Source organism: Rhynchophorus ferrugineus, unplaced genomic scaffold (assembly GCF_030347505.1).
Source record: "Rhynchophorus ferrugineus isolate W39M unplaced genomic scaffold, kcgeb_rfMv2 rfM5, whole genome shotgun sequence".
Classification (NCBI taxonomy): Eukaryota; Metazoa; Arthropoda; class Insecta; order Coleoptera; family Curculionidae; genus Rhynchophorus; species Rhynchophorus ferrugineus.
In genome coordinates, this window is record NW_027472584.1 from 5,240,479 (window position 1) to 5,367,497 (window position 127,019).

Below are 127,019 nucleotides of genomic sequence, written 5' to 3' on the forward strand. Positions count from 1 at the left end.
ATTTAATATTGTAGTAATATTTTGGACATAGAATTATTCCAAGATTGATATATAGGAGACAATCAACATAGAAGATGAGAAAAAGGATTCTGAACTGTGACTTTATGTGTTATTTAGTATTATATTTATGTTATAAGACCGATTTTCATAAAATTACATTTATAGATATAAGTTACTTTGTTGGCAAAGGTTAATAAATAAAAATTGCACTGAGCTCAGTTTATTTTGATATATTTTGTTTGAACCTCTGAGTTGGACTTTGATTTTTTGAGTAAGGTATTTCTGTTACCTTTAATTATACAATTCCCTGTTAAAATAAAAGAAAATGAGTTTGCATTTAGGGAATTCGTTGAAAATATCTAAAATTTCATTTTAATTCGGAATATTTAATTAATTTGTCGAAAATAAATTTTATAAGATATTTTAAATTTTATAGCTTAAAATGATTATATGTAATGATACAATTATTGTCTGGAGCTTTATTTTATTTATAGTATATTGTGAAGTAACCTTTGAACTCTTAAATATAACTAATCATATTTTCTAGTCCAGCAGTTGGGTTAAATAGGAATATATTCGGATCAATTTTCTAAGATAACACACTATATTTCATTCATCCAAGAGAAGAAGATCCAAGATGGAAAGGTAATTTTAATATAAAATGCACTATGATTCAGCTGTTTTTTCATTAAAACATAATTTATTCTATATTATTGCTATAATAATAAATAAAAAAGGTTCTATTTTTAACAACTACCATTTAAGTAAGAAAAGAAGACATCGTTATCCCGTAGGTTAATATTGGTAATTTGAGTGACATATTAAGAAAATTGTACAATATATATTATTATGAATTAAACATTATATAACCAATTATTTTATTGATATCATTTTTATTATTTTACCTGTCTGTCTATAAGTCTGATTATAAATATGCATAGAATTTGTCCGTATTAAAACAAAAAAATTGTTTCAAAGAGACTTGGCTTTGGCTTTATTCCTGTTACAGTCTGTTAATTCTTCCTCAATAGTCTGAAAAAATATATGCCCAGCTTAAAACACTATTTTTTTCTACCACTTTAAGTATCTACACTATTTAAATTTATAATATATATTCTTCACAATTTCTGTCTGACATGTCATGCTAAAATTATTACTTACCTTGAAAGGATTAATTTTTCTTAAATTACACATTCTAGATGTAAACTGATATTCTGATAGTCGGCGATGGTCCAACTGGAATAAGCGCGACTATACGAGCCAAACAACTGTTGGACGCGGAAGGGAAGAAAATCAGGGTCGGTGGAATCGAAGTCATAGCACACTTGATCGGTGGTCTATACGGAACATAGATTTTTAGGTAATCATCGTCGAGAAGGCCCTATAAATGGGACTGGAAAGAGAAGGGCGCGCCTCTGAACACTCCCCTAACGGAGGATAAGTTCGGTCTATTACCTAGCACCGGTAGGATTCCGGTACCAGCCCTGCCAGGTTGGATTCTTTATCTTAAATCGATTTATATATTGAATAAATGATATTTCGTCAGGAACTCCGATGTTTAATCACGGGAACTATATCGTCCCGCTGGGACACGTTATTCAGTGGTTGGGAGAGCAAGCTGAGGCCGTGGGCCCGGGTTATGCACCTTCCGAAGTCCTGTACAACGATGACGGGAGCGTTAAAGATATCGCGACGAATGATTCAAACATAAACCGGGTGCGCGGAGCACACCATCGGCTGGCCCTTGGATAAGAACACCTACGGAGGATCCTTTCTGTATCATTTAACGACGAGGTATCCCTGATCGCCGTCGGGTTTGGATTACATCAATCTGTACCTGAGCCCGTACAAGGAATTCCAAAAGTACTGAATATCCAAAGATCGGTAATGCGGTAATGTTCGTTTCTTCGCAGGTTCAAACACCATCCGTTCATAAAGCATCACTTCGAAGACGGCAATAGGATCTCACCAGGGCACCGGCAGTTTTCACAGTATCCCCAATCTCACTTTTCCTGGAGGATGCTTAGTAGTCTTTGCCACGGGTTTTATTACCTTGCCGAAAGTTAGTTAAAAGGATTGTACCTAATGAAAAATTAGAGCATTACACAAAAATAAGTTTTTTTTATTAATGAATTGTTTAAAAGTTCATAAAATAATCACCCAAATGTCATCAAAACACAACTGGAATCTTTTAAAGTCAACTAAAAGCGTACATATAGTGTATAACACAAATTATGTTATGCAACACTTTAAACTCGCAAAATCCTGTCAAACGAAACTTAGGCGTCTTCGACGGACTCGAAGATTGTTATTGTCCCGCTGGTGTGTATGAGTTTGTGTCACTCGATTCTGGAGAGGGCCATCCACCGTAAGACGTGCAACATCAAGGACCCCAGCCAGAATAACTGGGTGGTCCCAGAAGGAGGTCGCGGCCCAGCTTACAACGCAATGTAAGGACCAATGAGATTTAACATTTTCCTATATCTTTTTATTTATATTGTATTAGTTAAGAAGATACAATTTTTGTATACAAATAAACTTTATATTGTAGTTCTACCAGTATCGGTGACTAGCTTGATTCATCCCTTGTTTCTTCCTTTAGCTCTTCTCTTTCTTTGAACTGATTCTCGGCCGCTCTGTAATGTTCTGGCCAGTCTTTTGGTTGCTTATTTCCATACATCTGTAAATCAATAATAACCTGACAATGTGCTTATAAGTCAACTGAAATAGTTACCTCACACACGAACTGTAAAACCTTCATCTTTGAGATTTCAATTTCAGCTCGAATCCCCCATTGGAAAGTTTGTATTTTCGTTTTCTCATCAAACTCATAGTGAAGGTAATAATTCTTTATCAAGGTTTCTCTTATATATTCTTTGACTTTACCGAAAAATGGATGCTCAACTTCTACATCAATATCCAAGGACTTCAGGAAACTATAAAGGGATTCTGAAATAATAAATCAACAATATAAAAACAATAAAGGAATGGTATCGTAGAGCTCACTGTCTGATACTGGCGCGTTTGTCATAAATATATGGGATAAAATTAATAGAGTCAGTATCTTGTGAGCAGCATTTGGTACATTTGAACCAGTTTCATAACTAGAAACACATTCTTCCTCTTCATCGGAATAATTTACAGAAGGCAACATACTAATTAAAAAATAAATTTTTTTTTTCATTTTTACATCATCATATTCAGTAAGTGTGTAACCATATATCTAAAAATGTATGCAAAACAATATCAACAACATCCATATAACAATAATAATACCAACATTTTCCAGAACCTTAATTGCTTGTTGTATAACACTATCCACGCATTGGCCCTTTTTGTGAATTACATTTTGATTTAATTCGGATCTGGTATAAAATGAATTTTCGTCAGCTTTAAGGATAATGTACCTGACTACATCATTGATTATATTTTCTGTATTTTGATCCGGTACGTCTGGATCAGTCTGTGATTTGGTTTTTTGAGACCCGCTAACTGATCTTCGCTTCTTCGACATTTTTACGACTTGAAGAACTTTAAAATCGTGTATCAGCTATCTCCATACAGCACTATCAACACAAAAATTTAAATAACTAGCCGCTAGGGATGCAGAAAAAATATCGATATTTTTTTGTCGATATATCGATATTTTTTAGATGATATAATTTCAGAAGATTAAGTACAATTAAAAAAAACTTTCAAATCGGAACTTATTTTTAAACGTTTAGTGAATTCTGGTACTTAATTTTAATGGTTTCTCAAAAATACCGTTATTCCTTAAGAGTTTTAGAAAAAAATATTTTTTAGGCTAATATTTGACTATGTTTATTTTCAATTAAAAATATACATAAATTTTTTTGTAAAATATCGATATATCTTATACTTATTGCAAAAAATATGGATATTTTTTCCTTCGACATATCGATATTTTTTGTGGCCAACATGCCTACTAACCACTACAAAATATGCAAAATCTAATGCACGGCTTGGCTTTTTATTTTAATTCTTAATGTCAGACGAGTATGTTCGATCCCTTTCCTATATAAATTGTAAGAGAGGAAAGGACGGATATAATTGCTTGGAGCAATTAATTTAATATTTGCTTATATTTTACAACCTTAGTATACGCGAGACGGAGATGTACGTATTCCTTCACGTACTAACTTTAAAAAAGAAAAAGAAAAACATTACTGAATACTATTAATATATCTATAATACTTACATTTTAAAGGAAGTGGAGTTACTTTTATATTTGAATGTTCTGAGATGAATTGCTATTTTTAAACAATATACTAAATAAATATAAACAATACAATACAACTTAAACTAAACATGTATTACTATGTGATATATAACATGTATTACAATAACCATGAATTAAAAATGATCGCACAATAACTACTAGAGCTTTTTAAAATAAAATTAATGCTTTATTTATTATCGGACAGAAATATTTTCTAACAAAAACCGAGGGTGTTAGATACACACCAAAAAGTCAATCAAAAGAAATATTACCTATTACTTATTTGTCATTCACAATTTTAATTTTTTACGCTATTACATTAACAATCTTGAAAAATATCGTTCCAAAGTGTTGCTATATTAATATACAATATATTTTTATTTAGAAGCAAACTACCAAAAAAATCATAAAACTAAATATATTATATATAAATCTAGGAAAGCATAAATTCGGTATACATTTTTGTCAAGGTCGCGCCTAGGACGACAGAGTCAGAACGTTAAAAAGCAGTCGAATGAAACTAGTAGAACCGAAAATAGTAACTAAAAGTACACGACTCAAAAACAGTCGATAGTAAAAAGTAATACAATCAGTCGAACCGAAACTAGCGACTGATTAGCCATAGTTCCCAACGCTAATTATGTTCTAATAAAAAAGTGCATTTCCTTACTGCCCCAACTAAAATTGAATTAGTGTTGGTAACTATCGAATAAAAACAGTCGATTCGACCACTATTTTTTAAGTTAATCATGTTTCTCCCATAATAAAGTTAAGTGAGTAATTTAAAAATGATGTTACTAACATTTGTCTTAAAAATATCTTCAATATATGCCCGAAAATATATTTGATTTATAATAATCATTGAAGTAATTTACGTCTGCATATTAAAGTATACGCAAAATATATCATGAGCTAACACTTACTAACCATTTTCAAATTCCATTTAATAAAACCTAAGTATTGAAACATTTAAAATTTATACATTATAACAAAGGCGTCATAAGTGAGATTATTTTTAAAATTGTAGAATAACAATCAGCGCACCTAAAAGCAAATATACATATATATTCTTATTCTTCCCTTTTATATAATAAACATAAATATGGAATATTCAATGAAGTAAAAACTGTTCGTATATTAAAAACTTTTAGTTTAATTTCTTCTAGTAATTTGATATACGTAAAATATTATCATAACAATTAAAATATACAACACTACTGTCTCTGAAGGTGATTTGATCGGTGGTACGAAAATGTTTCAATACATCAAGAATCAAGATTTCAGTTCACCATCAACCATTCCTGCACATTAAAAATACATTATAAACAAAATCAGTTTTAGAGCATTACCTTACCCCACGGTATTTTGATTTTTTTCATATAAAAACCATAAATCTTCACATTAAAAGCACAAATCAAATTAAATGCACTGTTATCCTGTTATTATTAAAGAAACCGAATAATAACGTTAAAAAGCAGCAATAGAACTGACATAACACAAAATAAACCCAATATTTAATTCAAATAAAACCTAGAATAGAGCGGAAAAAACGTTTAGAGTGGGGAGTTGAGAATTAAAGTGATATATGCAACCAATCCTACAAGCTAAAGGAAATGGCGTGAATTTCAATAATAAAAAAATCATGTCAAATCAACAAAATCAAAATACATGCACATTTATATCGTTTATCCTGATAAAACCTACCATTAACTTGACCCCTTATTACTTGACTCATTATATCCTGACCCCGACCCTTCTACAAAACCCTGGATCATTTATCCATAATTTTTGATTCATTATAATGAAGTATTTGGTAGATAAATCATATGAGAAATAAGGGAATTTTTTAAATTTGCTCATACATTCTGCAACCATACATATCACAAATTAATAGTTATAAAAAAGTTTATTTATTTTATAAAATATTTTTTCATGATAAACGATTTAATAGCTGGCTTAGTTGCCGCAGTAGTAAAGGCGACAGGATGGTCCCCCTGTTGCGATAGTCGCGAGTTCGAATTCTGCTGGGGCATGTAAGTAAATTTGTGATGTTTGTGAATGCCCTTAGGTAAGAGTACAAAATCCGACAAGGAAAATAATCCCAGTCACGCCAGTAACCAGGCTGGGTAAGACGGGATGTCTTCTGGGATAATTTCTAAGTTGGCCACTCGCCAGTCAGTAGGCTTAATAATAAACTAACTTTAAAAAAGACAAGAAAAAAAAATTACTGTACAGTATTATAATAATTACATGCAATAACATGCAATTTATAATTTAATTTTAAACGAAGTAGTATTACTTTTATATTTGAATGTTCTGTGGATCTGTAAAAAAGAATGGAATTTTTCTATGAAATGGAATAATACCCCACAAATATTTTATTGTATTTTAATATGTTAATTGATATTTTTAAATATGTCCGCGGCCAGAAAACATATCGATAGAAAATAATTTTAAAAAATCAATATATGGGAGGAAAAAAAATACCGAAATCTTTAGTGCAATAACTACGGTATTAAAAGAAATAAACCAATATAAACCAAATCAATAGATTAGCCAAAATTATCTATATTTTTACTAATAATATCGATAGTTTTTATCAAGAATATCGAAATTTTTTTTACCCCCTACAGCTCTATATTATTATGTTAAGGTTAGTTTTAGTGTGTTTCCCCGGTTATATATGTTTTCTCTTTATATTATTTGAGTATGATTTGCTTTAATTGTATACTACTATTATTTTCCTTGTTAAGCTTAAGTTATGGATTGTTATTAAATGATATAAAAATATTTTTGGCGACAGGGACTCTATTGTTGGTAAATAGCATTGTTTATAGTTAATTCACTGGTATAAAAGGATCTATATCTGGGACGCTTTTAACTTTGAAGAATAATAGATACCTCATCGTGGTATCTTTATTCGGAAACGTGGAAAAATAATCCCTCTGTGCCAGAAACAAACCGAGTTTTAGGTTTGACTAGTGAACCAGCAGAAGACAAATCCGCATTAAGTTCTATTCACGAATTGCTGAATGTAATGATTTTACATTTTCATATGAATTAATTAACGAAGAGGTATATTAATGTGAAATTATTAGATGCAATTATATATCAAAAATTTCATTGACCTCTGCACAATACAGTTTTTACCATCGCTTTCTATTTAGGAAATGAAAATTAAGCAATGGATGGTAAAAGCTTGAAGAATGCTCAAAGGAAAGCTACACAGAGGGCTCTGAAAAATACAGAATATCAACATCATTCTTTGAAGATCAAAAAGAGTGAAAAGAACCTGAAGAAACACCTGTAGCTTTACTAAACAATTTAGCATTAAAGGTAGGGATGTCTGTACAATACTCTATAATTAATGATATTTTGGTATTCAATATTGTTTAGTTAAATATAGACATATAAATAAGGTGCCTTTTAGGAACAAATAGAAGGCAAGACTGCATCACCAGACATTTCAGAGAAAAAATCTTATTTGCATAAACTGAATGACACGGTTCATTTTAATGATACTCTTCATGTTAGAAGAAATGATTCTGACACGAAGGGACCTTTCAAAGTCCATTTTAACGTCAACGACGTCAAATTTTATGGAGAGGCGCAAACGATAAAAAATGCTCGTAATGAAGCTGCATTGCAAGCTCTAAATTATATTAACAAAACAAGGAGGAGTTCTCATTTGAAGCAATGAGTAGACAATTTATTATAGAAAATGATGATTAGATAACTTACCTTTATTTCAGGTAATTGCAAAGAACAAAATCAAATGATAAAATTACCCATTTTTATTGTGTATGAAGCTGCTCAAAAACGTAATTTGGAGGTTAACTTGGAGATAGTCTGGGCCAGCCCATAAGAAATCATTTACAACAAAATGCACGGTTGATGATTTAGAAGTCGCTGGATCAGGAAGATCGAAAAAGGATCGCTTCTGAAAATGTTACCTGGTTTAGTGAATATTCCTGAGATTGAAGGGTAAACACACAAACAGCAAGAAAACTCTAAAACTCCTCTCCAGCAACCAACAAAGTCCAAAAATAAAAATAGGAAAACAAAATTGTAGACTATTTTCGATATGATTGATAGAATGTTTGACAATGTGGTAGATTTTGACAACGGTCTTATTGGTAAAGTACAAGGCATGTCAGAGGTAATTTAAATTAGTTTTTATGATATCAAGTGTATTTTTATAGTCTATTTTCAGGATGATGCCAATTCCAACAAATCTTAAAATTAGGTCACCTTTTAAACTTAGAAGTACAATATACTGAGTTCCTTGAGAATGAACAACACTACGCAGTCTTATGATTGGGAACAATATAAGCTTTTGTAAGAAATTATTGATACAGAGTTTTTTAAAGCCTTTTTCGTTACATTATTATTTAGATGTGCTTGGGTGAAGGCGTAAATATCAAAAATTCTCGTGACCTAGTAGCTAAATATGGATTGAATGTGCTCTATTAACTAGGATTACTAGATAAATTTTTCGAAAATTCCACAGATGTCAGGTAATTTTATTTGGTTTAAATTCGCTCGGCAACCCAAAAAACAAATTTCTACAATCTTGTCAAATGTCTGTTTCTAAACAATCGGTCTTGCCGTATCATTTTTATTTTCCCACAATCTTATTACAGATGAAAATACACTTATTTAATATTGTAGTAATATTTTGGACATAGAATTATTCCAAGATTGATATATAGGAGACAATCAACATAGAAGATGAGAAAAAGGATTCTGAACTGTGACTTTATGTGTTATTTAGTATTATATTTATGTTATAAGACCGATTTTCATAAAATTACATTTATAGATATAAGTTACTTTGTTGGCAAAGGTTAATAAATAAAAATTGCACTGAGCTCAGTTTATTTTGATATATTTTGTTTGAACCTCTGAGTTGGACTTTGATTTTTTGAGTAAGGTATTTCTGTTACCTTTAATTATACAATTCCCTGTTAAAATAAAAGAAAATGAGTTTGCATTTAGGGAATTCGTTGAAAATATCTAAAATTTCATTTTAATTCGGAATATTTAATTAATTTGTCGAAAATAAATTTTATAAGATATTTTAAATTTTATAGCTTAAAATGATTATATGTAATGATACAATTATTGTCTGGAGCTTTATTTTATTTATAGTATATTGTGAAGTAACCTTTGAACTCTTAAATATAACTAATCATATTTTCTAGTCCAGCAGTTGGGTTAAATAGGAATATATTCGGATCAATTTTCTAAGATAACACACTATATTTCATTCATCCAAGAGAAGAAGATCCAAGATGGAAAGGTAATTTTAATATAAAATGCACTATGATTCAGCTGTTTTTTCATTAAAACATAATTTATTCTATATTATTGCTATAATAATAAATAAAAAAGGTTCTATTTTTAACAACTACCATTTAAGTAAGAAAAGAAGACATCGTTATCCCGTAGATTAATATTGATAATTTGAGTGACATATTAAGAAAATTGTACAATATATATTATTATGAATGAAACATTATATAACCAATTATTTTATTGATATCATTTTTATTATTTTACCTGTCTGTCTATAAGTCTGATTATAAATATGCATAGAATTTGTCCGTATTAAAACAAAAAAATTGTTTCAAAGAGACTTGGCTTTGGCTTTATTCCTGTTACAGTCTGTTAATTCTTCTTCAATAGTCTGAAAAAATATATGCCCAGCTTAAAACACTATTTTTTTCTACCACTTTAAGTATCTACACTATTTAAATTTATAATATATATTCTTCACAATTTCTGTCTGACATGTCATGCTAAAATTATTACTTACCTTGAAAGGATTAATTTTTCTTAAATTACACATTCTAGATGTAAACTGATATTCTGATAGTCGGCGATGGTCCAACTGGAATAAGCGCGACTATACGAGCCAAACAACTGTTGGACGCGGAAGGGAAGAAAATCAGGGTCGGTGGAATCGAAGTCATAGCACACTTGATCGGTGGTCTATACGGAACATAGATTTTTAGGTAATCATCGTCGAGAAGGCCCTATAAATGGGACTGGAAAGAGAAGGGCGCGCCTCTGAACACTCCCCTAACGGAGGATAAGTTCGGTCTATTACCTAGCACCGGTAGGATTCCGGTACCAGCCCTGCCAGGTTGGATTCTTTATCTTAAATGGATTTATATATTGAATAAATGATATTTCGTCAGGAACTCCGATGTTTAATCACGGGAACTATATCGTCCCGCTGGGACACGTTATTCAGTGGTTGGGAGAGCAAGCTGAGGCCGTGGGCCCGGGTTATGCACCTTCCGAAGTCCTGTACAACGATGACGGGAGCGTTAAAGATATCGCGACGAATGATTCAAACATAAACCGGGTGCGCGGAGCACACCATCGGCTGGCCCTTGGATAAGAACACCTACGGAGGATCCTTTCTGTATCATTTAACGACGAGGTATCCCTGATCGCCGTCGGGTTTGGATTACATCAATCTGTACCTGAGCCCGTACAAGGAATTCCAAAAGTACTGAATATCCAAAGATCGGTAATGCGGTAATGTTCGTTTCTTCGCAGGTTCAAACACCATCCGTTCATAAAGCATCACTTCGAAGACGGCAATAGGATCTCACCAGGGCACCGGCAGTTTTCACAGTATCCCCAATCTCACTTTTCCTGGAGGATGCTTAGTAGTCTTTGCCACGGGTTTTATTACCTTGCCGAAAGTTAGTTAAAAGGATTGTACCTAATGAAAAATTAGAGCATTACACAAAAATAAGTTTTTTTTATTAATGAATTGTTTAAAAGTTCATAAAATAATCACCCAAATGTCATCAAAACACAACTGGAATCTTTTAAAGTCAACTAAAAGCGTACATATAGTGTATAACACAAATTATGTTAGGCAACACTTTAAACTCGCAAAATCCTGTCAAACGAAACTTAGGCGTCTTCGACGGACTCGAAGATTGTTATTGTCCCGCTGGTGTGTATAAGTTTGTGTCACTCGATTCTGGAGAGGGCCATCCACCGTAAGACGTGCAACATCAAGGACCCCAGCCAGAATAACTGGGTGGTCCCAGAAGGAGGTCGCGGCCCAGCTTACAACGCAATGTAAGGACCAATGAGATTTAACATTTTCCTATATCTTTTTATTTATATTGTATTAGTTAAGAAGATACAATTTTTGTATACAAATAAACTTTATATTGTAGTTCTACCAGTATCGGTGACTAGCTTGATTCATCCCTTGTTTCTTCCTTTAGCTCTTCTCTTTCTTTGAACTGATTCTCGGCCGCTCTGTAATGTTCTGGCCAGTCTTTTGGTTGCTTATTTCCATACATCTGTAAATCAATAATAACCTGACAATGTGCTTATAAGTCAACTGAAATAGTTACCTCACACACGAACTGTAAAACCTTCATCTTTGAGATTTCAATTTCAGCTCGAATCCCCCATTGGAAAGTTTGTATTTTCGTTTTCTCATCAAACTCACAGTGAAGGTAATAATTCTTTATCAAGGTTTCTCTTATATATTCTTTGACTTTACCGAAAAATGGATGCTCAACTTCTACATCAATATCCAAGGACTTCAGGAAACTATAAAGGGATTCTGAAATAATAAATCAACAATATAAAAACAATAAAGGAATGGTATCGTAGAGCTCACTGTCTGATACTGGCGCGTTTGTCATAAATATATGGGATAAAATTAATAGAGTCAGTATCTTGTGAGCAGCATTTGGTACATTTGAACCAGTTTCATAACTAGAAACACATTCTTCCTCTTCATCGGAATAATTTACAGAAGGCAACATACTAATTAAAAAATAAATTTTTTTTTTCATTTTTACATCATCATATTCAGTAAGTGTGTAACCATATACCTAAAAATGTATGCAAAACAATATCAACAACATCCATATAACAATAATAATACCAACATTTTCCAGAACCTTAATTGCTTGTTGTATAACACTATCCACGCATTGGCCCTTTTTGTGAATTACATTTTGATTTAATTCGGATCTGGTATAAAATGAATTTTCGTCAGCTTTAAGAATAATGTACCTGACTACATCATTGATTATATTTTCTGTATTTTGATCCGGTACGTCTGGATCAGTCTGTGATTTGGTTTTTTGAGACCCGCTAACTGATCTTCGCTTCTTCGACATTTTTACGACTTGAAGAACTTTAAAATCGTGTACCAGCTATCTCCATACAGCACTATCAACACAAAAATTTAAATAACTAGCCGCTAGGGATGCAGAAAAAATATCGATATTTTTTTGTCGATATATCGAAATTTTTTAGATGATATAATTTCAGAAGATTAAGTACAATTAAAAAAAACTTTCAAATCGGAACTTACTTTTAAACTTTAGTGAATTCTGGTACTTAATTTTAATGGTTTATCAAAAATACCGTTATTCCTTAAGAGTTTTAGAAAAAAATATTTTTTAGGCTAATATTTGACTATGTTTATTTTCAATTAAAAATATACATACATTTTTTTGTAAAATATCGATATATCTTATACTTATTGCAAAAAATATGGATATTTTTTCCTTCGACATATCGATATTTTTTGTGGCCAACATGCCTACTAACCACTACAAAATATGCAAAATCTAATGCACGGCTTGGCTTTTTATTTTAATTCTTAATGTCAGACGAGTATGTTCGATCCCTTTCCTATATAAATTGTAAGAGAGGAAAGGACGGATATAATTGCTTGGAGCAATTAATTTAATATTTGCTTATATTTTACAACCTTAGTATACGCGAGACGGAGATATACGTATTCCTTCACGTACTAACTTTAAAAAAGAAAAAGAAAAACATTACTGAATACTATTAATATATCTATAATACTTACATTTTAAAGGAAGTGGAGTTACTTTTATATTTGAATGTTCTGAGATGAATTGCTATTTTTAAACAATATACTAAATAAATATAAACAATACAATACAACTTAAACTAAACATGTATTACTATGTGATATATAACATGTATTACAATAACCATGAATTAAAAATGATCGCACAATAACTACTAGAGCTTTTTAAAATAAAATTAATGCTTTATTTATTATCGGACAGAAATATTTTCTAACAAAAACCGAGGGTGTTAGATACACACCAAAAAGTCAATCAAAAGAAATATTACCTATTACTTATTTGTCATTCACAATTTTAATTTTTTACCCTATTACATTAACAATCTTGAAAAATATCGTTCCAAAGTGTTGCTATATTAATATACAATATATTTTTATTTAGAAGCAAACTACTAAAAAAATCATAAAACTAAATATATTATATATAAATCTAGGAAAGCATAAATTCGGTATACATTTTTGTCAAGGTCGCGCCTAGGACGACAGAGTCAGAACGTTAAAAAGCAGTCGAATGAAACTAGTAGAACCGAAAATAGTAACTAAAAGTACACGACTCAAAAACAGTCGATAGTAAAAAGTAATACAATCAGTCGAACCGAAACTAGCGACTGATTAGCCATAGTTCCCAACGCTAATTATGTTCTAATAAAAAAGTGCATTTCCTTACTGCCCCAACTAAAATTGAATTAGTGTTGGTAACTATCGAATAAAAACAGTCGATTCGACCACTATTTTTTAAGTTAATCATGTTTCTCCCATAATAAAGTTAAGTGAGTAATTTAAAAATGATGTTACTAACATTTGTCTTAAAAATATCTTCAATATATGCCCGAAAATATATTTGATTTATAATAATCATTGAAGTAATTTACGTCTGCATATTAAAGTATACGCAAAATATATCATGAGCTAACACTTACTAACCATTTTCAAATTCCATTTAATAAAACCTAAGTATTGAAACATTTAAAATTTATACATTATAACAAAGGCGTCATAAGTGAGATTATTTTTAAAATTGTAGAATAACAATCAGCGCACCTAAAAGCAAATATACATATATATTCTCTTATTCTTCCCTTTTATATAATAAACATAAATATGGAATATTCAATGAAGTAAAAACTGTTCGTATATTAAAAACTTTTAGTTTAATTTCTTCTAGTAATTTGATATACGTAAAATATTATCATAACAATTAAAATATACAACACTACTGTCTCTGAAGGTGATTTGATCGGTGGTACGAAAATGTTTCAATACATCAAGAATCAAGATTTCAGTTCACCATCAACCATTCCTGCACATTAAAAATACATTATAAACAAAATCAGTTTTAGAGCATTACCTTACCCCACGGTATTTTGATTTTTTTCATATAAAAACCATAAATCTTCACATTAAAAGCACAAATCAAATTAAATGCACTGTTATTCTGTTATTATTAAAGAAACCGAATAATAACGTTAAAAAGCAGCAATAGAACTGACATAACACAAAATAAACCCAATATTTAATTCAAATAAAACCTAGAATAGAGCGGAAAAAACGTTTAGAGTGGGGAGTTGAGAATTAAAGTGATATATGCAACCAATCCTACAAGCTAAAGGAAATGGCGTGAATTTCAATAATAAAAAAATCATGCTAAATGTCAAATCAACAAAATCAAAATACATGCACATTTATATCGTTTATCCTGATAAAACCTACCATTAACTTGACCCCTTATTACTTGACTCATTATATCCTGACCCCGACCCTTCTACAAAACCCTGGATCATTTATCCATAATTTTTGATTCATTATAATGAAGTATTTGGTAGATAAATCATATGAGAAATAAGGGAATTTTTTAAATTTGCTCATACATTCTGCAACCATACATATCACAAATTAATAGTTATAAAAAAGTTTATTTATTTTATAAAATATTTTTTCATGATAAACGATTTAATAGCTGGCTTAGTTGCCGCAGTAGTAAAGGCGACAGGATGGTCCCCCTGTTGCGATAGTCGCGAGTTCGAATTCTGCTGGGGCATGTAAGTAAATTTGTGATGTTTGTGAATGCCCTTAGGTAAGAGTACAAAATCCGACAAGGAAAATGATCCCAGTCACGCCAGTAACCAGGCTGGGTAAGACGGGATGTCTTCTGGGATAATTTCTAAGTTGGCCACTCGCCAGTCAGTAGGCTTAATAATAAACTAACTTTAAAAAAGACAAGAAAAAAAATTACTGTATAGTATTATAATAATTACATGCAATAACATGCAATTTATAATTTAATTTTAAACGAAGTAGTATTACTTTTATATTTGAATGTTCTGTGGATCTGTAAAAAAGAATGGAATTTTTCTATGAAATGGAATAATACCCCACAAATATTTTATTGTATTTTAATATGTTAATTGATATTTTTAAATATGTCCGCGGCCAGAAAACATATCGATAGAAAATAATTTTAAAAAATCAATATATGGGAGGAAAAAAAATACCGAAATCTTTAGTGCAATAACTACGGTATTAAAAAAAATAAACCAATATAAACCAAATCAATAGATTAGCCAAAATTATCTATATTTTTACTAATAATATCGATAGTTTTTATCAAGAATATCGAATTTTTTTTACCCCCTACAGCTCTATATTATTATGTTAAGGTTAGTTCTAGTGTGTTTCCCCGGTTATATATGTTTTCTCTTTATATTATTTGAGTATGATTTGCTTTAATTGTATACTACTATTATTTTCCTTGTTAAGCTTAAGTTATGGATTGTTATTAAATGATATAAAAATATTTTTGGCGACAGGGACTCTATTGTTGGTAAATAGCAATGTTTATAGTTAATTCACTGGTATAAAAGGATCTATATCTGGGACGCTTTTAACTTTGAAGAATAATAGATACCTCATCGTGGTATCTTTATTCGGAAACGTGGAAAAATAATCCCTCTGTGCCAGAAACAAACCGAGTTTTAGGTTTGACTAGTGAACCAGCAGAAGACAAATCCTCATTAAGTTCTAGTCACGAATTGCTGAATGTAATGATATTACATTTTCATATGAATTAATTAACGAAGAGGTATATTAATGTGAAATTATTAGATGCAATTATATATCAAAAATTTCATTGACCTCACAATACAGTTTTTACCATTGCTTTCTATTTAGGAAATGAAAATTAAGCAGTGGATGGTAAAAGCTTGAAGAATGCTCAAAGGAAAGCTGCACAGAGGGCTCTGAAAAATACAGAATATCAACATCATTCTTTGAAGATCAAAAAGAGTGAAAAGAACCTGAAGAAACACCTGTAGCTTTACTAAACAATTTAGCATTAAAGGTAGGGATGTCTGTACAATACTCTATAATTAATGATATTTTGGTATTCAATATTTATTCAATTCATATTCATATTCATATTCATAAGGTGCCTTTTAGGAACAAATAGAAGGCAAGACTGCATCACCAGACATTTCAGAGAAAAAATCTTATTTGCATAAACTGAATGACACGGTTCATTTTAATGATACTCTTCATGTTAGAAGAAATGATTCTGACACGAAGGGACCTTTCAAAGTCCATTTTAACGTCAACGACGTCAAATTTTATGGAGAGGCGCAAACGATAAAAAATGCTCGTAATGAAGCTGCATTGCAAGCTCTAAATTATATTAACAAAACAAGGAGGAGTTCTCATTTGAAGCAATGAGTAGACAATTTATTATAGAAAATGATGATTAGATAACTTACCTTTATTTCAGGTAATTGCAAAGAACAAAATCAAATGATAAAATTACCCATTTTTATTGTGTATGAAGCTGCTCAAAAACGTAATTTGGAGGTTAACTTGGAGATAGTCTGGGCCAGCCCATAAGAAATCATTTACAACAAAATGCACGGTTGATGATTTAGAAGTCGCTGGATCAGGAAGATCGAAAAAGGATCGCTTCTGAAAATGTTACCTGGTTTAGTGAATATTCCTGAGATTGAAGGGTAAACACACAAACAGCAAGAAAACTCTAAAACTCCTCTCCAGCAACCAACGAAGTCCAAAAATAAAAATAGGAAAACAAAATTGTAGACTATTTTCGATATGATTGATAGAATGTTTGACAATGTGGTAGATTTTGACAACGGTCTTATTGGTAAAGTACAAGGCATGTCAGAGGTAATTTAAATTAGTTTTTATGATATCAAGTGTATTTTTATAGTCTATTTTCAGGATGATGCCAATTCCAACAAATCTTAAAATTAGGTCACCTTTTAAACTTAGAAGTACAATATACTGAGTTCCTTGAGAATGAACAACACTACGCAGTCTTATGATTGGGAACAATATAAGCTTTTGTAAGAAATTATTGATACAGAGTTTTTTAAAGCCTTTTTCCTTACATTATTATTTAGATGTGCTTGAGTGAAGGCGTAAATATCAAAAATTCTCGTGACCTAGTAGCTAAATATGGATTGAATGTGCTCTTTTAACTAGGATTACTAGATAAATTTTTCGAAAATTCCACAGATGTCAGGTAATTTTATTTGGTTTAAATTCGCTCGGCAACCCAAAAAACAAATTTCTACAATCTTGTCAAATGTCTGTTTCTAAACAATCGGTCTTGCCGTATCATTTTTATTTTCCCACAATCTTATTACAGATGAAAATACACTTATTTAATATTGTAGTAATATTTTGGACATAGAATTATTCCAAGATTGATATATAGGAGACAATCAACATAGAAGATGAGAAAAAGGATTCTGAACTGTGACTTTATGTGTTATTTAGTATTATATTTATGTTATAAGACCGATTTTCACAAAATTACATTTATAGATATAAGTTACTTTGTTGGCAAAGGTTAATAAATAAAAATTGCTCTGAGCTCAGTTTATTTTGATATATTTTGTTTGAACCTCTGAGTTGGACTTTGATTTTTTGAGTAAGGTATTTCTGTTACCTTTAATTATACAATTCCCTGTTAAAATAAAAGAAAATGAGTTTGCATTTAGGGAATTCGTTGAAAATATCTAAAATTTCATTTTAATTCGGAATATTTAATTAATTTGTCGAAAATAAATTTTATAAGATATTTTAAATTTTATAGCTTAAAATGATTATATGTAATGATACAATTATTGTCTGGAGCTTTATTTTATTTATAGTATATTGTGAAGTAACCTTTGAACTCTTAAATATAACTAATCATATTTTCTAGTCCAGCAGTTGGGTTAAATAGGAATATATTCGGATCAATTTTCTAAGATAACACACTATATTTCATTCATCCAAGAGAAGAAGATCCAAGATGGAAAGGTAATTTTAATATAAAATGCACTATGATTCAGCTCTTTTTTCATTAAAACATAATTTATTCTATATTATTGCTATAATAATAAATAAAAAAGGTTCTATTTTTAACAACTACCTTTTAAGTAAGAAAAGAAGACATCGTTATCCCGTAGATTAATATTGATAATTTGAGTGACATATTAAGAAAATTGTACAATATATATTATTATGAATGAAACATTATATAACCAATTATTTTATTGATATCATTTTTATTATTTTACCTGTCTGTCTGTCGATTTATATATTGAATAAATGATATTTCGTCAGGAACTCCGATGTTTAATCACGGGAACTATATCGTCCCGCTGGGACACGTTATTCGGTGGTTGGAAGAGCAAGCTGAGGCCGTGGGCCCGGGTTATGCACCTTCCGAAGTCCTGTACAACGATGACGGGAGCGTTAAAGATATCGCGACGAATGATTCAAACATAAACCGGGTGCGCGGAGCACACCATCGGCTGGCCCTTGGATAAGAACACCTACGGAGGATCCTTTCTGTATCATTTAACGACGAGGTATCCCTGATCGCTGTCGGGTTTGGATTACATCAATCTGTACCTGAGCCCGTACAAGGAATTCCAAAAGTACTGAATATCCAAAGATCGGTAATGCGGTAATGTTCGTTTCTTCGCAGGTTCAAACACCATCCGTTCATAAAGCATCACTTCGAAGACGGCAATAGGATCTCACCAGGGCACCGGCAGTTTTCACAGTATCCCCAATCTCACTTTTCCTGGAGGATGCTTAGTAGTCTTTGCCACGGGTTTTATTACCTTGCCGAAAGTTAGTTAAAAGGATTGTACCTAATGAAAAATTAGAGCATTACACAAAAATAAGTTTTTTTTATTAATGAATTGTTTAAAAGTTCATAAAATAATCACCCAAATGTCATCAAAACACAACTGGAATCTTTTAAAGTCAACTAAAAGCGTACATATAGTGTATAACACAAATTATGTTATGCAACACTTTAAACTCGCAAAATCCGGTCAAACGAAACTTAGGCATCTTCGACGGACTCGAAGATTGTTATTGTCCCGCTGGTGTGTATGAGTTTGTGCCACTCGATTCTGGAGAGGGCCATCCACCGTAAGACGTGCAACATCAAGGACCCCAGCCAGAATAACTGGGTGGTCCCAGAAGGAGGTCGCGGCCCAGCTTACAACGCAATGTAAGGACCAATGAGATTTAACATTTTCCTATATCTTTTTATTTATATTGTATTAGTTAAGAAGATACAATTTTTGTATACAAATAAACTTTATATTGTAGTTCTACCAGTATCGGTGACTAGCTTGATTCATCCCTTGTTTCTTCCTTTAGCTCTTCTCTTTCTTTGAACTGATTCTCGGCCGCTCTGTAATGTTCTGGCCAGTCTTTTGGTTGCTTATTTCCATACATCTGTAAATCAATAATAACCTGACAATGTGCTTATAAGTCAACTGAAATTGTTACCTCACACACGAACTGTAAAACCTTCATCTTTGAGATTTCAATTTCAGCTCGAATCCCCCATTGGAAAGTTTGTATTTTCGTTTTCTCATCAAACTCACAGTGAAGGTAATAATTCTTTATCAAGGTTTCTCTTATATATTCTTTGACTTTACCGAAAAATGGATGCTCAACTTCTACATCAATATCCAAGGACTTCAGGAAACTATAAAGGGATTCTGAAATAATAAATCAACAATATAAAAACAATAAAGGAATGGTATTGTAGAGCTCACTGTCTGATACTGGCGCGTTTGTCATAAATATATGGGATAAAATTAATAGAGTCAGTATCTTGTGAGCAGCATTTGGTACATTTGAACCAGTTTCATAACTAGAAACACATTCTTCCTCTTCATCGGAATAATTTACAGAAGGCAACATACTAATTAAAAAATAAATTTTTTTTTTCATTTTTACATCATCATATTCAGTAAGTGTGTAACCATATACCTAAAAATGTATGCAAAACAATATCAACAACATCCATATAACAATAATAATACCAACATTTTCCAGAACCTTAATTGCTTGTTGTATAACACTATCCACGCATTGGCCCTTTTTGTGAATTACATTTTGATTTAATTCGGATCTGGTATAAAATGAATTTTCGTCAGCTTTAAGGATAATGTACCTGACTACATCATTGATTATATTTTCTGTATTTTGATCGGGTACGTCTGGATCAGTCTGTGATTTGGTTTTTTGAGACCCGCTAACTGATCTTCGCTTCTTCGACATTTTTACGACTTGAAGAACTTTAAAATCGTGTATCAGCTATCTCCATACAGCACTATCAACACAAAAATTTAAATAACTAGCCGCTAGGGATGCAGAAAAAATATCGATATTTTTTTGTCGATATATCGAAATTTTTAGATGATATAATTTCAGAAGATTAAGTACAATTAAAAAAAACTTTCAAATCGGAACTTACTTTTAAACATTTAGTGAATTCTGGTACTTAATTTTAATGGTTTATCAAAAATACCGTTATTCCTTAAGAGTTTTAGAAAAAAATATTTTTTAGGCTAATATTTGACTATGTTTATTTTCAATTAAAAATATACATACATTTTTTTGTAAAATATCGATATATCTTATACTTATTGCAAAAAATATGGATATTTTTTCCTTCGACATATCGATATTTTTTGTGGCCAACATGCCTACTAACCACTACAAAATATGCAAAATCTAATGCACGGCTTGGCTTTTTATTTTAATTCTTAATGTCAGACGAGTATGTTCGATCCCTTTCCTATATAAATTGTAAGAGAGGAAAGGACGGATATAATTGCTTGGAGCAATTAATTTAATATTTGCTTATATTTTACAACCTTAGTATACGCGAGACGGAGATGTACGTATTCCTTCACGTACTAACTTTAAAAAAGAAAAAGAAAAACATTACTGAATACTATTAATATATCTATAATACTTACATTTTAAAGGAAGTGGAGTTACTTTTATATTTGAATGTTCTGAGATGAATTGCTATTTTTAAACAATATACTAAATAAATATAAACAATACAATACAACTTAAACTAAACATGTATTACTATGTGATATATAACATGTATTACAATAACCATGAATTAAAAATGATCGCACAATAACTACTAGAGCTTTTTAAAATAAAATTAATGCTTTATTTATTATCGGACAGAAATATTTTCTAACAAAAACCGAGGGTGTTAGATACACACCAAAAAGTCAATCAAAAGAAATATTACCTATTACTTATTTGTCATTCACAATTTTAATTTTTTACCCTATTACATTAACAATCTTGAAAAATGTCGTTCCAAAGTGTTGCTATATTAATATACAATATATTTTTATTTAGAAGCAAACTACCAAAAAAATCATAAAACTAAATATATTATATATAAATCTAGGAAAGCATAAATTCGGTATACATTTTTGTCAAGGTCGCGCCTAGGACGACAGAGTCAGAACGTTAAAAAGCAGTCGAATGAAACTAGTAGAACCGAAAATAGTAACTAAAAGTACACGACTCAAAAACAGTCGATAGTAAAAAGTAATACAATCAGTCGAACCGAAACTAGCGACTGATTAGCCATAGTTCCCAACGCTAATTATGTTCTAATAAAAAAGTGCATTTCCTTACTGCCCCAACTAAAATTGAATTAGTGTTGGTAACTATCGAATAAAAACAGTCGATTCGACCACTATTTTTTAAGTTAATCATGTTTCTCCCATAATAAAGTTAAGTGAGTAATTTAAAAATGATGTTACTAACATTTGTCTTAAAAATATCTTCAATATATGCCCGAAAATATATTTGATTTATAATAATCATTGAAGTAATTTACGTCTGCATATTAAAGTATACGCAAAATATATCATGAGCTAACACTTACTAACCATTTTCAAATTCCATTTAATAAAACCTAAGTATTGAAACATTTAAAATTTATACATTATAACAAAGGCGTCATAAGTGAGATTATTTTTAAAATTGTAGAATAACAATCAGCGCACCTAAAAGCAAATATACATATATATTCTCTTATTCTTCCCTTTTATATAATAAACATAAATATGGAATATTCAATGAAGTAAAAACTGTTCGTATATTAAAAACTTTTAGTTTAATTTCTTCTAGTAATTTGATATACGTAAAATATTATCATAACAATTAAAATATACAACACTACTGTCTCTGAAGGTGATTTGATCGGTGGTACGAAAATGTTTCAATACATCAAGAATCAAGATTTCAGTTCACCATCAACCATTCCTGCACATTAAAAATACATTATAAACAAAATCAGTTTTAGAGCATTACCTTACCCCACGGTATTTTGATTTTTTTCATATAAAAACCATAAATCTTCACATTAAAAGCACAAATCAAATTAAATGCACTGTTATTCTGTTATTATTAAAGAAACCGAATAATAACGTTAAAAAGCAGCAATAGAACTGACATAACACAAAATAAACCCAATATTTAATTCAAATAAAACCTAGAATAGAGCGGAAAAAACGTTTAGAGTGGGGAGTTGAGAATTAAAGTGATATATGCAACCAATCCTACAAGCTAAAGGAAATGGCGTGAATTTCAATAATAAAAAAATCATGCTAAATGTCAAATCAACAAAATCAAAATACATGCACATTTATATCGTTTATCCTGATAAAACCTACCATTAACTTGACCCCTTATTACTTGACTCATTATATCCTGACCCCGACCCTTCTACAAAACCCTGGATCATTTATCCATAATTTTTGATTCATTATAATGAAGTATTTGGTAGATAAATCATATGAGAAATAAGGGAATTTTTTAAATTTGCTCATACATTCTGCAACCATACATATCACAAATTAATAGTTATAAAAAAGTTTATTTATTTTATAAAATATTTTTTCATGATAAACGATTTAATAGCTGGCTTAGTTGCCGCAGTAGTAAAGGCGACAGGATGGTCCCCCTGTTGCGATAGTCGCGAGTTCGAATTCTGCTGGGGCATGTAAGTAAATTTGTGATGTTTGTGAATGCCCTTAGGTAAGAGTACAAAATCCGACAAGGAAAATGATCCCAGTCACGCCAGTAACCAGGCTGGGTAAGACGGGATGTCTTCTGGGATAATTTCTAAGTTGGCCACTCGCCAGTCAGTAGGCTTAATAATAAACTAACTTTAAAAAAGACAAGAAAAAAAATTACTGTATAGTATTATAATAATTACATGCAATAACATGCAATTTATAATTTAATTTTAAACGAAGTAGTATTACTTTTATATTTGAATGTTCTGTGGATCTGTAAAAAAGAATGGAATTTTTCTATGAAATGGAATAATACCCCACAAATATTTTATTGTATTTTAATATGTTAATTGATATTTTTAAATATGTCCGCGGCCAGAAAACATATCGATAGAAAATAATTTTAAAAAATCAATATATGGGAGGAAAAAAAATACCGAAATCTTTAGTGCAATAACTACGGTATTAAAAAAAATAAACCAATATAAACCAAATCAATAGATTAGCCAAAATTATCTATATTTTTACTAATAATATCGATAGTTTTTATCAAGAATATCGAAATTTTTTTTACCCCCTACAGCTCTATATTATTATGTTAAGGTTAGTTCTAGTGTGTTTCCCCGGTTATATATGTTTTCTCTTTATATTATTTGAGTATGATTTGCTTTAATTGTATACTACTATTATTTTCCTTGTTAAGCTTAAGTTATGGATTGTTATTAAATGATATAAAAATATTTTTGGCGACAGGGACTCTATTGTTGGTAAATAGCAATGTTTATAGTTAATTCACTGGTATAAAAGGATCTATATCTGGGACGCTTTTAACTTTGAAGAATAATAGATACCTCATCGTGGTATCTTTATTCGGAAACGTGGAAAAATAATCCCTCTGTGCCAGAAACAAACCGAGTTTTAGGTTTGACTAGTGAACCAGCAGAAGACAAATCCTCATTAAGTTCTAGTCACGAATTGCTGAATGTAATGATATTACATTTTCATATGAATTAATTAACGAAGAGGTATATTAATGTGAAATTATTAGATGCAATTATATATCAAAAATTTCATTGACCTCACAATACAGGTTTTACCATCGCTTTCTATTTAGGAAATGAAAATTAAGCAGTGGATGGTAAAAGCTTGAAGAATGCTCAAAGGAAAGCTGCACAGAGGGCTCTGAAAAATACAGAATATCAACATCATTCTTTGAAGATCAAAAAGAGTGAAAAGAACCTGAAGAAACACCTGTAGCTTTACTAAACAATTTAGCATTAAAGGTAGGGATGTCTGTACAATACTCTATAATTAATGATATTTTGGTATTCAATATTTATTCAATTCATATTCATATTCATATTCATAAGGTGCCTTTTAGGAACAAATAGAAGGCAAGACTGCATCACCAGACATTTCAGAGAAAAAATCTTATTTGCATAAACTGAATGACACGGTTCATTTTAATGATACTCTTCATGTTAGAAGAAATGATTCTGACACGAAGGGACCTTTCAAAGTCCATTTTAACGTCAACGACGTCAAATTTTATGGAGAGGCGCAAACGATAAAAAATGCTCGTAATGAAGCTGCATTGCAAGCTCTAAATTATATTAACAAAACAAGGAGGAGTTCTCATTTGAAGCAATGAGTAGACAATTTATTATAGAAAATGATGATTAGATAACTTACCTTTATTTCAGGTAATTGCAAAGAACAAAATCAAATGATAAAATTACCCATTTTTATTGTGTATGAAGCTGCTCAAAAACGTAATTTGGAGGTTAACTTGGAGATAGTCTGGGCCAGCCCATAAGAAATCATTTACAACAAAATGCACGGTTGATGATTTAGAAGTCGCTGGATCAGGAAGATCGAAAAAGGATCGCTTCTGAAAATGTTACCTGGTTTAGTGAATATTCCTGAGATTGAAGGGTAAACACACAAACAGCAAGAAAACTCTAAAACTCCTCTCCAGCAACCAACGAAGTCCAAAAATAAAAATAGGAAAACAAAATTGTAGACTATTTTCGATATGATTGATAGAATGTTTGACAATGTGGTAGATTTTGACAACGGTCTTATTGGTAAAGTACAAGGCATGTCAGAGGTAATTTAAATTAGTTTTTATGATATCAAGTGTATTTTTATAGTCTATTTTCAGGATGATGCCAATTCCAACAAATCTTAAAATTAGGTCACCTTTTAAACTTAGAAGTACAATATACTGAGTTCCTTGAGAATGAACAACACTACGCAGTCTTATGATTGGGAACAATATAAGCTTTTGTAAGAAATTATTGATACAGAGTTTTTTAAAGCCTTTTTCCTTACATTATTATTTAGATGTGCTTGAGTGAAGGCGTAAATATCAAAAATTCTCGTGACCTAGTAGCTAAATATGGATTGAATGTGCTCTTTTAACTAGGATTACTAGATAAATTTTTCGAAAATTCCACAGATGTCAGGTAATTTTATTTGGTTTAAATTCGCTCGGCAACCCAAAAAACAAATTTCTACAATCTTGTCAAATGTCTGTTTCTAAACAATCGGTCTTGCCGTATCATTTTTATTTTCCCACAATCTTATTACAGATGAAAATACACTTATTTAATATTGTAGTAATATTTTGGACATAGAATTATTCCAAGATTGATATATAGGAGACAATCAACATAGAAGATGAGAAAAAGGATTCTGAACTGTGACTTTATGTGTTATTTAGTATTATATTTATGTTATAAGACCGATTTTCACAAAATTACATTTATAGATATAAGTTACTTTGTTGGCAAAGGTTAATAAATAAAAATTGCTCTGAGCTCAGTTTATTTTGATATATTTTGTTTGAACCTCTGAGTTGGACTTTGATTTTTTGAGTAAGGTATTTCTGTTACCTTTAATTATACAATTCCCTGTTAAAATAAAAGAAAATGAGTTTGCATTTAGGGAATTCGTTGAAAATATCTAAAATTTCATTTTAATTCGGAATATTTAATTAATTTGTCGAAAATAAATTTTATAAGATATTTTAAATTTTATAGCTTAAAATGATTATATGTAATGATACAATTATTGTCTGGAGCTTTATTTTATTTATAGTATATTGTGAAGTAACCTTTGAACTCTTAAATATAACTAATCATATTTTCTAGTCCAGCAGTTGGGTTAAATAGGAATATATTCGGATCAATTTTCTAAGATAACACACTATATTTCATTCATCCAAGAGAAGAAGATCCAAGATGGAAAGGTAATTTTAATATAAAATGCACTATGATTCAGCTCTTTTTTCATTAAAACATAATTTATTCTATATTATTGCTATAATAATAAATAAAAAAGGTTCTATTTTTAACAACTACCTTTTAAGTAAGAAAAGAAGACATCGTTATCCCGTAGATTAATATTGATAATTTGAGTGACATATTAAGAAAATTGTACAATATATATTATTATGAATGAAACATTATATAACCAATTATTTTATTGATATCATTTTTATTATTTTACCTGTCTGTCTGTCGATTTATATATTGAATAAATGATATTTCGTCAGGAACTCCGATGTTTAATCACGGGAACTATATCGTCCCGCTGGGACACGTTATTCGGTGGTTGGAAGAGCAAGCTGAGGCCGTGGGCCCGGGTTATGCACCTTCCGAAGTCCTGTACAACGATGACGGGAGCGTTAAAGATATCGCGACGAATGATTCAAACATAAACCGGGTGCGCGGAGCACACCATCGGCTGGCCCTTGGATAAGAACACCTACGGAGGATCCTTTCTGTATCATTTAACGACGAGGTATCCCTGATCGCTGTCGGGTTTGGATTACATCAATCTGTACCTGAGCCCGTACAAGGAATTCCAAAAGTACTGAATATCCAAAGATCGGTAATGCGGTAATGTTCGTTTCTTCGCAGGTTCAAACACCATCCGTTCATAAAGCATCACTTCGAAGACGGCAATAGGATCTCACCAGGGCACCGGCAGTTTTCACAGTATCCCCAATCTCACTTTTCCTGGAGGATGCTTAGTAGTCTTTGCCACGGGTTTTATTACCTTGCCGAAAGTTAGTTAAAAGGATTGTACCTAATGAAAAATTAGAGCATTACACAAAAATAAGTTTTTTTTATTAATGAATTGTTTAAAAGTTCATAAAATAATCACCCAAATGTCATCAAAACACAACTGGAATCTTTTAAAGTCAACTAAAAGCGTACATATAGTGTATAACACAAATTATGTTATGCAACACTTTAAACTCGCAAAATCCTGTCAAACGAAACTTAGGCATCTTCGACGGACTCGAAGATTGTTATTGTCCCGCTGGTGTGTATGAGTTTGTGCCACTCGATTCTGGAGAGGGCCATCCACCGTAAGACGTGCAACATCAAGGACCCCAGCCAGAATAACTGGGTGGTCCCAGAAGGAGGTCGCGGCCCAGCTTACAACGCAATGTAAGGACCAATGAGATTTAACATTTTCCTATATCTTTTTATTTATATTGTATTAGTTAAGAAGATACAATTTTTGTATACAAATAAACTTTATATTGTAGTTCTACCAGTATCGGTGACTAGCTTGATTCATCCCTTGTTTCTTCCTTTAGCTCTTCTCTTTCTTTGAACTGATTCTCGGCCGCTCTGTAATGTTCTGGCCAGTCTTTTGGTTGCTTATTTCCATACATCTGTAAATCAATAATAACCTGACAATGTGCTTATAAGTCAACTGAAATTGTTACCTCACACACGAACTGTAAAACCTTCATCTTTGAGATTTCAATTTCAGCTCGAATCCCCCATTGGAAAGTTTGTATTTTCGTTTTCTCATCAAACTCACAGTGAAGGTAATAATTCTTTATCAAGGTTTCTCTTATATATTCTTTGACTTTACCGAAAAATGGATGCTCAACTTCTACATCAATATCCAAGGACTTCAGGAAACTATAAAGGGATTCTGAAATAATAAATCAACAATATAAAAACAATAAAGGAATGGTATCGTAGAGCTCACTGTCTGATACTGGCGCGTTTGTCATAAATATATGGGATAAAATTAATAGAGTCAGTATCTTGTGAGCAGCATTTGGTACATTTGAACCAGTTTCATAACTAGAAACACATTCTTCCTCTTCATCGGAATAATTTACAGAAGGCAACATACTAATTAAAAAATAAATTTTTTTTTTCATTTTTACATCATCATATTCAGTAAGTGTGTAACCATATACCTAAAAATGTATGCAAAACAATATCAACAACATCCATATAACAATAATAATACCAACATTTTCCAGAACCTTAATTGCTTGTTGTATAACACTATCCACGCATTGGCCCTTTTTGTGAATTACATTTTGATTTAATTCGGATCTGGTATAAAATGAATTTTCGTCAGCTTTAAGAATAATGTACCTGACTACATCATTGATTATATTTTCTGTATTTTGATCGGGTACGTCTGGATCAGTCTGTGATTTGGTTTTTTGAGACCCGCTAACTGATCTTCGCTTCTTCGACATTTTTACGACTTGAAGAACTTTAAAATCGTGTATCAGCTATCTCCATACAGCACTATCAACACAAAAATTTAAATAACTAGCCGCTAGGGATGCAGAAAAAATATCGATATTTTTTTGTCGATATATCGAAATTTTTTAGATGATATAATTTCAGAAGATTAAGTACAATTAAAAAAAACTTTCAAATCGGAACTTACTTTTAAACATTTAGTGAATTCTGGTACTTAATTTTAATGGTTTATCAAAAATACCGTTATTCCTTAAGAGTTTTAGAAAAAAATATTTTTTAGGCTAATATTTGACTATGTTTATTTTCAATTAAAAATATACATACATTTTTTTGTAAAATATCGATATATCTTATACTTATTGCAAAAAATATGGATATTTTTTCCTTCGACATATCGATATTTTTTGTGGCCAACATGCCTACTAACCACTACAAAATATGCAAAATCTAATGCACGGCTTGGCTTTTTATTTTAATTCTTAATGTCAGACGAGTATGTTCGATCCCTTTCCTATATAAATTGTAAGAGAGGAAAGGACGGATATAATTGCTTGGAGCAATTAATTTAATATTTGCTTATATTTTACAACCTTAGTATACGCGAGACGGAGATGTACGTATTCCTTCACGTACTAACTTTAAAAAAGAAAAAGAAAAACATTACTGAATACTATTAATATATCTATAATACTTACATTTTAAAGGAAGTGGAGTTACTTTTATATTTGAATGTTCTGAGATGAATTGCTATTTTTAAACAATATACTAAATAAATATAAACAATACAATACAACTTAAACTAAACATGTATTACTATGTGATATATAACATGTATTACAATAACCATGAATTAAAAATGATCGCACAATAACTACTAGAGCTTTTTAAAATAAAATTAATGCTTTATTTATTATCGGACAGAAATATTTTCTAACAAAAACCGAGGGTGTTAGATACACACCAAAAAGTCAATCAAAAGAAATATTACCTATTACTTATTTGTCATTCACAATTTTAATTTTTTACCCTATTACATTAACAATCTTGAAAAATGTCGTTCCAAAGTGTTGCTATATTAATATACAATATATTTTTATTTAGAAGCAAACTACCAAAAAAATCATAAAACTAAATATATTATATATAAATCTAGGAAAGCATAAATTCGGTATACATTTTTGTCAAGGTCGCGCCTAGGACGACAGAGTCAGAACGTTAAAAAGCAGTCGAATGAAACTAGTAGAACCGAAAATAGTAACTAAAAGTACACGACTCAAAAACAGTCGATAGTAAAAAGTAATACAATCAGTCGAACCGAAACTAGCGACTGATTAGCCATAGTTCCCAACGCTAATTATGTTCTAATAAAAAAGTGCATTTCCTTACTGCCCCAACTAAAATTGAATTAGTGTTGGTAACTATCGAATAAAAACAGTCGATTCGACCACTATTTTTTAAGTTAATCATGTTTCTCCCATAATAAAGTTAAGTGAGTAATTTAAAAATGATGTTACTAACATTTGTCTTAAAAATATCTTCAATATATGCCCGAAAATATATTTGATTTATAATAATCATTGAAGTAATTTACGTCTGCATATTAAAGTATACGCAAAATATATCATGAGCTAACACTTACTAACCATTTTCAAATTCCATTTAATAAAACCTAAGTATTGAAACATTTAAAATTTATACATTATAACAAAGGCGTCATAAGTGAGATTATTTTTAAAATTGTAGAATAACAATCAGCGCACCTAAAAGCAAATATACATATATATTCTCTTATTCTTCCCTTTTATATAATAAACATAAATATGGAATATTCAATGAAGTAAAAACTGTTCGTATATTAAAAACTTTTAGTTTAATTTCTTCTAGTAATTTGATATACGTAAAATATTATCATAACAATTAAAATATACAACACTACTGTCTCTGAAGGTGATTTGATCGGTGGTACGAAAATGTTTCAATACATCAAGAATCAAGATTTCAGTTCACCATCAACCATTCCTGCACATTAAAAATACATTATAAACAAAATCAGTTTTAGAGCATTACCTTACCCCACGGTATTTTGATTTTTTTCATATAAAAACCATAAATCTTCACATTAAAAGCACAAATCAAATTAAATGCACTGTTATTCTGTTATTATTAAAGAAACCGAATAATAACGTTAAAAAGCAGCAATAGAACTGACATAACACAAAATAAACCCAATATTTAATTCAAATAAAACCTAGAATAGAGCGGAAAAAACGTTTAGAGTGGGGAGTTGAGAATTAAAGTGATATATGCAACCAATCCTACAAGCTAAAGGAAATGGCGTGAATTTCAATAATAAAAAAATCATGCTAAATGTCAAATCAACAAAATCAAAATACATGCACATTTATATCGTTTATCCTGATAAAACCTACCATTAACTTGACCCCTTATTACTTGACTCATTATATCCTGACCCCGACCCTTCTACAAAACCCTGGATCATTTATCCATAATTTTTGATTCATTATAATGAAGTATTTGGTAGATAAATCATATGAGAAATAAGGGAATTTTTTAAATTTGCTCATACATTCTGCAACCATACATATCACAAATTAATAGTTATAAAAAAGTTTATTTATTTTATAAAATATTTTTTCATGATAAACGATTTAATAGCTGGCTTAGTTGCCGCAGTAGTAAAGGCGACAGGATGGTCCCCCTGTTGCGATAGTCGCGAGTTCGAATTCTGCTGGGGCATGTAAGTAAATTTGTGATGTTTGTGAATGCCCTTAGGTAAGAGTACAAAATCCGACAAGGAAAATGGTCCCAGTCACGCCAGTAACCAGGCTGGGTAAGACGGGATGTCTTCTGGGATAATTTCTAAGTTGGCCACTCGCCAGTCAGTAGGCTTAATAATAAACTAACTTTAAAAAAGACAAGAAAAAAAATTACTGTATAGTATTATAATAATTACATGCAATAACATGCAATTTATAATTTAATTTTAAACGAAGTAGTATTACTTTTATATTTGAATGTTCTGTGGATCTGTAAAAAAGAATGGAATTTTTCTATGAAATGGAATAATACCCCACAAATATTTTATTGTATTTTAATATGTTAATTGATATTTTTAAATATGTCCGCGGCCAGAAAACATATCGATAGAAAATAATTTTAAAAAATCAATATATGGGAGGAAAAAAAATACCGAAATCTTTAGTGCAATAACTACGGTATTAAAAAAAATAAACCAATATAAACCAAATCAATAGATTAGCCAAAATTATCTATATTTTTACTAATAATATCGATAGTTTTTATCAAGAATATCGAATTTTTTTTACCCCCTACAGCTCTATATTATTATGTTAAGGTTAGTTCTAGTGTGTTTCCCCGGTTATATATGTTTTCTCTTTATATTATTTGAGTATGATTTGCTTTAATTGTATACTACTATTATTTTCCTTGTTAAGCTTAAGTTATGGATTGTTATTAAATGATATAAAAATATTTTTGGCGACAGGGACTCTATTGTTGGTAAATAGCAATGTTTATAGTTAATTCACTGGTATAAAAGGATCTATATCTGGGACGCTTTTAACTTTGAAGAATAATAGATACCTCATCGTGGTATCTTTATTCGGAAACGTGGAAAAATAATCCCTCTGTGCCAGAAACAAACCGAGTTTTAGGTTTGACTAGTGAACCAGCAGAAGACAAATCCTCATTAAGTTCTAGTCACGAATTGCTGAATGTAATGATATTACATTTTCATATGAATTAATTAACGAAGAGGTATATTAATGTGAAATTATTAGATGCAATTATATATCAAAAATTTCATTGACCTCACAATACAGTTTTTACCATTGCTTTCTATTTAGGAAATGAAAATTAAGCAGTGGATGGTAAAAGCTTGAAGAATGCTCAAAGGAAAGCTGCACAGAGGGCTCTGAAAAATACAGAATATCAACATCATTCTTTGAAGATCAAAAAGAGTGAAAAGAACCTGAAGAAACACCTGTAGCTTTACTAAACAATTTAGCATTAAAGGTAGGGATGTCTGTACAATACTCTATAATTAATGATATTTTGGTATTCAATATTTATTCAATTCATATTCATATTCATATTCATAAGGTGCCTTTTAGGAACAAATAGAAGGCAAGACTGCATCACCAGACATTTCAGAGAAAAAATCTTATTTGCATAAACTGAATGACACGGTTCATTTTAATGATACTCTTCATGTTAGAAGAAATGATTCTGACACGATGGGACCTTTCAAAGTCCATTTTAACGTCAACGACGTCAAATTTTATGGAGAGGCGCAAACGATAAAAAATGCTCGTAATGAAGCTGCATTGCAAGCTCTAAATTATATTAACAAAACAAGGAGGAGTTCTCATTTGAAGCAATGGGTAGACAATTTATTATAGAAAATGATGATTAGATAACTTACCTTTATTTCAGGTAATTGCAAAGAACAAAATCAAATGATAAAATTACCCATTTTTATTGTGTATGAAGCTGCTCAAAAACGTAATTTGGAGGTTAACTTGGAGATAGTCTGGGCCAGCCCATAAGAAATCATTTACAACAAAATGCACGGTTGATGATTTAGAAGTCGCTGGATCAGGAAGATCGAAAAAGGATCGCTTCTGAAAATGTTACCTGGTTTAGTGAATATTCCTGAGATTGAAGGGTAAACACACAAACAGCAAGAAAACTCTAAAACTCCTCTCCAGCAACCAACAAAGTCCAAAAATAAAAATAGGAAAACAAAATTGTAGACTATTTTCGATATGATTGATAGAATGTTTGACAATGTGGTAGATTTTGACAACGGTCTTATTGGTAAAGTACAAGGCATGTCAGAGGTAATTTAAATTAGTTTTTATGATATCAAGTGTATTTTTATAGTCTATTTTCAGGATGATGCCAATTCCAACAAATCTTAAAATTAGGTCACCTTTTAAACTTAGAAGTACAATATACTGAGTTCCTTGAGAATGAACAACACTACGCAGTCTTATGATTGGGAACAATATAAGCTTTTGTAAGAAATTATTGATACAGAGTTTTTTAAAGCCTTTTTCCTTACATTATTATTTAGATGTGCTTGAGTGAAGGCGTAAATATCAAAAATTCTCGTGACCTAGTAGCTAAATATGGATTGAATGTGCTCTTTTAACTAGGATTACTAGATAAATTTTTCGAAAATTCCACAGATGTCAGGTAATTTTATTTGGTTTAAATTCGCTCGGCAACCCAAAAAACAAATTTCTACAATCTTGTCAAATGTCTGTTTCTAAACAATCGGTCTTGCCGTATCATTTTTATTTTCCCACAATCTTATTACAGATGAAAATACACTTATTTAATATTGTAGTAATATTTTGGACATAGAATTATTCCAAGATTGATATATAGGAGACAATCAACATAGAAGATGAGAAAAAGGATTCTGAACTGTGACTTTATGTGTTATTTAGTATTATATTTATGTTATAAGACCGATTTTCATAAAATTACATTTATAGATATAAGTTACTTTGTTGGCAAAGGTTAATAAATAAAAATTGCACTGAGCTCAGTTTATTTTGATATATTTTGTTTGAACCTCTGAGTTGGACTTTGATTTTTTGAGTAAGGTATTTCTGTTACCTTTAATTATACAATTCCCTGTTAAAATAAAAGAAAATGAGTTTGCATTTAGGGAATTCGTTGAAAATATCTAAAATTTCATTTTAATTCGGAATATTTAATTAATTTGTCGAAAACAAATTTTATAAGATATTTTAAATTTTATAGCTTAAAATGATTATATGTAATGATACAATTATTGTCTGGAGCTTTATTTTATTTATAGTATATTGTGAAGTAACCTTTGAACTCTTAAATATAACTAATCATATTTTCTAGTCCAGCAGTTGGGTTAAATAGGAATATATTCGGATCAATTTTCTAAGATAACACACTATATTTCATTCATCCAAGAGAAGAAGATCCAAGATGGAAAGGTAATTTTAATATAAAATACACTATGATTCAGCTGTTTTTTCATTAAAACATAATTTATTCTATATTATTGCTATAATAATAAATAAAAAAGGTTCTATTTTTAACAACTACCATTTAAGTAAGAAAAGAAGACATCGTTATCCCGTAGGTTAATATTGGTAATTTGAGTGACATATTAAGAAAATTGTACAATATATATTATTATGAATGAAACATTATATAACCAATTATTTTATTGATATCATTTTTATTATTTTACCTGTCTGTCTATAAGTCTGATTATAAATATGCATAGAATTTGTCCGTATTAAAACAAAAAAATTGTTTCAAAGAGACTTGGCTTTGGCTTTATTCCTGTTACAGTCTGTTAATTCTTCTTCAATAGTCTGAAAAAATATATGCCCAGCTTAAAACACTATTTTTTCTACCACTTTAAGTATCTACACTATTTAAATTTATAATATATATTCTTCACAATTTCTGTCTGACATGTCATGCTAAAATTATTACTTACCTTGAAAGGATTAATTTTTCTTAAATTACACATTCTAGATGTAAACTGATATTCTGATAGTCGGCGATGGTCCAACTGGAATAAGCGCGACTATACGAGCCAAACAACTGTTGGACGCGGAAGGGAAGAAAATCAGGGTCGGTGGAATCGAAGTCATAGCACACTTGATCGGTGGTCTATACGGAACATAGATTTTTAGGTAATCATCGTCGAGAAGGCCCTATAAATGGGACTGGAAAGAGAAGGGCGCGCCTCTGAACACTCCCCTAACGGAGGATAAGTTCGGTCTATTACCTAGCACCGGTAGGATTCCGGTACCAGCCCTGCCAGGTTGGATTCTTTATCTTAAATCGATTTATATATTGAATAAATGATATTTCGTCAGGAACTCCGATGTTTAATCACGGGAACTATATCGTCCCGCTGGGACACGTTATTCGGTGGTTGGGAGAGCAAGCTGAGGCCGTGGGCCCGGGTTATGCACCTTCCGAAGTCCTGTACAACGATGACGGGAGCGTTAAAGATATCGCGACGAATGATTCAAACATAAACCGGGTGCGCGGAGCACACCATCGGCTGGCCCTTGGATAAGAACACCTACGGAGGATCCTTTCTGTATCATTTAACGACGAGGTATCCCTGATCGCCGTCGGGTTTGGATTACATCAATCTGTACCTGAGCCCGTACAAGGAATTCCAAAAGTACTGAATATCCAAAGATCGGTAATGCGGTAATGTTCGTTTCTTCGCAGGTTCAAACACCATCCGTTCATAAAGCATCACTTCGAAGACGGCAATAGGATCTCACCAGGGCACCGGCAGTTTTCACAGTATCCCCAATCTCACTTTTCCTGGAGGATGCTTAGTAGTCTTTGCCACGGGTTTTATTACCTTGCCGAAAGTTAGTTAAAAGGATTGTACCTAATGAAAAATTAGAGCATTACACAAAAATAAGTTTTTTTTATTAATGAATTGTTTAAAAGTTCATAAAATAATCACCCAAATGTCATCAAAACACAACTGGAATCTTTTAAAGTCAACTAAAAGCGTACATATAGTGTATAACACAAATTATGTTAGGCAACACTTTAAACTCGCAAAATCCTGTCAAACGAAACTTAGGCGTCTTCGACGGACTCGAAGATTGTTATTGTCCCGCTGGTGTGTATAAGTTTGTGTCACTCGATTCTGGAGAGGGCCATCCACCGTAAGACGTGCAACATCAAGGACCCCAGCCAGAATAACTGGGTGGTCCCAGAAGGAGGTCGCGGCCCAGCTTACAACGCAATGTAAGGACCAATGAGATTTAACATTTTCCTATATCTTTTTATTTATATTGTATTAGTTAAGAAGATACAATTTTTGTATACAAATAAACTTTATATTGTAGTTCTACCAGTATCGGTGACTAGCTTGATTCATCCCTTGTTTCTTCCTTTAGCTCTTCTCTTTCTTTGAACTGATTCTCGGCCGCTCTGTAATGTTCTGGCCAGTCTTTTGGTTGCTTATTTCCATACATCTGTAAATCAATAATAACCTGACAATGTGCTTATAAGTCAACTGAAATAGTTACCTCACACACGAACTGTAAAACCTTCATCTTTGAGATTTCAATTTCAGCTCGAATCCCCCATTGGAAAGTTTGTATTTTCGTTTTCTCATCAAACTCACAGTGAAGGTAATAATTCTTTATCAAGGTTTCTCTTATATATTCTTTGACTTTACCGAAAAATGGATGCTCAACTTCTACATCAATATCCAAGGACTTCAGGAAACTATAAAGGGATTCTGAAATAATAAATCAACAATATAAAAACAATAAAGGAATGGTATCGTAGAGCTCACTGTCTGATACTGGCGCGTTTGTCATAAATATATGGGATAAAATTAATAGAGTCAGTATCTTGTGAGCAGCATTTGGTACATTTGAACCAGTTTCATAACTAGAAACACATTCTTCCTCTTCATCGGAATAATTTACAGAAGGCAACATACTAATTAAAAAATAAATTTTTTTTTTCATTTTTACATCATCATATTCAGTAAGTGTGTAACCATATACCTAAAAATGTATGCAAAACAATATCAACAACATCCATATAACAATAATAATACCAACATTTTCCAGAACCTTAATTGCTTGTTGTATAACACTATCCACGCATTGGCCCTTTTTGTGAATTACATTTTGATTTAATTCGGATCTGGTATAAAATGAATTTTCGTCAGCTTTAAGAATAATGTACCTGACTACATCATTGATTATATTTTCTGTATTTTGATCCGGTACGTCTGGATCAGTCTGTGATTTGGTTTTTTGAGACCCGCTAACTGATCTTCGCTTCTTCGACATTTTTACGACTTGAAGAACTTTAAAATCGTGTATCAGCTATCTCCATACAGCACTATCAACACAAAAATTTAAATAACTAGCCGCTAGGGATGCAGAGAAAATATCGATATTTTTTTGTCGATATATCGATATTTTTTAGATGATATAATTTCAGAAGATTAAGTACAATTAAAAAAAACTTTCAAATCGGAACTTATTTTTAAACGTTTAGTGAATTCTGGTACTTAATTTTAATGGTTTATCAAAAATACCGTTATTCCTTAAGAGTTTTAGAAAAAAATATTTTTTAGGCTAATATTTGACTATGTTTATTTTCAATTAAAAATATACATACATTTTTTTGTAAAATATCGATATATCTTATACTTATTGCAAAAAATATGGATATTTTTTCCTTCGACATATCGATATTTTTTGTGGCCAACATGCCTACTAACCACTACAAAATATGCAAAATCTAATGCACGGCTTAGCTTTTTATTTTAATTCTTAATGTCAGACGAGTATGTTCGATCCCTTTCCTATATAAATTGTAAGAGAGGAAAGGACGGATATAATTGCTTGGAGCAATTAATTTAATATTTGCTTATATTTTACAACCTTAGTATACGCGAGACGGAGATGTACGTATTCCTTCACGTACTAACTTTAAAAAAGAAAAAGAAAAACATTACTGAATACTATTAATATATCTATAATACTTAATTACATTTTAAAGGAAGTGGAGTTACTTTTATATTTGAATGTTCTGAGATGAATTGCTATTTTTAAACAATATACTAAATAAATATAAACAATACAATACAACTTAAACTAAACATGTATTACTATGTGATATATAACATGTATTACAATAACCATGAATTAAAAATGATCGCACAATAACTACTAGAGCTTTTTAAAATAAAATTAATGCTTTATTTATTATCGGACAGAAATATTTTCTAACAAAAACCGAGGGTGTTAGATACACACCAAAAAGTCAATCAAAAGAAATATTACCTATTACTTATTTGTCATTCACAATTTTAATTTTTTACCCTATTACATTAACAATCTTGAAAAATATCGTTCCAAAGTGTTGCTATATTAATATACAATATATTTTTATTTAGAAGCAAACTACCAAAAAAATCATAAAACTAAATATATTATATATAAATCTAGGAAACCATAAATTCGGTATACATTTTTGTCAAGGTCGCGCCTAGGACGACAGAGTAAGAACGTTAAAAAGCAGTCGAATGAAACTAGTAGAACCGAAAATAGTAACTAAAAGTACACGACTCAAAAACAGTCGATAGTAAAAAGTAATACAATCAGTCGAACCGAAACTAGCGACTGATTAGCCATAGTTCCCAACGCTAATTATGTTCTAATAAAAAAGTGCATTTCCTTACTGCCCCAACTAAAATTGAATTAGTGTTGGTAACTATCGAATAAAAACAGTCGATTCGACCACTATTTTTTAAGTTAATCATGTTTCTCCCATAATAAAGTTAAGTGAGTAATTTAAAAATGATGTTACTAACATTTGTCTTAAAAATATCTTCAATATATGCCCGAAAATATATTTGATTTATAATAATCATTGAAGTAATTTACGTCTGCATATTAAAGTATACGCAAAATATATCATGAGCTAACACTTACTAACCATTTTCAAATTCCATTTAATAAAACCTAAGTATTGAAACATTTAAAATTTATACATTATAACAAAGGCGTCATAAGTGAGATTATTTTTAAAATTGTAGAATAACAATCAGCGCACCTAAAAGCAAATATACATATATATTCTTATTCTTCCCTTTTATATAATAAACATAAATATGGAATATTCAATGAAGTAAAAACTGTTCGTATATTAAAAACTTTTAGTTTAATTTCTTCTAGTAATTTGATATACGTAAAATATTATCATAACAATTAAAATATACAACACTACTGTCTCTGAAGGTGATTTGATCGGTGGTACGAAAATGTTTCAATACATCAAGAATCAAGATTTCAGTTCACCATCAACCATTCCTGCACATTAAAAATACATTATAAACAAAATCAGTTTTAGAGCATTACCTTACCCCACGGTATTTTGATTTTTTTCATATAAAAACCATAAATCTTCACATTAAAAGCACAAATCAAATTAAATGCACTGTTATCCTGTTATTATTAAAGAAACCGAATAATAACGTTAAAAAGCAGCAATAGAACTGACATAACACAAAATAAACCCAATATTTAATTCAAATAAAACCTAGAATAGAGCGGAAAAAACGTTTAGAGTGGGGAGTTGAGAATTAAAGTGATATATGCAACCAATCCTACAAGCTAAAGGAAATGGCGTGAATTTCAATAATAAAAAAATCATGCTAAATGTCAAATCAACAAAATCAAAATACATGCACATTTATATCGTTTATCCTGATAAAACCTACCATTAACTTGACCCCTTATTACTTGACTCATTATATCCTGACCCCGACCCTTCTACAAAACCCTGTATCATTTATCCATAATTTTTGATTCATTATAATGAAGTATTTGGTAGATAAATCATATGAGAAATAAGGGAATTTTTTAAATTTGCTCATACATTCTGCAACCATACATATCACAAATTAATAGTTATAAAAAAGTTTATTTATTTTATAAAATATTTTTTCATGATAAACGATTTAATAGCTGGCTTAGTTGCCGCAGTAGTAAAGGCGACAGGATGGTCCCCCTGTTGCGATAGTCGCGAGTTCGAATTCTGCTGGGGCATGTAAGTAAATTTGTGATGTTTGTGAATGCCCTTAGGTAAGAGTACAAAATCCGACAAGGAAAATGATCCCAGTCACGCCAGTAACCAGGCTGGGTAAGACGGGATGTCTTCTGGGATAATTTCTAAGTTGGCCACTCGCCAGTCAGTAGGCTTAATAATAAACTAACTTTAAAAAAGACAAGAAAAAAAAAATTACTGTACAGTATTATAATAATTACATGCAATAACATGCAATTTATAATTTAATTTTAAACGAAGTAGTATTACTTTTATATTTGAATGTTCTGTGGATCTGTAAAAAAGAATGGAATTTTTCTATGAAATGGAATAATACCCCACAAATATTTTATTGTATTTTAATATGTTAATTGATATTTTTAAATATGTCCGCGGCCAGAAAACATATCGATAGAAAATAATTTTAAAAAATCAATATATGGGAGGAAAAAAAATACCGAAATCTTTAGTGCAATAACTACGGTATTAAAAAAAATAAACCAATATAAACCAAATCAATAGATTAGCCAAAATTATCTATATTTTTACTAATAATATCGATAGTTTTTATCAAGAATATCGAAATTTTTTTTACCTCCTACAGCTCTATATTATTATGTTAAGGTTAGTTTTAGTGTGTTTCCCCGGTTATATATGTTTTCTCTTTATATTATTTGAGTATGATTTGCTTTAATTGTATACTACTATTATTTTCCTTGTTAAGCTTAAGTTATGGATTGTTATTAAATGATATAAAAATATTTTTGGCGACAGGGACTCTATTGTTGGTAAATAGCAATGTTTATAGTTAATTCACTGGTATAAAAGGATCTATATCTGGGACGCTTTTAACTTTGAAGAATAATAGATACCTCATCGTGGTATCTTTATTCGGAAACGTGGAAAAATAATCCCTCTGTGCCAGAAACAAACCGAGTTTTAGGTTTGACTAGTGAACCAGCAGAAGACAAATCCTCATTAAGTTCTAGTCACGAATTGCTGAATGTAATGATATTACATTTTCATATGAATTAATTAACGAAGAGGTATATTAATGTGAAATTATTAGATGCAATTATATATCAAAAATTTCATTGACCTCTGCACAATACAGTTTTTACCATCGCTTTCTATTTAGGAAATGAAAATTAAGCAATGGATGGTAAAAGCTTGAAGAATGCTCAAAGGAAAGCTACACAGAGGGCTCTGAAAAATACAGAATATCAACATCATTCTTTGAAGATCAAAAAGAGTGAAAAGAACCTGAAGAAACACCTGTAGCTTTACTAAACAATTTAGCATTAAAGGTAGGGATGTCTGTACAATACTCTATAATTAATGATATTTTGGTATTCAATATTGTTTAGTTAAATATAGACATATAAATAAGGTGCCTTTTAGGAACAAATAGAAGGCAAGACTGCATCACCAGACATTTCAGAGAAAAAATCTTATTTGCATAATCTGAATGACACGGTTCATTTTAATGATACTCTTCATGTTAGAAGAAATGATTCTGACACGAAGGGACCTTTCAAAGTCCATTTTAACGTCAACGACGTCAAATTTTATGGAGAGGCGCAAACGATAAAAAATGCTCGTAATGAAGCTGCATTGCAAGCTCTAAATTATATTAACAAAACAAGGAGGAGTTCTCATTTGAAGCAATGAGTAGACAATTTATTATAGAAAATGATGATTAGATAACTTACCTTTATTTCAGGTAATTGCAAAGAACAAAATCAAATGATAAAATTACCCATTTTTATTGTGTATGAAGCTGCTCAAAAACGTAATTTGGAGGTTAACTTGGAGATAGTCTGGGCCAGCCCATAAGAAATCATTTACAACAAAATGCACGGTTGATGATTTAGAAGTCGCTGGATCAGGAAGATCGAAAAAGGATCGCTTCTGAAAATGTTACCTGGTTTAGTGAATATTCCTGAGATTGAAGGGTAAACACACAAACAGCAAGAAAACTCTAAAACTCCTCTCCAGCAACCAACAAAGTCCAAAAATAAAAATAGGAAAACAAAATTGTAGACTATTTTCGATATGATTGATAGAATGTTTGACAATGTGGTAGATTTTGACAACGGTCTTATTGGTAAAGTACAAGGCATGTCAGAGGTAATTTAAATTAGTTTTTATGATATCAAGTGTATTTTTATAGTCTATTTTCAGGATGATGCCAATTCCAACAAATCTTAAAATTAGGTCACCTTTTAAACTTAGAAGTACAATATACTGAGTTCCTTGAGAATGAACAACACTACGCAGTCTTATGATTGGGAACAATATAAGCTTTTGTAAGAAATTATTGATACAGAGTTTTTTAAAGCCTTTTTCCTTACATTATTATTTAGATGTGCTTGGGTGAAGGCGTAAATATCAAAAATTCTCGTGACCTAGTAGCTAAATATGGATTGAATGTGCTCTATTAACTAGGATTACTAGATAAATATTTCGAAAATTCCACAGATGTCAGGTAATTTTATTTGGTTTAAATTCGCTCGGCAACCCAAAAAACAAATTTCTACAATCTTGTCAAATGTCTGTTTCTAAACAATCGGTCTTGCCGTATCATTTTTATTTTCCCACAATCTTATTACAGATGAAAATACACTTATTTAATATTGTAGTAATATTTTGGACATAGAATTATTCCAAGATTGATATATAGGAGACAATCAACATAGAAGATGAGAAAAAGGATTCTGAACTGTGACTTTATGTGTTATTTAGTATTATATTTATGTTATAAGACCGATTTTCATAAAATTACATTTATAGATATAAGTTACTTTGTTGGCAAAGGTTAATAAATAAAAATTGCACTGAGCTCAGTTTATTTTGATATATTTTGTTTGAACCTCTGAGTTGGACTTTGATTTTTTGAGTAAGGTATTTCTGTTACCTTTAATTATACAATTCCCTGTTAAAATAAAAGAAAATGAGTTTGCATTTAGGGAATTCGTTGAAAATATCTAAAATTTCATTTTAATTCGGAATATTTAATTAATTTGTCGAAAATAAATTTTATAAGATATTTTAAATTTTATAGCTTAAAATGATTATATGTAATGATACAATTATTGTCTGGAGCTTTATTTTATTTATAGTATATTGTGAAGTAACCTTTGAACTCTTAAATATAACTAATCATATTTTCTAGTCCAGCAGTTGGGTTAAATAGGAATATATTCGGATCAATTTTCTAAGATAACACACTATATTTCATTCATCCAAGAGAAGAAGATCCAAGATGGAAAGGTAATTTTAATATAAAATGCACTATGATTCAGCTGTTTTTTCATTAAAACATAATTTATTCTATATTATTGCTATAATAATAAATAAAAAAGTTTCTATTTTTAACAACTACCATTTAAGTAAGAAAAGAAGACATCGTTATCCCGTAGATTAATATTGATAATTTGAGTGACATATTAAGAAAATTGTACAATATATATTATTATGAATGAAACATTATATAACCAATTATTTTATTGATATCATTTTTATTATTTTACCTGTCTGTCTATAAGTCTGATTATAAATATGCATAGAATTTGTCCGTATTAAAACAAAAAAATTGTTTCAAAGAGACTTGGCTTTGGCTTTATTCCTGTTACAGTCTGTTAATTCTTCCTCAATAGTCTGAAAAAATATATGCCCAGCTTAAAACACTATTTTTTTCTACCACTTTAAGTATCTACACTATTTAAATTTATAATATATATTCTTCACAATTTCTGTCTGACATGTCATGCTAAAATTATTACTTACCTTGAAAGGATTAATTTTTCTTAAATTACACATTCTAGATGTAAACTGATATTCTGATAGTCGGCGATGGTCCAACTGGAATAAGCGCGACTATACGAGCCAAACAACTGTTGGACGCGGAAGGGAAGAAAATCAGGGTCGGTGGAATCGAAGTCATAGCACACTTGATCGGTGGTCTATACGGAACATAGATTTTTAGGTAATCATCGTCGAGAAGGCCCTATAAATGGGACTGGAAAGAGAAGGGCGCGCCTCTGAACACTCCCCTAACGGAGGATAAGTTCGGTCTATTACCTAGCACCGGTAGGATTCCGGTACCAGCCCTGCCAGGTTGGATTCTTTATCTTAAATCGATTTATATATTGAATAAATGATATTTCGTCAGGAACTCCGATGTTTAATCACGGGAACTATATCGTCCCGCTGGGACACGTTATTCAGTGGTTGGGAGAGCAAGCTGAGGCCGTGGGCCCGGGTTATGCACCTTCCGAAGTCCTGTACAACGATGACGGGAGCGTTAAAGATATCGCGACGAATGATTCAAACATAAACCGGGTGCGCGGAGCACACCATCGGCTGGCCCTTGGATAAGAACACCTACGGAGGATCCTTTCTGTATCATTTAACGACGAGGTATCCCTGATCGCCGTCGGGTTTGGATTACATCAATCTGTACCTGAGCCCGTACAAGGAATTCCAAAAGTACTGAATATCCAAAGATCGGTAATGCGGTAATGTTCGTTTCTTCGCAGGTTCAAACACCATCCGTTCATAAAGCATCACTTCGAAGACGGCAATAGGATCTCACCAGGGCACCGGCAGTTTTCACAGTATCCCCAATCTCACTTTTCCTGGAGGATGCTTAGTAGTCTTTGCCACGGGTTTTATTACCTTGCCGAAAGTTAGTTAAAAGGATTGTACCTAATGAAAAATTAGAGCATTACACAAAAATAAGTTTTTTTTATTAATGAATTGTTTAAAAGTTCATAAAATAATCACCCAATGTCATCAAAACACAACTGGAATCTTTTAAAGTCAACTAAAAGCGTACATATAGTGTATAACACAAATTATGTTATGCAACACTTTAAACTCGCAAAATCCTGTCAAACGAAACTTAGGCGTCTTCGACGGACTCGAAGATTGTTATTGTCCCGCTGGTGTGTATGAGTTTGTGTCACTCGATTCTGGAGAGGGCCATCCACCGTAAGACGTGCAACATCAAGGACCCCAGCCAGAATAACTGGGTGGTCCCAGAAGGAGGTCGCGGCCCAGCTTACAACGCAATGTAAGGACCAATGAGATTTAACATTTTCCTATATCTTTTTATTTATATTGTATTAGTTAAGAAGATACAATTTTTGTATACAAATAAACTTTATATTGTAGTTCTACCAGTATCGGTGACTAGCTTGATTCATCCCTTGTTTCTTCCTTTAGCTCTTCTCTTTCTTTGAACTGATTCTCGGCCGCTCTGTAATGTTCTGGCCAGTCTTTTGGTTGCTTATTTCCATACATCTGTAAATCAATAATAACCTGACAATGTGCTTATAAGTCAACTGAAATTGTTACCTCACACACGAACTGTAAAACCTTCATCTTTGAGATTTCAATTTCAGCTCGAATCCCCCATTGGAAAGTTTGTATTTTCGTTTTCTCATCAAACTCACAGTGAAGGTAATAATTCTTTATCAAGGTTTCTCTTATATATTCTTTGACTTTACCGAAAAATGGATGCTCAACTTCTACATCAATATCCAAGGACTTCAGGAAACTATAAAGGGATTCTGAAATAATAAATCAACAATATAAAAACAATAAAGGAATGGTATCGTAGAGCTCACTGTCTGATACTGGCGCGTTTGTCATAAATATATGGGATAAAATTAATAGAGTCAGTATCTTGTGAGCAGCATTTGGTACATTTGAACCAGTTTCATAACTAGAAACACATTCTTCCTCTTCATCGGAATAATTTACAGAAGGCAACATAATAATTAAAAAATAAATTTTTTTTTTCATTTTTACATCATCATATTCAGTAAGTGTGTAACCATATATCTAAAAATGTATGCAAAACAATATCAACAACATCCATATAACAATAATAATACCAACATTTTCCAGAACCTTAATTGCTTGTTGTATAACACTATCCACGCATTGGCCCTTTTTGTGAATTACATTTTGATTTAATTCGGATCTGGTATAAAATGAATTTTCGTCAGCTTTAAGAATAATGTACCTGACTACATCATTGATTATATTTTCTGTATTTTGATCCGGTACGTCTGGATCAGTCTGTGATTTGGTTTTTTGAGACCCGCTAACTGATCTTCGCTTCTTCGACATTTTTACGACTTGAAGAACTTTAAAATCGTGTATCAGCTATCTCCATACAGCACTATCAACACAAAAATTTAAATAACTAGCCGCTAGGGATGCAGAAAAAATATCGATATTTTTTTGTCGATATATCGAAATTTTTTAGATGATATAATTTCAGAAGATTAAGTACAATTAAAAAAAACTTTCAAATCGGAACTTACTTTTAAACTTTAGTGAATTCTGGTACTTAATTTTAATTGTTTATCAAAAATACCGTTATTCCTTAAGAGTTTTAGAAAAAAATATTTTTTAGGCTAATATTTGACTATGTTTATTTTCAATTAAAAATATACATACATTTTTTTGTAAAATATCGATATATCTTATACTTATTGCAAAAAATATGGATATTTTTTCCTTCGACATATCGATATTTTTTGTGGCCAACATGCCTACTAACCACTACAAAATATGCAAAATCTAATGCACGGCTTGGCTTTTTATTTTAATTCTTAATGTCAGACGAGTATGTTCGATCCCTTTCCTATATAAATTGTAAGAGAGGAAAGGACGGATATAATTGCTTGGAGCAATTAATTTAATATTTGCTTATATTTTACAACCTTAGTATACGCGAGACGGAGATGTACGTATTCCTTCACGTACTAACTTTAAAAAAGAAAAAGAAAAACATTACTGAATACTATTAATATATCTATAATACTTACATTTTAAAGGAAGTGGAGTTACTTTTATATTTGAATGTTCTGAGATGAATTGCTATTTTTAAACAATATACTAAATAAATATAAACAATACAATACAACTTAAACTAAACATGTATTACTATGTGATATATAACATGTATTACAATAACCATGAATTAAAAATGATCGCACAATAACTACTAGAGCTTTTTAAAATAAAATTAATGCTTTATTTATTATCGGACAGAAATATTTTCTAACAAAAACCGAGGGTGTTAGATACACACCAAAAAGTCAATCAAAAGAAATATTACCTATTACTTATTTGTCATTCACAATTTTAATTTTTTACCCTATTACATTAACAATCTTGAAAAATATCGTTCCAAAGTGTTGCTATATTAATATACAATATATTTTTATTTAGAAGCAAACTACCAAAAAAATCATAAAACTAAATATATTATATATAAATCTAGGAAAGCATAAATTCGGTATACATTTTTGTCAAGGTCGCGCCTAGGACGACAGAGTCAGAACGTTAAAAAGCAGTCGAATGAAACTAGTAGAACCGAACATAGTAACTAAAAGTACACGACTCAAAAACAGTCGATAGTAAAAAGTAATACAATCAGTCGAACCGAAACTAGCGACTGATTAGCCATAGTTCCCAACGCTAATTATGTTCTAATAAAAAAGTGCATTTCCTTACTGCCCCAACTAAAATTGAATTAGTGTTGGTAACTATCGAATAAAAACAGTCGATTCGACCACTATTTTTTAAGTTAATCATGTTTCTCCCATAATAAAGTTAAGTGAGTAATTTAAAAATGATGTTACTAACATTTGTCTTAAAAATATCTTCAATATATGCCCGAAAATATATTTGATTTATAATAATCATTGAAGTAATTTACGTCTGCATATTAAAGTATACGCAAAATATATCATGAGCTAACACTTACTAACCATTTTCAAATTCCATTTAATAAAACCTAAGTATTGAAACATTTAAAATTTATACATTATAACAAAGGCGTCATAAGTGAGATTATTTTTAAAATTGTAGAATAACAATCAGCGCACCTAAAAGCAAATATACATATATATTCTTATTCTTCCCTTTTATATAATAAACATAAATATGGAATATTCAATGAAGTAAAAACTGTTCGTATATTAAAAACTTTTAGTTTAATTTCTTCTAGTAATTTGATATACGTAAAATATTATCATAACAATTAAAATATACAACACTACTGTCTCTGAAGGTGATTTGATCGGTGGTACGAAAATGTTTCAATACATCAAGAATCAAGATTTCAGTTCACCATCAACCATTCCTGCACATTAAAAATACATTATAAACAAAATCAGTTTTAGAGCATTACCTTACCCCACGGTATTTTGATTTTTTTCATATAAAAACCATAAATCTTCACATTAAAAGCACAAATCAAATTAAATGCACTGTTATCCTGTTATTATTAAAGAAACCGAATAATAACGTTAAAAAGCAGCAATAGAACTGACATAACACAAAATAAATCCAATATTTAATTCAAATAAAACCTAGAATAGAGCGGAAAAAACGTTTAGAGTGGGGAGTTGAGAATTAAAGTGATATATGCAACCAATCCTACAAGCTAAAGGAAATGGCGTGAATTTCAATAATAAAAAAATCATGCTAAATGTCAAATCAACAAAATCAAAATACATGCACATTTATATCGTTTATCCTGATAAAACCTACCATTAACTTGACCCCTTATTACTTGACTCATTATATCCTGACCCCGACCCTTCTACAAAACCCTGGATCATTTATCCATAATTTTTGATTCATTATAATGAAGTATTTGGTAGATAAATCATATGAGAAATAAGGGAATTTTTTAAATTTGCTCATACATTCTGCAACCATACATATCACAAATTAATAGTTATAAAAAAGTTTATTTATTTTATAAAATATTTTTTCATGATAAACGATTTAATAGCTGGCTTAGTTGCCGCAGTAGTAAAGGCGACAGGATGGTCCCCCTGTTGCGATAGTCGCGAGTTCGAATTCTGCTGGGGCATGTAAGTAAATTTGTGATGTTTGTGAATGCCCTTAGGTAAGAGTACAAAATCCGACAAGGAAAATGATCCCAGTCACGCCAGTAACCAGGCTGGGTAAGACGGGATGTCTTCTGGGATAATTTCTAAGTTGGCCACTCGCCAGTCAGTAGGCTTAATAATAAACTAACTTTAAAAAAGACAAGAAAAAAAAAATTACTGTATAGTATTATAATAATTACATGCAATAACATGCAATTTATAATTTAATTTTAAACGAAGTAGTATTACTTTTATATTTGAATGTTCTGTGGATCTGTAAAAAAGAATGGAATTTTTCTATGAAATGGAATAATACCCCACAAATATTTTATTGTATTTTAATATGTTAATTGATATTTTTAAATATGTCCGCGGCCAGAAAACATATCGATAGAAAATAATTTTAAAAAATCAATATATGGGAGGAAAAAAAATACCGAAATCTTTAGTGCAATAACTACGGTATTAAAAAAAATAAACCAATATAAACCAAATCAATAGATTAGCCAAAATTATCTATATTTTTACTAATAATATCGATAGTTTTTATCAAGAATATCGAAATTTTTTTTACCCCCTACAGCTCTATATTATTATGTTAAGGTTAGTTCTAGTGTGTTTCCCCGGTTATATATGTTTTCTCTTTATATTATTTGAGTATGATTTGCTTTAATTGTATACTACTATTATTTTCCTTGTTAAGCTTAAGTTATGGATTGTTATTAAATGATATAAAAATATTTTTGGCGACAGGGACTCTATTGTTGGTAAATAGCATTGTTTATAGTTAATTCACTGGTATAAAAGGATCTATATCTGGGACGCTTTTAACTTTGAAGAATAATAGATACCTCATCGTGGTATCTTTATTCGGAAACGTGGAAAAATAATCCCTCTGTGCCAGAAACAAACCGAGTTTTAGGTTTGACTAGTGAACCAGCAGAAGACAAATCCGCATTAAGTTCTATTCACGAATTGCTGAATGTAATGATATTACATTTTCATATGAATTAATTAACGAAGAGGTATATTAATGTGAAATTATTAGATGCAATTATATATCAAAAATTTCATTGACCTCACAATACAGTTTTTACCATTGCTTTCTATTTAGGAAATGAAAATTAAGCAGTGGATGGTAAAAGCTTGAAGAATGCTCAAAGGAAAGCTGCACAGAGGGCTCTGAAAAATACAGAATATTAACATCATTCTTTGAAGATCAAAAAGAGTGAAAAGAACCTGAAGAAACACCTGTAGCTTTACTAAACAATTTAGCATTAAAGGTAGGGATGTCTGTACAATACTCTATAATTAATGATATTTTGGTATTCAATATTTATTCAATTCATATTCATATTCATATTCATAAGGTGCCTTTTAGGAACAAATAGAAGGCAAGACTGCATCACCAGACATTTCAGAGAAAAAATCTTATTTGCATAAACTGAATGACACGGTTCATTTTAATGATACTCTTCATGTTAGAAGAAATGATTCTGACACGAAGGGACCTTTCAAAGTCCATTTTAACGTCAACGACGTCAAATTTTATGGAGAGGCGCAAACGATAAAAAATGCTCGTAATGAAGCTGCATTGCAAGCTCTAAATTATATTAACAAAACAAGGAGGAGTTCTCATTTGAAGCAATGAGTAGACAATTTATTATAGAAAATGATGATTAAATAACTTACCTTTATTTCAGGTAATTGCAAAGAACAAAATCAAATGATAAAATTACCCATTTTTATTGTGTATGAAGCTGCTCAAAAACGTAATTTGGAGGTTAACTTGGAGATAGTCTGGGCCAGCCCATAAGAAATCATTTACAACAAAATGCACGGTTGATGATTTAGAAGTCGCTGGATCAGGAAGATCGAAAAAGGATCGCTTCTGAAAATGTTACCTGGTTTAGTGAATATTCCTGAGATTGAAGGGTAAACACACAAACAGCAAGAAAACTCTAAAACTCCTCTCCAGCAACCAACAAAGTCCAAAAATAAAAATAGGAAAACAAAATTGTAGACTATTTTCGATATGATTGATAGAATGTTTGACAATGTGGTAGATTTTGACAACGGTCTTATTGGTAAAGTACAAGGCATGTCAGAGGTAATTTAAATTAGTTTTTATGATATCAAGTGTATTTTTATAGTCTATTTTCAGGATGATGCCAATTCCAACAAATCTTAAAATTAGGTCACCTTTTAAACTTAGAAGTACAATATACTGAGTTCCTTGAGAATGAACAACACTACGCAGTCTTATGATTGGGAACAATATAAGTTTTTGTAAGAAATTATTGATACAGAGTTTTTTAAAGCCTTTTTCCTTACATTATTATTTAGATGTGCTTGAGTGAAGGCGTAAATATCAAAAATTCTCGTGACCTAGTAGCTAAATATGGATTGAATGTGCTCTTTTAACTAGGATTACTAGATAAATTTTTCGAAAATTCCACAGATGTCAGGTAATTTTATTTGGTTTAAATTCGCTCGGCAACCCAAAAAACAAATTTCTACAATCTTGTCAAATGTCTGTTTCTAAACAATCGGTCTTGCCGTATCATTTTTATTTTCCCACAATCTTATTACAGATGAAAATACACTTATTTAATATTGTAGTAATATTTTGGACATAGAATTATTCCAAGATTGATATATAGGAGACAATCAACATAGAAGATGAGAAAAAGGATTCTGAACTGTGACTTTATGTGTTATTTAGTATTATATTTATGTTATAAGACCGATTTTCATAAAATTACATTTATAGATATAAGTTACTTTGTTGGCAAAGGTTAATAAATAAAAATTGCACTGAGCTCAGTTTATTTTGATATATTTTGTTTGAACCTCTGAGTTGGACTTTGATTTTTTGAGTAAGGTATTTCTGTTACCTTTAATTATACAATTCCCTGTTAAAATAAAAGAAAATGAGTTTGCATTTAGGGAATTCGTTGAAAATATCTAAAATTTCATTTTAATTCGGAATATTTAATTAATTTGTCGAAAATAAATTTTATAAGATATTTTAAATTTTATAGCTTAAAATGATTATATGTAATGATACAATTATTGTCTGGAGCTTTATTTTATTTATAGTATATTGTGAAGTAACCTTTGAACTCTTAAATATAACTAATCATATTTTCTAGTCCAGCAGTTGGATTAAATAGGAATATATTCGGATCAATTTTCTAAGATAACACACTATATTTCATTCATCCAAGAGAAGAAGATCCAAGATGGAAAGGTAATTTTAATATAAAATGCACTATGATTCAGCTGTTTTTTCATTAAAACATAATTTATTCTATATTATTGCTATAATAATAAATAAAAAAGGTTCTATTTTTAACAACTACCATTTAAGTAAGAAAAGAAGACATCGTTATCCCGTAGGTTAATATTGGTAATTTGAGTGACATATTAAGAAAATTGTACAATATATATTATTATGAATTAAACATTATATATCCAATTATTTTATTGATATCATTTTTATTATTTTACCTGTCTGTCTATAAGTCTGATTATAAATATGCATAGAATTTGTCCGTATTAAAACAAAAAAATTGTTTCAAAGAGACTTGGCTTTGGCTTTATTCCTGTTACAGTCTGTTAATTCTTCTTCAATAGTCTGAAAAAATATATGCCCAGCTTAAAACACTATTTTTTCTACCACTTTAAGTATCTACACTATTTAAATTTATAATATATATTCTTCACAATTTCTGTCTGACATGTCATGCTAAAATTATTACTTACCTTGAAAGGATTAATTTTTCTTAAATTACACATTCTAGATGTAAACTGATATTCTGATAGTCGGCGATGGTCCAACTGGAATAAGCGCGACCATACGAGCCAAACAACTGTTGGACGCGGAAGGGAAGAAAATCAGGGTCGGTGGAATCGAAGTCATAGCACACTTGATCGGTGGTCTATACGGAACATAGATTTTTAGGTAATCATCGTCGAGAAGGCCCTATAAATGGGACTGGAAAGAGAAGGGCGCGCCTCTGAACACTCCCCTAACGGAGGATAAGTTCGGTCTATTACCTAGCACCGGTAGGATTCCGGTACCAGCCCTGCCAGGTTGGATTCTTTATCTTAAATCGATTTATATATTGAATAAATGATATTTCGTCAGGAACTCCGATGTTTAATCACGGGAACTATATCGTCCCGCTGGGACACGTTATTCAGTGGTTGGGAGAGCAAGCTGAGGCCGTGGGCCCGGGTTATGCACCTTCCGAAGTCCTGTACAACGATGACGGGAGCGTTAAAGATATCGCGACGAATGATTCAAACATAAACCGGGTGCGCGGAGCACACCATCGGCTGGCCCTTGGATAAGAACACCTACGGAGGATCCTTTCTGTATCATTTAACGACGAGGTATCCCTGATCGCCGTCGGGTTTGGATTACATCAATCTGTACCTGAGCCCGTACAAGGAATTCCAAAAGTACTGAATATCCAAAGATCGGTAATGCGGTAATGTTCGTTTCTTCGCAGGTTCAAACACCATCCGTTCATAAAGCATCACTTCGAAGACGGCAATAGGATCTCACCAGGGCACCGGCAGTTTTCACAGTATCCCCAATCTCACTTTTCCTGGAGGATGCTTAGTAGTCTTTGCCACGGGTTTTATTACCTTGCCGAAAGTTAGTTAAAAGGATTGTACCTAATGAAAAATTAGAGCATTACACAAAAATAAGTTTTTTTTATTAATGAATTGTTTAAAAGTTCATAAAATAATCACCCAAATGTCATCAAAACACAACTGGAATCTTTTAAAGTCAACTAAAAGCGTACATATAGTGTATAACACAAATTATGTTATGCAACACTTTAAACTCGCAAAATCCTGTCAAACGAAACTTAGGCATCTTCGACGGACTCGAAGATTGTTATTGTCCCGCTGGTGTGTATGAGTTTGTGTCACTCGATTCTGGAGAGGGCCATCCACCGTAAGACGTGCAACATCAAGGACCCCAGCCAGAATAACTGGGTGGTCCCAGAAGGAGGTCGCGGCCCAGCTTACAACGCAATGTAAGGACCAATGAGATTTAACATTTTCCTATATCTTTTTATTTATATTGTATTAGTTAAGAAGATACAATTTTTGTATACAAATAAACTTTATATTGTAGTTCTACCAGTATCGGTGACTAGCTTGATTCATCCCTTGTTTCTTCCTTTAGCTCTTCTCTTTCTTTGAACTGATTCTCGGCCGCTCTGTAATGTTCTGGCCAGTCTTTTGGTTGCTTATTTCCATACATCTGTAAATCAATAATAACCTGACAATGTGCTTATAAGTCAACTGAAATAGTTACCTCACACACGAACTGTAAAACCTTCATCTTTGAGATTTCAATTTCAGCTCGAATCCCCCATTGGAAAGTTTGTATTTTCGTTTTCTCATCAAACTCACAGTGAGGGTAATAATTCTTTATCAAGGTTTCTCTTATATATTCTTTGACTTTACCGAAAAATGGATGCTCAACTTCTACATCAATATCCAAGGACTTCAGGAAACTATAAAGGGATTCTGAAATAATAAATCAACAATATAAAAACAATAAAGGAATGGTATCGTAGAGCTCACTGTCTGATACTGGCGCGTTTGTCATAAATATATGGGATAAAATTAATAGAGTCAGTATCTTGTGAGCAGCATTTGGTACATTTGAACCAGTTTCATAACTAGAAACACATTCTTCCTCTTCATCGGAATAATTTACAGAAGGCAACATACTAATTAAAAAAAAATTTTTTTTTTCATTTTTACATCATCATATTCAGTAAGTGTGTAACCATATATCTAAAAATGTATGCAAAACAATATCAACAACATCCATATAACAATAATAATACCAACATTTTCCAGAACCTTAATTGCTTGTTGTATAACACTATCCACGCATTGGCCCTTTTTGTGAATTACATTTTGATTTAATTCGGATCTGGTATAAAATGAATTTTCGTCAGCTTTAAGAATAATGTACCTGACTACATCATTGATTATATTTTCTGTATTTTGATCCGGTACGTCTGGATCAGTCTGTGATTTGGTTTTATGAGACCCGCTAACTGATCTTCGCTTCTTCGACATTTTTACGACTTGAAGAACTTTAAAATCGTGTATCAGCTATCTCCATACAGCACTATCAACACAAAAATTTAAATAACTAGCCGCTAGGGATGCAGAAAAAATATCGATATTTTTTTGTCGATATATCGATATTTTTTAGATGATATAATTTCAGAAGATTAAGTACAATTAAAAAAAACTTTCAAATCGGAACTTACTTTTAAACGTTTAGTGAATTCTGGTACTTAATTTTAATGGTTTATCAAAAATACCGTTATTCCTTAAGAGTTTTAGAAAAAAATATTTTTTAGGCTAATATTTGACTATGTTTATTTTCAATTAAAAATATACATACATTTTTTTGTAATATATCGATATATCTTATACTTATTGCAAAAAATATGGATATTTTTTCCTTCGACATATCGATATTTTTTGTGGCCAACATGCCTACTAACCACTACAAAATATGCAAAATCTAATGCACGGCTTGGCTTTTTATTTTAATTCTTAATGTCAGACGAGTATGTTCGATCCCTTTCCTATATAAATTGTAAGAGAGGAAAGGACGGATATAATTGCTTGGAGCAATTAATTTAATATTTGCTTATATTTTACAACCTTAGTATACGCGAGACGTATTCCTTCACGTACTAACTTTAAAAAAGAAAAAGAAAAACATTACTGAATACTATTAATATATCTATAATACTTACATTTTAAAGGAAGTGGAGTTACTTTTATATTTGAATGTTCTGAGATGAATTGCTATTTTTAAACAATATACTAAATAAATATAAACAATACAATACAACTTAAACTAAACATGTATTACTATGTGATATATAACATGTATTACAATAACCATGAATTAAAAATGATCGCACAATAACTACTAGAGCTTTTTAAAATAAAATTAATGCTTTATTTATTATCGGACAGAAATATTTTCTAACAAAAACCGAGGGTGTTAGATACACACCAAAAAGTCAATCAAAAGAAATATTACCTATTACTTATTTGTCATTCACAATTTTAATTTTTTACCCTATTACATTAACAATCTTGAAAAATATCGTTCCAAAGTGTTGCTATATTAATATACAATATATTTTTATTTAGAAGCAAACTACCAAAAAAATCATAAAACTAAATATATTATATATAAATCTAGGAAAGCATATATTCGGTATACATTTTTGTCAAGGTCGCGCCTAGGACGACAGAGTCAGAACGTTAAAAAGCAGTCGAATGAAACTAGTAGAACCGAAAATAGTAACTAAAAGTACACGACTCAAAAACAATCGATAGTAAAAAGTAATACAATCAGTCGAACCGAAACTAGCGACTGATTAGCCATAGTTCCCAACGCTAATTATGTTCTAATAAAAAAGTGCATTTCCTTACTGCCCCAACTAAAATTGAATTAGTGTTGGTAACTATCGAATAAAAACAGTCGATTCGACCACTATTTTTTAAGTTAATCATGTTTCTCCCATAATAAAGTTAAGTGAGTAATTTAAAAATGATGTTACTAACATTTGTCTTAAAAATATCTTCAATATATGCCCGAAAATATATTTGATTTATAATAATCATTGAAGTAATTTACGTCTGCATATTAAAGTATACGCAAAATATATCATGAGCTAACACTTACTAACCATTTTCAAATTCCATTTAATAAAACCTAAGTATTGAAAAATTTAAAATTTATACATTATAACAAAGGCGTCATAAGTGAGATTATTTTTAAAATTGTAGAATAACAATCAGCGCACCTAAAAGCAAATATACATATATATTCTTATTCTTCCCTTTTATATAATAAACATAAATATGGAATATTCAATGAAGTAAAAACTGTTCGTATATTAAAAACTTTTAGTTTAATTTCTTCTAGTAATTTGATATACGTAAAATATTATCATAACAATTAAAATATACAACACTACTGTCTCTGAAGGTGATTTGATCGGTGGTACGAAAATGTTTCAATACATCAAGAATCAAGATTTCAGTTCACCATCAACCATTCCTGCATATTAAAAATACATTATAAACAAAATCAGTTTTAGAGCATTACCTTACCCCACGGTATTTTGATTTTTTTCATATAAAAACCATAAATCTTCACATTAAAAGCACAAATCAAATTAAATGCACTGTTATCCTGTTATTATTAAAGAAACTGAATAATAACGTTAAAAAGCAGCAATAGAACTGACATAACACAAAATAAACCCAATATTTAATTCAAATAAAACCTAGAATAGAGCGGAAAAAACGTTTAGAGTGGGGAGTTGAGAATTAAAGTGATATATGCAACCAATCCTACAAGCTAAAGGAAATGGCGTGAATTTCAATAATAAAAAAATCATGCTAAATGTCAAATCAACAAAATCAAAATACATGCACATTTATATCGTTTATCCTGATAAAACCTACCATTAACTTGACCCCTTATTACTTGACTCATTATATCCTGACCCCGACCCTTCTACAAAACCCTGTATCATTTATCCATAATTTTTGATTCATTATAATGAAGTATTTGGTAGATAAATCATATGAGAAATAAGGGAATTTTTTAAATTTGCTCATACATTCTGCAACCATACATATCACAAATTAATAGTTATAAAAAAGTTTATTTATTTTATAAAATATTTTTTCATGATAAACGATTTAATAGCTGGCTTAGTTGCCGCAGTAGTAAAGGCGACAGGATGGTCCCCCTGTTGCGATAGTCGCGAGTTCGAATTCTGCTGGGGCATGTAAGTAAATTTGTGATGTTTGTGAATGCCCTTAGATAAGAGTACAAAATCCGACAAGGAAAATGATCCCAGTCACGCCAGTAACCAGGCTGGGTAAGACGGGATGTCTTCTGGGATAATTTCTAAGTCAATAGGCTTAATAATAACTCGCCAGTCAATAGGCTTAATAATAAACTAACTTTAAAAAAGACAAGAAAAAAAAATTACTGTATAGTATTATAATAATTACATGCAATAACATGCAATTTATAATTTAATTTTAAACGAAGTAGTATTACTTTTATATTTGAATGTTCTGTGGATCTGTAAAAAAGAATGGAATTTTTCTATGAAATGGAATAATACCCCACAAATATTTTATTGTATTTTAATATGTTAATTGATATTTTTAAATATGTCCGCGGCCAGAAAACATATCGATAGAAAATAATTTTAAAAAATCAATATATGGGAGGAAAAAAAATACCGAAATCTTTAGTGCAATAACTACGGTATTAAAAAAAATAAACCAATATAAACCAAATCAATAGATTAGCCAAAATTATCTATATTTTTACTAATAATATCGATAGTTTTTATCAAGAATATCGAATTTTTTTTACCCCCTACAGCTCTATATTATTATGTTAAGGTTAGTTCTAGTGTGTTTCCCCGGTTATATATGTTTTCTCTTTATATTATTTGAGTATGATTTGCTTTAATTGTATACTACTATTATTTTCCTTGTTAAGCTTAAGTTATGGATTGTTATTAAATGATATAAAAATATTTTTGGCGACAGGGACTCTATTGTTGGTAAATAGCAATGTTTATAGTTAATTCACTGGTATAAAAGGATCTATATCTGGGACGCTTTTAACTTTGAAGAATAATAGATACCTCATCGTGGTATCTTTATTCGGAAACGTGGAAAAATAATCCCTCTGTGCCAGAAACAAACCGAGTTTTAGGTTTGACTAGTGAACCAGCAGAAGACAAATCCGCATTAAGTTCTAGTCACGAATTGCTGAATGTAATGATATTACATTTTCATATGAATTAATTAACGAAGAGGTATATTAATGTGAAATTATTAGATGCAATTATATATCAAAAATTTCATTGACCTCTGCACAATACAGTTTTTACCATCGCTTTCTATTTAGGAAATGAAAATTAAGCAGTGGATGGTAAAAGCTTGAAGAATGCTCAAAGGAAAGCTGCACAGAGGGCTCTGAAAAATACAGAATATCAACATCATTCTTTGAAGATCAAAAAGAGTGAAAGGAACCTGAAGAAACACCTGTAGCTTTACTAAACAATTTAGCATTAAAGGTAAGGATGTCTGTACAATACTCTATAATTAATGATATTTTGGTATTCAATATTGTTTAGTTAAATATAGACATATAAATAAGGTGCCTTTTAGGAACAAATAGAAGGCAAGACTGCATCACCAGACATTTCAGAGAAAAAATCTTATTTGCATAAAATGAATGACACGGTTCATTTTAATGATACTCTTCATGTTAGAAGAAATGATTCTGACACGAAGGGACCTTTCAAAGTCCATTTTAACGTCAACGACGTCAAATTTTATGGAGAGGCGCAAACGATAAAAAATGCTCGTAATGAAGCTGCATTGCAAGCTCTAAATTATATTAACAAAACAAGGAGGAGTTCTCATTTGAAGCAATGGGTAGACAATTTATTATAGAAAATGATGATTAGATAACTTACCTTTATTTCAGGTATTTGCAAAGAACAAAATCAAATGATAAAATTACCCATTTTTATTGTGTATGAAGCTGCTCAAAAACGTAATTTGGAGGTTAACTTGGAGATAGTCTGGGCCAGCCCATAAGAAATCATTTACAACAAAATGCACGGTTGATGATTTAGAAGTCGCTGGATCAGGAAGATCGAAAAAGGATCGCTTCTGAAAATGTTACCTGGTTTAGTGAATATTCCTGAGATTGAAGGGTAAACACACAAACAGCAAGAAAACTCTAAAACTCCTCTCCAGCAACCAACAAAGTCCAAAAATAAAAATAGGAAAACAAAATTGTAGACTATTTTCGATATGATTGATAGAATGTTTGACAATGTGGTAGATTTTGACACCGGTCTTATTGGTAAAGTACAAGGCATGTCAGAGGTAATTTAAATTAGTTTTTATGATATCAAGTGTATTTTTATAGTCTATTTTCAGGATGATGCCAATTCCAACAAATCTTAAAATTAGGTCACCTTTTAAACTTAGAAGTACAATATACTGAGTTCCTTGAGAATGAACAACACTACGCAGTCTTATGATTGGGAACAATATAAGCTTTTGTAAGAAATTATTGATACAGAGTTTTTTAAAGCCTTTTTCCTTACATTATTATTTAGATGTGCTTGGGTGAAGGCGTAAATATCAAAAATTCTCGTGACCTAGTAGCTAAATATGGATTGAATGTGCTCTATTAACTAGGATTACTAGATAAATTTTTCGAAAATTCCACAGATGTCAGGTAATTTTATTTGGTTTAAATTCGCTCGGCAACCCAAAAAACAAATTTCTACAATCTTGTCAAATGTCTGTTTCTAAACAATCGGTCTTGCCGTATCATTTTTATTTTCCCACAATCTTATTACAGATGAAAATACACTTATTTAATATTGTAGTAATATTTTGGACATAGAATTATTCCAAGATTGATATATAGGAGACAATCAACATAGAAGATGAGAAAAAGGATTCTGAACTGTGACTTTATGTGTTATTTAGTATTATATTTATGTTATAAGACCGATTTTCATAAAATTACATTTATAGATATAAGTTACTTTGTTGGCAAAGGTTAATAAATAAAAATTGCACTGAGCTCAGTTTATTTTGATATATTTTGTTTGAACCTCTGAGTTGGACTTTGATTTTTTGAGTAAGGTATTTCTGTTACCTTTAATTATACAATTCCTTGTTAAAATAAAAGAAAATGAGTTTGCATTTAGGGAATTCGTTGAAAATATCTAAAATTTCATTTTAATTCGGAATATTTAATTAATTTGTCGAAAATAAATTTTATAAGATATTTTAAATTTTATAGCTTAAAATGATTATATGTAATGATACAATTATTGTCTGGAGCTTTATTTTATTTATAGTATATTGTGAAGTAACCTTTGAACTCTTAAATATAACTAATCATATTTTCTAGTCCAGCAGTTGGGTTAAATAGGAATATATTCGGATCAATTTTCTAAGATAACACACTATATTTCATTCATCCAAGAGAAGAAGATCCAAGATGGAAAGGTAATTTTAATATAAAATGCACTATGATTCAGCTGTTTTTTCATTAAAGCATAATTTATTCTATATTATTGCTATAATAATAAATAAAAAAGGTTCTATTTTTAACAACTACCATTTAAGTAAGAAAAGAAGACATCGTTATCCCGTAGATTAATATTGGTAATTTGAGTGACATATTAAGAAAATTGTACAATATATATTATTATGAATTAAACATTATATAACCAATTATTTTATTGATATCATTTTTATTATTTTACCTGTCTGTCTATAAGTCTGATTATAAATATGCATAGAATTTGTCCGTATTAAAACAAAAAAATTGTTTCAAAGAGACTTGGCTTTGGCTTTATTCCTGTTACAGTCTGTTAATTCTTCTTCAATAGTCTGAAAAAATATATGCCCAGCTTAAAACACTATTTTTTTCTACCACTTTAAGTATCTACACTATTTAAATTTATAATATATATTCTTCACAATTTCTGTCTGACATGTCATGCTAAAATTATTACTTACCTTGAAAGGATTAATTTTTCTTAAATTACACATTCTAGATGTAAACTGATATTCTGATAGTCGGCGATGGTGCAACTGGAATAAGCGCGACTATACGAGCCAAACAACTGTTGGACGCGGAAGGGAAGAAAATCAGGGTCGGTGGAATCGAAGTCATAGCACACTTGATCGGTGGTCTATACGGAACATAGATTTTTAGGTAATCATCGTCGAGAAGGCCCCATAAATGGGACTGGAAAGAGAAGGGCGCGCCTCTGAACACTCCCCTAACGGAGGATAAGTTCGGTCTATTAACTAGCACCGGTAGGATTCCGGTACCAGCCCTGCCAGGTTGGATTCTTTGTCTTAAATCGATTTATATATTGAATAAATGATATTTCGTCAGGAACTCCGATGTTTAATCACGGGAACTATATCGTCCCGCTGGGACACGTTATTCAGTGGTTGGGAGAGCAAGCTGAGGCAGTGGGCCCGGGTTATGCACCTTCCGAAGTCCTGTACAACGATGACGGGAGCGTTAAAGATATCGCGACGAATGATTCAAACATAAACCGGATGCGCGGAGCACACCATCGGCTGGCCCTTGGATAAGAACACCTACGGAGGATCCTTTCTGTATCATTTAACGACGAGGTATCCCTGATCGCCGTCGGGTTTGGATTACATCAATCTGTACCTGAGCCCGTACAAGGAATTCCAAAAGAACTGAATATCCAAAGATCGGTAATGCGGTAATGTTCGTTTCTTCGCAGGTTCAAACACCATCCGTTCATAAAGCATCACTTCGAAGACGGCAATAGGATCTCACCAGGGCACCGGCAGTTTTCACAGTATCCCCAATCTCACTTTTCCTGGAGGATGCTTAGTAGTAGCTTTGCCACGGGTTTTATTACCTTGCCGAAAGTTAGTTAAAAGGATTGTACCTAATGAAAAATTAGAGCATTACACAAAAATAAGTTTTTTTTATTAATGAATTGTTTAAAAGTTCATAAAATAATCACCCAAATGTCATCAAAACACAACTGGAATCTTTTAAAGTCAACTAAAAGCGTACATATAGTGTATAACACAAATTATGTTATGCAACACTTTAAACTCGCAAAATCCTGTCAAACGAAACTTAGGCATCTTCGACGGACTCGAAGATTGTTATTGTCCCGCTGGTGTGTATGAGTTTGTGCCACTCGATTCTGGAGAGGGCCATCCACCGTAAGACGTGCAACATCAAGGACCCCAGCCAGAATAACTGGGTGGTCCCAGAAGGAGGTCGCGGCCCAGCTTACAACGCAATGTAAGGACCAATGAGATTTAACATTTTCCTATATCTTTTTATTTATATTGTATTAGTTAAGAAGATACAATTTTTGTATACAAATAAACTTTATATTGTAGTTCTACCAGTATCGGTGACTAGCTTGATTCATGCCTTGTTTCTTCCTTTAGCTCTTCTCTTTCTTTGAACTGATTCTCGGCCGCTCTGTAATGTTCTGGCCAGTCTTTTGGTTGCTTATTTCCATACATCTGTAAATCAATAATAACCTGACAATGTGCTTATAAGTCAACTGAAATAGTTACCTCACACACGAACTGTAAAACCTTCATCTTTGAGATTTCAATTTCAGCTCGAATCCCCCATTGGAAAGTTTGTATTTTCGTTTTCTCATCAAACTCACAGTGAAGGTAATAATTCTTTATCAAGGTTTCTCTTATATATTCTTTGACTTTACCGAAAAATGGATGCTCAACTTCTACATCAATATCCAAGGACTTCAGGAAACTATAAAGGGATTCTGAAATAATAAATCAACAATATAAAAACAATAAAGGAATGGTATCGTAGAGCTCACTGTCTGATACTGGCGCGTTTGTCATAAATATATGGGATAAAATTAATAGAGTCAGTATCTTGTGAGCAGCATTTGGTACATTTGAACCAGTTTCATAACTAGAAACACATTCTTCCTCTTCATCGGAATAATTTACAGGAGGCAACATACTAATTAAAAAATAAATTTTTTTTTTCATTTTTACATCATCATATTCAGTAAGTGTGTAACCATATACCTAAAAATGTATGCAAAACAATATCAACAACATCCATATAACAATAATAATACCAACATTTTCCAGAACCTTAATTGCTTGTTGTATAACACTATCCACGCATTGGCCCTTTTTGTGAATTACATTTTGATTTAATTCGGATCTGGTATAAAATGAATTTTCGTCAGCTTTAAGAATAATGTACCTGACTACATCATTGATTATATTTTCTGTATTTTGATCCGGTACGTCTGGATCAGTCTGTGATTTGGTTTTTTGAGACCCGCTAACTGATCTTCGCTTCTTCGACATTTTTACGACTTGAAGAACTTTAAAATCGTGTATCAGCTATCTCCATACAGCACTATCAACACAAAAATTTAAATAACTAGCCGCTAGGGATGCAGAAAAAATATCGATATTTTTTTGTCGATATATCGATATTTTTTAGATGATATAATTTCAGAAGATTAAGTACAATTAAAAAAAACTTTCAAATCGGAACTTACTTTTAAACGTTTAGTGAATTCTGGTACTTAATTTTAATGGTTTATCAAAAATACCGTTATTCCTTAAGAGTTTTAGAAAAAAATATTTTTTAGGCTAATATTTGACTACGTTTATTTTCAATTAAAAATATACATACATTTTTTTGTAAAATATCGATATATCTTATACTTATTGCAAAAAATATATATATTTTTTCCTTCGACATATCGATATTTTTTGTGGCCAACATGCCTACTAACCACTACAAAATATGCAAAATCTAATGCACGGCTTGGCTTTTTATTTTAATTCTTAATGTCAGACGAGTATGTTCGATCCCTTTCCTATATAAATTGTAAGAGAGGAAAGGACGGATATAATTGCTTGGAGCAATTAATTTAATATTTGCTTATATTTTACAACCTTAGTATACGCGAGACGTATTCCTTCACGTACTAACTTTAAAAAAGAAAAAGAAAAACATTACTGAATACTATTAATATATCTATAATACTTACATTTTAAAGGAAGTGGAGTTACTTTTATATTTGAATGTTCTGAGATGAATTGCTATTTTTAAACAATATACTAAATAAATATAAACAATACAATACAACTTAAACTAAACATGTATTACTATGTGATATATAACATGTATTACAATAACCATGAATTAAAAATGATCGCACAATAACTACTAGAGCTTTTTAAAATAAAATTAATGCTTTATTTATTATCGGACAGAAATATTTTCTAACAAAAACCGAGGGTGTTAGATACACACCAAAAAGTCAATCAAAAGAAATATTACCTATTACTTATTTGTCATTCACAATTTTAATTTTTTACCCTATTACATTAACAATCTTGAAAAATATCGTTCCAAAGTGTTGCTATATTAATATACAATATATTTTTATTTAGAAGCAAACTACCAAAAAAATCATAAAACTAAATATATTATATATAAATCTAGGAAAGCATATATTCGGTATACATTTTTGTCAAGGTCGCGCCTAGGACGACAGAGTCAGAACGTTAAAAAGCAGTCGAATGAAACTAGTAGAACCGAAAATAGTAACTAAAAGTACACGACTCAAAAACAATCGATAGTAAAAAGTAATACAATCAGTCGAACCGAAACTAGCGACTGATTAGCCATAGTTCCCAACGCTAATTATGTTCTAATAAAAAAGTGCATTTCCTTACTGCCCCAACTAAAATTGAATTAGTGTTGGTAACTATCGAATAAAAACAGTCGATTCGACCACTATTTTTTAAGTTAATCATGTTTCTCCCATAATAAAGTTAAGTGAGTAATTTAAAAATGATGTTACTAACATTTGTCTTAAAAATATCTTCAATATATGCCCGAAAATATATTTGATTTATAATAATCATTGAAGTAATTTACGTCTGCATATTAAAGTATACGCAAAATATATCATGAGCTAACACTTACTAACCATTTTCAAATTCCATTTAATAAAACCTAAGTATTGAAAAATTTAAAATTTATACATTATAACAAAGGCGTCATAAGTGAGATTATTTTTAAAATTGTAGAATAACAATCAGCGCACCTAAAAGCAAATATACATATATATTCTTATTCTTCCCTTTTATATAATAAACATAAATATGGAATATTCAATGAAGTAAAAACTGTTCGTATATTAAAAACTTTTAGTTTAATTTCTTCTAGTAATTTGATATACGTAAAATATTATCATAACAATTAAAATATACAACACTACTGTCTCTGAAGGTGATTTGATCGGTGGTACGAAAATGTTTCAATACATCAAGAATCAAGATTTCAGTTCACCATCAACCATTCCTGCATATTAAAAATACATTATAAACAAAATCAGTTTTAGAGCATTACCTTACCCCACGGTATTTTGATTTTTTTCATATAAAAACCATAAATCTTCACATTAAAAGCACAAATCAAATTAAATGCACTGTTATCCTGTTATTATTAAAGAAACTGAATAATAACGTTAAAAAGCAGCAATAGAACTGACATAACACAAAATAAACCCAATATTTAATTCAAATAAAACCTAGAATAGAGCGGAAAAAACGTTTAGAGTGGGGAGTTGAGAATTAAAGTGATATATGCAACCAATCCTACAAGCTAAAGGAAATGGCGTGAATTTCAATAATAAAAAAATCATGCTAAATGTCAAATCAACAAAATCAAAATACATGCACATTTATATCGTTTATCCTGATAAAACCTACCATTAACTTGACCCCTTATTACTTGACTCATTATATCCTGACCCCGACCCTTCTACAAAACCCTGTATCATTTATCCATAATTTTTGATTCATTATAATGAAGTATTTGGTAGATAAATCATATGAGAAATAAGGGAATTTTTTAAATTTGCTCATACATTCTGCAACCATACATATCACAAATTAATAGTTATAAAAAAGTTTATTTATTTTATAAAATATTTTTTCATGATAAACGATTTAATAGCTGGCTTAGTTGCCGCAGTAGTAAAGGCGACAGGATGGTCCCCCTGTTGCGATAGTCGCGAGTTCGAATTCTGCTGGGGCATGTAAGTAAATTTGTGATGTTTGTGAATGCCCTTAGATAAGAGTACAAAATCCGACAAGGAAAATGATCCCAGTCACGCCAGTAACCAGGCTGGGTAAGACGGGATGTCTTCTGGGATAATTTCTAAGTCAATAGGCTTAATAATAACTCGCCAGTCAATAGGCTTAATAATAAACTAACTTTAAAAAAGACAAGAAAAAAAAATTACTGTATAGTATTATAATAATTACATGCAATAACATGCAATTTATAATTTAATTTTAAACGAAGTAGTATTACTTTTATATTTGAATGTTCTGTGGATCTGTAAAAACGAATGGAATTTTTCTATGAAATGGAATAATACCCCACAAATATTTTATTGTATTTTAATATGTTAATTGATATTTTTAAATATGTCCGCGGCCAGAAAACATATCGATAGAAAATAATTGAAAAAAATCAATATATGGGAGGAAAAAAAATACCGAAATCTTTAGTGCAATAACTACGGTATTAAAAAAAATAAACCAATATAAACCAAATCAATAGATTAGCCAAAATTATCTATATTTTTACTAATAATATCGATAGTTTTTATCAAGAATGTCGAAATTTTTTTTACCCCCTACAGCTCTATATTATTATGTTAAGGTTAGTTCTAGTGTGTTTCCCCGGTTATATATGTTTTCTCTTTATATTATTTGAGTATGATTTGCTTTAATTGTATACTACTATTATTTTCCTTGTTAAGCTTAAGTTATGGATTGTTATTAAATGATATAAAAATATTTTTGGCGACAGGGACTCTATTGTTGGTAAATAGCAATGTTTATAGTTAATTCACTGGTATAAAAGGATCTATATCTGGGACGCTTTTAACTTTGAAGAATAATAGATACCTCATCGTGGTATCTTTATTCGGAAACGTGGAAAAATAATCCCTCTGTGCCAGAAACAAACCGAGTTTTAGGTTTGACTAGTGAACCAGCAGAAGACAAATCCGCATTAAGTTCTAGTCACGAATTGCTGAATGTAATGATATTACATTTTCATATGAATTAATTAACGAAGAGGTATATTAATGTGAAATTATTAGATGCAATTATATATCAAAAATTTCATTGACCTCTGCACAATACAGTTTTTACCATCGCTTTCTATTTAGGAAATGAAAATTAAGCAGTGGATGATAAAAGCTTGAAGAATGCTCAAAGGAAAGCTGCACAGAGGGCTCTGAAAAATACAGAATATCAACATCATTCTTTGAAGATCAAAAAGAGTGAAAAGAACCTGAAGAAACACCTGTAGCTTTACTAAACAATTTAGCATTAAAGGTAGGGATGTCTGTACAATACTCTATAATTAATGATATTTTGGTATTCAATATTGTTTAGTTAAATATAGACATATAAATAAGGTGCCTTTTAGGAACAAATAGAAGGCAAGACTGCATCACCAGACATTTCAGAGAAAAAATCTTATTTGCATAAAATGAATGACACGGTTCATTTTAATGATACTCTTCATGTTAGAAGAAATGATTCTGACACGAAGGGACCTTTCAAAGTCCATTTTAACGTCAACGACGTCAAATTTTATGGAGAGGCGCAAACGATAAAAAATGCTCGTAATGAAGCTGCATTGCAAGCTCTAAATTATATTAACAAAACAAGGAGGAGTTCTCATTTGAAGCAATGGGTAGACAATTTATTATAGAAAATGATGATTAGATAACTTACCTTTATTTCAGGTAATTGCAAAGAACAAAATCAAATGATAAAATTACCCATTTTTATTGTGTATGAAGCTGCTCAAAAACGTAATTTGGAGGTTAACTTGGAGATAGTCTGGGCCAGCCCATAAGAAATCATTTACAACAAAATGCACGGTTGATGATTTAGAAGTCGCTGGATCAGGAAGATCGAAAAAGGATCGCTTCTGAAAATGTTACCTGGTTTAGTGAATATTCCTGAGATTGAAGGGTAAACACACAAACAGCAAGAAAACTCTAAAACTCCTCTCCAGCAACCAACAAAGTCCAAAAATAAAAATAGAAAAACAAAATTGTAGACTATTTTCGATATGATTGATAGAATGTTTGACAATGTGGTAGATTTTGACACCGGTCTTATTGGTAAAGTACAAGGCATGTCAGAGGTAATTTAAATTAGTTTTTATGATATCAAGTGTATTTTTATAGTCTATTTTCAGGATGATGCCAATTCCAACAAATCTTAAAATTAGGTCACCTTTTAAACTTAGAAGTACAATATACTGAGTTCCTTGAGAATGAACAACACTACGCAGTCTTATGATTGGGAACAATATAAGCTTTTGTAAGAAATTATTGATACAGAGTTTTTTAAAGCCTTTTTCCTTACATTATTATTTAGATGTGCTTGGGTGAAGGCGTAAATATCAAAAATTCTCGTGACCTAGTAGCTAAATATGGATTGAATGTGCTCTATTAACTAGGATTACTAGATAAATTTTTCGAAAATTCCACAGATGTCAGGTAATTTTATTTGGTTTAAATTCGCTCGGCAACCCAAAAAACAAATTTCTACAATCTTGTCAAATGTCTGTTTCTAAACAATCGGTCTTGCCGTATCATTTTTATTTTCCCACAATCTTATTACAGATGAAAATACACTTATTTAATATTGTAGTAATATTTTGGACATAGAATTATTCCAAGATTGATATATAGGAGACAATCAACATAGAAGATGAGAAAAAGGATTCTGAACTGTGACTTTATGTGTTATTTAGTATTATATTTATGTTATAAGACCGATTTTCATAAAATTACATTTATAGATATAAGTTACTTTGTTGGCAAAGGTTAATAAATAAAAATTGCACTGAGCTCAGTTTATTTTGATATATTTTGTTTGAACCTCTGAGTTGGACTTTGATTTTTTGAGTAAGGTATTTCTGTTACCTTTAATTATACAATTCCCTGTTAAAATAAAAGAAAATGAGTTTGCATTTAGGGAATTCGTTGAAAATATCTAAAATTTCATTTTAATTCGGAATATTTAATTAATTTGTCGAAAATAAATTTTATAAGATATTTTAAATTTTATAGCTTAAAATGATTATATGTAATGATACAATTATTGTCTGGAGCTTTATTTTATTTATAGTATATTGTGAAGTAACCTTTGAACTCTTAAATATAACTAATCATATTTTCTAGTCCAGCAGTTGGGTTAAATAGGAATATATTCGGATCAATTTTCTAAGATAACACACTATATTTCATTCATCCAAGAGAAGAAGATCCAAGATGGAAAGGTAATTTTAATATAAAATGCACTATGATTCAGCTGTTTTTTCATTAAAACATAATTTATTCTATATTATTGCTATAATAATAAATAAAAAAGGTTCTATTTTTAACAACTACCATTTAAGTAAGAAAAGAAGACATCGTTATCCCGTAGATTAATATTGGTAATTTGAGTGACATATTAAGAAAATTGTACAATATATATTATTATGAATTAAACATTATATAACCAATTATTTTATTGATATCATTTTTATTATTTTACCTGTCTGTCTATAAGTCTGATTATAAATATGCATAGAATTTGTCCGTATTAAAACAAAAAAATTGTTTCAAAGAGACTTGGCTTTGGCTTTATTCCTGTTACAGTCTGTTAATTCTTCTTCAATAGTCTGAAAAAATATATGCCCAGCTTAAAACACTATTTTTTTCTACCACTTTAAGTATCTACACTATTTAAATTTATAATATATATTCTTCACAATTTCTGTCTGACATGTCATGCTAAAATTATTACTTACCTTGAAAGGATTAATTTTTCTTAAATTACACATTCTAGATGTAAACTGATATTCTGATAGTCGGCGATGGTCCAACTGGAATAAGCGCGACTATACGAGCCAAACAACTGTTGGACGCGGAAGGGAAGAAAATCAGGGTCGGTGGAATCGAAGTCATAGCACACTTGATCGGTGGTCTATACGGAACATAGATTTTTAGGTAATCATCGTCGAGAAGGCCCCATAAATGGGACTGGAAAGAGAAGGGCGCGCCTCTGAACACTCCCCTAACGGAGGATAAGTTCGGTCTATTAACTAGCACCGGTAGGATTCCGGTACCAGCCCTGCCAGGTTGGATTCTTTGTCTTAAATCGATTTATATATTGAATAAATGATATTTCGTCAGGAACTCCGATGTTTAATCACGGGAACTATATCGTCCCGCTGGGACACGTTATTCAGTGGTTGGGAGAGCAAGCTGAGGCAGTGGGCCCGGGTTATGCACCTTCCGAAGTCCTGTACAACGATGACGGGAGCGTTAAAGATATCGCGACGAATGATTCAAACATAAACCGGATGCGCGGAGCACACCATCGGCTGGCCCTTGGATAAGAACACCTACGGAGGATCCTTTCTGTATCATTTAACGACGAGGTATCCCTGATCGCCGTCGGGTTTGGATTACATCAATCTGTACCTGAGCCCGTACAAGGAATTCCAAAAGTACTGAATATCCAAAGATCGGTAATGCGGTAATGTTCGTTTCTTCGCAGGTTCAAACACCATCCGTTCATAAAGCATCACTTCGAAGACGGCAATAGGATCTCACCAGGGCACCGGCAGTTTTCACAGTATCCCCAATCTCACTTTTCCTGGAGGATGCTTAGTAGTAGCTTTGCCACGGGTTTTATTACCTTGCCGAAAGTTAGTTAAAAGGATTGTACCTAATGAAAAATTAGAGCATTACACAAAAATAAGTTTTTTTTATTAATGAATTGTTTAAAAGTTCATAAAATAATCACCCAAATGTCATCAAAACACAACTGGAATCTTTTAAAGTCAACTAAAAGCGTACATATAGTGTATAACACAAATTATGTTATGCAACACTTTAAACTCGCAAAATCCTGTCAAACGAAACTTAGGCATCTTCGACGGACTCGAAGATTGTTATTGTCCCGCTGGTGTGTATGAGTTTGTGCCACTCGATTCTGGAGAGGGCCATCCACCGTAAGACGTGCAACATCAAGGACCCCAGCCAGAATAACTGGGTGGTCCCAGAAGGAGGTCGCGGCCCAGCTTACAACGCAATGTAAGGACCAATGAGATTTAACATTTTCCTATATCTTTTTATTTATATTGTATTAGTTAAGAAGATACAATTTTTGTATACAAATAAACTTTATATTGTAGTTCTACCAGTATCGGTGACTAGCTTGATTCATCCCTTGTTTCTTCCTTTAGCTCTTCTCTTTCTTTGAACTGATTCTCGGCCGCTCTGTAATGTTCTGGCCAGTCTTTTGGTTGCTTATTTCCATACATCTGTAAATCAATAATAACCTGACAATGTGCTTATAAGTCAACTGAAATAGTTACCTCACACACGAACTGTAAAACCTTCATCTTTGAGATTTCAATTTCAGCTCGAATCCCCCATTGGAAAGTTTGTATTTTCGTTTTCTCATCAAACTCACAGTGAAGGTAATAATTCTTTATCAAGGTTTCTCTTATATATTCTTTGACTTTACCGAAAAATGGATGCTCAACTTCTACATCAATATCCAAGGACTTCAGGAAACTATAAAGGGATTCTGAAATAATAAATCAACAATATAAAAACAATAAAGGAATGGTATCGTAGAGCTCACTGTCTGATACTGGCGCGTTTGTCATAAATATATGGGATAAAATTAATAGAGTCAGTATCTTGTGAGCAGCATTTGGTACATTTGAACCAGTTTCATAACTAGAAACACATTCTTCCTCTTCATCGGAATAATTTACAGGAGGCAACATACTAATTAAAAAATAAATTTTTTTTTTCATTTTTACATCATCATATTCAGTAAGTGTGTAACCATATACCTAAAAATGTATGCAAAACAATATCAACAACATCCATATAACAATAATAATACCAACATTTTCCAGAACCTTAATTGCTTGTTGTATAACACTATCCACGCATTGGCCCTTTTTGTGAATTACATTTTGATTTAATTCGGATCTGGTATAAAATGAATTTTCGTCAGCTTTAAGAATAATGTACCTGACTACATCATTGATTATATTTTCTGTATTTTGATCCGGTACGTCTGGATCAGTCTGTGATTTGGTTTTTTGAGACCCGCTAACTGATCTTCGCTTCTTCGACATTTTTACGACTTGAAGAACTTTAAAATCGTGTATCAGCTATCTCCATACAGCACTATCAACACAAAAATTTAAATAACTAGCCGCTAGGGATGCAGAAAAAATATCGATATTTTTTTGTCGATATATCGATATTTTTTAGATGATATAATTTCAGAAGATTAAGTACAATTAAAAAAAACTTTCAAATCGGAACTTACTTTTAAACGTTTAGTGAATTCTGGTACTTAATTTTAATGGTTTATCAAAAATACCGTTATTCCTTAAGAGTTTTAGAAAAAAATATTTTTTAGGCTAATATTTGACTACGTTTATTTTCAATTAAAAATATACATACATTTTTTTGTAAAATATCGATATATCTTATACTTATTGCAAAAAATATATATATTTTTTCCTTCGACATATCGATATTTTTTGTGGCCAACATGCCTACTAACCACTACAAAATATGCAAAATCTAATGCACGGCTTGGCTTTTTATTTTAATTCTTAATGTCAGACGAGTATGTTCGATCCCTTTCCTATATAAATTGTAAGAGAGGAAAGGACGGATATAATTGCTTGGAGCAATTAATTTAATATTTGCTTATATTTTACAACCTTAGTATACGCGAGACGTATTCCTTCACGTACTAACTTTAAAAAAGAAAAAGAAAAACATTACTGAATACTATTAATATATCTATAATACTTACATTTTAAAGGAAGTGGAGTTACTTTTATATTTGAATGTTCTGAGATGAATTGCTATTTTTAAACAATATACTAAATAAATATAAACAATACAATACAACTTAAACTAAACATGTATTACTATGTGATATATAACATGTATTACAATAACCATGAATTAAAAATGATCGCACAATAACTACTAGAGCTTTTTAAAATAAAATTAATGCTTTATTTATTATCGGACAGAAATATTTTCTAACAAAAACCGAGGGTGTTAGATACACACCAAAAAGTCAATCAAAAGAAATATTACCTATTACTTATTTGTCATTCACAATTTTAATTTTTTACCCTATTACATTAACAATCTTGAAAAATATCGTTCCAAAGTGTTGCTATATTAATATACAATATATTTTTATTTAGAAGCAAACTACCAAAAAAATCATAAAACTAAATATATTATATATAAATCTAGGAAAGCATATATTCGGTATACATTTTTGTCAAGGTCGCGCCTAGGACGACAGAGTCAGAACGTTAAAAAGCAGTCGAATGAAACTAGTAGAACCGAAAATAGTAACTAAAAGTACACGACTCAAAAACAATCGATAGTAAAAAGTAATACAATCAGTCGAACCGAAACTAGCGACTGATTAGCCATAGTTCCCAACGCTAATTATGTTCTAATAAAAAAGTGCATTTCCTTACTGCCCCAACTAAAATTGAATTAGTGTTGGTAACTATCGAATAAAAACAGTCGATTCGACCACTATTTTTTAAGTTAATCATGTTTCTCCCATAATAAAGTTAAGTGAGTAATTTAAAAATGATGTTACTAACATTTGTCTTAAAAATATCTTCAATATATGCCCGAAAATATATTTGATTTATAATAATCATTGAAGTAATTTACGTCTGCATATTAAAGTATACGCAAAATATATCATGAGCTAACACTTACTAACCATTTTCAAATTCCATTTAATAAAACCTAAGTATTGAAAAATTTAAAATTTATACATTATAACAAAGGCGTCATAAGTGAGATTATTTTTAAAATTGTAGAATAACAATCAGCGCACCTAAAAGCAAATATACATATATATTCTTATTCTTCCCTTTTATATAATAAACATAAATATGGAATATTCAATGAAGTAAAAACTGTTCGTATATTAAAAACTTTTAGTTTAATTTCTTCTAGTAATTTGATATACGTAAAATATTATCATAACAATTAAAATATACAACACTACTGTCTCTGAAGGTGATTTGATCGGTGGTACGAAAATGTTTCAATACATCAAGAATCAAGATTTCAGTTCACCATCAACCATTCCTGCATATTAAAAATACATTATAAACAAAATCAGTTTTAGAGCATTACCTTACCCCACGGTATTTTGATTTTTTTCATATAAAAACCATAAATCTTCACATTAAAAGCACAAATCAAATTAAATGCACTGTTATCCTGTTATTATTAAAGAAACTGAATAATAACGTTAAAAAGCAGCAATAGAACTGACATAACACAAAATAAACCCAATATTTAATTCAAATAAAACCTAGAATAGAGCGGAAAAAACGTTTAGAGTGGGGAGTTGAGAATTAAAGTGATATATGCAACCAATCCTACAAGCTAAAGGAAATGGCGTGAATTTCAATAATAAAAAAATCATGCTAAATGTCAAATCAACAAAATCAAAATACATGCACATTTATATCGTTTATCCTGATAAAACCTACCATTAACTTGACCCCTTATTACTTGACTCATTATATCCTGACCCCGACCCTTCTACAAAACCCTGTATCATTTATCCATAATTTTTGATTCATTATAATGAAGTATTTGGTAGATAAATCATATGAGAAATAAGGGAATTTTTTAAATTTGCTCATACATTCTGCAACCATACATATCACAAATTAATAGTTATAAAAAAGTTTATTTATTTTATAAAATATTTTTTCATGATAAACGATTTAATAGCTGGCTTAGTTGCCGCAGTAGTAAAGGCGACAGGATGGTCCCCCTGTTGCGATAGTCGCGAGTTCGAATTCTGCTGGGGCATGTAAGTAAATTTGTGATGTTTGTGAATGCCCTTAGATAAGAGTACAAAATCCGACAAGGAAAATGATCCCAGTCACGCCAGTAACCAGGCTGGGTAAGACGGGATGTCTTCTGGGATAATTTCTAAGTCAATAGGCTTAATAATAACTCGCCAGTCAATAGGCTTAATAATAAACTAACTTTAAAAAAGACAAGAAAAAAAAATTACTGTATAGTATTATAATAATTACATGCAATAACATGCAATTTATAATTTAATTTTAAACGAAGTAGTATTACTTTTATATTTGAATGTTCTGTGGATCTGTAAAAACGAATGGAATTTTTCTATGAAATGGAATAATACCCCACAAATATTTTATTGTATTTTAATATGTTAATTGATATTTTTAAATATGTCCGCGGCCAGAAAACATATCGATAGAAAATAATTAAAAAAAATCAATATATGGGAGGAAAAAAAATACCGAAATCTTTAGTGCAATAACTACGGTATTAAAAAAAATAAACCAATATAAACCAAATCAATAGATTAGCCAAAATTATCTATATTTTTACTAATAATATCGATAGTTTTTATCAAGAATGTCGAAATTTTTTTTACCCCCTACAGCTCTATATTATTATGTTAAGGTTAGTTCTAGTGTGTTTCCCCGGTTATATATGTTTTCTCTTTATATTATTTGAGTATGATTTGCTTTAATTGTATACTACTATTATTTTCCTTGTTAAGCTTAAGTTATGGATTGTTATTAAATGATATAAAAATATTTTTGGCGACAGGGACTCTATTGTTGGTAAATAGCAATGTTTATAGTTAATTCACTGGTATAAAAGGATCTATATCTGGGACGCTTTTAACTTTGAAGAATAATAGATACCTCATCGTGGTATCTTTATTCGGAAACGTGGAAAAATAATCCCTCTGTGCCAGAAACAAACCGAGTTTTAGGTTTGACTAGTGAACCAGCAGAAGACAAATCCGCATTAAGTTCTAGTCACGAATTGCTGAATGTAATGATATTACATTTTCATATGAATTAATTAACGAAGAGGTATATTAATGTGAAATTATTAGATGCAATTATATATCAAAAATTTCATTGACCTCTGCACAATACAGTTTTTACCATCGCTTTCTATTTAGGAAATGAAAATTAAGCAGTGGATGATAAAAGCTTGAAGAATGCTCAAAGGAAAGCTGCACAGAGGGCTCTGAAAAATACAGAATATCAACATCATTCTTTGAAGATCAAAAAGAGTGAAAAGAACCTGAAGAAACACCTGTAGCTTTACTAAACAATTTAGCATTAAAGGTAAGGATGTCTGTACAATACTCTATAATTAATGATATTTTGGTATTCAATATTGTTTAGTTAAATATAGACATATAAATAAGGTGCCTTTTAGGAACAAATAGAAGGCAAGACTGCATCACCAGACATTTCAGAGAAAAAATCTTATTTGCATAAAATGAATGACACGGTTCATTTTAATGATACTCTTCATGTTAGAAGAAATGATTCTGACACGAAGGGACCTTTCAAAGTCCATTTTAACGTCAACGACGTCAAATTTTATGGAGAGGCGCAAACGATAAAAAATGCTCGTAATGAAGCTGCATTGCAAGCTCTAAATTATATTAACAAAACAAGGAGGAGTTCTCATTTGAAGCAATGGGTAGACAATTTATTATAGAAAATGATGATTAGATAACTTACCTTTATTTCAGGTAATTGCAAAGAACAAAATCAAATGATAAAATTACCCATTTTTATTGTGTATGAAGCTGCTCAAAAACGTAATTTGGAGGTTAACTTGGAGATAGTCTGGGCCAGCCCATAAGAAATCATTTACAACAAAATGCACGGTTGATGATTTAGAAGTCGCTGGATCAGGAAGATCGAAAAAGGATCGCTTCTGAAAATGTTACCTGGTTTAGTGAATATTCCTGAGATTGAAGGGTAAACACACAAACAGCAAGAAAACTCTAAAACTCCTCTCCAGCAACCAACAAAGTCCAAAAATAATAATAGAAAAACAAAATTGTAGACTATTTTCGATATGATTGATAGAATGTTTGACAATGTGGTAGATTTTGACAACGGTCTTATTGGTAAAGTACAAGGCACGTCAGAGGTAATTTAAATTAGTTTTTATGATATCAAGTGTATTTTTATAGTCTATTTTCAGGATGATGCCAATTCCAACAAATCTTAAAATTAGGTCACCTTTTAAACTTAGAAGTACAGTATACTGAGTTCCTTGAGAATGAACAATACTACGCAGTCTTCTGATTGGGAACAATATAAGCTTTTGTAAGTAATTATTGATACAGAGTTTTTTAAAACCTTTTTCCATACATTATTATTTAGATGTGCCTGGGTGAAGGCGTAAATATCAAAAATTCTCGTGACCTAGTAGCTAAATATGGATTGAATGTGGTCTATTAACTAGGATTACTAGATAAATTTTTCGAAAAATCCACAGATGTCAGGTAATTTTATTTGGTTTAAATTCGCTCGGCAACCCAAAAAACAAATTTCTACAATCTTGTCAAATGTCTGTTTCTAAACAATCGGTCTTGCCGTATCATTTTTATTTTCCCACAATCTTATTACAGATGAAAATACACTTATTTAATATTGTAGTAATATTTTGGACATAGAATTATTCCAAGATTGATATATAGGAGACAATCAACATAGAAGATGAGAAAAAGGATTCTGAACTGTGACTTTATGTGTTATTTAGTATTATATTTATGTTATAAGACCGATTTTCATAAAATTACATTTATAGATATAAGTTACTTTGTTGGCAAAGGTTAATAAATAAAAATTGCACTGAGCTCAGTTTATTTTGATATATTTTGTTTGAACCTCTGAGTTGGAATTTGATTTTCTGAGTAAGGTATTTCTGTTACCTTTAATTATACAATTCCTTGTTAAAGTAAAAGAAAATGAGTTTGCATTTAGGGAATTCGTTGAAAATATCTAAAATTTCATTTTAATTCGGAATATTTAATTAATTTGTCGAAAATAAATTTTATAAGATATTTTAAATTTTATAGCTTAAAATGATCATATGTAATGATACAATTATTGTCTGGAGCTTTATTTTATTTATAGTATATTGTGAAGTAACCTTTGAACTCTTAAATATAACTAATCATATTTTCTAGTCCAGCAGTTGGGTTAAATAGGAATATATTCGGATCAATTTTCTAAGATAACACACTATATTTCATTCATCCAAGAGAAGAAGATCCAAGATGGAAAGGTAATTTTAATATAAAATGCACTATGATTCAGCTGTTTTTTCATTAAAGCATAATTTATTCTATATTATTGCTATAATAATAAATAAAAAAGGTTCTATTTTTAACAACTACCATTTAAGTAAGAAAAGAAGACATCGTTATCCCGTAGATTAATATTGGTAATTTGAGTGACATATTAAGAAAATTGTACAATATATATTATTATGAATTAAACATTATATAACCAATTATTTTATTGATATCATTTTTATTATTTTACCTGTCTGTCTATAAGTCTGATTATAAATATGCATAGAATTTGTCCGTATTAAAACAAAAAAATTGTTTCAAAGAGACTTGGCTTTGGCTTTATTCCTGTTACAGTCTGTTAATTCTTCTTCAATAGTCTGAAAAAATATATGCCCATCTTAAAACACTATTTTTTTCTACCACTTTAAGTATCTACACTATTTAAATTTATAATATATATTCTTCACAATTTCTGTCTGACATGTCATGCTAAAATTATTACTTACCTTGAAAGGATTAATTTTTCTTAAATTACACATTCTAGATGTAAACTGATATTCTGATAGTCGGCGATGGTGCAACTGGAATAAGCGCGACTATACGAGCCAAACAACTGTTGGACGCGGAAGGGAAGAAAATCAGGGTCGGTGGAATCGAAGTCATAGCACACTTGATCGGTGGTCTATACGGAACATAGATTTTTAGGTAATCATCGTCGAGAAGGCCCCATAAATGGGACTGGAAAGAGAAGGGCGCGCCTCTGAACACTCTCCTAACGGAGGATAAGTTCGGTCTATTAACTAGCACCGGTAGGATTCCGGTACCAGCCCTGCCAGGTTGGATTCTTTGTCTTAAATCGATTTATATATTGAATAAATGATATTTCGTCAGGAACTCCGATGTTTAATCACGGGAACTATATCGTCCCGCTGGGACACGTTATTCAGTGGTTGGGAGAGCAAGCTGAGGCAGTGGGCCCGGGTTATGCACCTTCCGAAGTCCTGTACAACGATGACGGGAGCGTTAAAGATATCGCGACGAATGATTCAAACATAAACCGGATGCGCGGAGCACACCATCGGCTGGCCCTTGGATAAGAACACCTACGGAGGATCCTTTCTGTATCATTTAACGACGAGGTATCCCTGATCGCCGTCGGGTTTGGATTACATCAATCTGTACCTGAGCCCGTACAAGGAATTCCAAAAGAACTGAATATCCAAAGATCGGTAATGCGGTAATGTTCGTTTCTTCGCAGGTTCAAACACCATCCGTTCATAAAGCATCACTTCGAAGACGGCAATAGGATCTCACCAGGGCACCGGCAGTTTTCACAGTATCCCCAATCTCACTTTTCCTGGAGGATGCTTAGTAGTAGCTTTGCCACGGGTTTTATTACCTTGCCGAAAGTTAGTTAAAAGGATTGTACCTAATGAAAAATTAGAGCATTACACAAAAATAAGTTTTTTTTATTAATGAATTGTTTAAAAGTTCATAAAATAATCACCCAAATGTCATCAAAACACAACTGGAATCTTTTAAAGTCAACTAAAAGCGTACATATAGTGTATAACACAAATTATGTTATGCAACACTTTAAACTCGCAAAATCCTGTCAAACGAAACTTAGGCATCTTCGACGGACTCGAAGATTGTTATTGTCCCGCTGGTGTGTATGAGTTTGTGCCACTCGATTCTGGAGAGGGCCATCCACCGTAAGACGTGCAACATCAAGGACCCCAGCCAGAATAACTGGGTGGTCCCAGAAGGAGGTCGCGGCCCAGCTTACAACGCAATGTAAGGACCAATGAGATTTAACATTTTCCTATATCTTTTTATTTATATTGTATTAGTTAAGAAGATACAATTTTTGTATACAAATAAACTTTATATTGTAGTTCTACCAGTATCGGTGACTAGCTTGATTCATCCCTTGTTTCTTCCTTTAGCTCTTCTCTTTCTTTGAACTGATTCTCGGCCGCTCTGTAATGTTCTGGCCAGTCTTTTGGTTGCTTATTTCCATACATCTGTAAATCAATAATAACCTGACAATGTGCTTATAAGTCAACTGAAATAGTTACCTCACACACGAACTGTAAAACCTTCATCTTTGAGATTTCAATTTCAGCTCGAATCCCCCATTGGAAAGTTTGTATTTTCGTTTTCTCATCAAACTCACAGTGAAGGTAATAATTCTTTATCAAGGTTTCTCTTATATATTCTTTGACTTTACCGAAAAATGGATGCTCAACTTCTACATCAATATCCAAGGACTTCAGGAAACTATAAAGGGATTCTGAAATAATAAATCAACAATATAAAAACAATAAAGGAATGGTATCGTAGAGCTCACTGTCTGATACTGGCGCGTTTGTCATAAATATATGGGATAAAATTAATAGAGTCAGTATCTTGTGAGCAGCATTTGGTACATTTGAACCAGTTTCATAACTAGAAACACATTCTTCCTCTTCATCGGAATAATTTACAGGAGGCAACATACTAATTAAAAAATAAATTTTTTTTTCATTTTTACATCATCATATTCAGTAAGTGTGTAACCATATACCTAAAAATGTATGCAAAACAATATCAACAACATCCATATAACAATAATAATACCAACATTTTCCAGAACCTTAATTGCTTGTTGTATAACACTATCCACGCATTGGCCCTTTTTGTGAATTACATTTTGATTTAATTCGGATCTGGTATAAAATGAATTTTCGTCAGCTTTAAGAATAATGTACCTGACTACATCATTGATTATATTTTCTGTATTTTGATCCGGTACGTCTGGATCAGTCTGTGATTTGGTTTTTTGAGACCCGCTAACTGATCTTCGCTTCTTCGACATTTTTACGACTTGAAGAACTTTAAAATCGTGTATCAGCTATCTCCATACAGCACTATCAACACAAAAATTTAAATAACTAGCCGCTAGGGATGCAGAAAAAATATCGATATTTTTTTGTCGATATATCGATATTTTTTAGATGATATAATTTCAGAAGATTAAGTACAATTAAAAAAAACTTTCAAATCGGAACTTACTTTTAAACGTTTAGTGAATTCTGGTACTTAATTTTAATGGTTTATCAAAAATACCGTTATTCCTTAAGAGTTTTAGAAAAAAATATTTTTTAGGCTAATATTTGACTACGTTTATTTTCAATTAAAAATATACATACATTTTTTTGTAAAATATCGATATATCTTATACTTATTGCAAAAAATATATATATTTTTTCCTTCGACATATCGATATTTTTTGTGGCCAACATGCCTACTAACCACTACAAAATATGCAAAATCTAATGCACGGCTTGGCTTTTTATTTTAATTCTTAATGTCAGACGAGTATGTTCGATCCCTTTCCTATATAAATTGTAAGAGAGGAAAGGACGGATATAATTGCTTGGAGCAATTAATTTAATATTTGCTTATATTTTACAACCTTAGTATACGCGAGACGTATTCCTTCACGTACTAACTTTAAAAAAGAAAAAGAAAAACATTACTGAATACTATTAATATATCTATAATACTTACATTTTAAAGGAAGTGGAGTTACTTTTATATTTGAATGTTCTGAGATGAATTGCTATTTTTAAACAATATACTAAATAAATATAAACAATACAATACAACTTAAACTAAACATGTATTACTATGTGATATATAACATGTATTACAATAACCATGAATTAAAAATGATCGCACAATAACTACTAGAGCTTTTTAAAATAAAATTAATGCTTTATTTATTATCGGACAGAAATATTTTCTAACAAAAACCGAGGGTGTTAGATACACACCAAAAAGTCAATCAAAAGAAATATTACCTATTACTTATTTGTCATTCACAATTTTAATTTTTTACCCTATTACATTAACAATCTTGAAAAATATCGTTCCAAAGTGTTGCTATATTAATATACAATATATTTTTATTTAGAAGCAAACTACCAAAAAAATCATAAAACTAAATATATTATATATAAATCTAGGAAAGCATAAATTCGGTATACATTTTTGTCAAGGTCGCGCCTAGGACGACAGAGTCAGAACGTTAAAAAGCAGTCGAATGAAACTAGTAGAACCGAAAATAGTAACTAAAAGTACACGACTCAAAAACAATCGATAGTAAAAAGTAATACAATCAGTCGAACCGAAACTAGCGACTGATTAGCCATAGTTCCCAACGCTAATTATGTTCTAATAAAAAAGTGCATTTCCTTACTGCCCCAACTAAAATTGAATTAGTGTTGGTAACTATCGAATAAAAACAGTCGATTCGACCACTATTTTTTAAGTTAATCATGTTTCTCCCATAATAAAGTTAAGTGAGTAATTTAAAAATGATGTTACTAACATTTGTCTTAAAAATATCTTCAATATATGCCCGAAAATATATTTGATTTATAATAATCATTGAAGTAATTTACGTCTGCATATTAAAGTATACGCAAAATATATCATGAGCTAACACTTACTAACCATTTTCAAATTCCATTTAATAAAACCTAAGTATTGAAAAATTTAAAATTTATACATTATAACAAAGGCGTCATAAGTGAGATTATTTTTAAAATTGTAGAATAACAATCAGCGCACCTAAAAGCAAATATACATATATATTCTTATTCTTCCCTTTTATATAATAAACATAAATATGGAATATTCAATGAAGTAAAAACTGTTCGTATATTAAAAACTTTTAGTTTAATTTCTTCTAGTAATTTGATATACGTAAAATATTATCATAACAATTAAAATATACAACACTACTGTCTCTGAAGGTGATTTGATCGGTGGTACGAAAATGTTTCAATACATCAAGAATCAAGATTTCAGTTCACCATCAACCATTTCTGCACATTAAAAATACATTATAAACAAAATCAGTTTTAGAGCATTACCTTACCCCACGGTATTTTGATTTTTTTCATATAAAAACCATAAATCTTCACATTAAAAGCACAAATCAAATTAAATGCACTGTTATCCTGTTATTATTAAAGAAACCGAATAATAACGTTAAAAAGCAGCAATAGAACTGACATAACACAAAATAAACCCAATATTTAATTCAAATAAAACCTAGAATAGAGCGGAAAAAACGTTTAGAGTGGGGAGTTGAGAATTAAAGTGATATATGCAACCAATCCTACAAGCTAAAGGAAATGGCGTGAATTTCAATAATAAAAAAATCATGCTAAATGTCAAATCAACAAAATCAAAATACATGCACATTTATATCGTTTATCCTGATAAAACCTACCATTAACTTGACCCCTTATTACTTGACTCATTATATCCTGACCCCGACCCTTCTACAAAACCCTGTATCATTTATCCATAATTTTTGATTCATTATAATTAAGTATTTGGTAGATAAATCATATGAGAAATAAGGGAATTTTTTAAATTTGCTCATACATTCTGCAACCATACATATCACAAATTAATAGTTATAAAAAAGTTTATTTATTTTATAAAATATTTTTTCATGATAAACGATTTAATAGCTGGCTTAGTTGCCGCAGTAGTAAAGGCGACAGGATGGTCCCCCTGTTGCGATAGTCGCGAGTTCGAATTCTGCTGGGGCATGTAAGTAAATTTGTGATGTTTGTGAATGCCCTTAGGTAAGAGTACAAAATCCGACAAGGAAAATGATCCCAGTCACGCCAGTAACCAGGCTGGGTAAGACGGGATGTCTTCTGGGATAATTTCTAAGTCAATAGGCTTAATAATAACTCGCCAGTCAATAGGCTTAATAATAAACTAACTTTAAAAAAGACAAGAAAAAAAAATTACTGTATAGTATTATAATAATTACATGCAATAACATGCAATTTATAATTTAATTTTAAACGAAGTAGTATTACTTTTATATTTGAATGTTCTGTGGATCTGTAAAAAAGAATGGAATTTTTCTATGAAATGGAATAATACCCCACAAATATTTTATTGTATTTTAATATGTTAATTGATATTTTTAAATATGTCCGCGGCCAGAAAACATATCGATAGAAAATAATTTTAAAAAATCAATATATGGGAGGAAAAAAAATACCGAAATCTTTAGTGCAATAACTACGGTATTAAAAAAAATAAACCAATATAAACCAAATCAATAGATTAGCCAAAATTATCTATATTTTTACTAATAATATCGATAGTTTTTATCAAGAATATCGAAATTTTTTTTACCCCCTACAGCTCTATATTATTATGTTAAGGTTAGTTCTAGTGTGTTTCCCCGGTTATATATGTTTTCTCTTTATATTATTTGAGTATGATTTGCTTTAATTGTATACTACTATTATTTTCCTTGTTAAGCTTAAGTTATGGATTGTTATTAAATGATATAAAAATATTTTTGGCGACAGGGACTCTATTGTTGGTAAATAGCAATGTTTATAGTTAATTCACTGGTATAAAAGGATCTATATCTGGGACGCTTTTAACTTTGAAGAATAATAGATACCTCATCGTGGTATCTTTATTCGGAAACGTGGAAAAATAATCCCTCTGTGCCAGAAACAAACCGAGTTTTAGGTTTGACTAGTGAACCAGCAGAAGACAAATCCTCATTAAGTTCTAGTCACGAATTGCTGAATGTAATGATATTACATTTTCATATGAATTAATTAACGAAGAGGTATATTAATGTGAAATTATTAGATGCAATTATATATCAAAAATTTCATTGACCTCACAATACAGGTTTTACCATCGCTTTCTATTTAGGAAATGAAAATTAAGCAGTGGATGGTAAAAGCTTGAAGAATGCTCAAAGGAAAGCTGCACAGAGGGCTCTGAAAAATACAGAATATCAACATCATTCTTTGAAGATCAAAAAGAGTGAAAAGAACCTGAAGAAACACCTGTAGCTTTACTAAACAATTTAGCATTAAAGGTAGGGATGTCTGTACAATACTCTATAATTAATGATATTTTGGTATTCAATATTTATTCAATTCATATTCATATTCATATTCATAAGGTGCCTTTTAGGAACAAATAGAAGGCAAGACTGCATCACCAGACATTTCAGAGAAAAAATCTTATTTGCATAAACTGAATGACACGGTTCATTTTAATGATACTCTTCATGTTAGAAGAAATGATTCTGACACGAAGGGACCTTTCAAAGTCCATTTTAACGTCAACGACGTCAAATTTTATGGAGAGGCGCAAACGATAAAAAATGCTCGTAATGAAGCTGCATTGCAAGCTCTAAATTATATTAACAAAACAAGGAGGAGTTCTCATTTGAAGCAATGAGTAGACAATTTATTATAGAAAATGATGATTAGATAACTTACCTTTATTTCAGGTAATTGCAAAGAACAAAATCAAATGATAAAATTACCCATTTTTATTGTGTATGAAGCTGCTCAAAAACGTAATTTGGAGGTTAACTTGGAGATAGTCTGGGCCAGCCCATAAGAAATCATTTACAACAAAATGCACGGTTGATGATTTAGAAGTCGCTGGATCAGGAAGATCGAAAAAGGATCGCTTCTGAAAATGTTACCTGGTTTAGTGAATATTCCTGAGATTGAAGGGTAAACACACAAACAGCAAGAAAACTCTAAAACTCCTCTCCAGCAACCAACGAAGTCCAAAAATAAAAATAGGAAAACAAAATTGTAGACTATTTTCGATATGATTGATAGAATGTTTGACAATGTGGTAGATTTTGACAACGGTCTTATTGGTAAAGTACAAGGCATGTCAGAGGTAATTTAAATTAGTTTTTATGATATCAAGTGTATTTTTATAGTCTATTTTCAGGATGATGCCAATTCCAACAAATCTTAAAATTAGGTCACCTTTTAAACTTAGAAGTACAATATACTGAGTTCCTTGAGAATGAACAACACTACGCAGTCTTATGATTGGGAACAATATAAGCTTTTGTAAGAAATTATTGATACAGAGTTTTTTAAAGCCTTTTTCCTTACATTATTATTTAGATGTGCTTGAGTGAAGGCGTAAATATCAAAAATTCTCGTGACCTAGTAGCTAAATATGGATTGAATGTGCTCTTTTAACTAGGATTACTAGATAAATTTTTCGAAAATTCCACAGATGTCAGGTAATTTTATTTGGTTTAAATTCGCTCGGCAACCCAAAAAACAAATTTCTACAATCTTGTCAAATGTCTGTTTCTAAACAATCGGTCTTGCCGTATCATTTTTATTTTCCCACAATCTTATTACAGATGAAAATACACTTATTTAATATTGTAGTAATATTTTGGACATAGAATTATTCCAAGATTGATATATAGGAGACAATCAACATAGAAGATGAGAAAAAGGATTCTGAACTGTGACTTTATGTGTTATTTAGTATTATATTTATGTTATAAGACCGATTTTCACAAAATTACATTTATAGATATAAGTTACTTTGTTGGCAAAGGTTAATAAATAAAAATTGCTCTGAGCTCAGTTTATTTTGATATATTTTGTTTGAACCTCTGAGTTGGACTTTGATTTTTTGAGTAAGGTATTTCTGTTACCTTTAATTATACAATTCCCTGTTAAAATAAAAGAAAATGAGTTTGCATTTAGGGAATTCGTTGAAAATATCTAAAATTTCATTTTAATTCGGAATATTTAATTAATTTGTCGAAAATAAATTTTATAAGATATTTTAAATTTTATAGCTTAAAATGATTATATGTAATGATACAATTATTGTCTGGAGCTTTATTTTATTTATAGTATATTGTGAAGTAACCTTTGAACTCTTAAATATAACTAATCATATTTTCTAGTCCAGCAGTTGGGTTAAATAGGAATATATTCGGATCAATTTTCTAAGATAACACACTATATTTCATTCATCCAAGAGAAGAAGATCCAAGATGGAAAGGTAATTTTAATATAAAATGCACTATGATTCAGCTCTTTTTTCATTAAAACATAATTTATTCTATATTATTGCTATAATAATAAATAAAAAAGGTTCTATTTTTAACAACTACCTTTTAAGTAAGAAAAGAAGACATCGTTATCCCGTAGATTAATATTGATAATTTGAGTGACATATTAAGAAAATTGTACAATATATATTATTATGAATGAAACATTATATAACCAATTATTTTATTGATATCATTTTTATTATTTTACCTGTCTGTCTGTCGATTTATATATTGAATAAATGATATTTCGTCAGGAACTCCGATGTTTAATCACGGGAACTATATCGTCCCGCTGGGACACGTTATTCGGTGGTTGGAAGAGCAAGCTGAGGCCGTGGGCCCGGGTTATGCACCTTCCGAAGTCCTGTACAACGATGACGGGAGCGTTAAAGATATCGCGACGAATGATTCAAACATAAACCGGGTGCGCGGAGCACACCATCGGCTGGCCCTTGGATAAGAACACCTACGGAGGATCCTTTCTGTATCATTTAACGACGAGGTATCCCTGATCGCTGTCGGGTTTGGATTACATCAATCTGTACCTGAGCCCGTACAAGGAATTCCAAAAGTACTGAATATCCAAAGATCGGTAATGCGGTAATGTTCGTTTCTTCGCAGGTTCAAACACCATCCGTTCATAAAGCATCACTTCGAAGACGGCAATAGGATCTCACCAGGGCACCGGCAGTTTTCACAGTATCCCCAATCTCACTTTTCCTGGAGGATGCTTAGTAGTCTTTGCCACGGGTTTTATTACCTTGCCGAAAGTTAGTTAAAAGGATTGTACCTAATGAAAAATTAGAGCATTACACAAAAATAAGTTTTTTTTATTAATGAATTGTTTAAAAGTTCATAAAATAATCACCCAAATGTCATCAAAACACAACTGGAATCTTTTAAAGTCAACTAAAAGCGTACATATAGTGTATAACACAAATTATGTTATGCAACACTTTAAACTCGCAAAATCCGGTCAAACGAAACTTAGGCATCTTCGACGGACTCGAAGATTGTTATTGTCCCGCTGGTGTGTATGAGTTTGTGCCACTCGATTCTGGAGAGGGCCATCCACCGTAAGACGTGCAACATCAAGGACCCCAGCCAGAATAACTGGGTGGTCCCAGAAGGAGGTCGCGGCCCAGCTTACAACGCAATGTAAGGACCAATGAGATTTAACATTTTCCTATATCTTTTTATTTATATTGTATTAGTTAAGAAGATACAATTTTTGTATACAAATAAACTTTATATTGTAGTTCTACCAGTATCGGTGACTAGCTTGATTCATCCCTTGTTTCTTCCTTTAGCTCTTCTCTTTCTTTGAACTGATTCTCGGCCGCTCTGTAATGTTCTGGCCAGTCTTTTGGTTGCTTATTTCCATACATCTGTAAATCAATAATAACCTGACAATGTGCTTATAAGTCAACTGAAATTGTTACCTCACACACGAACTGTAAAACCTTCATCTTTGAGATTTCAATTTCAGCTCGAATCCCCCATTGGAAAGTTTGTATTTTCGTTTTCTCATCAAACTCACAGTGAAGGTAATAATTCTTTATCAAGGTTTCTCTTATATATTCTTTGACTTTACCGAAAAATGGATGCTCAACTTCTACATCAATATCCAAGGACTTCAGGAAACTATAAAGGGATTCTGAAATAATAAATCAACAATATAAAAACAATAAAGGAATGGTATCGTAGAGCTCACTGTCTGATACTGGCGCGTTTGTCATAAATATATGGGATAAAATTAATAGAGTCAGTATCTTGTGAGCAGCATTTGGTACATTTGAACCAGTTTCATAACTAGAAACACATTCTTCCTCTTCATCGGAATAATTTACAGAAGGCAACATACTAATTAAAAAATAAATTTTTTTTTTCATTTTTACATCATCATATTCAGTAAGTGTGTAACCATATACCTAAAAATGTATGCAAAACAATATCAACAACATCCATATAACAATAATAATACCAACATTTTCCAGAACCTTAATTGCTTGTTGTATAACACTATCCACGCATTGGCCCTTTTTGTGAATTACATTTTGATTTAATTCGGATCTGGTATAAAATGAATTTTCGTCAGCTTTAAGAATAATGTACCTGACTACATCATTGATTATATTTTCTGTATTTTGATCCGGTACGTCTGGATCAGTCTGTGATTTGGTTTTTTGAGACCCGCTAACTGATCTTCGCTTCTTCGACATTTTTACGACTTGAAGAACTTTAAAATCGTGTATCAGCTATCTCCATACAGCACTATCAACACAAAAATTTAAATAACTAGCCGCTAGGGATGCAGAAAAAATATCGATATTTTTTTGTCGATATATCGAAATTTTTAGATGATATAATTTCAGAAGATTAAGTACAATTAAAAAAAACTTTCAAATCGGAACTTACTTTTAAACATTTAGTGAATTCTGGTACTTAATTTTAATGGTTTATCAAAAATACCGTTATTCCTTAAGAGTTTTAGAAAAAAATATTTTTTAGGCTAATATTTGACTATGTTTATTTTCAATTAAAAATATACATACATTTTTTTGTAAAATATCGATATATCTTATACTTATTGCAAAAAATATGGATATTTTTCCTTCGACATATCGATATTTTTTGTGGCCAACATGCCTACTAACCACTACAAAATATGCAAAATCTAATGCACGGCTTGGCTTTTTATTTTAATTCTTAATGTCAGACGAGTATGTTCGATCCCTTTCCTATATAAATTGTAAGAGAGGAAAGGACGGATATAATTGCTTGGAGCAATTAATTTAATATTTGCTTATATTTTACAACCTTAGTATACGCGAGACGGAGATGTACGTATTCCTTCACGTACTAACTTTAAAAAAGAAAAAGAAAAACATTACTGAATACTATTAATATATCTATAATACTTACATTTTAAAGGAAGTGGAGTTACTTTTATATTTGAATGTTCTGAGATGAATTGCTATTTTTAAACAATATACTAAATAAATATAAACAATACAATACAACTTAAACTAAACATGTATTACTATGTGATATATAACATGTATTACAATAACCATGAATTAAAAATGATCGCACAATAACTACTAGAGCTTTTTAAAATAAAATTAATGCTTTATTTATTATCGGACAGAAATATTTTCTAACAAAAACCGAGGGTGTTAGATACACACCAAAAAGTCAATCAAAAGAAATATTACCTATTACTTATTTGTCATTCACAATTTTAATTTTTTACCCTATTACATTAACAATCTTGAAAAATGTCGTTCCAAAGTGTTGCTATATTAATATACAATATATTTTTATTTAGAAGCAAACTACCAAAAAAATCATAAAACTAAATATATTATATATAAATCTAGGAAAGCATAAATTCGGTATACATTTTTGTCAAGGTCGCGCCTAGGACGACAGAGTCAGAACGTTAAAAAGCAGTCGAATGAAACTAGTAGAACCGAAAATAGTAACTAAAAGTACACGACTCAAAAACAGTCGATAGTAAAAAGTAATACAATCAGTCGAACCGAAACTAGCGACTGATTAGCCATAGTTCCCAACGCTAATTATGTTCTAATAAAAAAGTGCATTTCCTTACTGCCCCAACTAAAATTGAATTAGTGTTGGTAACTATCGAATAAAAACAGTCGATTCGACCACTATTTTTTAAGTTAATCATGTTTCTCCCATAATAAAGTTAAGTGAGTAATTTAAAAATGATGTTACTAACATTTGTCTTAAAAATATCTTCAATATATGCCCGAAAATATATTTGATTTATAATAATCATTGAAGTAATTTACGTCTGCATATTAAAGTATACGCAAAATATATCATGAGCTAACACTTACTAACCATTTTCAAATTCCATTTAATAAAACCTAAGTATTGAAACATTTAAAATTTATACATTATAACAAAGGCGTCATAAGTGAGATTATTTTTAAAATTGTAGAATAACAATCAGCGCACCTAAAAGCAAATATACATATATATTCTCTTATTCTTCCCTTTTATATAATAAACATAAATATGGAATATTCAATGAAGTAAAAACTGTTCGTATATTAAAAACTTTTAGTTTAATTTCTTCTAGTAATTTGATATACGTAAAATATTATCATAACAATTAAAATATACAACACTACTGTCTCTGAAGGTGATTTGATCGGTGGTACGAAAATGTTTCAATACATCAAGAATCAAGATTTCAGTTCACCATCAACCATTCCTGCACATTAAAAATACATTATAAACAAAATCAGTTTTAGAGCATTACCTTACCCCACGGTATTTTGATTTTTTTCATATAAAAACCATAAATCTTCACATTAAAAGCACAAATCAAATTAAATGCACTGTTATTCTGTTATTATTAAAGAAACCGAATAATAACGTTAAAAAGCAGCAATAGAACTGACATAACACAAAATAAACCCAATATTTAATTCAAATAAAACCTAGAATAGAGCGGAAAAAACGTTTAGAGTGGGGAGTTGAGAATTAAAGTGATATATGCAACCAATCCTACAAGCTAAAGGAAATGGCGTGAATTTCAATAATAAAAAAATCATGCTAAATGTCAAATCAACAAAATCAAAATACATGCACATTTATATCGTTTATCCTGATAAAACCTACCATTAACTTGACCCCTTATTACTTGACTCATTATATCCTGACCCCGACCCTTCTACAAAACCCTGGATCATTTATCCATAATTTTTGATTCATTATAATGAAGTATTTGGTAGATAAATCATATGAGAAATAAGGGAATTTTTTAAATTTGCTCATACATTCTGCAACCATACATATCACAAATTAATAGTTATAAAAAAGTTTATTTATTTTATAAAATATTTTTTCATGATAAACGATTTAATAGCTGGCTTAGTTGCCGCAGTAGTAAAGGCGACAGGATGGTCCCCCTGTTGCGATAGTCGCGAGTTCGAATTCTGCTGGGGCATGTAAGTAAATTTGTGATGTTTGTGAATGCCCTTAGGTAAGAGTACAAAATCCGACAAGGAAAATGATCCCAGTCACGCCAGTAACCAGGCTGGGTAAGACGGGATGTCTTCTGGGATAATTTCTAAGTTGGCCACTCGCCAGTCAGTAGGCTTAATAATAAACTAACTTTAAAAAAGACAAGAAAAAAAATTACTGTATAGTATTATAATAATTACATGCAATAACATGCAATTTATAATTTAATTTTAAACGAAGTAGTATTACTTTTATATTTGAATGTTCTGTGGATCTGTAAAAAAGAATGGAATTTTTCTATGAAATGGAATAATACCCCACAAATATTTTATTGTATTTTAATATGTTAATTGATATTTTTAAATATGTCCGCGGCCAGAAAACATATCGATAGAAAATAATTTTAAAAAATCAATATATGGGAGGAAAAAAAATACCGAAATCTTTAGTGCAATAACTACGGTATTAAAAAAAATAAACCAATATAAACCAAATCAATAGATTAGCCAAAATTATCTATATTTTTACTAATAATATCGATAGTTTTTATCAAGAATATCGAATTTTTTTTACCCCCTACAGCTCTATATTATTATGTTAAGGTTAGTTCTAGTGTGTTTCCCCGGTTATATATGTTTTCTCTTTATATTATTTGAGTATGATTTGCTTTAATTGTATACTACTATTATTTTCCTTGTTAAGCTTAAGTTATGGATTGTTATTAAATGATATAAAAATATTTTTGGCGACAGGGACTCTATTGTTGGTAAATAGTAATGTTTATAGTTAATTCACTGGTATAAAAGGATCTATATCTGGGACGCTTTTAACTTTGAAGAATAATAGATACCTCATCGTGGTATCTTTATTCGGAAACGTGGAAAAATAATCCCTCTGTGCCAGAAACAAACCGAGTTTTAGGTTTGACTAGTGAACCAGCAGAAGACAAATCCTCATTAAGTTCTAGTCACGAATTGCTGAATGTAATGATATTACATTTTCATATGAATTAATTAACGAAGAGGTATATTAATGTGAAATTATTAGATGCAATTATATATCAAAAATTTCATTGACCTCACAATACAGGTTTTACCATCGCTTTCTATTTAGGAAATGAAAATTAAGCAGTGGATGGTAAAAGCTTGAAGAATGCTCAAAGGAAAGCTGCACAGAGGGCTCTGAAAAATACAGAATATCAACATCATTCTTTGAAGATCAAAAAGAGTGAAAAGAACCTGAAGAAACACCTGTAGCTTTACTAAACAATTTAGCATTAAAGGTAGGGATGTCTGTACAATACTCTATAATTAATGATATTTTGGTATTCAATATTTATTCAATTCATATTCATATTCATATTCATAAGGTGCCTTTTAGGAACAAATAGAAGGCAAGACTGCATCACCAGACATTTCAGAGAAAAAATCTTATTTGCATAAACTGAATGACACGGTTCATTTTAATGATACTCTTCATGTTAGAAGAAATGATTCTGACACGAAGGGACCTTTCAAAGTCCATTTTAACGTCAACGACGTCAAATTTTATGGAGAGGCGCAAACGATAAAAAATGCTCGTAATGAAGCTGCATTGCAAGCTCTAAATTATATTAACAAAACAAGGAGGAGTTCTCATTTGAAGCAATGAGTAGACAATTTATTATAGAAAATGATGATTAGATAACTTACCTTTATTTCAGGTAATTGCAAAGAACAAAATCAAATGATAAAATTACCCATTTTTATTGTGTATGAAGCTGCTCAAAAACGTAATTTGGAGGTTAACTTGGAGATAGTCTGGGCCAGCCCATAAGAAATCATTTACAACAAAATGCACGGTTGATGATTTAGAAGTCGCTGGATCAGGAAGATCGAAAAAGGATCGCTTCTGAAAATGTTACCTGGTTTAGTGAATATTCCTGAGATTGAAGGGTAAACACACAAACAGCAAGAAAACTCTAAAACTCCTCTCCAGCAACCAACGAAGTCCAAAAATAAAAATAGGAAAACAAAATTGTAGACTATTTTCGATATGATTGATAGAATGTTTGACAATGTGGTAGATTTTGACAACGGTCTTATTGGTAAAGTACAAGGCATGTCAGAGGTAATTTAAATTAGTTTTTATGATATCAAGTGTATTTTTATAGTCTATTTTCAGGATGATGCCAATTCCAACAAATCTTAAAATTAGGTCACCTTTTAAACTTAGAAGTACAATATACTGAGTTCCTTGAGAATGAACAACACTACGCAGTCTTATGATTGGGAACAATATAAGCTTTTGTAAGAAATTATTGATACAGAGTTTTTTAAAGCCTTTTTCCTTACATTATTATTTAGATGTGCTTGAGTGAAGGCGTAAATATCAAAAATTCTCGTGACCTAGTAGCTAAATATGGATTGAATGTGCTCTTTTAACTAGGATTACTAGATAAATTTTTCGAAAATTCCACAGATGTCAGGTAATTTTATTTGGTTTAAATTCGCTCGGCAACCCAAAAAACAAATTTCTACAATCTTGTCAAATGTCTGTTTCTAAACAATCGGTCTTGCCGTATCATTTTTATTTTCCCACAATCTTATTACAGATGAAAATACACTTATTTAATATTGTAGTAATATTTTGGACATAGAATTATTCCAAAATTGATATATAGGAGACAATCAACAAAGAAGATGAGAAAAAGGATTCTGAACTGTGACTTTATGTGTTATTTAGTATTATATTTATGTTATAAGACCGATTTTCACAAAATTACATTTATAGATATAAGTTACTTTGTTGGCAAAGGTTAATAAATAAAAATTGCTCTGAGCTCAGTTTATTTTGATATATTTTGTTTGAACCTCTGAGTTGGACCTTGATTTTTTGAGTAAGGTATTTCTGTTACCTTTAATTATACAATTCCCTGTTAAAATAAAAGAAAATGAGTTTGCATTTAGGGAATTCGTTGAAAATATCTAAAATTTCATTTTAATTCGGAATATTTAATTAATTTGTCGAAAATAAATTTTATAAGATATTTTAAATTTTATAGCTTAAAATGATTATATGTAATGATACAATTATTGTCTGGAGCTTTATTTTATTTATAGTATATTGTGAAGTAACCTTTGAACTCTTAAATATAACTAATCATATTTTCTAGTCCAGCAGTTGGGTTAAATAGGAATATATTCGGATCAATTTTCTAAGATAACACACTATATTTCATTCATCCAAGAGAAGAAGATCCAAGATGGAAAGGTAATTTTAATATAAAATGCACTATGATTCAGCTCTTTTTTCATTAAAACATAATTTATTCTATATTATTGCTATAATAATAAATAAAAAAGGTTCTATTTTTAACAACTACCTTTTAAGTAAGAAAAGAAGACATCGTTATCCCGTAGATTAATATTGATAATTTGAGTGACATATTAAGAAAATTGTACAATATATATTATTATGAATGAAACATTATATAACCAATTATTTTATTGATATCATTTTTATTATTTTACCTGTCTGTCTGTCGATTTATATATTGAATAAATGATATTTCGTCAGGAACTCCGATGTTTAATCACGGGAACTATATCGTCCCGCTGGGACACGTTATTCGGTGGTTGGAAGAGCAAGCTGAGGCCGTGGGCCCGGGTTATGCACCTTCCGAAGTCCTGTACAACGATGACGGGAGCGTTAAAGATATCGCGACGAATGATTCAAACATAAACCGGGTGCGCGGAGCACACCATCGGCTGGCCCTTGGATAAGAACACCTACGGAGGATCCTTTCTGTATCATTTAACGACGAGGTATCCCTGATCGCTGTCGGGTTTGGATTACATCAATCTGTACCTGAGCCCGTACAAGGAATTCCAAAAGTACTGAATATCCAAAGATCGGTAATGCGGTAATGTTCGTTTCTTCGCAGGTTCAAACACCATCCGTTCATAAAGCATCACTTCGAAGACGGCAATAGGATCTCACCAGGGCACCGGCAGTTTTCACAGTATCCCCAATCTCACTTTTCCTGGAGGATGCTTAGTAGTCTTTGCCACGGGTTTTATTACCTTGCCGAAAGTTAGTTAAAAGGATTGTACCTAATGAAAAATTAGAGCATTACACAAAAATAAGTTTTTTTTATTAATGAATTGTTTAAAAGTTCATAAAATAATCACCCAAATGTCATCAAAACACAACTGGAATCTTTTAAAGTCAACTAAAAGCGTACATATAGTGTATAACACAAATTATGTTATGCAACACTTTAAACTCGCAAAATCCTGTCAAACGAAACTTAGGCATCTTCGACGGACTCGAAGATTGTTATTGTCCCGCTGGTGTGTATGAGTTTGTGCCACTCGATTCTGGAGAGGGCCATCCACCGTAAGACGTGCAACATCAAGGACCCCAGCCAGAATAACTGGGTGGTCCCAGAAGGAGGTCGCGGCCCAGCTTACAACGCAATGTAAGGACCAATGAGATTTAACATTTTCCTATATCTTTTTATTTATATTGTATTAGTTAAGAAGATACAATTTTTGTATACAAATAAACTTTATATTGTAGTTCTACCAGTATCGGTGACTAGCTTGATTCATCCCTTGTTTCTTCCTTTAGCTCTTCTCTTTCTTTGAACTGATTCTCGGCCGCTCTGTAATGTTCTGGCCAGTCTTTTGGTTGCTTATTTCCATACATCTGTAAATCAATAATAACCTGACAATGTGCTTATAAGTCAACTGAAATTGTTACCTCACACACGAACTGTAAAACCTTCATCTTTGAGATTTCAATTTCAGCTCGAATCCCCCATTGGAAAGTTTGTATTTTCGTTTTCTCATCAAACTCACAGTGAAGGTAATAATTCTTTATCAAGGTTTCTCTTATATATTCTTTGACTTTACCGAAAAATGGATGCTCAACTTCTACATCAATATCCAAGGACTTCAGGAAACTATAAAGGGATTCTGAAATAATAAATCAACAATATAAAAACAATAAAGGAATGGTATCGTAGAGCTCACTGTCTGATACTGGCGCGTTTGTCATAAATATATGGGATAAAATTAATAGAGTCAGTATCTTGTGAGCAGCATTTGGTACATTTGAACCAGTTTCATAACTAGAAACACATTCTTCCTCTTCATCGGAATAATTTACAGAAGGCAACATACTAATTAAAAAATAAATTTTTTTTTTCATTTTTACATCATCATATTCAGTAAGTGTGTAACCATATACCTAAAAATGTATGCAAAACAATATCAACAACATCCATATAACAATAATAATACCAACATTTTCCAGAACCTTAATTGCTTGTTGTATAACACTATCCACGCATTGGCCCTTTTTGTGAATTACATTTTGATTTAATTCGGATCTGGTATAAAATGAATTTTCGTCAGCTTTAAGAATAATGTACCTGACTACATCATTGATTATATTTTCTGTATTTTGATCCGGTACGTCTGGATCAGTCTGTGATTTGGTTTTTTGAGACCCGCTAACTGATCTTCGCTTCTTCGACATTTTTACGACTTGAAGAACTTTAAAATCGTGTATCAGCTATCTCCATACAGCACTATCAACACAAAAATTTAAATAACTAGCCGCTAGGGATGCAGAAAAAATATCGATATTTTTTTGTCGATATATCGAAATTTTTTAGATGATATAATTTCAGAAGATTAAGTACAATTAAAAAAAACTTTCAAATCGGAACTTACTTTTAAACATTTAGTGAATTCTGGTACTTAATTTTAATGGTTTATCAAAAATACCGTTATTCCTTAAGAGTTTTAGAAAAAAATATTTTTTAGGCTAATATTTGACTATGTTTATTTTCAATTAAAAATATACATACATTTTTTTGTAAAATATCGATATATCTTATACTTATTGCAAAAAATATGGATATTTTTTCCTTCGACATATCGATATTTTTTGTGGCCAACATGCCTACTAACCACTACAAAATATGCAAAATCTAATGCACGGCTTGGCTTTTTATTTTAATTCTTAATGTCAGACGAGTATGTTCGATCCCTTTCCTATATAAATTGTAAGAGAGGAAAGGACGGATATAATTGCTTGGAGCAATTAATTTAATATTTGCTTATATTTTACAACCTTAGTATACGCGAGACGGAGATGTACGTATTCCTTCACGTACTAACTTTAAAAAAGAAAAAGAAAAACATTACTGAATACTATTAATATATCTATAATACTTACATTTTAAAGGAAGTGGAGTTACTTTTATATTTGAATGTTCTGAGATGAATTGCTATTTTTAAACAATATACTAAATAAATATAAACAATACAATACAACTTAAACTAAACATGTATTACTATGTGATATATAACATGTATTACAATAACCATGAATTAAAAATGATCGCACAATAACTACTAGAGCTTTTTAAAATAAAATTAATGCTTTATTTATTATCGGACAGAAATATTTTCTAACAAAAACCGAGGGTGTTAGATACACACCAAAAAGTCAATCAAAAGAAATATTACCTATTACTTATTTGTCATTCACAATTTTAATTTTTTACCCTATTACATTAACAATCTTGAAAAATGTCGTTCCAAAGTGTTGCTATATTAATATACAATATATTTTTATTTAGAAGCAAACTACCAAAAAAATCATAAAACTAAATATATTATATATAAATCTAGGAAAGCATAAATTCGGTATACATTTTTGTCAAGGTCGCGCCTAGGACGACAGAGTCAGAACGTTAAAAAGCAGTCGAATGAAACTAGTAGAACCGAAAATAGTAACTAAAAGTACACGACTCAAAAACAGTCGATAGTAAAAAGTAATACAATCAGTCGAACCGAAACTAGCGACTGATTAGCCATAGTTCCCAACGCTAATTATGTTCTAATAAAAAAGTGCATTTCCTTACTGCCCCAACTAAAATTGAATTAGTGTTGGTAACTATCGAATAAAAACAGTCGATTCGACCACTATTTTTTAAGTTAATCATGTTTCTCCCATAATAAAGTTAAGTGAGTAATTTAAAAATGATGTTACTAACATTTGTCTTAAAAATATCTTCAATATATGCCCGAAAATATATTTGATTTATAATAATCATTGAAGTAATTTACGTCTGCATATTAAAGTATACGCAAAATATATCATGAGCTAACACTTACTAACCATTTTCAAATTCCATTTAATAAAACCTAAGTATTGAAACATTTAAAATTTATACATTATAACAAAGGCGTCATAAGTGAGATTATTTTTAAAATTGTAGAATAACAATCAGCGCACCTAAAAGCAAATATACATATATATTCTCTTATTCTTCCCTTTTATATAATAAACATAAATATGGAATATTCAATGAAGTAAAAACTGTTCGTATATTAAAAACTTTTAGTTTAATTTCTTCTAGTAATTTGATATACGTAAAATATTATCATAACAATTAAAATATACAACACTACTGTCTCTGAAGGTGATTTGATCGGTGGTACGAAAATGTTTCAATACATCAAGAATCAAGATTTCAGTTCACCATCAACCATTCCTGCACATTAAAAATACATTATAAACAAAATCAGTTTTAGAGCATTACCTTACCCCACGGTATTTTGATTTTTTTCATATAAAAACCATAAATCTTCACATTAAAAGCACAAATCAAATTAAATGCACTGTTATTCTGTTATTATTAAAGAAACCGAATAATAACGTTAAAAAGCAGCAATAGAACTGACATAACACAAAATAAACCCAATATTTAATTCAAATAAAACCTAGAATAGAGCGGAAAAAACGTTTAGAGTGGGGAGTTGAGAATTAAAGTGATATATGCAACCAATCCTACAAGCTAAAGGAAATGGCGTGAATTTCAATAATAAAAAAATCATGCTAAATGTCAAATCAACAAAATCAAAATACATGCACATTTATATCGTTTATCCTGATAAAACCTACCATTAACTTGACCCCTTATTACTTGACTCATTATATCCTGACCCCGACCCTTCTACAAAACCCTGGATCATTTATCCATAATTTTTGATTCATTATAATGAAGTATTTGGTAGATAAATCATATGAGAAATAAGGGAATTTTTTAAATTTGCTCATACATTCTGCAACCATACATATCACAAATTAATAGTTATAAAAAAGTTTATTTATTTTATAAAATATTTTTTCATGATAAACGATTTAATAGCTGGCTTAGTTGCCGCAGTAGTAAAGGCGACAGGATGGTCCCCCTGTTGCGATAGTCGCGAGTTCGAATTCTGCTGGGGCATGTAAGTAAATTTGTGATGTTTGTGAATGCCCTTAGGTAAGAGTACAAAATCCGACAAGGAAAATGGTCCCAGTCACGCCAGTAACCAGGCTGGGTAAGACGGGATGTCTTCTGGGATAATTTCTAAGTTGGCCACTCGCCAGTCAGTAGGCTTAATAATAAACTAACTTTAAAAAAGACAAGAAAAAAAATTACTGTATAGTATTATAATAATTACATGCAATAACATGCAATTTATAATTTAATTTTAAACGAAGTAGTATTACTTTTATATTTGAATGTTCTGTGGATCTGTAAAAAAGAATGGAATTTTTCTATGAAATGGAATAATACCCCACAAATATTTTATTGTATTTTAATATGTTAATTGATATTTTTAAATATGTCCGCGGCCAGAAAACATATCGATAGAAAATAATTTTAAAAAATCAATATATGGGAGGAAAAAAAATACCGAAATCTTTAGTGCAATAACTACGGTATTAAAAAAAATAAACCAATATAAACCAAATCAATAGATTAGCCAAAATTATCTATATTTTTACTAATAATATCGATAGTTTTTATCAAGAATATCGAAATTTTTTTTACCCCCTACAGCTCTATATTATTATGTTAAGGTTAGTTCTAGTGTGTTTCCCCGGTTATATATGTTTTCTCTTTATATTATTTGAGTATGATTTGCTTTAATTGTATACTACTATTATTTTCCTTGTTAAGCTTAAGTTATGGATTGTTATTAAATGATATAAAAATATTTTTGGCGACAGGGACTCTATTGTTGGTAAATAGCAATGTTTATAGTTAATTCACTGGTATAAAAGGATCTATATCTGGGACGCTTTTAACTTTGAAGAATAATAGATACCTCATCGTGGTATCTTTATTCGGAAACGTGGAAAAATAATCCCTCTGTGCCAGAAACAAACCGAGTTTTAGGTTTGACTAGTGAACCAGCAGAAGACAAATCCTCATTAAGTTCTAGTCACGAATTGCTGAATGTAATGATATTACATTTTCATATGAATTAATTAACGAAGAGGTATATTAATGTGAAATTATTAGATGCAATTATATATCAAAAATTTCATTGACCTCACAATACAGTTTTTACCATTGCTTTCTATTTAGGAAATGAAAATTAAGCAGTGGATGGTAAAAGCTTGAAGAATGCTCAAAGGAAAGCTGCACAGAGGGCTCTGAAAAATACAGAATATCAACATCATTCTTTGAAGATCAAAAAGAGTGAAAAGAACCTGAAGAAACACCTGTAGCTTTACTAAACAATTTAGCATTAAAGGTAGGGATGTCTGTACAATACTCTATAATTAATGATATTTTGGTATTCAATATTTATTCAATTCATATTCATATTCATATTCATAAGGTGCCTTTTAGGAACAAATAGAAGGCAAGACTGCATCACCAGACATTTCAGAGAAAAAATCTTATTTGCATAAACTGAATGACACGGTTCATTTTAATGATACTCTTCATGTTAGAAGAAATGATTCTGACACGATGGGACCTTTCAAAGTCCATTTTAACGTCAACGACGTCAAATTTTATGGAGAGGCGCAAACGATAAAAAATGCTCGTAATGAAGCTGCATTGCAAGCTCTAAATTATATTAACAAAACAAGGAGGAGTTCTCATTTGAAGCAATGGGTAGACAATTTATTATAGAAAATGATGATTAGATAACTTACCTTTATTTCAGGTAATTGCAAAGAACAAAATCAAATGATAAAATTACCCATTTTTATTGTGTATGAAGCTGCTCAAAAACGTAATTTGGAGGTTAACTTGGAGATAGTCTGGGCCAGCCCATAAGAAATCATTTACAACAAAATGCACGGTTGATGATTTAGAAGTCGCTGGATCAGGAAGATCGAAAAAGGATCGCTTCTGAAAATGTTACCTGGTTTAGTGAATATTCCTGAGATTGAAGGGTAAACACACAAACAGCAAGAAAACTCTAAAACTCCTCTCCAGCAACCAACAAAGTCCAAAAATAAAAATAGGAAAACAAAATTGTAGACTATTTTCGATATGATTGATAGAATGTTTGACAATGTGGTAGATTTTGACAACGGTCTTATTGGTAAAGTACAAGGCATGTCAGAGGTAATTTAAATTAGTTTTTATGATATCAAGTGTATTTTTATAGTCTATTTTCAGGATGATGCCAATTCCAACAAATCTTAAAATTAGGTCACCTTTTAAACTTAGAAGTACAATATACTGAGTTCCTTGAGAATGAACAACACTACGCAGTCTTATGATTGGGAACAATATAAGCTTTTGTAAGAAATTATTGATACAGAGTTTTTTAAAGCCTTTTTCCTTACATTATTATTTAGATGTGCTTGAGTGAAGGCGTAAATATCAAAAATTCTCGTGACCTAGTAGCTAAATATGGATTGAATGTGCTCTTTTAACTAGGATTACTAGATAAATTTTTCGAAAATTCCACAGATGTCAGGTAATTTTATTTGGTTTAAATTCGCTCGGCAACCCAAAAAACAAATTTCTACAATCTTGTCAAATGTCTGTTTCTAAACAATCGGTCTTGCCGTATCATTTTTATTTTCCCACAATCTTATTACAGATGAAAATACACTTATTTAATATTGTAGTAATATTTTGGACATAGAATTATTCCAAGATTGATATATAGGAGACAATCAACATAGAAGATGAGAAAAAGGATTCTGAACTGTGACTTTATGTGTTATTTAGTATTATATTTATGTTATAAGACCGATTTTCATAAAATTACATTTATAGATATAAGTTACTTTGTTGGCAAAGGTTAATAAATAAAAATTGCACTGAGCTCAGTTTATTTTGATATATTTTGTTTGAACCTCTGAGTTGGACTTTGATTTTTTGAGTAAGGTATTTCTGTTACCTTTAATTATACAATTCCCTGTTAAAATAAAAGAAAATGAGTTTGCATTTAGGGAATTCGTTGAAAATATCTAAAATTTCATTTTAATTCGGAATATTTAATTAATTTGTCGAAAACAAATTTTATAAGATATTTTAAATTTTATAGCTTAAAATGATTATATGTAATGATACAATTATTGTCTGGAGCTTTATTTTATTTATAGTATATTGTGAAGTAACCTTTGAACTCTTAAATATAACTAATCATATTTTCTAGTCCAGCAGTTGGGTTAAATAGGAATATATTCGGATCAATTTTCTAAGATAACACACTATATTTCATTCATCCAAGAGAAGAAGATCCAAGATGGAAAGGTAATTTTAATATAAAATACACTATGATTCAGCTGTTTTTTCATTAAAACATAATTTATTCTATATTATTGCTATAATAATAAATAAAAAAGGTTCTATTTTTAACAACTACCATTTAAGTAAGAAAAGAAGACATCGTTATCCCGTAGGTTAATATTGGTAATTTGAGTGACATATTAAGAAAATTGTACAATATATATTATTATGAATTAAACATTATATAACCAATTATTTTATTGATATCATTTTTATTATTTTACCTGTCTGTCTATAAGTCTGATTATAAATATGCATAGAATTTGTCCGTATTAAAACAAAAAAATTGTTTCAAAGAGACTTGGCTTTGGCTTTATTCCTGTTACAGTCTGTTAATTCTTCTTCAATAGTCTGAAAAAATATATGCCCAGCTTAAAACACTATTTTTTCTACCACTTTAAGTATCTACACTATTTAAATTTATAATATATATTCTTCACAATTTCTGTCTGACATGTCATGCTAAAATTATTACTTACCTTGAAAGGATTAATTTTTCTTAAATTACACATTCTAGATGTAAACTGATATTCTGATAGTCGGCGATGGTCCAACTGGAATAAGCGCGACTATACGAGCCAAACAACTGTTGGACGCGGAAGGGAAGAAAATCAGGGTCGGTGGAATCGAAGTCATAGCACACTTGATCGGTGGTCTATACGGAACATAGATTTTTAGGTAATCATCGTCGAGAAGGCCCTATAAATGGGACTGGAAAGAGAAGGGCGCGCCTCTGAACACTCCCCTAACGGAGGATAAGTTCGGTCTATTACCTAGCACCGGTAGGATTCCGGTACCAGCCCTGCCAGGTTGGATTCTTTATCTTAAATCGATTTATATATTGAATAAATGATATTTCGTCAGGAACTCCGATGTTTAATCACGGGAACTATATCGTCCCGCTGGGACACGTTATTCGGTGGTTGGGAGAGCAAGCTGAGGCCGTGGGCCCGGGTTATGCACCTTCCGAAGTCCTGTACAACGATGACGGGAGCGTTAAAGATATCGCGACGAATGATTCAAACATAAACCGGGTGCGCGGAGCACACCATCGGCTGGCCCTTGGATAAGAACACCTACGGAGGATCCTTTCTGTATCATTTAACGACGAGGTATCCCTGATCGCCGTCGGGTTTGGATTACATCAATCTGTACCTGAGCCCGTACAAGGAATTCCAAAAGTACTGAATATCCAAAGATCGGTAATGCGGTAATGTTCGTTTCTTCGCAGGTTCAAACACCATCCGTTCATAAAGCATCACTTCGAAGACGGCAATAGGATCTCACCAGGGCACCGGCAGTTTTCACAGTATCCCCAATCTCACTTTTCCTGGAGGATGCTTAGTAGTCTTTGCCACGGGTTTTATTACCTTGCCGAAAGTTAGTTAAAAGGATTGTACCTAATGAAAAATTAGAGCATTACACAAAAATAAGTTTTTTTTATTAATGAATTGTTTAAAAGTTCATAAAATAATCACCCAAATGTCATCAAAACACAACTGGAATCTTTTAAAGTCAACTAAAAGCGTACATATAGTGTATAACACAAATTATGTTAGGCAACACTTTAAACTCGCAAAATCCTGTCAAACGAAACTTAGGCGTCTTCGACGGACTCGAAGATTGTTATTGTCCCGCTGGTGTGTATAAGTTTGTGTCACTCGATTCTGGAGAGGGCCATCCACCGTAAGACGTGCAACATCAAGGACCCCAGCCAGAATAACTGGGTGGTCCCAGAAGGAGGTCGCGGCCCAGCTTACAACGCAATGTAAGGACCAATGAGATTTAACATTTTCCTATATCTTTTTATTTATATTGTATTAGTTAAGAAGATACAATTTTTGTATACAAATAAACTTTATATTGTAGTTCTACCAGTATCGGTGACTAGCTTGATTCATCCCTTGTTTCTTCCTTTAGCTCTTCTCTTTCTTTGAACTGATTCTCGGCCGCTCTGTAATGTTCTGGCCAGTCTTTTGGTTGCTTATTTCCATACATCTGTAAATCAATAATAACCTGACAATGTGCTTATAAGTCAACTGAAATAGTTACCTCACACACGAACTGTAAAACCTTCATCTTTGAGATTTCAATTTCAGCTCGAATCCCCCATTGGAAAGTTTGTATTTTCGTTTTCTCATCAAACTCACAGTGAAGGTAATAATTCTTTATCAAGGTTTCTCTTATATATTCTTTGACTTTACCGAAAAATGGATGCTCAACTTCTACATCAATATCCAAGGACTTCAGGAAACTATAAAGGGATTCTGAAATAATAAATCAACAATATAAAAACAATAAAGGAATGGTATCGTAGAGCTCACTGTCTGATACTGGCGCGTTTGTCATAAATATATGGGATAAAATTAATAGAGTCAGTATCTTGTGAGCAGCATTTGGTACATTTGAACCAGTTTCATAACTAGAAACACATTCTTCCTCTTCATCGGAATAATTTACAGAAGGCAACATACTAATTAAAAAATAAATTTTTTTTTTCATTTTTACATCATCATATTCAGTAAGTGTGTAACCATATACCTAAAAATGTATGCAAAACAATATCAACAACATCCATATAACAATAATAATACCAACATTTTCCAGAACCTTAATTGCTTGTTGTATAACACTATCCACGCATTGGCCCTTTTTGTGAATTACATTTTGATTTAATTCGGATCTGGTATAAAATGAATTTTCGTCAGCTTTAAGGATAATGTACCTGACTACATCATTGATTATATTTTCTGTATTTTGATCGGGTACGTCTGGATCAGTCTGTGATTTGGTTTTTTGAGACCCGCTAACTGATCTTCGCTTCTTCGACATTTTTACGACTTGAAGAACTTTAAAATCGTGTATCAGCTATCTCCATACAGCACTATCAACACAAAAATTTAAATAACTAGCCGCTAGGGATGCAGAAAAAATATCGATATTTTTTTGTCGATATATCGATATTTTTTAGATGATATAATTTCAGAAGATTAAGTACAATTAAAAAAAACTTTCAAATCGGAACTTATTTTTAAACGTTTAGTGAATTCTGGTACTTAATTTTAATGGTTTATCAAAAATACCGTTATTCCTTAAGAGTTTTAGAAAAAAATATTTTTTAGGCTAATATTTGACTATGTTTATTTTCAATTAAAAATATACATACATTTTTTTGTAAAATATCGATATATCTTATACTTATTGCAAAAAATATGGATATTTTTTCCTTCGACATATCGATATTTTTTGTGGCCAACATGCCTACTAACCACTACAAAATATGCAAAATCTAATGCACGGCTTAGCTTTTTATTTTAATTCTTAATGTCAGACGAGTATGTTCGATCCCTTTCCTATATAAATTGTAAGAGAGGAAAGGACGGATATAATTGCTTGGAGCAATTAATTTAATATTTGCTTATATTTTACAACCTTAGTATACGCGAGACGGAGATGTACGTATTCCTTCACGTACTAACTTTAAAAAAGAAAAAGAAAAACATTACTGAATACTATTAATATATCTATAATACTTAATTACATTTTAAAGGAAGTGGAGTTACTTTTATATTTGAATGTTCTGAGATGAATTGCTATTTTTAAACAATATACTAAATAAATATAAACAATACAATACAACTTAAACTAAACATGTATTACTATGTGATATATAACATGTATTACAATAACCATGAATTAAAAATGATCGCACAATAACTACTAGAGCTTTTTAAAATAAAATTAATGCTTTATTTATTATCGGACAGAAATATTTTCTAACAAAAACCGAGGGTGTTAGATACACACCAAAAAGTCAATCAAAAGAAATATTACCTATTACTTATTTGTCATTCACAATTTTAATTTTTTACCCTATTACATTAACAATCTTGAAAAATATCGTTCCAAAGTGTTGCTATATTAATATACAATATATTTTTATTTAGAAGCAAACTACCAAAAAAATCATAAAACTAAATATATTATATATAAATCTAGGAAAGCATAAATTCGGTATACATTTTTGTCAAGGTCGCGCCTAGGACGACAGAGTAAGAACGTTAAAAAGCAGTCGAATGAAACTAGTAGAACCGAAAATAGTAACTAAAAGTACACGACTCAAAAACAGTCGATAGTAAAAAGTAATACAATCAGTCGAACCGAAACTAGCGACTGATTAGCCATAGTTCCCAACGCTAATTATGTTCTAATAAAAAAGTGCATTTCCTTACTGCCCCAACTAAAATTGAATTAGTGTTGGTAACTATCGAATAAAAACAGTCGATTCGACCACTATTTTTTAAGTTAATCATGTTTCTCCCATAATAAAGTTAAGTGAGTAATTTAAAAATGATGTTACTAACATTTGTCTTAAAAATATCTTCAATATATGCCCGAAAATATATTTGATTTATAATAATCATTGAAGTAATTTACGTCTGCATATTAAAGTATACGCAAAATATATCATGAGCTAACACTTACTAACCATTTTCAAATTCCATTTAATAAAACCTAAGTATTGAAACATTTAAAATTTATACATTATAACAAAGGCGTCATAAGTGAGATTATTTTTAAAATTGTAGAATAACAATCAGCGCACCTAAAAGCAAATATACATATATATTCTTATTCTTCCCTTTTATATAATAAACATAAATATGGAATATTCAATGAAGTAAAAACTGTTCGTATATTAAAAACTTTTAGTTTAATTTCTTCTAGTAATTTGATATACGTAAAATATTATCATAACAATTAAAATATACAACACTACTGTCTCTGAAGGTGATTTGATCGGTGGTACGAAAATGTTTCAATACATCAAGAATCAAGATTTCAGTTCACCATCAACCATTCCTGCACATTAAAAATACATTATAAACAAAATCAGTTTTAGAGCATTACCTTACCCCACGGTATTTTGATTTTTTTCATATAAAAACCATAAATCTTCACATTAAAAGCACAAATCAAATTAAATGCACTGTTATTCTGTTATTATTAAAGAAACCGAATAATAACGTTAAAAAGCAGCAATAGAACTGACATAACACAAAATAAACCCAATATTTAATTCAAATAAAACCTAGAATAGAGCGGAAAAAACGTTTAGAGTGGGGAGTTGAGAATTAAAGTGATATATGCAACCAATCCTACAAGCTAAAGGAAATGGCGTGAATTTCAATAATAAAAAAATCATGCTAAATGTCAAATCAACAAAATCAAAATACATGCACATTTATATCGTTTATCCTGATAAAACCTACCATTAACTTGACCCCTTATTACTTGACTCATTATATCCTGACCCCGACCCTTCTACAAAACCCTGGATCATTTATCCATAATTTTTGATTCATTATAATGAAGTATTTGGTAGATAAATCATATGAGAAATAAGGGAATTTTTTAAATTTGCTCATACATTCTGCAACCATACATATCACAAATTAATAGTTATAAAAAAGTTTATTTATTTTATAAAATATTTTTTCATGATAAACGATTTAATAGCTGGCTTAGTTGCCGCAGTAGTAAAGGCGACAGGATGGTCCCCCTGTTGCGATAGTCGCGAGTTCGAATTCTGCTGGGGCATGTAAGTAAATTTGTGATGTTTGTGAATGCCCTTAGGTAAGAGTACAAAATCCGACAAGGAAAATGATCCCAGTCACGCCAGTAACCAGGCTGGGTAAGACGGGATGTCTTCTGGGATAATTTCTAAGTTGGCCACTCGCCAGTCAGTAGGCTTAATAATAAACTAACTTTAAAAAAGACAAGAAAAAAAAAATTACTGTACAGTATTATAATAATTACATGCAATAACATGCAATTTATAATTTAATTTTAAACGAAGTAGTATTACTTTTATATTTGAATGTTCTGTGGATCTGTAAAAAAGAATGGAATTTTTCTATGAAATGGAATAATACCCCACAAATATTTTATTGTATTTTAATATGTTAATTGATATTTTTAAATATGTCCGCGGCCAGAAAACATATCGATAGAAAATAATTTTAAAAAATCAATATATGGGAGGAAAAAAAATACCGAAATCTTTAGTGCAATAACTACGGTATTAAAAAAAATAAACCAATATAAACCAAATCAATAGATTAGCCAAAATTATCTATATTTTTACTAATAATATCGATAGTTTTTATCAAGAATATCGAAATTTTTTTTACCTCCTACAGCTCTATATTATTATGTTAAGGTTAGTTTTAGTGTGTTTCCCCGGTTATATATGTTTTCTCTTTATATTATTTGAGTATGATTTGCTTTAATTGTATACTACTATTATTTTCCTTGTTAAGCTTAAGTTATGGATTGTTATTAAATGATATAAAAATATTTTTGGCGACAGGGACTCTATTGTTGGTAAATAGCAATGTTTATAGTTAATTCACTGGTATAAAAGGATCTATATCTGGGACGCTTTTAACTTTGAAGAATAATAGATACCTCATCGTGGTATCTTTATTCGGAAACGTGGAAAAATAATCCCTCTGTGCCAGAAACAAACCGAGTTTTAGGTTTGACTAGTGAACCAGCAGAAGACAAATCCTCATTAAGTTCTAGTCACGAATTGCTGAATGTAATGATATTACATTTTCATATGAATTAATTAACGAAGAGGTATATTAATGTGAAATTATTAGATGCAATTATATATCAAAAATTTCATTGACCTCTGCACAATACAGTTTTTACCATCGCTTTCTATTTAGGAAATGAAAATTAAGCAATGGATGGTAAAAGCTTGAAGAATGCTCAAAGGAAAGCTACACAGAGGGCTCTGAAAAATACAGAATATCAACATCATTCTTTGAAGATCAAAAAGAGTGAAAAGAACCTGAAGAAACACCTGTAGCTTTACTAAACAATTTAGCATTAAAGGTAGGGATGTCTGTACAATACTCTATAATTAATGATATTTTGGTATTCAATATTGTTTAGTTAAATATAGACATATAAATAAGGTGCCTTTTAGGAACAAATAGAAGGCAAGACTGCATCACCAGACATTTCAGAGAAAAAATCTTATTTGCATAATCTGAATGACACGGTTCATTTTAATGATACTCTTCATGTTAGAAGAAATGATTCTGACACGAAGGGACCTTTCAAAGTCCATTTTAACGTCAACGACGTCAAATTTTATGGAGAGGCGCAAACGATAAAAAATGCTCGTAATGAAGCTGCATTGCAAGCTCTAAATTATATTAACAAAACAAGGAGGAGTTCTCATTTGAAGCAATGAGTAGACAATTTATTATAGAAAATGATGATTAGATAACTTACCTTTATTTCAGGTAATTGCAAAGAACAAAATCAAATGATAAAATTACCCATTTTTATTGTGTATGAAGCTGCTCAAAAACGTAATTTGGAGGTTAACTTGGAGATAGTCTGGGCCAGCCCATAAGAAATCATTTACAACAAAATGCACGGTTGATGATTTAGAAGTCGCTGGATCAGGAAGATCGAAAAAGGATCGCTTCTGAAAATGTTACCTGGTTTAGTGAATATTCCTGAGATTGAAGGGTAAACACACAAACAGCAAGAAAACTCTAAAACTCCTCTCCAGCAACCAACAAAGTCCAAAAATAAAAATAGGAAAACAAAATTGTAGACTATTTTCGATATGATTGATAGAATGTTTGACAATGTGGTAGATTTTGACAACGGTCTTATTGGTAAAGTACAAGGCATGTCAGAGGTAATTTAAATTAGTTTTTATGATATCAAGTGTATTTTTATAGTCTATTTTCAGGATGATGCCAATTCCAACAAATCTTAAAATTAGGTCACCTTTTAAACTTAGAAGTACAATATACTGAGTTCCTTGAGAATGAACAACACTACGCAGTCTTATGATTGGGAACAATATAAGCTTTTGTAAGAAATTATTGATACAGAGTTTTTTAAAGCCTTTTTCCTTACATTATTATTTAGATGTGCTTGGGTGAAGGCGTAAATATCAAAAATTCTCGTGACCTAGTAGCTAAATATGGATTGAATGTGCTCTATTAACTAGGATTACTAGATAAATTTTTCGAAAATTCCACAGATGTCAGGTAATTTTATTTGGTTTAAATTCGCTCGGCAACCCAAAAAACAAATTTCTACAATCTTGTCAAATGTCTGTTTCTAAACAATCGGTCTTGCCGTATCATTTTTATTTTCCCACAATCTTATTACAGATGAAAATACACTTATTTAATATTGTAGTAATATTTTGGACATAGAATTATTCCAAGATTGATATATAGGAGACAATCAACATAGAAGATGAGAAAAAGGATTCTGAACTGTGACTTTATGTGTTATTTAGTATTATATTTATGTTATAAGACCGATTTTCATAAAATTACATTTATAGATATAAGTTACTTTGTTGGCAAAGGTTAATAAATAAAAATTGCACTGAGCTCAGTTTATTTTGATATATTTTGTTTGAACCTCTGAGTTGGACTTTGATTTTTTGAGTAAGGTATTTCTGTTACCTTTAATTATACAATTCCCTGTTAAAATAAAAGAAAATGAGTTTGCATTTAGGGAATTCGTTGAAAATATCTAAAATTTCATTTTAATTCGGAATATTTAATTAATTTGTCGAAAATAAATTTTATAAGATATTTTAAATTTTATAGCTTAAAATGATTATATGTAATGATACAATTATTGTCTGGAGCTTTATTTTATTTATAGTATATTGTGAAGTAACCTTTGAACTCTTAAATATAACTAATCATATTTTCTAGTCCAGCAGTTGGGTTAAATAGGAATATATTCGGATCAATTTTCTAAGATAACACACTATATTTCATTCATCCAAGAGAAGAAGATCCAAGATGGAAAGGTAATTTTAATATAAAATGCACTATGATTCAGCTGTTTTTTCATTAAAACATAATTTATTCTATATTATTGCTATAATAATAAATAAAAAAGTTTCTATTTTTAACAACTACCATTTAAGTAAGAAAAGAAGACATCGTTATCCCGTAGATTAATATTGATAATTTGAGTGACATATTAAGAAAATTGTACAATATATATTATTATGAATGAAACATTATATAACCAATTATTTTATTGATATCATTTTTATTATTTTACCTGTCTGTCTATAAGTCTGATTATAAATATGCATAGAATTTGTCCGTATTAAAACAAAAAAATTGTTTCAAAGAGACTTGGCTTTGGCTTTATTCCTGTTACAGTCTGTTAATTCTTCTTCAATAGTCTGAAAAAATATATGCCCAGCTTAAAACACTATTTTTTTCTACCACTTTAAGTATCTACACTATTTAAATTTATAATATATATTCTTCACAATTTCTGTCTGACATGTCATGCTAAAATTATTACTTACCTTGAAAGGATTAATTTTTCTTAAATTACACATTCTAGATGTAAACTGATATTCTGATAGTCGGCGATGGTCCAACTGGAATAAGCGCGACTATACGAGCCAAACAACTGTTGGACGCGGAAGGGAAGAAAATCAGGGTCGGTGGAATCGAAGTCATAGCACACTTGATCGGTGGTCTATACGGAACATAGATTTTTAGGTAATCATCGTCGAGAAGGCCCTATAAATGGGACTGGAAAGAGAAGGGCGCGCCTCTGAACACTCCCCTAACGGAGGATAAGTTCGGTCTATTACCTAGCACCGGTAGGATTCCGGTACCAGCCCTGCCAGGTTGGATTCTTTATCTTAAATCGATTTATATATTGAATAAATGATATTTCGTCAGGAACTCCGATGTTTAATCACGGGAACTATATCGTCCCGCTGGGACACGTTATTCAGTGGTTGGGAGAGCAAGCTGAGGCCGTGGGCCCGGGTTATGCACCTTCCGAAGTCCTGTACAACGATGACGGGAGCGTTAAAGATATCGCGACGAATGATTCAAACATAAACCGGGTGCGCGGAGCACACCATCGGCTGGCCCTTGGATAAGAACACCTACGGAGGATCCTTTCTGTATCATTTAACGACGAGGTATCCCTGATCGCCGTCGGGTTTGGATTACATCAATCTGTACCTGAGCCCGTACAAGGAATTCCAAAAGTACTGAATATCCAAAGATCGGTAATGCGGTAATGTTCGTTTCTTCGCAGGTTCAAACACCATCCGTTCATAAAGCATCACTTCGAAGACGGCAATAGGATCTCACCAGGGCACCGGCAGTTTTCACAGTATCCCCAATCTCACTTTTCCTGGAGGATGCTTAGTAGTCTTTGCCACGGGTTTTATTACCTTGCCGAAAGTTAGTTAAAAGGATTGTACCTAATGAAAAATTAGAGCATTACACAAAAATAAGTTTTTTTTATTAATGAATTGTTTAAAAGTTCATAAAATAATCACCCAAATGTCATCAAAACACAACTGGAATCTTTTAAAGTCAACTAAAAGCGTACATATAGTGTATAACACAAATTATGTTATGCAACACTTTAAACTCGCAAAATCCGGTCAAACGAAACTTAGGCATCTTCGACGGACTCGAAGATTGTTATTGTCCCGCTGGTGTGTATGAGTTTGTGCCACTCGATTCTGGAGAGGGCCATCCACCGTAAGACGTGCAACATCAAGGACCCCAGCCAGAATAACTGGGTGGTCCCAGAAGGAGGTCGCGGCCCAGCTTACAACGCAATGTAAGGACCAATGAGATTTAACATTTTCCTATATCTTTTTATTTATATTGTATTAGTTAAGAAGATACAATTTTTGTATACAAATAAACTTTATATTGCAGTTCTACCAGTATCGGTGACTAGCTTGATTCATCCCTTGTTTCTTCCTTTAGCTCTTCTCTTTCTTTGAACTGATTCTCGGCCGCTCTGTAATGTTCTGGCCAGTCTTTTGGTTGCTTATTTCCATACATCTGTAAATCAATAATAACCTGACAATGTGCTTATAAGTCAACTGAAATAGTTACCTCACACACGAACTGTAAAACCTTCATCTTTGAGATTTCAATTTCAGCTCGAATCCCCCATTGGAAAGTTTGTATTTTCGTTTTCTCATCAAACTCACAGTGAAGGTAATAATTCTTTATCAAGGTTTCTCTTATATATTCTTTGACTTTACCGAAAAATGGATGCTCAACTTCTACATCAATATCCAAGGACTTCAGGAAACTATAAAGGGATTCTGAAATAATAAATCAACAATATAAAAACAATAAAGGAATGGTATCGTAGAGCTCACTGTCTGATACTGGCGCGTTTGTCATAAATATATGGGATAAAATTAATAGAGTCAGTATCTTGTGAGCAGCATTTGGTACATTTGAACCAGTTTCATAACTAGAAACACATTCTTCCTCTTCATCGGAATAATTTACAGGAGGCAACATACTAATTAAAAAATAAATTTTTTTTTTCATTTTTACATCATCATATTCAGTAAGTGTGTAACCATATACCTAAAAATGTATGCAAAACAATATCAACAACATCCATATAACAATAATAATACCAACATTTTCCAGAACCTTAATTGCTTGTTGTATAACACTATCCACGCATTGGCCCTTTTTGTGAATTACATTTTGATTTAATTCGGATCTGGTATAAAATGAATTTTCGTCAGCTTTAAGAATAATGTACCTGACTACATCATTGATTATATTTTCTGTATTTTGATCCGGTACGTCTGGATCAGTCTGTGATTTGGTTTTTTGAGACCCGCTAACTGATCTTCGCTTCTTCGACATTTTTACGACTTGAAGAACTTTAAAATCGTGTATCAGCTATCTCCATACAGCACTATCAACACAAAAATTTAAATAACTAGCCGCTAGGGATGCAGAAAAAATATCGATATTTTTTTGTCGATATATCGATATTTTTTAGATGATATAATTTCAGAAGATTAAGTACAATTAAAAAAAACTTTCAAATCGGAACTTACTTTTAAACGTTTAGTGAATTCTGGTACTTAATTTTAATGGTTTATCAAAAATACCGTTATTCCTTAAGAGTTTTAGAAAAAAATATTTTTTAGGCTAATATTTGACTACGTTTATTTTCAATTAAAAATATACATACATTTTTTTGTAAAATATCGATATATCTTATACTTATTGCAAAAAATATATATATTTTTTCCTTCGACATATCGATATTTTTTGTGGCCAACATGCCTACTAACCACTACAAAATATGCAAAATCTAATGCACGGCTTGGCTTTTTATTTTAATTCTTAATGTCAGACGAGTATGTTCGATCCCTTTCCTATATAAATTGTAAGAGAGGAAAGGACGGATATAATTGCTTGGAGCAATTAATTTAATATTTGCTTATATTTTACAACCTTAGTATACGCGAGACGTATTCCTTCACGTACTAACTTTAAAAAAGAAAAAGAAAAACATTACTGAATACTATTAATATATCTATAATACTTACATTTTAAAGGAAGTGGAGTTACTTTTATATTTGAATGTTCTGAGATGAATTGCTATTTTTAAACAATATACTAAATAAATATAAACAATACAATACAACTTAAACTAAACATGTATTACTATGTGATATATAACATGTATTACAATAACCATGAATTAAAAATGATCGCACAATAACTACTAGAGCTTTTTAAAATAAAATTAATGCTTTATTTATTATCGGACAGAAATATTTTCTAACAAAAACCGAGGGTGTTAGATACACACCAAAAAGTCAATCAAAAGAAATATTACCTATTACTTATTTGTCATTCACAATTTTAATTTTTTACCCTATTACATTAACAATCTTGAAAAATATCGTTCCAAAGTGTTGCTATATTAATATACAATATATTTTTATTTAGAAGCAAACTACCAAAAAAATCATAAAACTAAATATATTATATATAAATCTAGGAAAGCATAAATTCGGTATACATTTTTGTCAAGGTCGCGCCTAGGACGACAGAGTCAGAACGTTAAAAAGCAGTCGAATGAAACTAGTAGAACCGAAAATAGTAACTAAAAGTACACGACTCAAAAACAATCGATAGTAAAAAGTAATACAATCAGTCGAACCGAAACTAGCGACTGATTAGCCATAGTTCCCAACGCTAATTATGTTCTAATAAAAAAGTGCATTTCCTTACTGCCCCAACTAAAATTGAATTAGTGTTGGTAACTATCGAATAAAAACAGTCGATTCGACCACTATTTTTTAAGTTAATCATGTTTCTCCCATAATAAAGTTAAGTGAGTAATTTAAAAATGATGTTACTAACATTTGTCTTAAAAATATCTTCAATATATGCCCGAAAATATATTTGATTTATAATAATCATTGAAGTAATTTACGTCTGCATATTAAAGTATACGCAAAATATATCATGAGCTAACACTTACTAACCATTTTCAAATTCCATTTAATAAAACCTAAGTATTGAAAAATTTAAAATTTATACATTATAACAAAGGCGTCATAAGTGAGATTATTTTTAAAATTGTAGAATAACAATCAGCGCACCTAAAAGCAAATATACATATATATTCTTATTCTTCCCTTTTATATAATAAACATAAATATGGAATATTCAATGAAGTAAAAACTGTTCGTATATTAAAAACTTTTAGTTTAATTTCTTCTAGTAATTTGATATACGTAAAATATTATCATAACAATTAAAATATACAACACTACTGTCTCTGAAGGTGATTTGATCGGTGGTACGAAAATGTTTCAATACATCAAGAATCAAGATTTCAGTTCACCATCAACCATTTCTGCACATTAAAAATACATTATAAACAAAATCAGTTTTAGAGCATTACCTTACCCCACGGTATTTTGATTTTTTTCATATAAAAACCATAAATCTTCACATTAAAAGCACAAATCAAATTAAATGCACTGTTATCCTGTTATTATTAAAGAAACCGAATAATAACGTTAAAAAGCAGCAATAGAACTGACATAACACAAAATAAACCCAATATTTAATTCAAATAAAACCTAGAATAGAGCGGAAAAAACGTTTAGAGTGGGGAGTTGAGAATTAAAGTGATATATGCAACCAATCCTACAAGCTAAAGGAAATGGCGTGAATTTCAATAATAAAAAAATCATGCTAAATGTCAAATCAACAAAATCAAAATACATGCACATTTATATCGTTTATCCTGATAAAACCTACCATTAACTTGACCCCTTATTACTTGACTCATTATATCCTGACCCCGACCCTTCTACAAAACCCTGTATCATTTATCCATAATTTTTGATTCATTATAATTAAGTATTTGGTAGATAAATCATATGAGAAATAAGGGAATTTTTTAAATTTGCTCATACATTCTGCAACCATACATATCACAAATTAATAGTTATAAAAAAGTTTATTTATTTTATAAAATATTTTTTCATGATAAACGATTTAATAGCTGGCTTAGTTGCCGCAGTAGTAAAGGCGACAGGATGGTCCCCCTGTTGCGATAGTCGCGAGTTCGAATTCTGCTGGGGCATGTAAGTAAATTTGTGATGTTTGTGAATGCCCTTAGGTAAGAGTACAAAATCCGACAAGGAAAATGATCCCAGTCACGCCAGTAACCAGGCTGGGTAAGACGGGATGTCTTCTGGGATAATTTCTAAGTTGGCCACTCGCCAGTCAGTAGGCTTAATAATAAACTAACTTTAAAAAAGACAAGAAAAAAAATTACTGTATAGTATTATAATAATTACATGCAATAACATGCAATTTATAATTTAATTTTAAACGAAGTAGTATTACTTTTATATTTGAATGTTCTGTGGATCTGTAAAAAAGAATGGAATTTTTCTATGAAATGGAATAATACCCCACAAATATTTTATTGTATTTTAATATGTTAATTGATATTTTTAAATATGTCCGCGGCCAGAAAACATATCGATAGAAAATAATTTTAAAAAATCAATATATGGGAGGAAAAAAAATACCGAAATCTTTAGTGCAATAACTACGGTATTAAAAAAAATAAACCAATATAAACCAAATCAATAGATTAGCCAAAATTATCTATATTTTTACTAATAATATCGATAGTTTTTATCAAGAATATCGAAATTTTTTTTACCCCCTACAGCTCTATATTATTATGTTAAGGTTAGTTCTAGTGTGTTTCCCCGGTTATATATGTTTTCTCTTTATATTATTTGAGTATGATTTGCTTTAATTGTATACTACTATTATTTTCCTTGTTAAGCTTAAGTTATGGATTGTTATTAAATGATATAAAAATATTTTTGGCGACAGGGACTCTATTGTTGGTAAATAGCAATGTTTATAGTTAATTCACTGGTATAAAAGGATCTATATCTGGGACGCTTTTAACTTTGAAGAATAATAGATACCTCATCGTGGTATCTTTATTCGGAAACGTGGAAAAATAATCCCTCTGTGCCAGAAACAAACCGAGTTTTAGGTTTGACTAGTGAACCAGCAGAAGACAAATCCTCATTAAGTTCTAGTCACGAATTGCTGAATGTAATGATATTACATTTTCATATGAATTAATTAACGAAGAGGTATATTAATGTGAAATTATTAGATGCAATTATATATCAAAAATTTCATTGACCTCACAATACAGTTTTTACCATTGCTTTCTATTTAGGAAATGAAAATTAAGCAGTGGATGGTAAAAGCTTGAAGAATGCTCAAAGGAAAGCTGCACAGAGGGCTCTGAAAAATACAGAATATCAACATCATTCTTTGAAGATCAAAAAGAGTGAAAAGAACCTGAAGAAACACCTGTAGCTTTACTAAACAATTTAGCATTAAAGGTAGGGATGTCTGTACAATACTCTATAATTAATGATATTTTGGTATTCAATATTTATTCAATTCATATTCATATTCATATTCATAAGGTGCCTTTTAGGAACAAATAGAAGGCAAGACTGCATCACCAGACATTTCAGAGAAAAAATCTTATTTGCATAAACTGAATGACACGGTTCATTTTAATGATACTCTTCATGTTAGAAGAAATGATTCTGACACGAAGGGACCTTTCAAAGTCCATTTTAACGTCAACGACGTCAAATTTTATGGAGAGGCGCAAACGATAAAAAATGCTCGTAATGAAGCTGCATTGCAAGCTCTAAATTATATTAACAAAACAAGGAGGAGTTCTCATTTGAAGCAATGAGTAGACAATTTATTATAGAAAATGATGATTAGATAACTTACCTTTATTTCAGGTAATTGCAAAGAACAAAATCAAATGATAAAATTACCCATTTTTATTGTGTATGAAGCTGCTCAAAAACGTAATTTGGAGGTTAACTTGGAGATAGTCTGGGCCAGCCCATAAGAAATCATTTACAACAAAATGCACGGTTGATGATTTAGAAGTCGCTGGATCAGGAAGATCGAAAAAGGATCGCTTCTGAAAATGTTACCTGGTTTAGTGAATATTCCTGAGATTGAAGGGTAAACACACAAACAGCAAGAAAACTCTAAAACTCCTCTCCAGCAACCAACGAAGTCCAAAAATAAAAATAGGAAAACAAAATTGTAGACTATTTTCGATATGATTGATAGAATGTTTGACAATGTGGTAGATTTTGACAACGGTCTTATTGGTAAAGTACAAGGCATGTCAGAGGTAATTTAAATTAGTTTTTATGATATCAAGTGTATTTTTATAGTCTATTTTCAGGATGATGCCAATTCCAACAAATCTTAAAATTAGGTCACCTTTTAAACTTAGAAGTACAATATACTGAGTTCCTTGAGAATGAACAACACTACGCAGTCTTATGATTGGGAACAATATAAGCTTTTGTAAGAAATTATTGATACAGAGTTTTTTAAAGCCTTTTTCCTTACATTATTATTTAGATGTGCTTGAGTGAAGGCGTAAATATCAAAAATTCTCGTGACCTAGTAGCTAAATATGGATTGAATGTGCTCTTTTAACTAGGATTACTAGATAAATTTTTCGAAAATTCCACAGATGTCAGGTAATTTTATTTGGTTTAAATTCGCTCGGCAACCCAAAAAACAAATTTCTACAATCTTGTCAAATGTCTGTTTCTAAACAATCGGTCTTGCCGTATCATTTTTATTTTCCCACAATCTTATTACAGATGAAAATACACTTATTTAATATTGTAGTAATATTTTGGACATAGAATTATTCCAAGATTGATATATAGGAGACAATCAACATAGAAGATGAGAAAAAGGATTCTGAACTGTGACTTTATGTGTTATTTAGTATTATATTTATGTTATAAGACCGATTTTCACAAAATTACATTTATAGATATAAGTTACTTTGTTGGCAAAGGTTAATAAATAAAAATTGCTCTGAGCTCAGTTTATTTTGATATATTTTGTTTGAACCTCTGAGTTGGACTTTGATTTTTTGAGTAAGGTATTTCTGTTACCTTTAATTATACAATTCCCTGTTAAAATAAAAGAAAATGAGTTTGCATTTAGGGAATTCGTTGAAAATATCTAAAATTTCATTTTAATTCGGAATATTTAATTAATTTGTCGAAAATAAATTTTATAAGATATTTTAAATTTTATAGCTTAAAATGATTATATGTAATGATACAATTATTGTCTGGAGCTTTATTTTATTTATAGTATATTGTGAAGTAACCTTTGAACTCTTAAATATAACTAATCATATTTTCTAGTCCAGCAGTTGGGTTAAATAGGAATATATTCGGATCAATTTTCTAAGATAACACACTATATTTCATTCATCCAAGAGAAGAAGATCCAAGATGGAAAGGTAATTTTAATATAAAATGCACTATGATTCAGCTCTTTTTTCATTAAAACATAATTTATTCTATATTATTGCTATAATAATAAATAAAAAAGGTTCTATTTTTAACAACTACCTTTTAAGTAAGAAAAGAAGACATCGTTATCCCGTAGATTAATATTGATAATTTGAGTGACATATTAAGAAAATTGTACAATATATATTATTATGAATGAAACATTATATAACCAATTATTTTATTGATATCATTTTTATTATTTTACCTGTCTGTCTGTCGATTTATATATTGAATAAATGATATTTCGTCAGGAACTCCGATGTTTAATCACGGGAACTATATCGTCCCGCTGGGACACGTTATTCGGTGGTTGGAAGAGCAAGCTGAGGCCGTGGGCCCGGGTTATGCACCTTCCGAAGTCCTGTACAACGATGACGGGAGCGTTAAAGATATCGCGACGAATGATTCAAACATAAACCGGGTGCGCGGAGCACACCATCGGCTGGCCCTTGGATAAGAACACCTACGGAGGATCCTTTCTGTATCATTTAACGACGAGGTATCCCTGATCGCTGTCGGGTTTGGATTACATCAATCTGTACCTGAGCCCGTACAAGGAATTCCAAAAGTACTGAATATCCAAAGATCGGTAATGCGGTAATGTTCGTTTCTTCGCAGGTTCAAACACCATCCGTTCATAAAGCATCACTTCGAAGACGGCAATAGGATCTCACCAGGGCACCGGCAGTTTTCACAGTATCCCCAATCTCACTTTTCCTGGAGGATGCTTAGTAGTCTTTGCCACGGGTTTTATTACCTTGCCGAAAGTTAGTTAAAAGGATTGTACCTAATGAAAAATTAGAGCATTACACAAAAATAAGTTTTTTTTATTAATGAATTGTTTAAAAGTTCATAAAATAATCACCCAAATGTCATCAAAACACAACTGGAATCTTTTAAAGTCAACTAAAAGCGTACATATAGTGTATAACACAAATTATGTTATGCAACACTTTAAACTCGCAAAATCCTGTCAAACGAAACTTAGGCATCTTCGACGGACTCGAAGATTGTTATTGTCCCGCTGGTGTGTATGAGTTTGTGCCACTCGATTCTGGAGAGGGCCATCCACCGTAAGACGTGCAACATCAAGGACCCCAGCCAGAATAACTGGGTGGTCCCAGAAGGAGGTCGCGGCCCAGCTTACAACGCAATGTAAGGACCAATGAGATTTAACATTTTCCTATATCTTTTTATTTATATTGTATTAGTTAAGAAGATACAATTTTTGTATACAAATAAACTTTATATTGTAGTTCTACCAGTATCGGTGACTAGCTTGATTCATCCCTTGTTTCTTCCTTTAGCTCTTCTCTTTCTTTGAACTGATTCTCGGCCGCTCTGTAATGTTCTGGCCAGTCTTTTGGTTGCTTATTTCCATACATCTGTAAATCAATAATAACCTGACAATGTGCTTATAAGTCAACTGAAATTGTTACCTCACACACGAACTGTAAAACCTTCATCTTTGAGATTTCAATTTCAGCTCGAATCCCCCATTGGAAAGTTTGTATTTTCGTTTTCTCATCAAACTCACAGTGAAGGTAATAATTCTTTATCAAGGTTTCTCTTATATATTCTTTGACTTTACCGAAAAATGGATGCTCAACTTCTACATCAATATCCAAGGACTTCAGGAAACTATAAAGGGATTCTGAAATAATAAATCAACAATATAAAAACAATAAAGGAATGGTATCGTAGAGCTCACTGTCTGATACTGGCGCGTTTGTCATAAATATATGGGATAAAATTAATAGAGTCAGTATCTTGTGAGCAGCATTTGGTACATTTGAACCAGTTTCATAACTAGAAACACATTCTTCCTCTTCATCGGAATAATTTACAGAAGGCAACATACTAATTAAAAAATAAATTTTTTTTTTCATTTTTACATCATCATATTCAGTAAGTGTGTAACCATATACCTAAAAATGTATGCAAAACAATATCAACAACATCCATATAACAATAATAATACCAACATTTTCCAGAACCTTAATTGCTTGTTGTATAACACTATCCACGCATTGGCCCTTTTTGTGAATTACATTTTGATTTAATTCGGATCTGGTATAAAATGAATTTTCGTCAGCTTTAAGAATAATGTACCTGACTACATCATTGATTATATTTTCTGTATTTTGATCCGGTACGTCTGGATCAGTCTGTGATTTGGTTTTTTGAGACCCGCTAACTGATCTTCGCTTCTTCGACATTTTTACGACTTGAAGAACTTTAAAATCGTGTATCAGCTATCTCCATACAGCACTATCAACACAAAAATTTAAATAACTAGCCGCTAGGGATGCAGAAAAAATATCGATATTTTTTTGTCGATATATCGAAATTTTTTAGATGATATAATTTCAGAAGATTAAGTACAATTAAAAAAAACTTTCAAATCGGAACTTACTTTTAAACATTTAGTGAATTCTGGTACTTAATTTTAATGGTTTATCAAAAATACCGTTATTCCTTAAGAGTTTTAGAAAAAAATATTTTTTAGGCTAATATTTGACTATGTTTATTTTCAATTAAAAATATACATACATTTTTTTGTAAAATATCGATATATCTTATACTTATTGCAAAAAATATGGATATTTTTTCCTTCGACATATCGATATTTTTTGTGGCCAACATGCCTACTAACCACTACAAAATATGCAAAATCTAATGCACGGCTTGGCTTTTTATTTTAATTCTTAATGTCAGACGAGTATGTTCGATCCCTTTCCTATATAAATTGTAAGAGAGGAAAGGACGGATATAATTGCTTGGAGCAATTAATTTAATATTTGCTTATATTTTACAACCTTAGTATACGCGAGACGGAGATGTACGTATTCCTTCACGTACTAACTTTAAAAAAGAAAAAGAAAAACATTACTGAATACTATTAATATATCTATAATACTTACATTTTAAAGGAAGTGGAGTTACTTTTATATTTGAATGTTCTGAGATGAATTGCTATTTTTAAACAATATACTAAATAAATATAAACAATACAATACAACTTAAACTAAACATGTATTACTATGTGATATATAACATGTATTACAATAACCATGAATTAAAAATGATCGCACAATAACTACTAGAGCTTTTTAAAATAAAATTAATGCTTTATTTATTATCGGACAGAAATATTTTCTAACAAAAACCGAGGGTGTTAGATACACACCAAAAAGTCAATCAAAAGAAATATTACCTATTACTTATTTGTCATTCACAATTTTAATTTTTTACCCTATTACATTAACAATCTTGAAAAATGTCGTTCCAAAGTGTTGCTATATTAATATACAATATATTTTTATTTAGAAGCAAACTACCAAAAAAATCATAAAACTAAATATATTATATATAAATCTAGGAAAGCATAAATTCGGTATACATTTTTGTCAAGGTCGCGCCTAGGACGACAGAGTCAGAACGTTAAAAAGCAGTCGAATGAAACTAGTAGAACCGAAAATAGTAACTAAAAGTACACGACTCAAAAACAGTCGATAGTAAAAAGTAATACAATCAGTCGAACCGAAACTAGCGACTGATTAGCCATAGTTCCCAACGCTAATTATGTTCTAATAAAAAAGTGCATTTCCTTACTGCCCCAACTAAAATTGAATTAGTGTTGGTAACTATCGAATAAAAACAGTCGATTCGACCACTATTTTTTAAGTTAATCATGTTTCTCCCATAATAAAGTTAAGTGAGTAATTTAAAAATGATGTTACTAACATTTGTCTTAAAAATATCTTCAATATATGCCCGAAAATATATTTGATTTATAATAATCATTGAAGTAATTTACGTCTGCATATTAAAGTATACGCAAAATATATCATGAGCTAACACTTACTAACCATTTTCAAATTCCATTTAATAAAACCTAAGTATTGAAACATTTAAAATTTATACATTATAACAAAGGCGTCATAAGTGAGATTATTTTTAAAATTGTAGAATAACAATCAGCGCACCTAAAAGCAAATATACATATATATTCTCTTATTCTTCCCTTTTATATAA

The 127,019-nt window shown here is 30.8% G+C and overlaps 14 protein-coding genes, 1 long non-coding RNA gene and 5 pseudogenes across 20 annotated transcripts; 6 read left to right on the forward strand and 14 right to left on the reverse strand.

Annotated features, from left to right (window-relative positions):
- Nucleotides 1-1,377: 1,377 nt before the first annotated feature.
- LOC143197488 (electron transfer flavoprotein-ubiquinone oxidoreductase, mitochondrial pseudogene) lies at nt 1,378-1,932 on the forward strand (annotated as a pseudogene). Its single transcript, XR_013006009.1, has 3 exons — nt 1,378-1,491; nt 1,547-1,863; nt 1,914-1,932. The product of XR_013006009.1 is annotated as an electron transfer flavoprotein-ubiquinone oxidoreductase, mitochondrial pseudogene (transcript).
- Nucleotides 1,933-2,551: 619 nt separating this feature from the next.
- On the reverse strand, nt 2,552-3,216 carry LOC143197490 (non-structural maintenance of chromosomes element 3 homolog). The gene is made up of 3 exons (XM_076406026.1): nt 3,007-3,216; nt 2,735-2,949; nt 2,552-2,680 (listed from the first exon to the last, which is right to left on the reverse strand). The coding sequence occupies exons 1-3, from the start codon at nt 3,182-3,184 to the stop codon at nt 2,570-2,572; spliced, it is 504 nt and encodes a 167-aa protein (XP_076262141.1). The 5' UTR covers nt 3,185-3,216; the 3' UTR covers nt 2,552-2,569.
- A 7,058-nt stretch (nt 3,217-10,274) lies between these two features.
- On the forward strand, nt 10,275-10,829 carry LOC143197503 (electron transfer flavoprotein-ubiquinone oxidoreductase, mitochondrial pseudogene; annotated as a pseudogene). Its single transcript, XR_013006012.1, has 3 exons — nt 10,275-10,388; nt 10,444-10,760; nt 10,811-10,829. The product of XR_013006012.1 is annotated as an electron transfer flavoprotein-ubiquinone oxidoreductase, mitochondrial pseudogene (transcript).
- Nucleotides 10,830-11,382: 553 nt separating this feature from the next.
- LOC143197495 (non-structural maintenance of chromosomes element 3 homolog) lies at nt 11,383-12,436 on the reverse strand. Its single transcript, XM_076406032.1, has 4 exons — nt 12,178-12,436; nt 11,904-12,120; nt 11,632-11,846; nt 11,383-11,577 (listed from the first exon to the last, which is right to left on the reverse strand). Exons 1-4 carry the CDS (start codon nt 12,409-12,411, stop codon nt 11,467-11,469), a joined length of 777 nt encoding a protein of 258 aa, XP_076262147.1. The 5' UTR covers nt 12,412-12,436; the 3' UTR covers nt 11,383-11,466.
- Nucleotides 12,437-19,759: 7,323 nt separating this feature from the next.
- Nucleotides 19,760-20,752, reverse strand: LOC143197494 (non-structural maintenance of chromosomes element 3 homolog). The gene is made up of 4 exons (XM_076406031.1): nt 20,487-20,752; nt 20,213-20,429; nt 19,941-20,155; nt 19,760-19,886 (listed from the first exon to the last, which is right to left on the reverse strand). Exons 1-4 carry the CDS (start codon nt 20,718-20,720, stop codon nt 19,776-19,778), a joined length of 777 nt encoding a protein of 258 aa, XP_076262146.1. The 5' UTR covers nt 20,721-20,752; the 3' UTR covers nt 19,760-19,775.
- A 7,314-nt stretch (nt 20,753-28,066) lies between these two features.
- On the reverse strand, nt 28,067-29,053 carry LOC143197496 (non-structural maintenance of chromosomes element 3 homolog). The gene is made up of 4 exons (XM_076406033.1): nt 28,797-29,053; nt 28,523-28,739; nt 28,251-28,465; nt 28,067-28,196 (listed from the first exon to the last, which is right to left on the reverse strand). The coding sequence occupies exons 1-4, from the start codon at nt 29,028-29,030 to the stop codon at nt 28,086-28,088; spliced, it is 777 nt and encodes a 258-aa protein (XP_076262148.1). The 5' UTR covers nt 29,031-29,053; the 3' UTR covers nt 28,067-28,085.
- Nucleotides 29,054-36,915: 7,862 nt separating this feature from the next.
- Nucleotides 36,916-37,959, reverse strand: LOC143197492 (non-structural maintenance of chromosomes element 3 homolog). The gene is made up of 4 exons (XM_076406028.1): nt 37,701-37,959; nt 37,427-37,643; nt 37,155-37,369; nt 36,916-37,100 (listed from the first exon to the last, which is right to left on the reverse strand). Exons 1-4 carry the CDS (start codon nt 37,932-37,934, stop codon nt 36,990-36,992), a joined length of 777 nt encoding a protein of 258 aa, XP_076262143.1. The 5' UTR covers nt 37,935-37,959; the 3' UTR covers nt 36,916-36,989.
- Nucleotides 37,960-44,706: 6,747 nt separating this feature from the next.
- On the forward strand, nt 44,707-45,890 carry LOC143197501 (electron transfer flavoprotein-ubiquinone oxidoreductase, mitochondrial pseudogene; annotated as a pseudogene). Its single transcript, XR_013006010.1, has 3 exons — nt 44,707-44,820; nt 44,876-45,192; nt 45,243-45,890. The product of XR_013006010.1 is annotated as an electron transfer flavoprotein-ubiquinone oxidoreductase, mitochondrial pseudogene (transcript).
- LOC143197497 (non-structural maintenance of chromosomes element 3 homolog) lies at nt 45,875-46,620 on the reverse strand. The gene is made up of 4 exons (XM_076406034.1): nt 46,609-46,620; nt 46,335-46,551; nt 46,063-46,277; nt 45,875-46,008 (listed from the first exon to the last, which is right to left on the reverse strand). The coding sequence occupies exons 2-4, from the start codon at nt 46,510-46,512 to the stop codon at nt 45,898-45,900; spliced, it is 504 nt and encodes a 167-aa protein (XP_076262149.1). The 5' UTR covers nt 46,513-46,551; nt 46,609-46,620; the 3' UTR covers nt 45,875-45,897.
- Nucleotides 46,621-53,609: 6,989 nt separating this feature from the next.
- Nucleotides 53,610-54,222, forward strand: LOC143197502 (electron transfer flavoprotein-ubiquinone oxidoreductase, mitochondrial pseudogene; annotated as a pseudogene). Its single transcript, XR_013006011.1, has 3 exons — nt 53,610-53,723; nt 53,779-54,095; nt 54,146-54,222. The product of XR_013006011.1 is annotated as an electron transfer flavoprotein-ubiquinone oxidoreductase, mitochondrial pseudogene (transcript).
- A 9,466-nt stretch (nt 54,223-63,688) lies between these two features.
- LOC143197500 (non-structural maintenance of chromosomes element 3 homolog) lies at nt 63,689-64,272 on the reverse strand. Its single transcript, XM_076406038.1, has 3 exons — nt 64,145-64,272; nt 63,873-64,087; nt 63,689-63,818 (listed from the first exon to the last, which is right to left on the reverse strand). The coding sequence occupies exons 1-3, from the start codon at nt 64,167-64,169 to the stop codon at nt 63,708-63,710; spliced, it is 351 nt and encodes a 116-aa protein (XP_076262153.1). The 5' UTR covers nt 64,170-64,272; the 3' UTR covers nt 63,689-63,707.
- An 8,324-nt stretch (nt 64,273-72,596) lies between these two features.
- Nucleotides 72,597-73,179, reverse strand: LOC143197499 (non-structural maintenance of chromosomes element 3 homolog). The gene is made up of 3 exons (XM_076406036.1): nt 73,053-73,179; nt 72,781-72,995; nt 72,597-72,726 (listed from the first exon to the last, which is right to left on the reverse strand). The coding sequence occupies exons 1-3, from the start codon at nt 73,075-73,077 to the stop codon at nt 72,616-72,618; spliced, it is 351 nt and encodes a 116-aa protein (XP_076262151.1). The 5' UTR covers nt 73,078-73,179; the 3' UTR covers nt 72,597-72,615.
- An 8,266-nt stretch (nt 73,180-81,445) lies between these two features.
- LOC143197498 (non-structural maintenance of chromosomes element 3 homolog) lies at nt 81,446-82,498 on the reverse strand. Its single transcript, XM_076406035.1, has 4 exons — nt 82,234-82,498; nt 81,961-82,176; nt 81,689-81,903; nt 81,446-81,634 (listed from the first exon to the last, which is right to left on the reverse strand). The coding sequence occupies exons 2-4, from the start codon at nt 82,106-82,108 to the stop codon at nt 81,524-81,526; spliced, it is 474 nt and encodes a 157-aa protein (XP_076262150.1). The 5' UTR covers nt 82,109-82,176; nt 82,234-82,498; the 3' UTR covers nt 81,446-81,523.
- Nucleotides 82,499-89,760: 7,262 nt separating this feature from the next.
- On the reverse strand, nt 89,761-90,804 carry LOC143197493 (non-structural maintenance of chromosomes element 3 homolog). Its single transcript, XM_076406030.1, has 4 exons — nt 90,546-90,804; nt 90,272-90,488; nt 90,000-90,214; nt 89,761-89,945 (listed from the first exon to the last, which is right to left on the reverse strand). The coding sequence occupies exons 1-4, from the start codon at nt 90,777-90,779 to the stop codon at nt 89,835-89,837; spliced, it is 777 nt and encodes a 258-aa protein (XP_076262145.1). The 5' UTR covers nt 90,780-90,804; the 3' UTR covers nt 89,761-89,834.
- Nucleotides 90,805-98,068: 7,264 nt separating this feature from the next.
- LOC143197491 (non-structural maintenance of chromosomes element 3 homolog) lies at nt 98,069-99,112 on the reverse strand. The gene is made up of 4 exons (XM_076406027.1): nt 98,854-99,112; nt 98,580-98,796; nt 98,308-98,522; nt 98,069-98,253 (listed from the first exon to the last, which is right to left on the reverse strand). Exons 1-4 carry the CDS (start codon nt 99,085-99,087, stop codon nt 98,143-98,145), a joined length of 777 nt encoding a protein of 258 aa, XP_076262142.1. The 5' UTR covers nt 99,088-99,112; the 3' UTR covers nt 98,069-98,142.
- A 7,919-nt stretch (nt 99,113-107,031) lies between these two features.
- LOC143196949 (non-structural maintenance of chromosomes element 3 homolog) lies at nt 107,032-108,024 on the reverse strand. Its single transcript, XM_076404921.1, has 4 exons — nt 107,759-108,024; nt 107,485-107,701; nt 107,213-107,427; nt 107,032-107,158 (listed from the first exon to the last, which is right to left on the reverse strand). The coding sequence occupies exons 1-4, from the start codon at nt 107,990-107,992 to the stop codon at nt 107,048-107,050; spliced, it is 777 nt and encodes a 258-aa protein (XP_076261036.1). The 5' UTR covers nt 107,993-108,024; the 3' UTR covers nt 107,032-107,047.
- A 5,106-nt stretch (nt 108,025-113,130) lies between these two features.
- Nucleotides 113,131-114,716, forward strand: LOC143197204 (uncharacterized). The gene is made up of 3 exons (XR_013005954.1): nt 113,131-113,247; nt 113,935-114,032; nt 114,587-114,716. It is a non-coding gene; the product is annotated as an uncharacterized LOC143197204 (long non-coding RNA).
- Nucleotides 114,717-114,764: 48 nt separating this feature from the next.
- LOC143197203 (electron transfer flavoprotein-ubiquinone oxidoreductase, mitochondrial pseudogene) lies at nt 114,765-115,319 on the forward strand (annotated as a pseudogene). The gene is made up of 3 exons (XR_013005953.1): nt 114,765-114,878; nt 114,934-115,250; nt 115,301-115,319. The product of XR_013005953.1 is annotated as an electron transfer flavoprotein-ubiquinone oxidoreductase, mitochondrial pseudogene (transcript).
- Nucleotides 115,320-115,940: 621 nt separating this feature from the next.
- Nucleotides 115,941-116,519, reverse strand: LOC143197708 (non-structural maintenance of chromosomes element 3 homolog). Its single transcript, XM_076406334.1, has 3 exons — nt 116,394-116,519; nt 116,122-116,336; nt 115,941-116,067 (listed from the first exon to the last, which is right to left on the reverse strand). The coding sequence occupies exons 1-3, from the start codon at nt 116,416-116,418 to the stop codon at nt 115,957-115,959; spliced, it is 351 nt and encodes a 116-aa protein (XP_076262449.1). The 5' UTR covers nt 116,419-116,519; the 3' UTR covers nt 115,941-115,956.
- Nucleotides 116,520-124,171: 7,652 nt separating this feature from the next.
- Nucleotides 124,172-125,225, reverse strand: LOC143197709 (non-structural maintenance of chromosomes element 3 homolog). Its single transcript, XM_076406335.1, has 4 exons — nt 124,967-125,225; nt 124,693-124,909; nt 124,421-124,635; nt 124,172-124,366 (listed from the first exon to the last, which is right to left on the reverse strand). The coding sequence occupies exons 1-4, from the start codon at nt 125,198-125,200 to the stop codon at nt 124,256-124,258; spliced, it is 777 nt and encodes a 258-aa protein (XP_076262450.1). The 5' UTR covers nt 125,201-125,225; the 3' UTR covers nt 124,172-124,255.
- Between the last annotated feature and the right edge of the window lie 1,794 nt (nt 125,226-127,019).

Excerpts from the sequence above, each read along its gene's own strand:
- LOC143197490 (XM_076406026.1), bottom strand. The coding sequence starts at position 3,184 with ATGAAAAAAAAAATTTATTTTTTAATTAGTATGTTGCCTTCTGTAAAT. Across the intron at positions 2,950-3,006 it reads AAACGCGCCAGTATCAGACA|AATCCCTTTATAGTTTCCTG; the intron begins GTGAGCTCTACG and ends TTATTATTTCAG. Across the intron at positions 2,681-2,734 it reads TTTTACAGTTCGTGTGTGAG|ATGTATGGAAATAAGCAACC; the intron begins GTAACTATTTCA and ends ATTGATTTACAG.
- LOC143197495 (XM_076406032.1), bottom strand. The coding sequence starts at position 12,411 with ATGTCGAAGAAGCGAAGATCAGTTAGCGGGTCTCAAAAAACCAAATCA. Across the intron at positions 12,121-12,177 it reads CAATTAAGGTTCTGGAAAAT|GTATATGGTTACACACTTAC; the intron begins GTTGGTATTATT and ends ATACATTTTTAG. Across the intron at positions 11,578-11,631 it reads TTTTACAGTTCGTGTGTGAG|ATGTATGGAAATAAGCAACC; the intron begins GTAACTATTTCA and ends ATTGATTTACAG.
- LOC143197494 (XM_076406031.1), bottom strand. The coding sequence starts at position 20,720 with ATGTCGAAGAAGCGAAGATCAGTTAGCGGGTCTCAAAAAACCAAATCA. Across the intron at positions 20,430-20,486 it reads CAATTAAGGTTCTGGAAAAT|GTATATGGTTACACACTTAC; the intron begins GTTGGTATTATT and ends ATACATTTTTAG. Across the intron at positions 19,887-19,940 it reads TTTTACAGTTCGTGTGTGAG|ATGTATGGAAATAAGCAACC; the intron begins GTAACAATTTCA and ends ATTGATTTACAG.
- LOC143197496 (XM_076406033.1), bottom strand. The coding sequence starts at position 29,030 with ATGTCGAAGAAGCGAAGATCAGTTAGCGGGTCTCAAAAAACCAAATCA. Across the intron at positions 28,466-28,522 it reads AAACGCGCCAGTATCAGACA|AATCCCTTTATAGTTTCCTG; the intron begins GTGAGCTCTACG and ends TTATTATTTCAG. Across the intron at positions 28,197-28,250 it reads TTTTACAGTTCGTGTGTGAG|ATGTATGGAAATAAGCAACC; the intron begins GTAACAATTTCA and ends ATTGATTTACAG.
- LOC143197492 (XM_076406028.1), bottom strand. The coding sequence starts at position 37,934 with ATGTCGAAGAAGCGAAGATCAGTTAGCGGGTCTCAAAAAACCAAATCA. Across the intron at positions 37,644-37,700 it reads CAATTAAGGTTCTGGAAAAT|GTATATGGTTACACACTTAC; the intron begins GTTGGTATTATT and ends ATACATTTTTAG. Across the intron at positions 37,101-37,154 it reads TTTTACAGTTCGTGTGTGAG|ATGTATGGAAATAAGCAACC; the intron begins GTAACTATTTCA and ends ATTGATTTACAG.
- LOC143197497 (XM_076406034.1), bottom strand. The coding sequence starts at position 46,512 with ATGAAAAAAAAAATTTATTTTTTAATTATTATGTTGCCTTCTGTAAAT. Across the intron at positions 46,278-46,334 it reads AAACGCGCCAGTATCAGACA|AATCCCTTTATAGTTTCCTG; the intron begins GTGAGCTCTACG and ends TTATTATTTCAG. Across the intron at positions 46,009-46,062 it reads TTTTACAGTTCGTGTGTGAG|ATGTATGGAAATAAGCAACC; the intron begins GTAACAATTTCA and ends ATTGATTTACAG.
- LOC143197500 (XM_076406038.1), bottom strand. The coding sequence starts at position 64,169 with ATGACAAACGCGCCAGTATCAGACA. Across the intron at positions 64,088-64,144 it reads AAACGCGCCAGTATCAGACA|AATCCCTTTATAGTTTCCTG; the intron begins GTGAGCTCTACG and ends TTATTATTTCAG. Across the intron at positions 63,819-63,872 it reads TTTTACAGTTCGTGTGTGAG|ATGTATGGAAATAAGCAACC; the intron begins GTAACTATTTCA and ends ATTGATTTACAG.
- LOC143197499 (XM_076406036.1), bottom strand. The coding sequence starts at position 73,077 with ATGACAAACGCGCCAGTATCAGACA. Across the intron at positions 72,996-73,052 it reads AAACGCGCCAGTATCAGACA|AATCCCTTTATAGTTTCCTG; the intron begins GTGAGCTCTACG and ends TTATTATTTCAG. Across the intron at positions 72,727-72,780 it reads TTTTACAGTTCGTGTGTGAG|ATGTATGGAAATAAGCAACC; the intron begins GTAACTATTTCA and ends ATTGATTTACAG.
- LOC143197498 (XM_076406035.1), bottom strand. The coding sequence starts at position 82,108 with ATGTTGCCTCCTGTAAATTATTCCGATGAAGAGGAAGAATGTGTTTCT. Across the intron at positions 81,904-81,960 it reads AAACGCGCCAGTATCAGACA|AATCCCTTTATAGTTTCCTG; the intron begins GTGAGCTCTACG and ends TTATTATTTCAG. Across the intron at positions 81,635-81,688 it reads TTTTACAGTTCGTGTGTGAG|ATGTATGGAAATAAGCAACC; the intron begins GTAACTATTTCA and ends ATTGATTTACAG.
- LOC143197493 (XM_076406030.1), bottom strand. The coding sequence starts at position 90,779 with ATGTCGAAGAAGCGAAGATCAGTTAGCGGGTCTCAAAAAACCAAATCA. Across the intron at positions 90,215-90,271 it reads AAACGCGCCAGTATCAGACA|AATCCCTTTATAGTTTCCTG; the intron begins GTGAGCTCTACG and ends TTATTATTTCAG. Across the intron at positions 89,946-89,999 it reads TTTTACAGTTCGTGTGTGAG|ATGTATGGAAATAAGCAACC; the intron begins GTAACAATTTCA and ends ATTGATTTACAG.
- LOC143197491 (XM_076406027.1), bottom strand. The coding sequence starts at position 99,087 with ATGTCGAAGAAGCGAAGATCAGTTAGCGGGTCTCAAAAAACCAAATCA. Across the intron at positions 98,797-98,853 it reads CAATTAAGGTTCTGGAAAAT|GTATATGGTTACACACTTAC; the intron begins GTTGGTATTATT and ends ATACATTTTTAG. Across the intron at positions 98,523-98,579 it reads AAACGCGCCAGTATCAGACA|AATCCCTTTATAGTTTCCTG; the intron begins GTGAGCTCTACG and ends TTATTATTTCAG.
- LOC143196949 (XM_076404921.1), bottom strand. The coding sequence starts at position 107,992 with ATGTCGAAGAAGCGAAGATCAGTTAGCGGGTCTCAAAAAACCAAATCA. Across the intron at positions 107,702-107,758 it reads CAATTAAGGTTCTGGAAAAT|GTATATGGTTACACACTTAC; the intron begins GTTGGTATTATT and ends ATACATTTTTAG. Across the intron at positions 107,159-107,212 it reads TTTTACAGTTCGTGTGTGAG|ATGTATGGAAATAAGCAACC; the intron begins GTAACTATTTCA and ends ATTGATTTACAG.
- LOC143197708 (XM_076406334.1), bottom strand. The coding sequence starts at position 116,418 with ATGACAAACGCGCCAGTATCAGACA. Across the intron at positions 116,337-116,393 it reads AAACGCGCCAGTATCAGACA|AATCCCTTTATAGTTTCCTG; the intron begins GTGAGCTCTACG and ends TTATTATTTCAG. Across the intron at positions 116,068-116,121 it reads TTTTACAGTTCGTGTGTGAG|ATGTATGGAAATAAGCAACC; the intron begins GTAACTATTTCA and ends ATTGATTTACAG.
- LOC143197709 (XM_076406335.1), bottom strand. The coding sequence starts at position 125,200 with ATGTCGAAGAAGCGAAGATCAGTTAGCGGGTCTCAAAAAACCAAATCA. Across the intron at positions 124,636-124,692 it reads AAACGCGCCAGTATCAGACA|AATCCCTTTATAGTTTCCTG; the intron begins GTGAGCTCTACG and ends TTATTATTTCAG. Across the intron at positions 124,367-124,420 it reads TTTTACAGTTCGTGTGTGAG|ATGTATGGAAATAAGCAACC; the intron begins GTAACAATTTCA and ends ATTGATTTACAG.